Genomic DNA, 144,179 nt, shown 5'->3' on the forward strand with positions numbered 1-144,179 from the left:
TGGAGAATTTTACGGCGTCGAATATCTGTCGATCATGGTGCGCATTATCGACAACAACGGATAATGTACCAAGTTTTGGACATCGACATACAACTTTCGTTGTCGTTGTAGCAGGTGTCACCTGAAACATATTTTACTGGTTATACTGACTACTCTAATGAGACAAAGGACATTTGTAATTAAAACGAAACCTTTAAGCACACCTTAATAAAAAAAAAAAGTGTCTACTTTCTTGTTTATGGAGACATGCAATTCAAAATAAGAGTAAAAAAGAAAATTAGACTTCTTCGCCCTATTCACAACCACCTGCCCTTAAGTTATCGCAGCTTGGAGTTCTAAAATAATGCGATATGTTTTGCTCGTAACACTTGTAATGTACGAGTATAATGTAACATCTTATTTCTTGACCAATTTGGGTTTTAAAAAATTGGGATTTTGTTAGGGACATCTTTGAATATTCCTGCTTCGTCTCCCTACAGTTTCATTTATTTACGATAGGTGGCACCGCTATAACTAGCCTTCAAAATGGCGTCTGTAACGGAGGTTACTGAGTTTCTTTTGGCGGAAAACCAGGGCATAATAGATATTCATAGGCACTTGTAGAATGTCTACGGAGACTTGGCAGTGGACAAAAGCACGGTGAGTCGTTGGGTGAGGCGTGTTTCATCATCACATCACCGACAGGAACTCACGAAACTGCAGCGGACTGTTCTTCCTCATCCACCCTACAGTCCGGATCTCGCGCCTTCTGACTTCCATTTGTTTGGCCCAGTGAAGGATGCACTCCGCGGGAAACACTACGTGGATGATGGAGAAGTTATCGATGCAACACGACGTTGGCTCCGACATCGACCTGTCAAGTGGTACCGTGCAGGCATACAGGCCCCCAAATTACGGTGGCGTAAGGCCGTAGCATTGAACGTTATGTTGAAAAACAGGGTATTGTAGCAAAAGGATTGGGGAATAACATGTTGTATTTGAATCCTCAATAAAACCAGCCTGCTTTTAGGAAAGAAAAAAGGTGTTGCATTATATATTGAACTCCCTTCGTATGTATGTGGAGATTCGAGTCACCTCGCAGCCAGGAGTCCAGTCCACCTCCTTGTGGTCCCATGTAAGACATCGCACGCCGTACACAGCCATTTCGTAAGGTATCGAGGTGTTCTGTGTATGCTGCACTTTCTCCATCGAGATGTTTCTGTACCGGTAGGCGGGAATTACTTCAGCCTGAAACAAGATACATATTTTATTTTCAAAATGGCATGTATTCTACCGTGTGGTGTCAGTCGAGAAGTTTCATAGTTTTTTCCTAGTTGCTTTACGTTGCACCGACACAGATAGGTCTTATGGCGACGATGGAATGGGAAATGACTAGGAGTGGGAAGGAACCAGGCGTGGCCTTAATTAATGTTCATCCCCAGCATTTACCTGGTGTGAAAATGGGAAACCACGGAAAACCATCTTCAGGGCTGCCGACAATGGGGTTCAAACCCACTATCTCCCGGATGCAAGCTCACAGGTGTGCGTCCCTAACTGCACGGCTAACTCGCCCGGTAGTTTCATAACTGAGTAACACTCCTTTTTTTGGAGAGGAGAGGAACACCTTTCGCTGGAATAAATTTATTAAATTCTCTTTTTTTTTAGCTCAGCAACTAGAAACATGACTTAAATAAAATTTTACTTACTTAACGTACATTCATTACCATTCATGAAATAATGTACGGATGTATAAAAAGCGTAATAATTACCGGTCCCTGAAATTAGTTATCAAATTTACATACTTTTTCAAACAGATGATGTTTGCATTATAGATATTATACTTCATCGAATATTTACATGATTCTTTTTTCTAAAATTATTTGAAGACATCAAAAACATGCATGAGAATGTCACCAAAATTACTTTAGACAAAATTTTTCTTATTCGTTCTTTTTTCTAACTTTTGAACTACTAGACCTAATTATTCTTTAAAAGTTGAATTATTGTTTTCAAAGAAAATAATCTAAGTCATGTAAACGAAATATCATGTAAAATTTCAAGCTAATATCTTTAATAATTTTCGAATTGCCATGAAAAATGAAAGTTACGGGAAATGAGCAACAAATAATAATAATAATAATAATAATAATAATAATAATAATAATAATAATAATAATAATAATAATAATAATAATAATAATTCTTTCTTTCTTCGTTATGCTCAATTAAAGAGCACGTTTGAACTTATTAGCTTAGTCTGACGGCTTCTTCTTCTTCTTCTTCTTCTTCTTCTTCTTCTTCTTCTTCTTCTTCTTCTTCTTGCCGGGTTGAGTGGCTTAGACGGTTGAGGCGCTGGTCTTCTGACCCCAACTTGGCAGGTTCGATGCTGGCTCAGTCCGGTGGTATTTGATGGTGCTCAAATATGATAGCCTCGTGTCGGTAGATTTACTGGCGCGTAAAAATATCTCCTGCGGAACTAAATTCGGGCACCTCGGCGTCTCCGAAAATCGCAGAAGTAGTTAGTGGGACGTAAAGCCATTAACATTTTCTTCTTCTTCTTCTTCTCCTTCGAACATCTCTTAATGAATTCACTGTGTAATTTTTTGTGTTCTTCTATCCACTGTTTCTCAGTGCTCTTCTTAGGTTTCTCCACGAATGTGTGACTTCCAACCAGAGTTACAAAGGCCTTACGATTTTTATCGTATCGTCTGTAGCGTTTATTTCTTGTAAATTCTGCTTAATTTCTTCCAACCATTTAATCTAGACATAATGTGCTTTATTATTATTATTATTATTATTATTATTATTATTATTATTATTATTATTATTATTATTATTATTATTATTATTATTATTATTATTATTATTATTATTATTATTATTATAGTCTATGTCTTTGCTGGCAAGACCTAGTGTTAACAGATCACTATGTTTTTCTGATACTTTCATTGACCTGTATCAATCTTATCCTTGGTTTTGACAATATGAAAGTGACCGAGGTATGAGAGATGCTAGTAATACCATTCCTTATCCAATCAGTCCATGTTATAAATAGTGTGGAATTGTTGCCCATAGGGTTAGTTGGTGCGTACGTTTCAGTGGGCTTGACAGATTGATATAATAGCAACCACTAGCTCGGCGAGGAAAGCAACAGGAAACTACCTCACTCCTCATTTCCCTAGTACATCTTCAGTAACGCCTAGGCTATCTATAAAATATGATGGTGGAGCTATTGAGGATCAAACCAACCTTCGAGGTGATTATTCATTCCCCTTCTCTATGTAACAATACCCATGTGCCTGTAGTAAAACCCGAATTACAACGCTACTACGCTGTGGATGACGTGTACACAATAAACAGGATAACTACTGAATTTACTTGATGCTATCACCAAAGAGATCCGCTGCACAATTTACAGCCTTTATCAACAAATATTTTGGGAATTGAAATAATGCAAGATTGGACAAGGAGATCAGCCAGAAGGGTACAAGTGGGAAATACATTTTACCAGAATGTAAGGAACTTGATATGGAACAGATAAGTCCCTATCAAAATGTAAGAATATAATATACAAGATGTGTTATAGCCCTATATTAACGTATGCATCAGAGACTTGGACACTAACAGCAAGAGATGAGAGTAAAATCCAGGCCAGTGACATGAAGTTCATGAGAAGTATGGTAGAGAAGACAAGGAGAGACAGAGTAAGAAATGTTGAGGTCAGTAAGGAGAAAGGGGTAGAAAAATTGAGTGATAGAATGGAGAAGAATAAATTGAGATGGTTTGGACATGTTATGAGGACGGAGGAGGGTAGGATACCAAAACAAGTATTAGAGGCTAAGATAAAGGGAAAGAGGGCAAGAGGGAAGCCAAGAGCAAGATGGATATACTACGTCAAGAACGGTGTAAGAAAATAAAAGACTGGAATGGAATATAATGGCTGAAGATGAATGGCGGAAGGAGAGACATCAGTGGAGAAGTGCCATCAACACCCTGACCAGGCAGGAGCTGGACAAGGGGAAATGATGACCAACACAGTACGAGATGTTTAGAGGAGGTAATAAGCTGATCATGTCTTTTCCTCACGGAGGTACAAAGTTAGATTTCAGTTACTGAGGATTTAGCCGAACCTTCACTATGGCTCACACAATATTTAGAACATTCCAATGCAAATCTAAAATGGTTTTTTAATTACCTCAAATTTTAATTTTCGAGGACGGAAGGGTGCAAAGTCTCGACCTTCTCTGAGTGCATGCACAGTCTCCCTGTGAGGCAGAAGTCCTATGAAGAAGAGCGACCCGTTGACCTCTCCGGGATCATCCACAAACAAAGAGTGTCTCACTTCTTCGCTTAATCCCAGTGTTTTCTGAGGAATGGTGATAGCATCGGTCCAGAAGTCTTGTAGCTCGGGGCGATAGTCTTTCTTCACAACCACCTGAAGCTTCACGTCCTCCTTCATGAGCATGAACTGGATGATAAGCTTACATCCATGTGGAACTATAACTCGATGGACTTCAATGTCCAAGTCATCCAGAGTCCAGTAGGGTTTGATCTCCAAGTTTCCATGGACCTGGGGACAATAACATACATCTCAGAAAAAATAAAAGCAGTGGAATTATGTTAAGTGGCGAAAAACAAGCACGGAAGATTCTTAAAGCATAAACATCCAACCTTTAACCTTCTTATGTACACGTTTTAATTTTAAGTGATAAATAAATTGTATTGAAAACTTACGATACACAATAAAATTTTATAAAAAGAACTACAGGTCCATTTTCTTTGAAAATTATAAGAGCTCCATATGAGGTCTCTATATTTTTACAGAAAATAATGGTAGCAGCCTTTCGGCAGTTGCAAGGGCGGCAGTCTGGATGATTGACTGATACGGCCTTGTAATAATACTCAACATGGCTTAGCTGTGTTGATACTGCTACACGGCTGAAAGCAACGGGAAACTCCAGCCGTAACTAACTCCCGAGGACATGCAGCTCTCTCTGTATGAATGATGTACTGATGATGGCTTCCTCCCGGGTAAAATATTCCGGAGGTAAACTAGTCCCCCATTCGGATCTCCGGGTGGGGACTACACAAGAGGGGGCGATCATCAGGAAGATGGATACTGACATTCTGCGAGTCGGAGCGTGGAATGTTAGAAGTTTGAATCATTGTGGTAGGTTAGAGAATCTGAAAAGGGAGATGGATAGGCTAAAGTTAGATGTAGTTGGCATAAGTGAAGTACGTTGGCAAGAAGAACAAGATTTTTGGTCAGGCGACTACCGAATTATCAACACAAAATCAAACAGAGGAAATGCAGGAGTTGGTTTAATAATGAATAAGAAAATAGGGCAGCGGGTAAGCTACTACGACCAGCATAGTGAAAGAATTATTGTCGTCAAGATAGACACCAAACCAATGCCCACCACAATAGTGCAGGTCTATATGCCTACTAGTTCAGCGGATGATGAAGAAATCGAAAGAATATATGAGGAGATAGAAGATTTAATACAATATGTAAAAGGTGACGAGAATCTAATTGTGATGGGAGATTGGAATGCAGTGGTAGGCCAAGGAAGAGAAGGTAGTACAGTAGGAGAATTTGGATTGGGACGAAGGAACGAAAGAGGAAGTCGTCTGGTTGAATTCTGCACTGATCATAATTTAGTGCCTGCCAATACTTGGTTCAAACACCACAAACGACGGCTATATACGTGGACGAGACCTGGAGACACTGGAGGTATCAAATAGACTTCATTATGATTAGGCAGAGATTCAGAAACCAGGTGTTGGATTGCAAAACTTTCCCAGGAGCAGACGTGGACTCTGACCACAACTTGTTGGTCATGAAATGCCATCTGAAGTTGAAGATATTGAAGAAAGGAAAGAATGCAAAAAGATGGGATCTAGACAAGTTGAAAGAAAAGAATGTGAGGGATTGTTTCAAGGAACATGTTGCACAAGGACTAAATGAAAAGGCTGAAGGAAACACTATAGAGGAAGAGTGGAGAGTCATGAAAAATGAAGTCAGTAGGGCTGCTGAAGAAATGTTAGGAAGGAAGAAAAGATCAACTAAGAATCAGTGGAAAACTCAGGAGATACTAGACCTGATTGATGAACGACGAAAATACAAGAATGCTAGAAATGAAGAGGGCAGAAAAGAATACAGGCGATTAAAGAATGAAGTGGATAGAAAGTGCAAGGCAGCTAAGGAAGAATGGCTGAAGGAGAAATGCAAGGATGTCGAAGGCTGTATGGTCCTGGGAAAGGTAGATGCTGCATACAGGAAAATCAAGGAAACATTTGGAGAAAGGAAATCTAGGTGTATGAATATTAAGAGCTCAGATGGAAAACCACTTCTAGGGAAAGAAGACAAAGCAGAAAGATGGCAGGAGCATATCCAACAGTTGTATCAAGGTAAAGATGTAGATAATTTGGTTCTGGAACATGAAGAGGCTGTTGATGCTGATGAAAAGGGAGACCCAATTTTGAGGTCAGAGTTTGACAGAGCTGTGAGTGACCTCAATAGGAACAAGGCACCTAGAATTGATGACATTCCCTCTGAATTACTGACTGCCTTAGGAGAAACCAGCATGGCAAGGTTATTTCATGTAGTGTGCAAGATGTATGAGACAGGAGAAGTCCCATCCGATTTTCAGCAGAATGTTGTTATACCTATTCCCAAGAAAGCCGGTGCTGACAGGTGTGAAAACTACCGCACCATTAGTTTAGTATCTCATGCCTGCAAAATTTTAACACGTAGGTATTATTTACAGAAGAATGGAAAAACAAGGTGAAGCTGAGTTGGGAGAAGATCAATTTGGCTTCAGAAGAAATGTAGGAACACGTGAAGCTATCCTGCCTTTACGTCTGATCTTAGAGGATCGAATCAAGAAGGACAAGCCCACGTACATGGCATTCGTAGATCTAGAAAAGGCATTCCATAATGTTGATTGAACCAAGCTATTTATGATTCTGAAGATGATAGGGATCAGATACCGAGAACGAAGAATTATCTACAATCTGTATAAAAATCAGTCTGCAGTGATAAGAATCGAGGGCTTTGAAAAAGAAGCAGCAATCCAGAAAGGAGTGAGGCAAGGCTGCAGTTTGTCCCCTCTCCTTTTCAATGTTTGCATAGAACAGGCAGTAAAGGAAATCAAAGAGAAATTTGGAAAGGGAATCACAGTCCAAGGAGAGGAAATCAAAACCTTGAGATTTGCCGATGATATTGTTATTTTATCTGAGACTGCAGAAGATCTCGAGAAGTTGCTGAATGGTATGGATGAAGTCTTGGGTAAGGAGTACAAGATGAAAATAAATAAGTCCAAAACAAAAGTAATGGAGTGCAGTCGAACGAAGGCAGGTGATGCAGGAAATATTAGATTAGGAAATGAAGTCTTAAAGGAAGTAGATGAATATTGTTACGTGGGTAGTAAAATAACTAACGATGGCAGAAGTAAGGACATAAAATGCAGACTAGCACAAGCAAGGAAGAGCTTTCTTAAGAAAAGAAATTTGCTCACTTCAAACATTGATATCGGAATTAGAAAGATGTTTTTGAAGACTTTCGTGTGGAGCGTGGCATTGTATGGGAGTGAAGCATGGACGATAACTGGCTCAGAAAGAAAGAGAATAGAAGCTTTTGAAATGTGGTGTTACAGAAGAATGCTGAAGGTGAGATGGATAGATCGAATCACGAATGAAGAGATACTGAATCGAATTGGTGAGAGGAGATCGATTTGGCTAAATTTGACGAGAAGAAGAGATAGAATGATAGGACACATCTTAAGACACCCAGGACTTGTTCAGTTGGTTTTTGAAGGAAGTGTAGGGGGTAAGAACGGTAGGGGTAGACCAAGATATGAATATGACAAGCAGATTAGAGCAGATGTAGGATGCAATAGTTACGTAGAAATGAAAAGGTTAGCACAGGATAGGGTGGCATGGAGAGCTGCATCAAACCAGTCTATGGACTGATGACTCAAACAACAACATATTATATGCACGATAAATATAGTAGTATCATTAGAAAGAGCACCATGCTATGGAAATGAGTTTTACTCATCCATTACAGTTACTGTATGTGGACGCATTTCCTTCAAAAAGCACGTGTGATACAACAACAGTCCGAGAGGTCATCATGTTTCCCGCTTCCATCGTTTGGAGTTGGGTGGAACTTGTAACACACCGTATGAGGTCTAAAGTAATGTGTATTTTGCATTCATTCATAAAGAGAAATACCAATGTACGAATTGAATAAGACCTATATTATGGACCTCAGTGAGGTTCGTATATTTGATGAAGTTTACTTTAAACTTCACAAACCTTTCATTTGTTGTGATTTACCGTGTACTTAATTACGTTGTTTATACTAAGGGAAAAGTTAAACACAGTTTTCTTTATGAAGGGTATTAGAAGAGGAACAAACTTGTGCCATCATACAGTTCAACATCAATTTTTGCGACGATGGAAATAAAGTGCAGTTAAATATCAAATATGTGATGCTATCCTTATATTTTCTCCAAAATATTAAAGTGACTACACATCTCTTATACTGGACTTTCTGCAAAGTTCTGAGTATTTTACTTGGTGCAACTACAATATTTTATGCGTTTAAGAAAGTATGTGGAAAAACTCAACAGATCCTGTAAGACGTTAGGCAGGAAAATTAATAGAGAAAAGACCAAGGCAATGATCATCGGGTCAAAGAAGGACTCAACAGCTAAAATACTGTAATACTTTCGGGGGAGAAGATCGAATAAGCGTCTAAATTCAATTATTTGGGAAGCATAATCAGAAATGATCTTTATTGCTTGGACGAAGTGAAGGCTAGAATTACAATGGCCAAGGAAGCATTTATGAAACAAAGGACACTGTTGAGTGGGCCTCTAAATAAGGACCTTAAGAAGAGGTTAGTGAAGTGCTTTGTGTGGAGTGTGGCGCTTTATGGGGCTGGGACTTGGACGTTGAGAAAAGAAGAAGAAAGAAGACTAGAAGCATTAGAAATGTGGACCTGGCGGAAGATGGAGAAAATCAGCTGGCAGAAAAATGTAAGGAATGAGGAAGTATTAAAATGAGTGGGTGAAGGAAGGAGAACGATATTGGAATCCATTCAAAGACGGAAGAAAAATTGGTTAGGCCACTGTTTGCGACGAAATTGTTTAATAACCGAAGCATTGGAAGGGAAGATACAAGGGAAACTGAAGAGAGGAAGGAAGAGGTATCAGTTAGTGGACAGTGTAAAGGTAAACAGAAGGTATTGGAAAACAAAGAGAATGGCTGAAGACAGAACAGCGTGGAGAATTCATGCGAAGACCTGCCGATAGGCAGACCACCAATGATGATGATGTGGTTAGCTTTTCTTCTATCCCTCTATACAGTTATGTTTCTCTTAGTGAGCTGTAATCACAATATGTACATGATTTTTAGGGTACTAAGCTCATTGATCACGTAGTAATTATCTTGTACCGTATCTACAGTACGTAGTATAAACTTGAATGGAGCTTACCGTCTGCGGTTTTATAGGATTCTGTGCATGTAGTTCCACTATCATTGGAACTTCGACTACAGAGCCATACTCATCGACGATCTCGACGTTAACAAAGGGGTAGTTGACATTCTTGGATAATCTGTGCCACCAGAATGGGTTAGTATCCGCCAGTAGTACCCGGGCGCTGAACGACGCATCATTTTTCATCCAATGCTAGAAACATAAAATAAACGTATATGGAATTTGATCAATTAGAATTCGTTATTAATCAGAGACGTTTCGTTTTAGGAACGAATCATTACAAATGAGATAGCGGAGATGACATGTTATTTGATCAGTGGATATTATTATTATTATTATTATTATTATTATTATTATTATTATTATTATTATTATTATTATTATTATTATTATTATTATTATTATTATTATTATTGTTACCGAGTTTTGTGGATGTGCAGAGGTGAAAGAAGGTGCGGGGGTGAACAGGTCTCAAAATACGAAATTAAAGTTAAGATAAAATTTAACAAGGTTATATTTTCTTATCAAGATCAAGAAATAACAAGGATAACAGAAACACAGTTGAATATCAACATTTTAAGAATGTACAATTACAGTTTTTATAGAATTTGGGCTTCGAGCCCCGGACTCACAATTCTTGAGCAATTAGCCCAACTTTACCCAAATACAAGGTTCGACAAAGGGGCAGAAAACCCCAATCATGCCCAGGAGCACTTGCTCCCAACTACACAGTAAAGCCTCCTCGAGGCACGCGGAAACAAATTTTTAAGAAAGAGCAACCCGCTCTTAAGTTCAAGCCTATCGAAGGCCACACCAAACTCCATTTTCAAGCTGTCCTCCAAGTACATGGAAACAAGGGTAAAAATACCCAACCTACTGAGGCCTATTAAGTAAAGAAACAGGTCAATTACATGGCCTCTAAAATACCAACTTGAGAGGAGGCGTTCTTGCACTCCTACTACACTTTATTTAAAACCTACTTGGCGCCAGGCCTCTAATGCAAGGGCTAATCCCATACTAAAGAGGTGACTTATAGAAGGAGATAATTTACATTACGTTAAGGAAGAAACGGTTGTGAAAATAAGTTCACCTCAACGCAATATGAGTGGGAGCTCGAGAGGGTTAAGCACTCTCTATCCCAATATGTAGTTTAAAAAGATAGAATTGATACCAAGTGTCTTTACATTTTAGGGGAAAGTTACATGGTAAAAGGCTTCGGACCTGCCCCGAGAGTTAAACTGCTGAGCTAGCAAGAAAAGAAGTTATTAAACGGCCATTACCTGGTGGTTGAACTGCTGCCCGAAGAAAGAGGCGCTTCCCGCCCCCTGCTACGTACTTTACACACTGATAGATGTTACTGAAGTGGCGCGGAGACCCGAAAATCATCAGTTTATACACCCTCGTGGAAAGTTCGAGGCGTTTCAGGAATGAGAACACCCGCCCACAATCATTTTATTGGCTAACAACGAAAACCCCTACACTAGATGAAGAAGAAACACATTATTGGTGGAAAATTAATTACAGAAATTCCTTATTGGTCGAATTCAAAACTGGCGGAAAGAAAGGGTTAATATTGCGAACTTAAACAATAACTGAAAGAAATTTAACAAAGAACTTATGAATTCAAAATTTCTCCAAAAACACAGTTCTTTCGCTTCGCACTAGGGTGCATAATTGTAGTCCTTCAGTAGTGCCATCTGGAAGAGAATGTCCACACTTCTTACTACAGGCAAAACAAAAATACATCGAAAACGACCCAGTTCAGAAACTTCAAAATTTACAAGTAGGGACATCTGAGAAACTTGAGAATTAACACAGTAGATAAAGTTCAGACTTCCTCCAGTAGAGGAGTTTCAACAGGCGCAAAGTTTGAATTAGCGGCGTGGAGGTGTACCACCCGGTACAGACCTCCCCCCCCCCCAAAAAAAAGTTCATCCAAGGGGTGACACAGAAGAACATAAACTTTTGTTTCAAAATAAGGTCCAAGTTATGATGTTGATATAGAAGTTAATTGCGGAAGTATTTACCAACAAGTTTTCTTAAAATGATTGGATCCAGTTTCAAAATTCTTTGGTTACTATTGATGTAATGTCTTTGTGCTTGTAGAAGTTGAATTCAGAAGGAAAATCCTTTAATTCTTGAAAGTCGAGAAAAATTTTCTAAGTCCACCAGATATTGTCGTTGAATTAAAAAATAGTAGTAATGTTGATATTAAATGTCCATGTAGCTGATTAAATATATATTCAAGGTTGATTAAGTTAGACGGCCAGACCGGCCGCTGCTGCTTGTGTCCAGAGGAGGCCGCTCGGACCTCTCAAGTACCCTGAGATACCGCTCGCCCGCACTATGAGAGGAGTAGTGGAGTTGAAGCACGCCGCGCCCGCGGCGAACATACAGGTCGCGGGCGAGTTGCAGGTTGTGCGCCGCACATCAGCCTTGGCCGGGAGGAGGACTCCGGCTCGCCGTACACTGGTTGGCCTCACTGGAGAGGGGCGTGCCCTTACCCCACCTCAGTGGCGGTACGGCGCCGCGCTGCTGCGGGAGCACTGAAACATTAAAGCTCGGCGGCAGAATTTTGTTGGACCAGAATGATTTTAGGGTACATTCATTGTGGAGGAACTGAGGGGCCAACGGCGTAGAAATATTTATTTCATTTAAAAGCCACTGTGTGTTGTTGAGCAGGAGACGGGAGCGTGGTAATGGCCATGGCAAGGACGGGATGGCAGTTTAACTGATCGGGGAAGGTTTACAAAAATGCTTACATACAGGGAAACAGATTACAACGGCAGAAGGCCTTAAAAGTGAAACCCCTCAAACAAAAATATAACCTTCATATTTCTTTCAAAATTATATGAAGCAAGTTAGCACAGAAATTACGCCGGTTTCACCTGTGACAGGTGAACCCTAAATATCCTCTCGGTGGCTGGATTGCTTAGCAATAAAGTAACGGGTGTAATGAAATCGAGAATAGTACACGGCCCATGAAATCTGGGGGCAAGCTTGCCCGCGGGAACAAAATTCTTGACCATCACTTGGTCGCCTACCTTCAAATTGGTGGGTCTCCGTCCACGATCATATCTTTCCCTAACCTTTTCATGAGACACTTTAAGATTGGCTTTAGCCTTCTTCCAAAGATCTTTAATGTTATCTGGATCTATTGTCTCAGGTAGAATGTCACTCAGAGACCAGAGGTTAGAGAGCGGCGTGTTGGGAACAAACTTGAACATCAGCGAAGTTGGAGTAAATTTATGTGATTCATGAACAGCCGAGTTCAAAGCAAAAGCTAACCAATGCAGGGACGTGCCCCACCTAGACTGATCTTCATGATGATAGGCAATAAGGGCCGACCTGAGATTACGATTAACTCTTTCAGCAAGAGATGGTTGGGGATAATAAGCAGAAGTAGTCACATGAGATATGGACAGATCAAAACAGAATTTACGAAATAGATTAGATGTGAAAGCCTTGGCATTGTCAGACACAATATATTGACACGGACCAAAAGAAGCAAAGATTGAATGTAAACAAGTAATGGTGGACTGAGCGGTAGCCAGCTTAGTCGGAAATAACCAGGAAAATCTTGTAAAACCACCTACACATACAAAGATGAACTTTTTGGCATTTCCCTTTGACTGGGGGAAGGGTCCTACATAATCAATATACAGGCGTTCCATTGGGCGCGACGCTTGATGAGAAGACAAAAGGCCTACCTTGGTAGACATGGTGGGTTTACTAAGCAAGCAGGATTTACAAGCCTTTACTAGTTCACGAATTTCACCGTCCATACCCTTCCAGATGAACCTTTCACGAATCTTTTCACGAGTTTTAAAGATGCCTAGATGCCCCCCTAATGGGGTCTCATGATAGTACTTGAAGATCATAGGTACAAGAACAGCTGGAACGACAACTTTCATCATCTTATCATGCCTCGAAGGGCAACATAAAACTCCATTTCTCAGTACATAAGGGACGACGTGTTCCCCAGAAGAAAGGGTTTCCGTTATCGGAGCCAGCGTCGGATCTTCACGTTGGTATTTCTCAATGTCCCTAAAGAGCATGGGAGCATCTGTTAAGATGGCATTAACCTCAGATAGTATGGACGCGGGAGGTGATGAACTATCGACCGGTTCATGGGTCTCGACGTCGTTGGAAAACATACGGCTGAGTCCGTCTGCAACAACATTTTCAGTACCTCTGATATGCCTAACGTCAAGTTGGAATGCCGAAATTCGGATAGCCCACCGGGCTATACGACCAGTACGACGCGGCCTACCTAAGACCCAGCTTAGGGCTTGATTATCCGTCTCCAAGTCGAATTTGACATGTTCCAGATAGAGACGGAACTTTTTTAAGGCAAATAAGACTGCCAAACCTTCGAGCTCATAGATGGAATACCTGGCTTCTTGAGCCGATAGAGTCCTAGAGGCATAGGCGATGGGTCGCCTCCCTAGTTCAGTCTCTTGAAGAAGGACTGCAGCTACCGCCGACGACGACGCGTCGGTTTGGACGATGAATTTTTTGGAGAAATCGGGCGTAGCCAGAACAGGGGCATTACACAGAGCTAATTTAAGATCTTCAAAAGCGGCTTGTTGAGAAGGTCCCCACTCAAATTTGATGCCTTTCCTACGGAGAAGGTTCAAGGGTGCCGCTCTATTAGCGAAGTTAGGGATAAACTTCCTGAAGAAATTCACCATACCAATGAACCTGGCGATCCCTTTGATGTCCTTGGGAGGTTTAAAATCACGGATGGCCTATGTTCTAGAATGATCGACCGCAACACCATCGGGCGAGACAATATGCCCTAGGAATGACATTGAAGGTTTAGCGAAGGCGACCTTGGACAACTGCACAGTTAACCCAGCCTTACGAAGGCGATTGCGAACTTCTCGCAGATGATCTAGTTCTTCAAAAGTCTCCGAAAATACGACGACATCATCAAGATAGTGATACAAGTACTCAAATTTGATGTCGGAGAAGACCCTATCTAGCAGTCTAGTGAGTACAGCTGCTCCCGTGGGGAGCCCGAAAGGCACGCGGTTGTATTCATACAAATTCCAATCCGTGGCAAACGCTGTAATGTGTTTAGACTCTTCAGCTAGGGGAATTTGATTATAGGCCTGATTCAAATCCAAGATGGTGAAGAATTTAGCTTTACGAAACCATGAAAAACAAGAATGAAGGTCAGGAAGGGGCACAGATTGTAACACCACCTTCCGATTGAGAGCCCTATAATCAATGACAGGCCTGAAGCCCCCTTGGGGTTTCGGGACTAGAAAAATAGGTGAAGAATACGCTGACTTAGAGGGGCGAATATTACCATCCTTTAACATTTGATCAATGATTTATTTCAGAGCCTTCATTTTAGGTGGAGATAGCCTATATGGTGGAAAACGGGCAGGAATCGAATCCGTGACCTCAATTTTGTATTCAATAAGGTCAGTAACACCAAGAGTATCAGAAAACACCTCTGGAAACGACTGGCACAACTTACGAATACTATCAGCCTGCTCCTCAGGTAGATGTCTAAGGTCTAACAACATCTCATCCTGGGTAGGCGAAATAGATGAACATGATGCAGAATTACATTTCAATAAGGGGATTTTACAATTGGAAGCAAATTTGAATGTGCACGACTTACTCTGAAGGTCGAGCACTAGACCGGTGTGAGAAATGAAGTCAGCTCCCAATATTATGGGGCAAGACAAGTGCTTGGCCACAAACAATTTAACTTTCCAAGTAAATTTAAAAATACGAATTTTGGCTTTTAAGGAACCTAAAATTTCTAATGGAGAAGAATTAGCCGAAACATATTGAACAGGAGATGAGCAATAGTCAGGAAGTTTACAAATAGATTTCAATTTCGAATACCATTGAGCCGAAATAATTGAACAAACACTGCCTGAATCTAAAAGAGCTGTTACAGGTTCATTATTTAACTCCATTTTGAGAAAAGGTACGGGTGCGGGGGAGTCAGCCGCAATCCTAAGACATTCTTTGGGGCATTCAAAAGATAAATTTGAAGACTGAATTTTCCCTGAATTTTCGACCTGTTTACCAGGGGCTGAGCCTTGGGAAGATGGATTAGTCGACTCAGCCGAAGCCACTAGTCACTTTTGATTGTGTTGTAAGTTGCACCCGAAGTTGAGCAAGAGGGGGTGCTGATGGTATTAGGGCAGTTCTTAGCAATATGGGAGAACGCGCCGCATTTAGAACAGCCTTGAGATGACCCTGCTCCATTTCTTGTCCCACTAGACTTGATTGATGGGCACTTGTTCCGAAGGTGGTCAGGCGACCCGCAAGCATAACATTTACGGGGTGTGACTGGTCGGCGAGGTGGAGGCCGAGGATTACTAAAAGAAGGAGGGGGTTCTTTCGCAACACGCAAGGAATCGGCGTATCTAAATCCTTCAGCCGATACAGCCATAGCTTCTAGCTCAGCGAAAGTTTGCGGACGCGACGCAAAACACAAGTATGATCGGTAAGGTGGAGAAATACCTTCTATAATAGCCTGTACAATCTGATCTTCTGGAAAATGAAGAGCAAACACCCTGGTATAGAACTTAATATCTTGGATGAAATCTGCCAAGTTTTCATCCAACCGCTGTACACGATAATAGTACTTCTGAATCAGGGATGACCTCGCACGAGCAGGAATGTAATTTGCAAGAAGGTGAGCATGAAAGTCTTCAATGGATGACTGTTCCGCTATTGCTCTAACAATTTTGTCCGAGAGAACACCAATTGCATAGGGATAAATTATCTGTAAAATTTGACTTGGAGAAAGAGAAAAAACAAGAGCATGGTCCTGAAACTCAACTAAAAACCGTAAAAATGTAATTACGTCACTGGTAGAGTTAACCGAAAACTTAGAGATACCTCTAAGCAACATTGCTAATGGATGCGGCAAACTGCTGAAACCCGGAGACGTAGTAGGAAGGGGCCTAAGTGGCGGAGAAACAGATTCGGAAGGAGCATTATTTAACACAAAGGGCGGAATGGACTTGCGACGATCTGACATATTTTCTGATGGGGCAGATGTACGTTGGGTTGTCGCCTCAGTACTACTTCCTTCCTCTTTCGAGGAATCCTCCCCACTAACAATATTTACTACCATAGGTTGGTCGACTTTAGGGATGGCAGGTCCAGATAACAACTGACTAACTTTACTAGACATTTGGGACAAGTTTTCGGCAAGGGCGCTAGCTTCCTTACCCTGAACGTCATTTAACTTCAGAGACAATAGATCACATACCCTATTATAAAAGTGGTACAACCTAGCCTGTACTCTTTTGAGTTGATTAGGAGATGGATCACTTACTTCAAAAAAACTGACTACAGATGCTAGCTCAGTAGTATTGTCATTGATCGTGGAGAGAGCATCGTCAATCTCTTTTTCTCCCAAAGTCGGGATGGTAATAGGTAAATCAAGGGAATCTTTTAGCTTATTGGAGTCGACTGCAACCGTGTCTCCAGATTGAACGTTTCTGAGAGATAATTCATAAATTAATTCCTCTTTACGCAAATAGAAAGGATGAAGAACCTCGCGAGGGCCGGACATGATGATAGAACAATTTTGAAAAAAGGAAAAATCAAAAATTCCAGCAACTGAGAAAATTGTTAGAGTTCGAAAGCAATGCAATGTTTAGCCGTCAAAAGGGGCTAAATTGAGACCCATTCAACCACGCTCTGCTACCACTTGTTACCGAGTTTTGTGGATGTGCAGAGGTGAAAGAAGGTGCGGGGGTGAACAGGTCTCAAAATATGAAATTAAAGTTAAGATAAAATTTAACAAGGTTATATTTTCTTATCAAGATCAAGAAATAACAAGGATAACAGAAACACAGTTGAATATCAACATTTTAAGAATGTACAATTACAGTTTTTACAGAATTTGGGCTTCGAGCCCCGGACTCACAATTCTTGAGCAATTAGCCCAACTTTACCCAAATACAAGGTTCGACAAAGGGGCAGAAAACCCCAATCATGCCCAGGAGCACTTGCTCCCAACTACACAGTAAAGCCTCCTCGAGGCACGCGGAAACAAATTTTTAAGAAAGAGCAACCCGCTCTTAAGTTCAAGCCTATCAAAGGCCACACCAAACTCCATTTTCAAGCTGTCCTCCGAGTACATGGAAACAGGGGTAAAAATACCCAACCTACTGAGGCCTATTAAGTAAAGAAACAGGTCAATTACATGGCCTCTAAAATACCAACTTGAGAGGAGGCGTTCTTGCACTCCTACTACACTTTATTTAAAACCTACTTGGCGCCAGGCCTCTAATGCAAGGGCTAATCCCATACTAAAGAGGTGACTTATAGAAGGAGACAATTTACATTACGTTAAGGAAGAAACGGTTGTGAAAATAAGTTCACCTCAACGCAATATGAGTGGGAGCTCGAGAGGGTTAAGCATTATCTATCCCAATATGTAGTTTAAAAAGATAGAATTGATACCAAGTGTCTTTACATTTTAGGGGAAAGTTACATGGTAAAAGGCTTCGGACCTGCCCCGAGAGTTAAACTGCTGAGCTAGCAAGAAAAGAAGTTATTAAACGGCCATTACCTGGTGGTTGAACTGCTGCCCGAAGAAAGAGGCGCTTCCCGCCCCCTGCTACGTACTTTACACACTGATAGATGTTACTGAAGTGGCGCGGAGACCCGAAAATCATCAGTTTATATACACTCGTGGAAAGTTCGAGGCGTTTCAGGAATGAGAACACCCGCCCACAATCATTTTATTGGCTAACAACGAAAACCCCAACACTAGATGAAGAAGAAACACATTATTGGTGGAAAATTAATTACAGAAATTCCTTATTAGTCGAATTCAAAACTGGCGGAAAGAAAGGGTTAATATTGCCAACTTAAACAATAACTGAAAGATATTTAACAAAGAACAAACTTATGAACTCAAAATTTCTCCAAAAACACAGTTCTTTCGCATCGCACTAGGGTGCATAATTGTAGTCCTTCAGTAGTGCCATCTGGAAGAGAATGTCCACACTTCTTACTACAGGCAAAACAAAAATACATCGAAAACGACCCAGTTCAGAAACTTCAAAATTTACAAGTAGGGACATCTTCTGAGAAACTTGAGAATTAACACAGTAGATAAAGTTCAGACTTCCTCCAGTAGAGGAGTTTCAACAGGCGCAAAGTTTGAATTAGCGGCGTGGAGGTGTACCACCCGGTACAATTATTATTATTATTGTTTGTTTGTCCAACCCTTGTCCCGTTTCCCTACGGGGTCGGGTATGAGGTGAGATGAATTTGTCGTGGCGGTTTTTTATGACCGGATGCCCTTCCTGGCGTCAACCTCATCAGAGGAGTTAATGAGAGATGAAATGAATGACGTGATATATGATAGTAGGGAGAGGGTGAAACCCGGTGCCGGCACATAGCCTACTCCTGTCGAATAGCACCAAGGGGTCTGCTCAAGGCTTAACGTCCCCATCCGACGGACGAATCACAATCAACAGCGTCATATGCCCTCACTCCATATGAGCACTGCGGAGAGGTTTGGAATTTAATCCAGGCTTTTGGCACGCAATCTAGTGATTAGAAATTGTATACCACCACCTCCCCTACCCTGCCGGCCAACATTCTGATGGTGAAAATTTTTTCGACCAACGGGACTCGAACCGGCTAACCTCGGTGTTAGACCGTTTTTAGACTTCAGCGCCTTAACGATCATGGCCACCAGGCGGGCTACAATTATTATTATTATTATTATTATTATTATTATTATTATTATTATTATTATTATTATTATTATTATTATTATTCATTTCCCTTTATCCAGCTGTAGCCGGGTAGGGGCAAATATTCCATTTTCTTCGGTCTTTCCACCACTCCTCCTCCAACACTGTGTCCCAGTCCAGGTTTCTTCCTATAATACTGCGTTGGATTGTGTCCGTCCATCTCAATCGTGGTCGACCACGGCCTCTCCTTCCTTGCATTTGCATTTCCATCACCTTTTTTGTCATTCTTTCATCACTCATTCGCTTTACGTGCCCAAACCATCTTAGTCGGCTCTTCTCAATTCTATCATTCATTTTTTCCACTCCAATTTCTTCCCGGATTTTCTCATTCCTTATTTTGTCTCTTCTACTCTTCTGTAACATACTCCTCAAGAACATTTCAGCTGCCTGTATTCGACTCTCATCCTTCTTTGTCACTGTCCAAGTTTCTGCCCCATAAGTAGTTATGGGTACGTAATACATCTTGTACATAGTTTCCTTTCTTCCATTGGCACATCTTTGTCCCATAACATGTTTCTTACACTATGATAGAAACAGCTTCCAGCTTGAATCCTCTTACTAATCTCGGCATCCAGTCGAGCATTCTCCATTAATTCGCTCCCCAGGTATTTAAATGTTTCCACTACTTCCAGGGGCTTGTCTGCAAGTTTAATTTGACCTTTTCCTTCTTTCTCCCCTCTAGTCATAACAAGGGTTTTACTCTTCTCTACACTTATTTTCAATCCACATTCTTCTATTTTCCCATTCACCACATCCAACTGTTCTTAAACCTTCCTGTCGTCTTCTCCCCATATCACAATACCATCTGCAAATAACAGTATGTTCATTTCTCTTCCTCCATATTCTGCTTTTGCTGTTTTCATGATGTCATCCATTACTATGGTAAACAGGATTGGTGATAGAACACTTCCCTGCCTCAGCCCACTAGTTATTTTGAACCAACTTCTCCTGCCAACTTGTGTTTGCACGCAACTACAACATTCCTTGTACATTGCCATGATCATTTTTATTAATCCCTGTCCAATTCCTTTTTGCACCAGACTGTCCCAAACTTTAGTCCTGCGGACACTGTCATATGCCTTTTCATTGTCGATGAATGTCATCACCATATCATTCCCGTACTCCCATTGCTTTTCCAATAAGCTGTCACACAATGAAAATGGGCTCTATTGTTGACCTTCCACTTCTGAAACCAAACTGATTTTCCGGTATCTGATTCTCAACCTTCAGCCTTATCCTACTTTCCAGTATCCTCTCCATTATCTCATCGTTAGGGCCACTAAGGACCGCGAGATCTCAATTGTTTGTCTTCTTGCAGGCCCAAATTAATCAATACTGATCTGCATTTAGGGCAGTTGCCCAAGGGGTACATTGCTTATCTGTTGTTTTCCTAGCCTTTTCTTAACTGATTTCAAAGAAATTGGAAATTTATTGAATATCTCCCTTGGTAAGTTATTCCAATCCCTAAACTCCCCTTCCAATAAACGAATATTTGCCCCAATTTGTCCTCTTAAATTCTAACTTATCTTCGTATTGTGATCTTTCCTACTTTTAAAGACGACACTCAAACTTATTCGTCTACTAATGTCATTCCACGCCATCTCTCCGCTGACAGCTCGGAACATACCAATTAGTCGAGCAGCTCGTCTTCTTTCTCTCAATTCTTCTCAGCCCAAACATTGCAACATTTTTGTAACGCTACTCTTTTGTCGGAAATCACCGAGAACAAATCGAGCTGCTTTTCTTGGTTTTTTTTCCAGTTACTGAATGAAGTAATCTTGGTGAGGGACCCATAAACTGGAACCATACTCTAATTGGGGCCTTACCAGAGACTTATATGCCCTCTTCTTTTTTACATCCTTACTACAATCCCTAAACACCCTCATAACCATGTGCAGAGTTCTGTACCCTTTATTTACAATCCCATTTATGTGATTACCCCAATGAAGATCTTTCCTTATATTATCCCCAAAAGTAACTTTCACCCCATCAACGCAGTAATTAAAACTGAGAGGACTCACAATCTGACTTTTAAGTCCGTTTATCATCACACCATTGCCCGCTGTCCATCTCACAACATTGTCGAGGTCATGTTGCAGTTGCTCAGAATCTTGTAACTTATTTATTACTCTATACGAAATAACATCATCCGCAAAAACTACTCTAATTCTCTGAGATCTATTTTCTAGAAATACAGCAACCCCTGCAGTCACTTTAGCTTTTCAGCCCACGAGGTTTTCATTCTTTCGGAGTGTGCTTTCCTCCATGCATCAGAATGGAATGCTTCAGTCGAATTGGAACTTCTTTTTGCTGAACCTGTCTAAGTTTTGTGTTGGAGAAGTGCTGGGTGTGGTGGTGGAGATCATTGTTTTACGGGGACGTACAACTAGGTAACCATCCTCTATATAACACCAATCAAAGACAAAATATGGATGGGATCCGACACTTCGAAAAATGAAGGTATCGGCCAAAGAAAGGTAAGGGACACGAAGGGCGTGAAAATGAAAGACTCCCTAAGCCTCGACACCTAATACCTTGGGGTCGGAAAGGAACAAGATTTGACCAAAGGAGGTCGGATAGTACAGATGAAAGTGAAGAGACTGGCACAAGTAAGTGGAAGCAATGCCAGGACTCAACTAAGGGCCCGTGGTCGCCAACCCACGCTACAAAGTTGAGAACCCCTGGTACCCATTTCAGTCGCCTCTTACGACAGGCAGGGGATATCGTGATGTTATTCTACCGCCCCCACCCACAGGGGGTGTGGTGCTCGGATTTGAATGTTTTTTTTGAGATTCCATACTTTAAGAGACCTTTATCGATCTCCACCAACCAAGGAGGAATCGTTTTGAGACTTCTGAAGCAGGATAACAAACGTTTACAGATTCTTTCAGCCGGCAATCTGAAGAGGTGAGCAGTAAAATGTTACCCTTCTTTTCCGGATTATGTTTGATATCTTTTCATTGTAGGTGTATATTTCTAAGTTGATACTGTACCATTACGTTACATTAGCGGCCGTAAATGTCATGGAAACAGTGGACAAATATGGCGTACAATAGCTTCAGGCAATGTGCATATGCACAGAGTAGAGATATAGTAAATCGATATCGACCGGTCGCAAAGAAAAGAGTCTCAAGATTAAATAATGATGGACCATAAATTTTTTTGAATGGAACCGATTCTTGACTACCTTGAAAAAAGTTACGAGTTGAAGAGGATCAGCACAACCTACTGAAGAAGAAGAAAAAGATTAGCGCAACATTAAATATTAAAGTAATAATATACAGACATCGTTGAAGACTTTAACTGCAAAATATCGGCAGGAAAAACGAAGATTTGAAGAGGGATATTTATTATTGCAACAGCCAAATTCAGTAGCAAAAAGAGACTACAGCCGAGTCGAATATTGCCGAAATAAATATTATAGCGGCCAATTTATGCGAAGGAAGACATAATTTATTGTTTACAAGTGGGAAACAATATCTGTTTAGGCTAAAGAATTAACGAAAAGTAGGCCGAGTTAAAGAAATTATCAAATTAAGAAAGATATTTACGACCAATACAGGAGTTACAAGGCAATTAATACGTATTGAATAACCTACTATTCACCAGTGAAATATGCATTCTACTATGTATTTGTTGTTTTGTCATTTCATGAGAACTGGTGACAAGATGGAGTCAGCCTAAACAGATGGATTGATCGCTCAAGATGAAAATAGCTCAAGCCAAGATTCCCAGCCGGAGCCGCAGATGACGTAACCTTTGGACTGCAAGGGCTGCCTGTTCCAAGATGTCCTAGACCAGGAGAAATCCAGCAGCAAAATCCCGTTACGAGATAAGTATTATGAGTTGCATCGTATTGAATTTGAAATTAGTTGATGAAAAATATTTCGTATGAGTGCAGGAGTGCTAAAAGTAAGAGATTTAGTGCCAATGAACGGATACTAGAGTATAAATGCCAATTATTAACCGATGATATGTGCCATTTTCTGCAGTATAACTATGGTGCTTATGAGATAATTTTAGGTTAATGGAAACAAGATCAGATTGAGCACATATGCATGTGTAATGCTAATCTATACGAGCAGACCGTGAAACGTTAAACCAGACGTGATTATAGAAAATGCATGCGAGATACGAGACTTAACCTAATATTTGAGGTCAATATGAGTTGCAAACATGGCCAATACGATAATTGTGTTGTAAGGAAATGTTGAAATATTACGGAGTTGCAGTGTGTGAAAGAATATTCAGGCTATTAAGTATTTCTACCGTAACACAGAGGTTATTTAAATGGAGTTAAATGAATATGTTTTTCTTTAAATATGGAGGTATATAAAAGAAATGGAATAATAGTATGGCAAGATATTGTTAGTATGAGGATATACGTTTTCTGTTCGTCGCATGAGTAAGGGATAGCTGATTGAATTGCGAGTTCCTGTGTTATATATAATATTTATATTAGAATTAGCACTGCAAGTGAAGAATTTAGGCCATGTTAAGTTGAGTGTATGACTTGAGCCAAACATAATATGTTTCGTAGTGACTTTCAAGCTGAAGGTATTGATAGGTTACTCGTTTATTATACGTTACGTAATATAAATATACAAGAATAAAATGGAGTCTCGCATATATATATATTTGAAGTGCAGCGCGTCAACGCTAATATGAAGAACGGTTTTCTTTGACAAAATCTTGGCACAGCGAAGAGATATTTGAGAATATAAGTAAATACATTGGCATATGATTAGGAATTCGTGGCACGATTTTCGCAGGTTAGACTGATTTACTATTATATCTATGGCACTCTGTAGTAAGGATATTTGGTTTATTATGTACATATGATGGTGTACAGTTTTAATTTACTCAATTTTAGCTATGATTGGAATGTTAATAACTGTGTTGGTGTTTTTGAACCCAGATTTAAACAACGTAATACTTATCTCGTGACGTGATGAGTCAGAAGTGAGAATCCAAACAAGTATCCAAATAAATTCAAACAAATAGACCAAAAGGAAAGATGAAAACCCAAATGATGCCCCAAAGACAGTCCCAAACAGTAATAACAGGAAGATATTCCACTCCCCCTTGATGAATAAAGTTTTTGGTCCCTACCTTTCCCCATAAATCAACTTAAATACTGAAAATATGAAATATCATTGAAGGTTAACGTAAATGTAAACAAATATAATGGTAATTTAAAGATTTTCAACTGTGTTTATCTCAGAGGTCAAGAATTTAAGAATGATTTTTGTGATTTCGTGCAACTTTCTTTTCTTTATTGCCGATAGATGCATTGGTATTCCACTTTATAATATATTAGCATGCTAATAAACTAGATATATTATTACTATTGCGTTTCTATTCTTAAAGTAACTTATAATACGTAGTAATAAGATAATATATGGATCAATTGAATTTGTTTATGCCGAATACTAAGCGTTGATCAGGCAATTACCTAAATGTAAGGGAACTGAATGATTGATTGAACATATAGCTACTCTTCAACGGAACCTACGACTTATCTAGAGTATATGGGAATATAATGGAAGTAATTTACCCTGAGAAACGAAAATGCACCTTATTGTTATTGCTCGTGTTCATACATGATATCCCCATTTTCATGTAAATTATCCATAAATGATATAATACAAAATCTAGGTATGATTCTTGACCCTATGTTATGAATTTCGTAGCCAGAGCAATGTTTAAACAGGTGTATATTTAATTAATGCTCCAACGCGGCGCAATAGAGGAAGTCACCGCGGGAACATTAATAAACCAAACGGTGCAATACGAAGTCTGTAAACACCATCTTTGAGACTGGGACCAAGACTTTTTTCAGATAATCCTCTTTTCCGTAACTGCCAGTTTTCAAAGCAAGCTATGCGTTCGAAGTGTTAAACATTCTGTTGCATATCATGCTTCAGGTCTAATTACAGTTTGATAATGTCGAATTTTTGCATTTTGAGAGATGGAATTGATGTTGGTATATGTTGTGTGAGTCGGAAGGCTGTTTCAAACTTATTGACACGTGTTAAGACGGCGAACTTCTTAGAATTATTGGATTCAACCCATTCACCAAGGTTTTTGAATCTTTCCACTTTCAAGATGTGGTGGAGCATGATGTTAGAAATGGAGTGAGATTTTGAGGGCAATCTTAACTGCGCATTCATTCAGGTGATTGATTTCTTGAGTAGCTAGATCAGGAGAGGAAGTAAGGAGACCGAGGTCATATACAAAAGCAAGGTAGTTAATATTGATGCCGTTACGAGTTCGGCCTACTTGAACTCCATTAGGAATTCCTTCCGCCTGGAGAACATGTCTCAATTCCCGGATAACCCGCTCGAGAGCGCAGTTAAACTCCTGTTTGGATTTGAAAGGCTTCAGAAATCTTACAGTAGATCTGAATTTCACTTTGGAAGACGTACTTACCAGTGAGTGTATTTTGAATGATATGTCGGGTTTTGTTGTCTAGGCCAAATTCTTGGAGGACTTGGGAAAGGGTTGTGCGGTCAATCGAGTCATACGCCTTCAGGAAATCTACAAAAGTGTTGACAAATGGTTTTGAGTTTCAGGTAGGCGATAGTCATTTTTAGATTCTGGATCTGTTCTGCACAGGATCTGGATTTTCGGAAGCAGGCTTTGCATTCACCTATTTGTGAATCAAGTTGTTCTACGGCTGTAGTGAGCAAAGCTTTGGAGAGGATTCTGTAAGTAACAGAAGGAAGAGAGATGCCGCGATAATTATTGACATCCGATTTATCACATTTTTTAGGAAGGGGATGAATAAAACCAGTGATCCATTTGGATGGTATGTGAGTCGTCTTCCAAATCTGTTGGATAGTTTGGAGGAGGGATTGTAGCGTATTATTATTATTATTATTATTATTATTATTATTATTATTATTATTATTATTATTGCTGGTTTAAGAGACGAAATGTCGATATCACTTACTATTGGCTAAGGAAGGACAACAGCCATCAGTGGCGTGAAAATGAAATGCTCCAATGGTGTCACATAGTTAATATCATTAGGATCAAAGAGAAACAAGAGTTGATCAAGAGATATAACAGGAAGCGTCAGGAAGCTATTTTGGACTCTGCTGAAACCCTGTGACTGTCGCAGACTTGTCGAGCTAGTGAATTCTTATGTGCTTGAACATTTTAACCGGGAACGATTAATTCTTTTGTGCTGTCCCTTTGACACCTGCTCCACACATTACGCTATCCTCCACAAAACTCCCACGGAGTTAGTACTGTACACCAGGGTCGATCTGAATGGACTTCTGAGACCAAGTTAGCAGGTCGAAAACCAATAACATTATTAACTTATTACATGGGAAGCGCTGCACGCTTTCATCTGAGGGTCTGCCTTACAAGGCTTAAATAGTCACACGTATTATTATTATCATTATTATTATTATTATTATTATTATTATTATTATTATTATTATTATTATTATTATTATTATTATTATTATTATTATTATTATTGAGGAGCGGAAAGGAACTGGCCACCCTACCGTACATAAACTCTGGCTCAGGCACACCTCTGTGGAGGTTCGGACCTGCCTTCGGGCAGAACACACCCTTATTATTATTATTATTATTATTATTATTATTATTATTATTATTATTATTATTATTATTATTTCAGTTCGGTTTGGTCTACTAGAGACCATGGGGCTCGTCTTAACTCTTTTTTTTTTTTGCTAGTTGTTTTACGTCGCACCGACACAGATAGGTCTTACGGCGACGATGGGACAGGAAAGGGCTAGGAGTGGGAAGGAAGCGGCCGTGGCCTTAATTAAGGTACAGCCCCAGCATTTGCCTGGTGTGAAAATGGGAAACCACGGAAAACCATTTTCAGGGCTGCCGACAGTGGGGTTCGAACCTACTATCTCCCGAATACTGGATACTGGCCACACTTAAGCGACTGCAGCTATCGAGCTCGGTGTCTTAACTCTTAGGTATAGTCTTCTGCTTTTTCTTGGTCCAGTACGCTTCCATTTTCTTGCTGTGTGCCTGCTGCCTCACATCCGTCCACTTAGGTCTGGTGGTCCCTGAACTCTTTCTGCTTGTGAGGTACAGTGGGAAGACTCCCTGTCGGTACTGAAATCGGTTCTCTGTGGTCTCTAATGGGATCTGCAGTTCCTGTAAGTCTGATATTACTGAGGTGATCCACTTGGTCTTAGAAGCCTTTCCTCTGCTTGTTTCTGTGAGGATTCTGTTGGTGAGCCTGTAGGGTTTCAGGCGGCTCATGTGCACGTAGAAGCTCAGTCGCCTTTTCCTTATACATGTCGTCCTGATGTTCGTAAAGCTCATCATCATCATCATCATCATCATCATTATCATCATCATCATCATCATCATCATCATCATCATCATCATCATCATCATCTGTTTACCCTCCAGGTTCGGTTTTTCCCTCGGACTCAGCGAGGGATCCCACCTCTACCGCCTCAAGGGAAGTGTCCTGGAGCTTCAGACTCTTGGTCGGGGATACAACTGGGGAGTATGACCAGTACCTCGCCCAGGCGGCCTCACCTGCTATGCTGAACAGGGGCCTTCTGGAGGGATGGGAAGATTGGAAGGGATAGGCAAGGAAGAGGGAAGGAAGCGGCCGTGGCCTTAAGTTAGGTACCATCCCGGCATTCGCCTGGAGGTGAAGTGGGAAACCACGGAAAACCACTTCGAGGATGGCTGAGGTGGGAATCGAACCCACCTCTACTCAGTTGACCTCCCGAGGCTGAGTGGACCCCGTTCCAGCCCTCGTACCACTGTTCAAATTTCGTGGCAGAGCCGGGAATCGAACCCGGACCTCCGGGGGTGGCAGCTAATCACGCTAACCACTACACCACAGAGGCGGACATCATCATTATTATTATTATTATTATTATTATTATTATTATTATTATTATTATTATTATTATTATTATTTAACAGTGCGCCTAATCGACTCATGTACTTATTATAATTTATGAACTTCTGTTCACTATAGAATGTACAAAACACAAGAGAATACACTTTTCTATTACTATTAAGATAAACATTTCTACCCATAACTTTTCAAAGTGATACTTGCGCCTGTTTAACCGCACACAGACGGCTGATCCGTGGTGGAATTGTTGAAAATGCAAGTCTGATTTTTTCATCGGTTGATCTGAGTCTCTCCCTCTTTACTATTTTAATTTCAGCCCACGTCGAGAAGCCCAGTTTGCACAATTACGTAGTTGAAAATGGAAATATTCTCTCGTTATTGTCAACCAAAATGTAGCCTATCCATAGACACTTCGAGGAGATTTAATTTTGCACCGACACAGATAGGTTTTATGGCGATGATTGAACATGAAAAGGCTAGGAGTGGGAAGGAAGCGACCGTGGCCTTAATTAAGATACAGTCCCAGCATTGCCTGGTGTGAAAACGGGAAACCACGGAAAACCCGAATGCAAGCTCGTAGCTTTTAATTCTGCGAGTTCCCCTTGTATATTTATCAGAAGAAATTCGCTACGAATGGATCACGAATCCAGTGAAAATCTTGAACACTGTCCTCAAAATACTTCTTGAACCTCTGCTGCAGGATATATAATGTTCCTTAATTAGGCCCATCACCACTTAATTGCCACGAGAGTTGGCCATACAGTCACGGATATCTCAAACGAACTATTTTCAATTCTCTGATTTTACAAATTCAGCTTATTCTCAAATCCTTGAATCTTATCCATAATAGTAAGAATATTTTCGTTCTACCTAGTATTTTTCTGTTCAGTTCATTCAAGTGTACGAAAATATCATAAATATATGACAACTTACAAACCCATTCACCATCCGCAAATAAATCATGCCTTTGAACAGTCAAAAAAGCACGTACCTCGCCTTTTAGCTCCGATATTCGTGTTAACACTTTTCCTCGTGATAACCTTCGTACTTCTGTATGCAGAGAGAATATAGCGTGTTCTTATCCCATTTCCTGACACAAGACGTAAAATAGCTCCAAATTTAAGGATCACGATTTAATGAGGTTCACGACCTGTATTGCCTCGTCCAACGCAATTTTTAGGGAAGGTGGCCAAGATCTAGCAACAAGGGCTCCGTCTGTACAAACACTAACAGAAGTTTTCCATTTTAATTCATTTTGGAGCATATATGCATTAGTCACACGAAATATTTCTTCACTGGTGGCTAACTCGGGAAATTCATTACAGAAAAAGGAAAGGAAGTTGTAATTACATTTCCGTCGAATATGAGCAAGAAGTTGTGCGTGGCGGCTAATGTCAGTGGACTCGTCGATCTGAAGTGACAACTTCTGACTACTTTTGATTGTCTCCTTCATAATATTTTCACTATCACTGGACATGGTAATAACTCGACGACTGTTCGACTCGGTGGCTGAATGGTCAGCGTACTGGCCTTTGGTTCAGAGGGTCCCGGGCTCGATTCCCGGCCGGGTCGGGGATTTTAACCTTCATTGGTTAATTCCAATGGCCCGGGGGCTGGGTGTTTGTGCTGTCCCCAACATCCCTGCAACTCACACACCACACATAACACTATCCTCCACCACAATAACACGCAGTTACCTACATATGGCAGGCATCCGGGAGATAGTAGGTTCGAATCCCACTATCGGCAGCCCTGAAGATGGTTTTCCGTGGTTTCCCATTTTCACACCAGGTAAATGCTGGGGCTGTACCTCAATTAAGGCCACGGCCGCTTCCTTCCAACTCCTAGGCCTTTCCTATCCCATCGACGCCGTAAGACCTATCTGTGTCGGTGCGACGTAAAGCCCCTAGCAAAAAAAAAACATATGGCCGATGCCGCCCACCCTCATCGGAGGGTCTGCCTTACAAAGGCTGCACTCGGCTCGAAATAGCCACACGAAATTATTTACTCGACGACTGATGGTGTCGGCAGAGAGAGGAATTTTTGAAATTTCACTAGCAGCTTCTGAATCCAGAACTGTTTTGACCATCTCTCCACAAGCAGGCATTTTTAACGTTTCACCTATTGTATACTTTTTCTGTACCTTTTCCGAAACGCGTCCTGTTGCAGTCATGAACGTTCTTTGTTTTTTGGTTTGTTTCAATAACCGATTAATATAATTCCCATCTTTGCATGACAGGGAAGAATGTTTTGTTGACAAATAACGTTTCAATTTACTGGGAACCATAGCATCATTCCTGAGTTTTCACCACAAACGATAACTCGGAAATTGCGAATATTTTATCACAAAAATAAATAAATAAATTAAATAAATAAATAAATAAATAAATAAATAAATAAATAAATAAATGAATAAATAAATAAGTAAATAATACTGCCGGTTATCTACGCTTTGTTCCTTTTTTCCGGGCTCAATGCTTTCTCTGTTTGTACCCGTCGATGGAGCAATCCGTACAAGAATCTTTAGAAAGGTCTAATAATAATACTGGCCAGCAATCACAATTTTCGGACTACTTGAGAGCACACCAGTAGAACTGAAACAATTGGAAGACGCGGGGCCGATGCTCTTCAAAGAGAAATATGACAATGGGTTGATGAATCGGTATAGGAAGGAAGTAATAAAGTGATTTTTTTTTACAATTTGCTTTACGTCACACAGATAGATCTTACGGTGACGATGGGATAGAAAAGGCCTAGGAGTGGGAAGGAAGCAGCCGTGACGTTAATTAAGGTACAGCCCCACCATTTGCATGGTGTGAAAATGGGAAACTATGGAAAGTCATCTTCAGGGCTGCCGACAGTGGAGTTCGAACTCACTATCTCCCGGATGTAAGCCCACGAACCGCACGGCTAACTCTCCCGATAAGTAATAAAGTTGAAGAAGCACTAAAAGGACAGGGACAATTACCACAGCAACGCAAGAATGTAATAAAGGACAGGTCAAGTTTTCCTAATCCAAGCAGTTTGAGAAAAAGTACTTAAACACACAACATGCTTCAACGATAACAAAGAAGCTGCATAGCGCAGATGGAGAGGCGAGAAATACAAATATACCGATATGCAAAACTACGATATAACAACTGTCAGTAAATAATATTTTACATTTAATATCTTAGAATACATAACACTTTGCGGAATGTAATCAAGATTAAATAAAAATCGTATTATTTCATCAGTGCTGCAGCAAAGAATGTAACAGAATCATATGAAACACTGCAACCTGTGATAAAAATGAAAAAGTTACAATATGTAAAAGTTTGCGGCACACCCGTCACCTTGTGACTGCACACCGGTCACGGAACACTGCTCTAGCGCCATCTGTTACTTCTGTTACTTTCTGAAATTCTTAATATATACAGATTATAGACCGACTTCCTGAACGAAAGGAATATGAACCAGGCCTGTCGAGCCTCAATAGCTATTCACGTGGAGTAATATGGAAAGTTCAGCGGGCCAAATTTCAGTGGTTCTGTCTCCTATGCACTAAATTTCGCAAACTTCATGAGAGTCGTTAGAGCCTCCATGGCTCAGGCGGCAGCGCGCCAGCCTCTCACCGCTGGGTTCCGTGGTTCAAATTCCTGTCACTCCATGTGAGATTTGTGCTGGACAAAGCGGAGGCGGAACAGGATTTTCTCCGGGTACTCTGGTTTTCCTTGTCATAATTCATTCCAGCAACACTCTCCAGTATCATTTAATTTCATCTGTCAGTCATTAATCATTGCCCCAGAGGAGTGCGACAGGCTTCGGCAGCCGGCACAATTCCTATCCTCGCCGCTAGGTGGGGGCTTCACTCATTCCATTCCTGACCTGGTCGAATGACTGGAAATAGGCTGTGGTTTTTTTATGAGAGTCATTACTTCCAGTTTTGTCCGTATTCGTTATAGGAAAATGCTAAGGTGGTACACTTTTTGCCAAATCTAGATCCCCATAATTACATGTACAGTGCATGTACTCTTTCAAACATTACAGAAAATACAAGTTATCAGATAGGATTTATATATATATAAATCTGATCATCAAGATAGCTCGAACTTCTAACTGAAACAATAGCATTGAGCTAGTGTATGTTTGATGGTGACAAAGCTGAACATTGATCGCTCCTGAAGAATTAGCTGATCTGATCAATACGTGTTGTCAGTGAATGAATTGGGGGTATTCTCACGTCGTCTCATCGCACAGTCGAGTTTCTTCAAGAATTCGCATTTGAAATACCACCATTTACAAATCCAAATCTATGTGGTACGCGAAGTGTTTATGTAAGCTTGCATTCAGAAGATAGAGGGTTCGAACTCCAGCATAGGCAGCTCTGAAAATAATTTTCTTGATTTCATACCAGGAAATCACCTAGGCTGTACTGTAATAGACACCACGGCCGATTCTTCTTATAACTAGCTCCCCCCCCCCCCACATCCCAGAGTCACCGAAAAAGCTGTTTATTAGTACGGCGTGAGGAAACCATTAACAAAGAAAAAGAAAGGAACAATAACAACAGTTAATGAATCTAATAAGTAACAGTGAAGGGAAAGCATGCTCTAGTTCTAAGAACTCACCTCTGGAAAGTCAGGATCTACTCCTGCTAGACCGGCAATAGTTAGACTGTCCTTGTCTAGATACCTCGGGTGAGCCTTCTTGAGCACCAGAGTCATGTAAGGTCCAGGTATTAGTGACGAACGCTCCTGTTTCACTTTTTGCTGTAAGAAGAGGCCTGAAAACTCAGAAATATCCTTGAAAAGTTGAGCTGTGAAGTTGCGATACATATTCTCCTGAGTCACATGGTCCAGGTTGAGTTCTTCCAGAAACTCGGGATCCATCTTCCCACTTTTTGCACCCAAATCTTTTATAGTCTCATTGCTGTGGAAGTCATGGACATTTCCGTAAAGTGAAGACGTCACTGACAGCAAGCAAATGCCGATATCCTGGTACAAAAGAGTTATCAACATATGAACAACTGGAAGCTACAGGGACACTCTGTCATGAATGATGATAACAACAGGGATAACATTTTTCATCTATATACAAGTTGTTCCAGGAAGAATGGTCAATATTCAGGGATGTGACAGGAAAGATCATTTGGTATATGCAATGTTCCGAATGATTTCCGAAATAGAACAAAACATTTGTTTTTGGGTTAGTGGCGCACGTACGTGTCTTACCCACCCAACCTCTATGACGTTTTGAAATGGGTACAAGTTTTCCGAATGCAATGTTCGTGGGACATCGATACGTGCAGAAAGTCCCCGTGTGCTGGTAGAAGAACTACGCTGCTCCATTTCAACAATGTGTTGCTGTCCCTGCACAGGTTGTTGAACTATACGTTCGGAAGAAAAATGGAAACTTAGATGAATAGGCCTACCTGTTTCACGAAGTGTGCTCAAAACTCTGGTAAACACTCTACGATCAGGAGCCCGACGTGCCGGAAAGCGTTGACGGCATTCGACAGCAGCAGGGGCACTACCATCGCAGAAGCCGTAAACATTCACCATATCTGCATATTCTTTTAGCCATTGCGTGTACAAACACAGTTAACTGATGCTTCTCTCTGATACATTCTCAGTCCCTCGCAATACTTCACTCACAACACACCATGGACAACTGTACGTTCAATGGGCTAGTTTAATGGCAGGAAAACATCCCGAGAAAAGAGGTTGAAAGCAACGAGGTAGGTTGGGCTAGAATAAAACGTTAAAGAGGTTGGGTGGGCAAGACACATACGTGTGTGCCACTAGCCCAAAAACAAACGCACATTCAATGTGTCTATCTCGGAAACCGTTCGGATTATAGCGTATGTCAATATGAAGATTTTTCCTTTAAATGCTTGTTGCTGTCATATCCATGAATATTGACCACTCCTCCTGGGACACTCTGTATGTTAATTAACAATAAAATCATATTCTGCTTCCTACAATCGGAGGTAATCTAGTTGACAAACCTTAAAATACTTCACTAGAATGGTGAACTTTTGTGTTAAAGAGAAGCGAAGTTGAACCGTCAGTTATTCAGATGATTTTTAACAATCAGTCACTACTGATCTGTATTTAGACTTTTCTTAAATGATCGCAAAGAAATTAGACATTTATTGAACATTTCCCTTGGTAAGTTATTCCAGTCCCTAACTACCCTCCCTATAAACGAATATTTGGCCTAATTTGTCCTATTGAATTCCAACTTTATCTTCATATTGTGATCTTTCCTACTTTTAAAGACATCACTCAAACATATTCGTGTACTAATGTCATTCCACGCCATCTCTCCACTGACAGCTCGGAACATACCACTTAGTCGAGCAGCTCGTCTCCTTTCTCCCAAGTCTTCCCAGCCCAAACTTTGCAACATTTTTGTAATTCTACTCTTTTGTCGGAAATCACCCAGAAAAAATCGAGCTGCTTTTCTTTGGATTTTTCCAGTTCTTGAATCAAGTAATTCTGGTGAAGGTACCATACACTGGAACTATACCGGGTACTCTAGTTGGGGTCTTACCAGAGACTTAGTCCGGCTCCATGGCTAAATGGCCACAGGCGTCCCGGGTTCGATTCCCGGCAGGGTCGGGAATTTTAACCTTAATTGGTTAATTTCGCCGGCACGGGGGTTGGGTGTATATGTCGTCTTTATCATCATTTCATCATCATCATCATCATCATGACGCGCAGGTTGCCTACGGGTGTTCAATCAAAAGGCCTGCACCTGGCGAGCCGAACTTGTCCTCGGACACTCCCGGCACTAAAAGCCATACGCCATTTCATTACCAGAGACTTATATGACCTCTCCTTTACATCCTTACTACGACCCCTAAATACCCTCATAACCATGTGCAGAGATATGTACCCTTTATTAACAATCATATTTATGTGATCACCCCAATGAAGATCTTTCCTTATATTAACACCTAGGTACTTACAATGATCCCGAAAGGGAACTTCCACCCCATCAACGCAGTAATTAAAACAGAGAGGACTTTTCCTATTTGTGAAACTCACAACCTGACTTTTAACCCCGTTTATCATCATACCATTGCCTATTGTCCATTCCACAGCATTATCGAGGTCATTTTGCAGTTGCTCAGAATCTTGTAACTTATTTATTACTCTGTACAAAATAACATCATCTGCAAACAGCCTTATCTCTGATTCCACTTCTTTACACATATCATTGATATACACTGACTGACAGAGCAAATGCAACACCAAGAAGGAGTGGTCAGAACTTTATGCCAATTGCAGGGTAGACTGACGTCACTGAGGTATGCTCATGATGTGAAATGCGCCGCTGTGCTGCCACGTAGCGAACGATAAATGGGACACGGCGTTGGCGAATGGCCCACTTCGTACCGTGATTTCTCAGCCGACAGACATTGTAGAACGTGTTGTCGTGTGCCACAGGACACGTGTATAGCTAAGAATGCCAGGCCGCCGTCAACGGAGGCATTTCCAGCAGACAGACGACTTTACGAGGGGTATGGTGATCGGGCTGAGAAGGGCAGGTTGGTCGCTTCGTCAAATCGCAGCCGATACCCATAGGGATGTGTCCACGGTGCAGCGCCTGTGGCGAAGATGGTTGGCGCAGGGACATGTGGCACGTGCGAGGGGTCCAGGCGCAGCCCGAGTGACGTCAGCACGCGAGGATCGGCGCATCCGCCACCAAGCGGTGGCAGCCCCGCACGCCACGTCAACCGCCATTCTTCAGCATGTGCAAGACACCCTGGCTGTTCCAATATCGACCAGAACAATTTCCCGTCGATTGGTTGAAGGAGGCCTGCACTCCCGGCGTCCGCTCAGAAGACTACCATTGACTCCACAGCATAGACGTGCACGCCTGGCATGGTGCCGGGCTAGAGCGACTTGGATGAGGGAATGGCGGAACGTCGTGTTCTCCGATGAGTCACGCTTCTGTTCTGTCAGTGATAGTCACCGCAGACGAGTGTGGCGTCGGCGTGGAGAAAGGTCAAATCCGGCAGTAACTGTGGAGCGCCCTACCGCTAGACAACGCGGCATCATGGTTTGGGGCGCTATTGCGTATGATTCCACGTCACCTCTAGTGCGTATTCAAGGCACGTTAAATGCCCACCGCTACGTGCAGCATGTGCTGCGGCCGGTGGCACTCCCGTACCTTCAGGGGCTGCCCAATGCTCTGTTTCAGCAGGATAATGCCCGCCCACACACTGCTCGCATCTCCCAACAGGCTCTACGAGGTGTACAGATGCTTCCGTGACCAGCGTACTCTCCGGATCTCTCACCAATCGAACACGTGTGGGATCTCATTGGACGCCGTTTGCAAACTTTGCCCCAGCCTCGTACGGACGACCAACTGTGGCAAATGGTTGACAGAGAATGGAGAACCATCCCTCAGGACACCATCCGCACTCTTATTGACTCTGTACCTCGACGTGTTTCTGCGTGCATCGCCGCTCGCGGTGGTCCTACATCCTACTGAGTCGATGCCGTGCGCATTGTGTAACCTGCATATCGGTTTGAAATAAACATCAATTATTCGTCCGTGTCGTCTCTGTTTTTTCCCCAACTTTCATCCCTTTCGAACCACTCCTCCTTGGTGTTGCATTGTCACTGTCAGTCAGTGTATATAAGAAAACATAAAGGTCCAATAATACTGCCTAGAGGAATTCCCCTCTTAATTATTACAGGGTCAGATAAAGCCTTGCCTACTCTAATCCCCTGAGTTCTATTTTCTAGAAACAGAGTCACCCATTCAGTCACTCCTTTGTCTAGTCCAATTGCACTCATTTTTGCCAGTAGTCTCCCATGATCTACCCTATCAAATGCCTTAGACAGGTCAATCGCAATACAGTCCATTTGACCTCCTGAATCCAGGATATCTGCTATATCTTGCTCGAATCCTATAAGTTGAGCTTCAGTGGAATCACCTTTCCTAAACCCAAACTGCCTTCTGTCAAACCAGTTATTAATTTTGCAAACATGTCTAGTATAATCAGGAAGACTGCTTTCCCTAAGCTTACATGCAATGCATGTCAAACTGACTGGCCTGTAATTTTCAGCTTTATGTTTATCACCCTTTCCTTTATACACGGGGGCTACTATAGCAACTCTCCATTCATATCCGAAGAACCTTTCAAAGGCGATATGCTCAGATCGTTGACAAGAGTGCGCTTTAAACAAATTGTTCAAAAAGACTATTACTCTATTGGCCGTAACCAATAATGCTATAAGTTGAATGGGTGTTAAATTGCGTTTTTCTTGTGAGGTTCTATATCTCGCATATCTTCATTTGAAACTCAGCTGATTTGAACTCGTTCGTTACCGTCCTGAAGGTCGAGTTAAGTATGAAGCAGTTCGTCGAGCCTACTGGGACAATTACTGCCAATCCGTGCTTCTCCTGTTCCACATGGTATTTCTTGTCTTGCACGGCAGGTGTAAATAAAGATTTTATCTTGAGATGCTGAGTGTTCATCAGTAGTTCTCCGAATGATCAGGATCCCAGGATGTGAGAGAGGTTTTCATTCTCAATCCGGCAATATTCTTTTTAAAGTCTGTTGACTCTGTGGAGATGTCGCTGATGATTGATCAAACCATGAAATGTGCGGCCACACAGGTCATATCTAAAGCTGGGTGGAGGACGCGGTTGGATCTTACATAGTAGCCGCTTTTTAAAGGTTTCAGTTTCTTGTTTGCGCCGTGGTTGCTCAAACAGTGAAGCAACTTGTGCAGTAACTTTGCGCTAAAGAACACGATTTTGTGCAGTTCTTGCCCAGGTGTTAGCATTTATGTTAGTGCTATTCGTAGTCTTCTTAAGCTGGTCTATATAACGTTTCAAAGGAGCACATTGAGGCCTTTTGCCACGGCCAGTCTCACCGTAGAGAAGTTGTTTAGGCTGTCTGCTATCATTCATACACTGGATATGACCAACCCATCTAAGCCGATGAGTGATGGTGAAGGCTTCTATGCTGTTCATATGCACCTTGTCAAGAACGGCCTCATTGCTTGTGCAGTCATCCCTTTTGACGCTCATGACGGATCTAAGTTTCTCCTGATTGGAAGCGTTCCAGTTTCTTTATGTCACGACGGTATAGTGACCAAGTTTCACATCCATATTTTAATGTTTTTGTGACTACAGCTCGGTACACCATTAGTTTGATATATATTTTGAGATCCTTATTGACGAAAACTCGATGGGAGAGGCGGGCGTAAGCTGCATGGGCGGAGTGTTCTATTCTATTTTCCACCCCTTTTTCTGATTTACAGCGTATAGTTAGAATACTACCAGGGTAGGTGAATTGATCTACCTGCTCAAGAGGCGTTCTTGCTTTGGTGACATTTAGTTCAGGGACGGTACCACCTGATGCCGGCTGTGCAAGTACTTTAGTCTTATGGGTGCTGATGTTCAGACCAAATCATTCATAAGCTTCCTTAAAAGGTTGATGATGTTTGAAGCTCCTCAGATGTATGGGCAGGCGGTGATGATGGTGGTGATCATTGTTTTACGAGGAAGTACAACTAGGCAACCATCCTCTACATAACACTAATCAGAGGGAAACAATGGAAGGGATTCGATACTTCGAAAAATGAAGGTATCGGCCAAAGGAAGACAAGGGCCAAGTATGGCGTGAACATGAAAGACTCCTTAGGCCTCGAGTGCTCTAATACCGTCGGGGTCGGAAATGAACAAGAGTTGACCAAGGGAGGTCGGATAGCATAGATGAAAGTGAGGAGCCTGGCACAAGTAAGTGGAGCAATGCCCGAACTCAGCTCAGGGCCCCATGATCGCCAACGCACGCTCCTAAGTTAAGAGCCTCTGGTGATATGGGCCGGTGTTGTATTGTCATCAGCATACTGAAGTTCGATTATGCGAGTATCATAAGTCAATCTCTGAGACCGGAGTCTGGTTTGGTTGAACAGTCCGTCATCATACCGAAACTTAATTTCCACATCTACATGGTCGATAGTTGAAGTCTCATGAAGCATGGCTGCCAAGTACAGGGCGAAAAAGGTGGGAGTAAGCACGCAGCCTTGCTTAAGCCCATTTGTGATACGAAATTATTATTATTATTATTATTATTATTATTATTATTATTATTATTATTATTATTATTATTATTATTATTATTATTATTATTATTATTGTTGTTGTTGTACCGGGCGGTACACCTCCACGCCGCTAATTTAAAATGTGCGCCAGTTAAAACTCCTCTGCTGGAGGAAGTCTGAACTTTATTGACGGTATTAATTTTCAAGTTTTTCAGAAGATGTCACTACGTGGAAATCTTGGAGTTTTTGAACTGTGTCATTTTTGATGCGTTTTTGTTTTGCTTGAAGTAAGAAGTGTGAACTTTCTCTTCTAGAGGACACTACTGAAGATCAACAATAGTGCACCCTAGTGCGGAGCAAAAGAACTATTTCTTGGAGAAATTTTTATTTCAAAAGTTTGTTTCTTGTTAAATTTCTTTCTATTATTGTTTAAGTTGGCTGTATACCCCTCTCCTTTCCCCTTGTTTTGTATTTAGCCAATCCCGAATTTCTTTTATGAATTCCTGACCAATCGGACCTATCTTCCCCCAACTTGAATATGTTGCTGTATCCTACCCAATAAAGAATTTGCGGGAGGGTGTTTTCATTCCCCTAACGCCTCGAACCTTCTGCGAGAGGATATAAACTGCTGATTTTAGGGTCTCCGGGCCACTTCTGTTCCATCTTTCCGTGTGCAAAGTACATAGCAGGGGGCGGGAAGCGCCTCTTTCTTCACCAGCAGTTCAACTCCAGGTAATGGCCTCTTAATAACTTCTTTTCTTGCTAGGTCGGCAGTTTAACTCTCGGGGCGGGTTCGAAGCGTTCCACCATGTAACCTTTTCCTAAAATGTAACTACTCTTTTCATCTATTCTCTTTTAAAGCTACATATTGGGATAGAGAGTGCTAACCCTCTCGAGCTCCCACTCATATTGTTTTGAGGTGAACTTATTTTTCTCAACCTATCCTTCGTTAACGTAAAACAAATTGTTCTCTTCTTAAGTCACCTCTTTAGTATGGGATTAGCCCTTGTATTAACGGCCTAGTGCCAAGTAGGTCTTAATCAAAGTGTATTAGGAGTGCAAGTTCGCCTCCTCTCAAATTGTTATTTAGAGGTCATGTAATCTACCTTCTTTTCATTTAATAGACCTCAGTAGGTTGGGTATTTTACCCCTGTGTGTATGTCCTTAGAGGACAGCTTGAAGGTGGAGTTTGGTGTGGCCTGTGATTGGCTTAAACTTTGAGAGCAGATTGCTCTTTCGGAATTTGAATTTTGTATGCCTCGAGGAGGCTTTTCTGTGTAAAGAGGAGCTAGTGCTCCTGGGCATGATCGGGGTCTTCTGCCCCTTTGATTGAATTTTGTATATCGAAGGGTTGGACTTCTAGCTCAAGAATCGTGTGTTTGGCTCTTGGAGCCCAAATTCTGTAGTTGTACATTTCTAATTGTGTTTTTGGCTACTAAGTACCTGTTCTATTTTGTTATTACTTAATCGTGAAAAGAAAATATAACCTTGTTAAATTTTAAATTAATTTTACTTTAGTAGCTTGAGACCTTTTCACCACCCCGCACCTTCTTTCACCTCTAACTACCACGGAAATCTCCGTAACAAGTGGTAGCAGAGCATGGTTGAATGGGTCTCAAGTTAGCCCCTTTTGACGGCTAAACATTGCTGTGATCCGAACTCTAACAATTTTCCCAGTTGCTGGAATTTTTGATCTTTCTTGTTTCAAAATTGTTCTGTCGTCATGCCCGGCCCTCGCGATGTTCTCCACCTTAACTATTTGCGCAAGGAGGAGTTGATATATGAGTTAACTATCAGAAATGTGCAATCTGGAGGCACGGTTGCAGTAGGCACTAACAAGCTTAGAGAGTCCCTAGATTTGCCCATTTCCATCCCCACCTTGGGAGAGAAAGAAGTTGACGACTCTCTTTCCACGATCGTCGAGAATATTACTGGGCTAGCTTCTGTAGTTAGTTTTTTTTTATGAAAATGATCCTTCTCCTAATCAAATTAAGCGTGTGCAAGCCAGGCTATATCACTTTTCAAATAGGGTTAACGATCTGTTGTCTCTGAAGTTGAATGACGTTCAGAGGAAGGAAGCTAGTACGCTGCTGGAAAATATTTCTGAATTATCTGGCAAGGTCACTCAATTGTTAACTGGGGAGGTTCCTCCCAAAAGCGATCTACCCACCACAGTGAATGCAGGTAGTGAGGAAGCGCCTCCCAAGGGAGAAGTCAATAGGATAACCGTTGCTGCTCAAACTATCTCTGCCCCATTGGACAACGAGTCTGGACGCCGTGCATCGTTGAATAATATACGTTCGGAATTAACTTCCTTGCCATTGAAACCTTTACCTACTATGTCACCCGGGTTTAGCAGCTTGCCTCATCCATTGGCAATGTTGCTCAGAGGTATCTCTAAGTTTTCCGTTAATACCACCAGTGACGTAATTTCATTTTTAAGATTTTTAGTTGAATTTCAGGATCATGCCCTTGTGTTTTCTCTGTCCCCATGTCAGATTTTGCAAATCATCTATCCCTATGCAATTGGTATTCTCTCTGACAAAATAGTATGAGCCATAGCTGAACAGTCATCTATTGAAGATTTTCATGCACACTTGCTTGCAAATTTTATTCCTGCCCGCGCGAGGTCATCTCTGATTCAGAAGTACTATTACCGTGTACAGCGCTTGGATGAGAACTTGGCTGATTTCATACAGGACATTAAGTTTTATACTAGGGTGTTTGCTCTTCACTTCCCCGAGGATCAGATTGTACAAGCTATTGTGGAAGGGATCTCACCACCCTACAGGTCATATTTGTGTTTCGCGGCGTGCCCGCAAACTTTCTCGGAACTTGAAGCATTGGCCGTCTCAGCGGAAGGAGTTAGATACGCCGATTCTTTGCGTGTCGCGAAAGAACCCCCGCCTTCCTTTAGTAATACTCGGCCTCCACCTCGCCGATCAGTCACACCTCGTAAATGTTATGCTTGTGGGTCGCCTGACCATCTGCGCAATAAGTGTCCACTGATCAAGTCTAGTAGGGCAAATAACGGAGCTGGTTCAGCACAAGGCTGTTTTAAATGTGGGGCTTTCTCACATATTGCCAAGAATTGCCCAAACTCGAATAGCACCCCCTCCTGCTCAACGTCTGGTGCAAATTCCACCTATGCCAATAATAAAAAGTGACTAGTGGCTTCGGCTGAGTCGACTAATCCATCTTCCCGAGACTCAGCCCCTGGTAAACAGGTTGTAAATTCAGGGAATGTGCAATTTTCAAATTCATCTTTTGAATGCCCCAAAGAGTGTCTTAGGATTGCGGCGGATTCCCCCGCACCTGTTCCTTTTCTTAAGATTGAGTTAAATAACGAGCCTATAACAGCTCTCTTAGATTCAGGCAGTGTTTGTTCGATTATTTCGGCTGAATGGTATTCTAAATTGAAATCTGTTTGTAAACTACCTGACTATGTCTCATCTCCTGTTCAGTATGTTTCGGCTAATTCATCCCCATTAGAAATTCTAGGTTCCTTTCTGGTCAAAATTCGTATTTTTAAATTTACATGGAAAATCAAGCTGTTTGTGGCCAAGTATTTGTCTTGCCCCATTATATTGGGAGCGGACTTTATTTCACTGGTCTCGTGATCGATCTTCAGAGTAGGTCTTGCACTTTCAAATTTGCCTCTAATTGTAAAATCCCACTATTAAAGTGTAATTCTGCATCAGGTTCTTCTATTTCGCCTACCCAGGATGAGATGTTGTTAGACCTTAGACATCTACCTGAGGAGCAGGCTGATAGTATTCGCAAATTGTGTCAGTCGTTTCCAGAGGTGTTCTCTGATACTCTTGGTGTTACTGACCTTATTGAATACAAAATTGAGGTCACGGATTCGATTCCTGTCCGTTTTCCACCATATAGGCTTTCTCCACCTAAAATGAAGGCTCTGAAAGAAATCATCGATCAGATGTTGAAGGATGGTATTATTAGGCCCTCTAAGTCAGCGTATTCTTCGCCTATTTTTCTAGTCCCGAAACCCCAAGGAGGCTTCAGGCCTGTAATTGATTATAGGGCTCTCAATCGGAAGGTGGTGTTGCAATCTGTGCCCCTTTCTGACCTTCATTCTTGTTTTTCATGGTTTCGTAAGGCCAAGTTCTTTACTATCTTGGACTTGAATCAGGCCTATAATCAAATTCCCCTTGCCGAAGAGTCTAAACATCTTACAGCGTTTGCCACGGACTGGAACTTATACGAATACAACCGCGTGCCTTTCGGGCTCCCCACGGGAGCAGCTGTACTCACTAGGCTACTAGATAGGGTCTTCTCAGACATCAAATTTGAGTACTTATATCACTACTTGGATGATGTCGTCGTATTTTCCGAGACTTTTGAAGAACATCTAGATCATCTGCGAGAAGTTCTCAATCGCCTTCGTAAGGCTGGGTTAACTGTTAAGTTGTCAAAGGTTGCCTTTGCTAAGCCCTCTATGTCATTCCTAGGGCATATTGTGTCACCTGATGGTGTAGCAGTCGATCATTCTAGAATACAGGCCATCCGTGATTTTAAACCTCCCAAGGACATTAAAGGTATCGCCAGGTTCATTGGTATGGTGAATTTCTTCAGGAAGTTTATTCCTAACTTCGCTAATAGAGCGGCGCCCTTAAACCTTCTTCGTAGGAAAGGCATCAAATTCGAGTGGGGACCTTCTCAACAAGCCGCTTTTGAAGATCTTAAATTAGCTCTCTGTAACGCCCCTGTTCTTGCTATGCCTGATTTCTCGAAGAAATTCATCGTCCAAACCGACGCGTCGTCGTCAGCAGTAGCTGCAGTCCTTCTTCAAGAGACTGAACTAGGGAGGCGACCCATCGCCTATGCATCTAGGACCTTGTCGGCTCAAGAAGCCAAGTATTCCATCTATGAGCTCGAAGGTTTGGCAGTTTTATTTGCCTTAGAAAAGTTCCGTCTCTATCTGGAACATGTCAGATTCGACCTGGAGACAGATAATCAAGCCTTAAGCTGGGTCTTAGGTAGGCCGCGTCGTACTGGTCGTATAGCCCGTTGGGCCATCCGTATTTCTGCCTTCCAATTCGATGTCCGACATATCAGAGGTACCGAAAATGTTGTTGCTGATGGACTCAGCCGAATGTTTTCCAACGACGTTGAGAACCATGAATCGGTCGATAGTTCATCTCCTCCCAAGTCCATGCTATCTGCTGTTAATGCCATCTTAACAGATGCTCCCATGCTCTTTAGGGATATAGAGAAATACCAACGTGAAGATCCGACGCTGGCTCCGATAATGGAAACCCTTTCTTCTGGGGAACATGTTGTCCCTTATGTCCTAAGAAATGGTGTTCTATGTTGCCCTTCGAGGCATGATAAGATGATGAAGGTTGTCGTTCCAGCTGTTCTTGTGCCTATGATCTTCAAATACTATCATGAGACCCCATTAGGGGGGCATCTTGGAATCTTTAAAACTCGTGAAAAGATTCGTGAAAGGTTCATCTGGAAGGGTATGGACGGTGAAATCCGTGAACTAGTGAAGGCTTGTAAATCTTGTTTGTTCAGTAAACCAACCATGTCCACCAAGGTAGGCCTTCTGTCTTCCCATCAAGCGTCGCGCCCCATGGAACGCCTGTATATTGATTATGTAGGACCCTTCCCCCAGTCAAAGGGTAATGCTAACAAGTTCATCTTTGTGTGTGTAGATGGTTTTACCAGATTTTCCTGGTTATTTCCGACTAAGCTGGCTACCGCTCAGTCTACCATTTCTTGCCTAAATTCTATTTTTGCTTCTTTTGGTCCGTGCCAATATATTGTATCTGATAATGCTAAGGCGTTCACATCAAATCTTTTTCGTAAATTCTGTTTTGACTTGTCCATCTCTCATGTAACTACTTCTGCTTATTACCCTCAACCATCTCTGGCTGAACGGGTTAACCGTAATCTCAGGTCCGCACTTATTGCCTATCATCATGAAGATCATTCCAGGTGGGACACGTCCCTGCATTGGATAGCTTTTGCTTTGAATTCGGCGGTTCATGAATCTCACAAGTTTACTCCAGCTTCTTTGATGTTTAAGTTCATTCCCAACACGCCGCTCTCGAACCTCTGGTCTCTGAGTGACATTCTACCCGAGACAATAGATCCGGATAATATTAAAGATCTTTGGAAGAAGGCTAAAGCCAATCTTAAAGGTTAGGGAAAGGTATGATCGTGGACGGAGACCCACCCCTTTGAAGGTAGGTGACCAGGTAATGGTCAACAATTTTGTTCCCGCGGGCAAGCTTGCCCCCAGATTTCATGGGCCTTGTATCATTCTCGATTTCCTTACGCCGGTTACCTTATTGTTAAGTAATCCAGCCACCGAGAGGATATTTAGAGTTCACTTGTCGCAGGTGAAACCGGTATAATTTCTGTGCTAACTTGCCTCATATTATCTTGAAAGAAATATGAAGGTTATATTTTTTTGAGTTTTCATTTTTTTTTGGCATTCTGCCCCTTTTATAGTATTTTGTTTCATATGTAAGCATTTTTGTGAAACCTGCCCCGACCCGTTAAACTGCCATCCTGTCCTTACCAAGGCCATTACCACGCTCCCGTCTCCTGCTATACACACTGTGGCTTGATTATATTAAATGCCATGGATATCTACACGCCGCTGGCCCCTCAACCTCTCCACAAAGCCTGTGCCCTCAAAAAAGATGATGGTCCAACACATTCTGCCGCCTAGCTTTTATGTTCCAGTGCCCCCGCAGCCGCGCGGCGCTGTGCCGCGTCTGTGTTTGAGGATGGGCCCCCTCGACCTCAGCGAGGACGACAAGTGCACGGCGAGCCGGAGCTCTCCTCCCGGCCAAGGCTGATGTGCGGCGCACGACCTGCTACTGGCCCGCAGCCTGTATATGTTCACCGCGCGCGCGGCGTGTTTCTACACCTCTGCTCCCCTCATAGTGCGGGCGAGCGGTATCTCAGGGTACTTGAGGGGTCCGAGCGGCCTCCTTTGGACGCAAGCAGTGGCGGCTGGTCTGGCCGTTAAAATCATCAACGTGTGAAGTACATATCCAGCTATAAGGACATTTCAGTTCAACTTTAATACCCTTTCTTGGGAATTCAACAGCAATATTTGGTGGACATTGCAAAATTTTTCTTCACTTTTAAGTATTAAAAGTTTATCTTCAGAATTCAACTACTACAAACATAAAGACTTTACTTCACCTGCAACAACAAAATTTTGAAACTGAATCAAACCAAATTAAGAAAATCTTATAAATGCTTCTGCAATCAATCTTCATATTCACATCATAACTTGGACTTTGTTTCAAACTGACTTCATGTGTCACCCCTGGAGGAATTTTTTTTGGGGGGGGAGGTCTGTACCGGGCGGTACACCTCCACGCCGCTAATTTAAAATGTGCGCCAGTTAAAACTCCTCTGCTGGAGGAAGTCTGAACTTTATTGACGGTATTAATTTTCAAGTTTTTCAGAAGATGTCACTACGTGGAAATCTTGGAGTTTTTGAACTGTGTCATTTTTGATGCGTTTTTGTTTTGCTTGAAGTAAGAAGTGTGAACTTTCTCTTCTAGAGGACACTACTGAAGATCAACAATAGTGCACCCTAGTGCGGAGCAAAAGAACTATTTCTTGGAGAAATTTTTATTTCAAAAGTTTGTTTCTTGTTAAATTTCTTTCTATTATTGTTTAAGTTGGCTGTATACCCCTCTCCTTTCCCCTTGTTTTGTATTTAGCCAATCCCGAATTTCTTTTATGAATTCCTGACCAATCGGACCTATCTTCCCCCAACTTGAATATGTTGCTGTATCCTACCCAATAAAGAATTTGCGGGAGGGTGTTTTCATTCCCCTAACGCCTCGAACCTTCTGCGAGAGGATATAAACTGCTGATTTTAGGGTCTCCGGGCCACTTCTGTTCCATCTTTCCGTGTGCAAAGTACATAGCAGGGGGCGGGAAGCGCCTCTTTCTTCACCAGCAGTTCAACTCCAGGTAATGGCCTCTTAATAACTTCTTTTCTTGCTAGGTCGGCAGTTTAACTCTCGGGGCGGGTTCGAAGCGTTCCACCATGTAACCTTTTCCTAAAATGTAACTACTCTTTTCATCTATTCTCTTTTAAAGCTACATATTGGGATAGAGAGTGCTAACCCTCTCGAGCTCCCACTCATATTGTTTTGAGGTGAACTTATTTTTCTCAACCTATCCTTCGTTAACGTAAAACAAATTGTTCTCTTCTTAAGTCACCTCTTTAGTATGGGATTAGCCCTTGTATTAACGGCCTAGTGCCAAGTAGGTCTTAATCAAAGTGTATTAGGAGTGCAAGTTCGCCTCCTCTCAAATTGTTATTTAGAGGTCATGTAATCTACCTTCTTTTCATTTAATAGACCTCAGTAGGTTGGGTATTTTACCCCTGTGTGTATGTCCTTAGAGGACAGCTTGAAGGTGGAGTTTGGTGTGGCCTGTGATTGGCTTAAACTTTGAGAGCAGATTGCTCTTTCGGAATTTGAATTTTGTATGCCTCGAGGAGGCTTTTCTGTGTAAAGAGGAGCTAGTGCTCCTGGGCATGATCGGGGTCTTCTGCCCCTTTGATTGAATTTTGTATATCGAAGGGTTGGACTTCTAGCTCAAGAATCGTGTGTTTGGCTCTTGGAGCCCAAATTCTGTAGTTGTACATTTCTAATTGTGTTTTTGGCTACTAAGTACCTGTTCTATTTTGTTATTACTTAATCGTGAAAAGAAAATATAACCTTGTTAAATTTTAAATTAATTTTACTTTAGTAGCTTGAGACCTTTTCACCACCCCGCACCTTCTTTCACCTCTAACTACCACGGAAATCTCCGTAACAATTATTATTATTATTATTATTCTAATAATAATAATAATCGCATAATCGGGAGAGTTGGCCGTGCAGTAAGGGGCGCGCGGTTGTTGGCTTGCATCCTGGAGATAGTGGGTTCGAATCCCACTGTCGGCAGCAATGAAGATGATTTTCCGTGGCTTCCCATTTTCACACCAGGCAAATGCTGGGGCTGTACCTTAATTAAGGCCACGACCACTTCCTTTCAACTCCTAGGCCTTTCGTATCCCATCGTCGCCATAAGACTTATCTGTGTCGGTGCGACGTAAAGCCACTAGCAAAAAAAAGTCATATGACCTCCTGGATCCTGAAAGACATTTGACAGGGTGCCACAGTATCTTATTTAGCACGACTCAGAATGCACAGTGTACCAGATGTTACGTTCGATGGATCCAGCTCGTGCATCGGAATGTCACCAGTTATGACCAATGTGCTGCAGGAATCTTCGCACCATTTTATATCCAAGTTGGCGTGGTTAGGGGATAGACTTTATCTCCGTTTTTGCCTGGAAACCATCACTGCAGAGTTGCAGACATTTTGGACTCTAGTTTATGCTGATGATATCCGAGTCTCCTGCGAATTTCGGCAAGAACTACAACAGCTAGTCCAGCAGTAGAAAAGTCGCTTGGGTAATTACGTACTGCAACTTATCGTCAGGAAAACGAAGTACTTGGGAGCGTGGAAAGCAAAGAAATGGGTCCGTTAACATCTTCAGCGTTATCCTCCTAAAATAAATGAGTTTAAACATTCGAGATCAGTCATCATTTCAGACTGTGATATACTTCCCGAGGCAAGGAACAGAGTAAACGCAGCCTGAATGAAACGGTGCCAAGTAGTTTCGGGAGTCCTTTTCGACCCGAAGATCCCATTGTACTTGCAATCAAATATTTATAGAACGGTCGTTCATCCTGTAGCACTATACAAGCCGGAATGCTGGCCAGTCACAAAAAGACATGAACAAAATCGCCATGTCATGGAAATGAGGATGGTCCGATGACCTCTCGGACCCACTAAACTCGACCATGTAAGGAACCAGGATGTCAGAGCGGCGTTTTGAATAGCTCCAATTACTGATAAAATGGGGGAGATTCGCCTGAGATGGTATGGTCATGTACTGCACAGCAGTAGTAACTCAGTTGCGAAGGTGGCAGCAAATTTGAACCCTGAGGGCCATCCACCACGAGGACGGCTTGATGCACTATGGGAGGATGTGCTTGGAGGGCATTACTCCAGTGACGCCAAGGATGGGAAGGCATTGAGAGAGAAGTGCAGAATTACGTGGGATAAACGCTGAGGAGAAGAAGAAGAATTGAATGGCCTCAGCTATTGTGTGTAGGTATTTTGATCTGTCGTCGTGGAGAAATCGGAACTCTATTGGGAGATCTATGGTTGAGTTTTAATTAACTGTGTCGGTTAAACACCAAATATATATATATATATCTATATATATAAAATAACTTGTCCTGACTGACTGACTGACTGACTGACTGACTGACTGACTGACTGATTCATCATCGCCGAGCCAAAACTACTGGACATAAAGAGATGAAATTTTGGGGATATATTCATATTAAGACGTAGGTGCTCGCTAAGAGAGGATTTTTTGGATATTCCTTCGCTAAGGGGGTGAAAACGGGGGTGAACTTTTAAAATGAGTTGCTCTATATCTCAAAACTTTAAAAGTTTACAGATGCAAAAATAGGTATTTAGAATCTTCTTTAAAAATAAGGAAACACGTATTTTTTTGTTTTCAGAAAATCCCAATAGGAGGGGTGAAAAAGGGTGAAAATGGTGAAAAATGGGTTGAATGCCTTTAATCAGGATACCGGTACCTATATCTCAGAAACTGAAGATATTACAGACCTGAAAATTGGTACTTTTGATCTCTTTTTAAAATAAAGAAACACGTAATTTTTTGTTTTTGGAAAATCCAATTAATTGGAGGGTGAAAAGGGGGTGAATTTTTAAAATGAGTGAATCTATATCTCCAAACTCTTAAAGTTTGCAGATGTAAAAATTGGTATTTAGAACCTTCATTAAAAATAAAGGAACACGAATTTTTTTGTTTTCGGAAAATCGCAATAGGAGGAGTGAAAAGGGGCTAAAGAGCGGTTGAATGCCTTTAATGAGGCTACTTATATATCAGAAACTGAAGATATTACAGACCTGAAAATTGGTGTTTGGGATCTCCGTTAAAAATAAAGAACACACGTATTTTTTTGTTTCTGGAAAATCCAATTTAGGGGGGGTGAACAGGGAGTAATATTTTAAAATGAGTGTATCTATCTCAAAATTTTTAAAGGTTATATATGTGAAAATTGGTATTTAGAATCTCCTTTAAAAATAAATAAACACAGGTATTTTTTCGTTTTTGGAAAATCCAAATATTGGGGGTAAAAAGGGGGGAGTGTAAATTTTTTTAAATGAGTGTGTATACATCTTAAAACTTTAAAATTTACAGATGTAAAAATTGGTAGTTAGAATCTCCTCTAAAAATAAAGGAAAACGTATTTTTTGTTTCCTGTAAATCCCAATAGGAGGGGTGTAAAAGGGTGAAAAATGGGTTGAATGCCTTTAATGAGGATACATATATCTCAGAAACGAAAGATATTACAGAACTGAATATTTGTATATCGGATCTCCTTTAAAAATAAAGAAACACGTATTTTTTAGTTTTGGAAAATCCAATTAATGGCGGTTAAACAGGAGTGACAAATTGGGTGAATTTTTGAAAGACTACATCTACAGAATATCTTGGAAACGTAAAATGTTACAGACGTAAAAAGTGGGTGTTTGTAATCCCCTGTAAATCTAAAGAAACATAGGTGATTTGTGTTTGGAAACTCCACTTAAGGGGAACTCAAAAGGGGTGAAATTTTAAAATGAGAATTTTTACAGTTTATCTCAAAAAACTTAACATGTTACAGAAGTGAAAAATGGTATTTTTTATCTCTATTAAACACAAAGAAACGTGTATTTTTAGCTTTCGGAAATACCACTTGGGTGGAGGGGGGGTAAAAGTGACTGAAAATGGTGTTGAATTCTTTTAATTAGGCTACTGATATCTCAAAAATGAAGACGTTACAGACGTGAAATTTGATATTTACAATCTGCTTTAAAAATAAAGAAACACGTATTCTCGGAAAATCCAATGAAGGGGAGGGGGGGTGGAAGAATTGAAAAATTAATTGAATTAATTAAATGAGAATACATACATCTAATAAAAACTAAAGTTGTTACAGACGTGAAAATTCGTATTTGGATCTCCTTTAAAAACAAAGAAAAACGCGTTTTGGGGGGAAACCATCTTGGAGGGCGGGAGTGTAAAGGAGTTGAATAACTTTCATGAGGACACATAAATCAAAAACTGAAGAAGTTAGAGTCGAGATAATTGGTATTTAGAAGATCCTTTACTATTAAAGAAGTATTTTTGCGGAAAAATTCACTTAGGGGGGGGGGGAGTAGTGTGAAATGAAGTGAGAAAAGAAAATTATTTTTACGGGGATACTTATATCTCAAAACTGAAGGTAAGAGACGTGAACATTGGAGTTTGAAATCTTCTTTAAACATAAGAAACAAGCCTTCTTTTAATTTATTTTTTTTGGGGGGGTCGGTAAATAAACTTAACGGCGGTGGGGTGTAGAAGGAGGTGAGACCAATTGATTTTACTGTTCTTAATGTACTTATAAGGATCCTCGGCAGCGCGTCGGCCTCTCACAGCTGGGTTCCGTGGTTCAAATCCCGTTCACTCCATGTGACATTCGTGCTGGACAAAACGGAGGCGGGACAGGTTTTTCTCCGGATACTCCGGTTTTCCTGTCATCATCCATTCCAGCAACACATAATAATAATAATAATAATAATAATAATAATAATAATAATAATAATAACAACAACAATAATAATAATAATAATAATAATAATAATAATAATAATAATAATAATAATAATAATAATAATAATAATAATAATGTTCCGGACCGTCGTCAAATGTGCGGACCGCGCTGGAAACGGCTCCTGGACGGGTAATGACTAAGAATGCAGTCCGACCGCGGGTTCAGTGCCTTCTAGGCACCCAATATGACACCACGCCGGATCTCCTGAAGGATTTCATCCATATTAAAAATTATTATAGGAAAAGATGGCAAAGATTTACGGACCCAACTGACCGGGAGGAATACCTGAGCCTAGCCCGGGAAGTACGAAATCGATTGCTGGAAAGGAAGATTGAAAAATGGGAGGAAACATGCCGTAATCTAATAGAAAACGAGTCAGATCGGGAATTTTGGTGGGTTCTCGCAGAAAACGAGTCAGACCGCGAATTTCGGCGGATTATATATCTAAAACAATAAGCATTCAATTATAAATTTCAGTATAATACCGTAGCGAAGCACGGGTATCTTGCTACTATATATATAAAATAACTTGTCCTGACTGACTGACTGACTGACTGACTGACTGACTGACTGACTGACTGACTGACTGACTGACTGACTGACTGACTGACTGACTGACTGACTGACTGACTGACTGACTGACTGACTGACTGATTCATCATCGCCGAGCCAAAACTACTGGACATAAAGAAATGAAATTTTGGGGATATATTCACATTAAGATGTAGGTGCTCGCTAAGAGAGGATTTTTGGATATTCCGTCGCTAAGGGGGTGAAAAGGGGGGTGAAATTTTAAAATGAGTGTATCTATATCTCAAAACTTAAAAGTTTACAGATGTAAAAATTGGTATTTAGAATCTTCTTTAAAAATAAAGAAAAACGTATTTTTTTGTTTTCAGAAAATCCCAATAGTAGGGATGAAAAAGGGTGAAAATGGGGGAAAATGGGTTGAATGCCTTTAATCAGGATACCGGTACTTATATCTCAGAAACTGAAGATATTACAGACCTGAAAATTGGTACTTTTGATCTCTTTTAAAAATAAAGAGGCACGTATTTTTTTGTTTTTGTAAAATCCAATTAATGGGAGGGTGAAAAGGGGGCGAATTTTTAAAATGAGTGAATCTATATCTCCAAACTCTTAAAGTTTGCAGATGTAAAAATTGGTGTTTAGAATCTTCATTAAAAATAAAGAAACACGAATTTTTTTGTTTTCGGAAAATCGCAATAGGAGGAGTGAAAAGGGGTGAAGAATGGATTGAATGCCTTTAATGAGGCTACTTATATTTCAGAAACTGAAGATATTATAGACCTGAAAATTGGTGTTTGGGATCTCCTTTAAAAATAAAGAAACACGTATTTTTTTGTTTCTGGAAAACCCAATTAAGGGGGGATGAAAAGGGGGTAATATTTTAAAATGTTTGTATCTATATCTCAAAACTTTTAAAAGTTATAGATGTAAAAATTGGTATTTAGAATCTCCATTAAAAATAAAGAAACACGTATATTTTGTTTTCGGAAAATCGTAATAGGAAGGGTGGTAAAGGTTGAAAAAGCGGTCGAATGCATTTCATGAGTCTACTTATATTTCACAACCTGAAGATATTACAGACCTGAACATTGGTGTTTGGGATCTCCTTTTAAAATAAAGAAACACGTATTTTTGTTTGTGGAAAATCTAATTAATGGGAGGGGGTTGAAAAGGGGGTGATTTTTAAAAATGAGTGTATCTATATCTCAAAACTTTTTAAGTTTATAGATGTAAAAATTGGTGTTTAGAATCTCCTTTAAAAATAAAAAACACGTATTCTTTTGTTTTCGGAAAATCCCAATAGGAAGGGTTTAAAAGGGTGAATAATGGGTTGAATGCCTTTCATGAGGCTACTTATATTTCAGAACCTGAAGATATTACAGACCTGAAAATTGGTATTTTGGATCTACTTTAAAAGTAAAGAAACATGTATTTTTTCGTTTTTGGAAAATCCAAATATTGGGGGTGAAAAGAGGGGGTGAATTTTTTAAAATGAGTGTGTCTACATCTTAAAACTTTAAAATTTACAGATGTAAAAATTGGTAGTTAGAATCTCCTCTAAAAATAAAGGAACACGTTTTTTTTGTTTCCTGTAAATCCTAATAGGACGGGTGTAAAAGGGTGAAAAATGGGTTGAATGCCTTTAATGAGGATACACATATCTCATAAACGAAAGATATTACAGAACTGATAATTTGCATACGGGATCTCCTTTAAAAATAAAGAAACACGTATGTTTTAGTTTTTGGAAAAGCCAATTAATGGCGGTTAAACAGGAGTGACAAATTGGGGTGAATTTTTTGAAAGACTATATCTACAGAATATCTTGGAAACGTAAAATGTTACAGACGTAAAAAGTGGGTGTAAATCTCCTGTAAATGTAAAGAAATATAGGTGATTTGTTTTTGGAAACTCCACTTAAGGGGAACTCAAAAGGGGTGAAATTTTAAAAAAGAATGTTTACAGTATATCTAAAAAAACTTAACATGTTACAGAAGTGAAAAATGGTATTTTTTATCTCTATTAAACATAAAGAAACGTGTACTTTTAGTTTTCGGAAATACCACTTGGTTGGAGGGAGGGGGGGGGGAGTAAACGTGACTAAAAATGGTGATGAATTTTTTTAATTAGGCTACTGATATCTCACAAATGAAGATGTTACAGACGTGAAATTTGATATTTGCAATCTGCTTTAAAAGTAAAGAAACACGTATTCTCGGAAAATCCAATGAAGGGGGGTGGGGTGAAAGAATTGAACAATTAATTGACTTAATTGTATGAGAATACATACATCTAATAAAAGCTAAAGTTGTTACAGACGTGAAAATTCGTATTTGGACCTCCTTTAAAAACAAAGAAGAACGCGTTTTGGTGGGGAAACCATCTTGGAGGGCGGGAGTGTAAAGGAGTTGAATTCCTTTCATGAGGACACATAAATCAAAAACTGAAGTTAGAGTCGTGATAATTGGTATTTATAAGATCCTTTACTATTAAAGAAACAAGTATTTTTGCGGGAAAATTCACTTAGGGGGGGGGGGGGGAAGGAGTGTGAAAGGAAGTGAAAGAAAGTGAATTATTTTTATGGGGATATTTACATCTCAAAACCGAAGGTAATAGACGTGAACATTGGTGTTTGGAATCTCCCTTAAACATAAAGAAACAAGCATTCTTTTAATTTTTTGGTGGGGGGGGGGGGGGGTGGCGGTAAATAAACTTAACGGCGGTGGGGTGTAGAAGGAGGTGAGACCAATTGATTTTACTGTTCTTAATGTACTTATAAGGATCCTCCGTTGCTCAGGCGGCAGCGCGCCGGCCTCTCACAGCTGGGTTCCGTGGTTCAAATCCCGGTCACTCCATGTGGCATTCGTGCTGGACAAAACGGAGGCGGGACAGGTTTTTCTCCGGATACTCCGGTTTTCCCTGTCATCAGCCATTCCAGCAACACATAATAATAATAATAATAATAATAATAATAATAATAATAATAATAATAATAATAATATTCCGGACCGTCGTCAAATGCGCGGACCGCGCTGGAAACGGCTCCTGGACGGGTAATGACTAAGAATGCAGTCCGGCCGCGGGTTCAGTGCCACCAAGGCACCCAGTATGACACCACTCCGGATCTCCTGAAGGATTTTATCCATATTAAAAATATTATAGGAAAAGATGGCAAAGATTTACGAACCCAACTGACCGGGAGGAATACCTGAGCCTAGCCCGGGAAGTACGAAATCGATTGCTGGAAAGGAAGATTTTAAAATGGGAGGAAACGTGCCGTAAAATCACAGAAAACCAGTCAGATCGGGAATTTTGGTGGATTCTCGCAGAAAACGAGTCAGATCGCGAATTTCGGCGGATTATATATCTAAAACAATAAGCATTCAATTATAAATTTCAGTATAATACCGTAGCGAAGCACGGGTATCTTGCTAGTATATATATAAATTACATGCCGACATAGAATGGACCTTATTTCACATTTCAAAAAATCCACGACCTCTGCCGGGTTTGAATCCACGAACTTTGAATTTGGAGGCAGACTACCATTGAGCAGAATGATGGAATTGTGGTTGTCGTCAAGATAGGGTTATATCAGTCCATACACACAAAGCTAAAACACATTATTTTCTGGAAACTACTTCGAAGTAACGTAAACGTAAACTCGTGTCCTCAACCCCGAGGTGGTGGAGCTGAGCTGCGTTTACCATTTCAACCACACACCAGCCTTCCTGCCATTCTTACGTTTCTGGCAGTACCGGGAATCGAACCCTAGAGTGGCACCTAATAGTGCTAACCGTTACGTTACGGAGGCGGACTATTTCGAAGTGATAACTATTTACTTATCCCAAGCTCATTTACACTCTGGACTTCTTTTCAGATGATTTACTGCATTCTGCATAGATTATCAGAAAATATGTTACACTGAAGATCAGATAAAGAGCTGTCAGCGCCATTTCGCTTTATACATTACAAAAGGGAACAACTTCCTGTTCCACTAGCTGAAAGTTTCAGTCAAAACTGTGTACCACCAAAAACTAATGTGCAATGACGTATATATGGCAGTCCTTTGACCATAATAATTTGACTCCTTTGCTTATAATAGATACTACTGTAAACATATATTGTCCTTGATATTACTATCTTTCAAATAAATGAGTATCTTGAGTCCACACAGGTTTCATTCCCGTAGAGTAAAGCGGGTCTAAAAACAGACCGATATTAAGGTAATTTCGTCCGAGAACTTGCTTCTTCCTTTCTTTTCTCTTTCTTAAAACATTTACCCTCCAGGGATGATTTTTCCTTTGGACTCAGCGAGGGATCCCACATCTATCGCGTCAAGGGCAGTTTCTTGGAGCGTGAGACTTTGGGCCGAAGGGGTACAAATGGGGAGAAAGACTAGTACCTCGCCCATGCAGCCTCACCTGCTATGCCGAACAGGGGCCTTGTGAGGGGTGGGAATATTAAAAGGGACACACAAGGAAGAGGGAAAGAAGCGGCCATGGCATTAAGTTAGAGACCATTTCGACATTTGCCTGGAGGAGAAGTGGGAAACCACGGAAAATCACGGGAAACCACTTCGAGGAGGGCTGAGTTGGGAGTCGAACCCTGTTTAGTCAGAGTTGACCTCCCGAGGCTGAGTGGACTCCTTACCTCTTTTCAAATTTCATGGCAGATCGGTAAATCGAATCTGGGCCTCTGGGGCTGGCAGCTAATCACACTAACCTTTACACCACAGAGCGGACACTTCTTACTTACATCATCATCATCATCATCATCATCATCATCATCATCATCATCATCATCATCATCATCAGTGTCTAAAGGCAATGCATTGTCCGTGCAACTATTCTTTCCTGTCCTCAGCTCCTCGTTTCATTTCATAATATGTGCCAAGTTGTGAAGGAAATTTTTCCTCGGTCGTCCTCGACCTTTCTTGCCCGAGATTTTTCCTTCCAGCAGATTAATATTGTGTCGCAAGATGTGGCCAGTGAATTTAGCTCTCCAGCAGTGTTCTCACAGTCCACGTTCCAATTTTCTTTGACTCGGTATTGCGAGGATTTCGCTTAATGACGACCTGAGAAGCCTCGTTCCTTCCCCTGCCGGATCTTGGGTTCCGTGCCTCATGATTAGTAAACGATACATCTTGCTGTGACATCATGGTTGCTTAACTTGGGATTAAGTAGTGCAGTGGTTTCCCGTTGTCTTCTCCACGTAATAGAGGCCACCCCTGACCTGGGGAACAGAAGCCCGCTGCAGCTGCCCCTAATCTGGGGAACAGGTACTACAAGGATTGTTTTTCGTGGTTGTCTCCACTAGTTTCTTCCGTTCTCTCAGCCGTTGGGAGTGAGATTTCTCGTCCGCCTTCAAGACCGTTGACCAGATTTCACCTGTAACCCTGGCAAGGGTCCTTACAACGTGCTACCAGCAGGGCCAACTGGACCAAAGTTTTCTTAAAGGGATATTACTCCTCTATCACTCGCCCTTTGTCCTGACTTGTGACAGGCAGAGTCTGGCTTCCAAAAAACATAATACTATTCATTCTACTAAATATTATGTTTGTATTTTATTAGAAGTCATTCAAGTACGTACCTGCATGTCTAGTCTGGAGATGGAGATGTTGTTCTGTCGATGCTCGGCCAGTACACGCACGATGCGAGAAATTATATTCCCAGTACGTACAAATGCGGGGGAACTAAAGAAAGGCAGTGGATCAGGTAGTGAACCACTGCTCTTGATAACGATGTCCACTGCTGTGCAGACGTGTCTGGCCATGGCGGATGTGTAAATGGGTACTTTGTCCAGGAAGTCCGTCAGCGATTCCCTAACCTTTAGCACAGTCGTATTTACTTGAGAGATGTTGGCAAGCTCGTGATCCCCACTCTCGATGAAGTCGTATATGGTCATAGCGGATGACAGAGCGAGCTGGACAAGACCTTGGATGTTACCAGCCATCAGCATCATGCCGAGAGGTGATTGATTGCCGCTACCCACCCGCTCCAGTCTGTACAACACCTGTAAACATATCATGGGTTAGAGAGATTGGAATCGATCTATTTGACATTAGTTACAATAAAAACTTCAACTTCAGCTGAAACTGATTCCCATATCTTCGGCAAACTAGATTTGTGAACTGGACTGCCCTTCGTTTCCCTCCTTCCAATACTCACCCCACTCTTTTCCCCATAGCATATACTCCAATTTTTTGAAGGATGGTGGTGGTGATTATTGTTTTAAGAGGAAGTACAACTTGGCAACCATTCTCTCTGTAACACTAACCAGAGAGAAAACATGGAAGAGAGGGATAATACTCCCCTAGGACAAATAACCCGGCACCTTGCGTTAATAGTCAGCATATGATAAACCGATTAGACAGCCTCTGTGGAGTAGTGGTTAGTGTGATTAGCTGCCACCCTTGGAGGCCCGGATTCGATTTCCGGCTCTGCCACGAAGTTTAAAAAGTGGTACGAGGACTAGAACGGGGTCCACTCAGCCTCGGGTGGTCAGCTGAGTAGAGGGGTTGAGGGTAGGGTCGATTCCCACTTCAGCCATCCTCGAAGTGGTTTTCCGTGACTTCCCACTTTTCTTCCAGGCAAATGCCGGGATGGTACTTAAGGCCACGACCGCTTCCTTCCCTCTTCCTTGTCTATCCCTTCCAATCTTCCCAACCCAACAAGGCCCCTGTTCAGCATAGCAGATGAGGCAGCCTGGGTGAGGTACTGGTCATCCACCTCAGTTGTATCCCCAACCGAATTTCTCACTCTCCAGTACACTGCCCTTGAGGCGGTAGAGGTGGGATCCTTCGCTGCGTCGGGATGGGGGTGGGGGAACCAACCCTGGGTTAAATAACAGTCATAAAGAAATTGCCCAGTCCCCATGCATATATTCCTTACTATAAAAAGTCACCAAAGGCGAAATAAATAACTACACCAGACAAGGAATAACAACACGAAATATTATGATAAACAACACTTTAACATTACACACGTACATGGGGAAGATGAGCCTACCTCGTCAGGGTCTCGCAGGTAGGCAATAGCCGGTAGCACGGTGACGTTGAGAGGGTAAGTGGTAGAGAAGCCCCATGAGTCTATGATGTACACTATAAGTGTGGTCACGTAGTCAAAGTCCTTCAGTCCAGGAGCTAAAGTGAGATTCTCGACACCAGATGTTGTACCATAGCCTACGATCACACCTGTCGTGTCCAGATCGTCTATGTTCCAGAACTGCATCACCTCGTACGAGAGAGGACTGTCATGGTCCGAGTAGTTGGAACACTGCACACTGAAGTTGGTGATCATCCCGTAACCAGTCTCAGGAGTGACTGAGCACGAGCCGTTGGCAGGAGCTTCGTTAAATGTTAGAACCTGAAAAATAATCGCATCAGTGCAGTGGTGACTCGTTGCTGTTAAAAGCTAGTAGGAAAAAATTTACACACGCTTTTCTTAATAATTAAACTCGCCTATTCCAAACGTTGCTTTTGTTGTAAAAAGCAAACATGGGCAAGTAGACAATTTCTGCAGAGTTTGAGATAAACCCAACCATGGCATTTCCTTAAATCACGACCGATTCAAACTAATATTGTAGCATTTACCTGAATGTTTCACTTCTTATGTACCACACATTTGTGGAGATTTAGGGCGATGACACACTCAGCGGTTTTCGCCGAGTCGGCAGCAGATTCGGCGGCAACACTTTCCAAGACACACGTGGCTACGAATGAGCCAAGGTTGCCAACTTGGCGACGTTGTCGCTAAATCTAATGACTTGTGATCGTTGGAAATGACTAAATATAAGCTTTAGTGACTAGCGGCAAAACTGGCGACTTCTACCCATTCATACAATGCAATCTTGACATTTGAAATTTTGAGTTTCAAGAAACTATTTTATCAAATGTTTTGTGCAGCTGAAGGACCAATATTGTTTTTATTATCTAGCACTGCCTTCAACACAGGAAAAAGGCATTTCCCCGATTAAAAGCATTAAAAACTGAAAAGATTAATAAGCTGTGGTTGTAACGAATGCTGTCATTGGTACTCAGGAATTCATGACGTTGGTTGAAGCCAATTGTATATTTTATTGTATGTATTTCTTAACTGTACCAACGGTTGGAAACGGCTAACACCAGCATGCACCGTAGTCGGCTGAAGTTTCACGGACACTTTCTGAGAATGGATAACGGCAGGCTTACGAAGAAGACATTCTCACTCATCAAAAGCTACAAGACTGAAACCATGTGACTCAGTGAGGTGAAAAAGGACTTAAATTCCGCTGGGATTTTTGATACTGGTGCCTCAGACCGCTCTCAATTTTATAAATTGGTAAATTCGTGGTCCCCTCTACCAAAAGTTGTTAAATCTCACAAACCTCTTTCACAGGAAAGAAAGGAAAAACTACTAGCAGGACTCAAGAGGTACTGGGAACGAAAGCAAGCATCCAAGAAGAACTGAGTATGGTGGTGTTGAAAGTTGTTTTATACTTTCCAAAAAGAATGGGAATCCGACCCAAAAGTATGAGGGATGGCTTACTAGTGTGGTTGGAGTCTCAAAACAAGCCTTTTGCAAATACTGTCATATATACCTATGCTAGATCGTCTAATTCAATACAACAGAAGCTTAGTTTTAAGCCTTCCACTGAAGATCCATCATGGATTGCCAAGGAAAGCTCATCACTGCTCGTTGCTGAACATTGTTCATTTCTAACAACACACCACTTAAGTAAGAATGTACTCTCTGATTCACGAGTAGCCAGTAATTTAAGACTACATCGAACAAAATACACAGAAACTGTTCGGGAGGTGCTTGGTCCTCAGTTAAATAGAGAATTTACAGCTTTTAAAATAAGAAAGAAAATCATTAGGTCTATAGTAAATTTAAAATATTTTAAATTGGTAGGTATAATCTTAAAGACCAAAATGAAATCCAATATTTAAAAAAATGAATAGTACTTTAGCGACTTCAGGCGAATTTCGAGGATACGTCTAGCGACATTCTCGTTAAAACAGTTGGCAACACTGACATTGAGCTGCAGTGTGATTGCTGAGGCCACGAAGGATGAGCCCTCACAGAGATTATTTATTGGAGGAACAGTTTATCATTATTTTGTCACTGATTAATTGAGCTTGGTGGAGAATAAAGAATAAAAGAAAGAATCCATATATGTGGGTCCAGCTTATTGTGAGTGATCGAGTAACAAAAGGTCGGTTTTGTACTTAAATAGAACAGTCAAGGGCGTGACGAGGCCTGGGGAGACTTTCATTTTCACGCCCTTCGTGACCATTGTCTTTCTTTGGCCGATACCTTCAATTTTCGAAGAGTCGGATCTCTTCCATTTTTTTCCTTTGATTAGTGTTAACAGAACATGATTGATCTTCCCGCCACATTAGGCTGGATAGCCGAAAGTCTACTGCACTCCCTAGGATTCTCCAACCTAATTCCGTCGGGGTCGAAACAGAACAAGAGTTGACGAAGGGAGGTCGGATAGGATAGATGAAACTGGGGAGCCTGACGTACGTAAATGGAAGCAATGCCAAACTCAGCTGCCGGAACGGTGGTCGCCAACGCACGCTCCAAAGTTGAGAGGCCCCTGGTTCCCCTTTAGTTGCCTCTTAGGACAGGCAGGGGATACCATGGGTGTTATTCTAACGCCCCCACCCACGGGGCTTAAGGAACTAACGTGATGATTAAGGAACCTGTTTCTGAACAGATTATTACTTCACCTGCTCTGCCCTGCCAATCCTGTCGCTCCGGATGAAGCCTTCATTATAAAGTTGGTCATCATCAATCCCACTAAAGACAAGTCGGTAGATGACTCCAGGTTTGAAAGCTCCCTCGTACACGATCAATTGAGGGTATTCGAGCCCGAATTCAGTAGCACTGACGTTGACAGATGCATTCTCCTTTTCGGTATAAATGCTCCAGCTGAAGTCTTCGAGATCCCTCATGGACTTGCAGGACAAGCAGACCGCTTCGAAGGATGTCACGTCGAGGGGGTTTGCAGTCTGTCCCTTGCAGTTGCGCAGACAGTTGATACGAATGACGGGCGTTGTGCAGCCCACCACATTTACCTTCTGAGAGCGGTAACCACTGTTAACCTTGTCTTCTCGGTGAGAGTACACCGCTACCTGTGACAGAAGAAAAGATTCAATCAATTCAGTCATCACCGATCTGCATTTGAATCGGTTATTTTTGAAACCCCTTAAGTAGAGAATTGTAAATTTGTGGGAAAATAAGAAAAATTGAATAACTAATGACGTAGAGAACATATTCTTTTATTAATTCTGAAATTTAACTCTAGGTTGGGCATGCCATGGAAGTATGCAGTTTGCTTGTATAAATATCTCAATTGTTGCTGGTGTGGTTTAAAAGTTCATGACTTACGGGATTTCAAAAACTAATGAAGATTTTTTTATCATAATATGGCAGTGGAAGGGCAAAGTATGTTCTAAAACAATGGGTGCTGAGTCAGCATTTTCCCACTAGATCATTAACCCTAGTAGTGTACTTATGGGGGTATTCACCCCTAGTAGTGTACCTATGACCTACTTAGGTTCTTACCCGGATTCAATGACCTTTCAGTGAGGTTAAAACGCAGAATAACGTCATAACCTTGCGTACGAGAGCAATCCTAACCTCACAGACTCCATTAGAGGGGCCTAATTGGTCAGGTAATGATCTGGAGTGCTTTTGACCCCTAGGTGAAGTTATGACGTCATACACATACGTACGAGGGCAATGCTAACCTCACCGGCCAACCTGGAGTGTTTATGACCGCTAGGTCAGGTTATGACGTCATACACTTACGTACGAGGGCAATGCTAAACTCACGGGCCACTTTGGAGGACCCGAATCGAACGGATCCCCCCTTGGAGGAACTAAGTAGGAAAGGTCACAGGCCCCTTTGGAGGAGCCGAATCGATCGGGCACTCATGGAGTAGTCACAACTCGGTTAGGTGACCTGCAGATGAGGTTATGACATCATTATGACGCGTTAACCTAACCTTAGGCACGACTGGTTCCCCTTGGAGGAGCCGAACTAGTGAGGTGACTTGTAGGTGTGGTTAACACGTGTGTTAACGTAACCTTGGCCACGAACGGTAACCTAACCTCACACAGCCTCTTTGTCGTCTCCCCCTTGGAGTAATGACAGATCTGTGACGTAATAAGCGCGGGCGATTTAATTATGCATGCTTATCTTTACATAACCGAACGCGCAGGCCTTCTCCTGGCAGAGCTGTGACGTCTTCTTATTCTTATTCTTTTCTTCATGGTGCCTCTAAATATTAGTTCCTGATTAGCGTCGACCGCTAAGATCTTTTGCTACCACGTTTTTCCTTCATTCCCACCTAGCTATACCTGCTCCCTTCACAAAACTGCAGGTTGTTCTTATTGGGTCTTCTTGGATTTTTTTCTCTCTTCACCTGGTAGTCCTAGAGTGGAGAGGCTGATTCTATCCAGCGCCTCACATTCGAGAAGTTTGTCTTCAGCTGATTCCTCTGCTTCATTGCATTTCCTACATATCTTCTTCTTCTTCTTTTCTAGCCTATTTCAATCCACTGCTGGATATAGGCCTCTTCCATGTGCTTCCATCGTCTTCGGTCTTGAGCCACTTGGAACCAGCGTGTTCCAGCCAACAGCTTTATGTCGTCGAGCCATCTCTTCAGGGGTCTTCCAATGCCTCTCTTGTGTCCCCGTGGTCTCCAGTGAACAATCCTAGAGGTCCACCTGTTGTAGTCTTGTCGAGCTACGTGTCCTACCCATTGCCATTTTAGTTTTGCTACTATCTCTAGGATGTCTGTTACATTAGTTCTTCTCCTGATGTCCTCTGAACGGATCTTATCCCTAAGGCTGATCCCTAGCATCTGTCGCTCCATGGCTCGTTGTGTTCGCTGAAGCTTGCGAGCATTTTCCTTCGTCAGAGTCATCGTTTCCAGACCGTAAGTTGTAACTGACAGCACGCACGTATTATAAACCTTGGTCTTCAGGTTAATTGGAACATCCTTGTTAGTGAGGATGAATCTTAGTTTTGGGAATGCAGTCCAACTCATACCTATTCTGCGAGGAATTTCTGCACGTTGGTTGTCTTTTCCAAGTTTTATCTTGTGTCCAAGATAGATGTACTCATCGATAGCTTCTATATATTGGTTTCCCATTTTAAGTGGTCGACTCTCTGGGCTTAGTATTTTCGTTTTATTAATGTTCATTTCCAAACCAATCTTAGCAGAAGCAGTTTTTAATTCTTGGATCATGCTTTCTAGCTCATCTAGATTTTCACTTATGAGCACAATGTCATCGGCAAAACGCAGGTGGTTCAAATATAACCCGTTGATTTTTATTCCTTTATTATCCCAATGAAGGGTTTTGAATACATCTTCCAAGGCAAGGGTAAACAGCTTTGGAGAGATTGTGTCACCTTGTCGAACTCCTTTGCCAACTGGGATTTTATTGGTGATGAGGTCTTCGTCCACTCTGACTACCATTGTTGCTTGATCATAAATGTTTTCCAGAAGCTTTATATACCTTGAGTTTATCATGGCATTTTGAAGTGCCTTCATGATTGCCCAGATCTCCACTGAGTCAAAAGCTTTTTTATAATCAATGAAGGCCAGATGAATCTTGATGTTGTACTCAGTGGTTTTCTCCAGAAGAAGACGAATAGTCTGGATGTGTTCAACAGTTGAGAAACCTTTACGAAATCCCGCTTGCTCGGCAGGTTGATAAAAATCCAATTCTCTTGTGAGGCGGTTGGTTACAATTTTAGTCAGGAGCTTATAAAGGTGTGATAACAAACTCACAGGACGATAGTTCTCTAAATTTTCCTTATCACCTTTCTTGAAGAGAAGTATCACTTCCGCATTTTTCCAATTTTCTGGTATTCTACATATGTTGTCTCTTATTACTCCAATTCTATGTAGGTGTTTTTTTTCAGATAGCAGTGTCCTGTCAACAGTCCTACTACCCATCTTATATTTTCTCTGCTGAGTTTCAACAGTTATTTAGTATGCTTCTTGTTTGGTCCTTTTATCAGTTTCTTTGCAAGCCTCCATCTTGGAGTATTTTTCCAGTTTTCCATTTGTTTCTTTTGTACCCATTTCCTATGTAGTGTCGGACTTGTCCATAGGAAATCCCGAATACAGGTTCTGGGCCTACAAAATGTGTTTCTGCCCCTGTCCTGGCCGGTTTATCTGCCTTTTCATTTCGTTCTATACCTGCATGCCCTGGTACGCATATGATTTTGACAATGTTGTACTTTGAGAGCTTCAGGAGAAGTGAGTGGCAATATCAGACAACTCTGCATATTATCCGGACTGCCTCTAGTGCCTTAACGGCCGCTTGGCTGTCTGTAAAAATGAAAATGTTCTTATTCCTAGTTTATTTTCAGATTTTCTTCAAGACATTTTGTGATAGCTATCATTTTAGCTTGAAAGACTGTAGTGTGTCTGCCCAGGCTCATCTGGATTGATCTCTCAGATCTTCCCCCGTGGATTCCTCCTCCTGTGCCATCCACAGTCTTTTAGCCATCAATCCACCAGTATTCCATTCGTTGATATCCCAGTCTTCTTTTTTTATCTGGATCTCAAACGGTTTTTCAAAATTGTACTTTGGTATCATATGATCAGAAGGCATGTGTAGAACTTCTTCTGTTATTACTCTGTTAATTTTACAGTGGAGCAGTGACGGCACAGTATGGTTGATTTGAAATGCGGACTGCTGGCTAAGGGCGTAGGACGTTATAAACTAACGTGTGTCCATTCCTTGCCCCGTTTCTCTATGGTGTTGGGTTTGTGGTGAGATGAATCTGTTAAGATGTTTTTTATAACCGGATGCCCTTCCTGACGTCAACCTCATCGGGGAAGACAATAAGATGAAATTAATAACATGCATGATATATGGCAGTAGGAAGGGAGAGGGTAAAACCCGTTAGTGACACATAGCCTTCTCCTGTGGAATAGCATCGAGAGGCCTGCTCAAGGTTTTACGTCTTCATCCGACGAACAAATCACCAACAACTGCGTTATATGCCCTCACTCTATATGAGCACTGCGGAGAGGATTGGGATCCCCGACTCGGCTGTGAATCGAGCCCGGGGACCCTCTGAACTGATGGCTGCAAGGCAAAGAGCCTGTGTGTGAGGTTAGGTAAACAAGCGTGTTAACTTTACGTCCAGGACACCTATCATCCTGTCTAGCAGCAGTATTAGCTGAAGCCCAAAATAATTAAACCATTAAACTCATGCACAAAAAGCACATACCATTTTCGTTATTTTTCTTTTAACATTGACAAGTCTGTTATACTTATGTCATTGATAAGTCTGCGAACTGGAGCATAAGCTGCAAAAATACATATGAAATAATACTTTCCATACAATTTACGGAAAACACACAATTTAAGATAAATTATTGAAAGTTTTTTCAGTGGAGTCGCAACCTCCTCCTCATAGAATTCCTCCTCCCTCCTTATACAATCAAGTCTATGAGGGGAAAGAGAAGGAAGACCCTTCCTCTCCTTATAGAACTATATCTGTGAGGGGAAAGAGGAGGAAGACTATGAGGAAGTAAAGGTTGGTATACGCCACTAGGTTAATTAGGAGGAGGGTGAGGAGAATAAAGTAATATTGTTTGAATTATGTTACATTTACCTTTTATACATTTCTCTCTTATGTATCAGGAACATAATCTTTCGAAACATAATTCTATGATAGAAATTTTCACTTTTAGCTTGTAAAGTACCAACTTATTTGTCTTATAATAATACATAATTAGAATGATAAAGGAAGAGGAATAGAAGTGAGATGTTTGACAGTAAAAGCTATCGATTGTAATGAAATAAAAACAATAGCTTTTTAAATGTATTAATCATTATTATCATCATCGTCATCGTTATTACAACATCAGAGATTTTTAGTATAATGTAATCATATATAGAAATGATATAAATTTTTGATTTCGTTTTACATTCATATTGAATATTTCAGAATAAAGCAGAACGTAATGTTAGATTCAATATGGAAATGAAAATAGAAATTTAAAATAATTGATATAATGTCAACAGCATCAGACATTTAGTATAATGCATTCATATATATTAAACATAGAAATGATATAAAAGACTTTCATTTTGTATTTACATACATATTCGATATTTTTCAAAAAATAAAACAGTTAAATGAGATCAAAATGTAGAAAACAACATATTTCACATAATACTACATTTTCAATGCAGAAATGAAAATAGAAAAATAAAAATGACTGGATATTCAATATTTTTATCAAAATGTAAAAATGTGATAATAAAATGTAGAAAACTTCGTATTTCAGATAATATACATTTTACGGTAATATAAGTTTACTTTTCTAATGAAATGTAGAAAACATCATATTTCACAAAATATTCATTTTCACCAGAGTAGGTTTCTTCTTAAAAATATATTATAGAATCGTAAACTACAATAACTTATTGTATTCTAGTCATTTTACATTCATAAAAAATGAATTTAAAAAAATCAAACATAGCTTGACAAACAGCTATATGTTTTTCTACCCCAAGGCACACTTGTAAGGTTATCACTTTTCAACTGTCGATTATTATCAAATGCAATTAATGAACATTTATTCTGTTGAACAGTAAAAATCTGATATCTGCGTGAAAGTATTCTCATCTGTCTATAAAAAGCATTATTTTTAGAAGCCAGAACATTACGATAGTGTTGTACTTGTAAATGTCTAACTACACTAGAACGCATACCTTTTGCTTTTCGCACATATTGTAAATTTTCTGTCTCGTATGCATACATTTTTGGTGCTAAACCAATGAACTCAGTCATAATATTCATACTACATTCATCTTTCATGAGACCTATTACTTTCTTATTAAGTGGCTCAATGCCGAATTGATTACATGATGAAAAATAAGAAGTGTCGAAATATTCAGAATGGTTACGCGTTGCATCATAGACATTTGTATTATGAATATGATAAATAAAACTATCCGTGTCCACATACAAAAGGGAAAGATCCATAAACTGCTGCTTTGCAAAACCATAGTGAAAATCATACATACAAAAGGGAAAGATCCATAAACTGCTGCTTTGCAAAACCATACTGAAAATCATACATTTTTAGTTTTTAGTAATCTAGTATAACCATTCCTAAATAAATTTGCTTTGCACAAACTATCTCAGTTATTTCATTTCAACAGTAATAAGGCTACGATCAATGGCATTATAGGTTTTAAAATTCGGGTTCTACAAGTACTTGCCTGCATCATATCAACCATTCCAATGATTAAATGAATGACCCGATGTTTGCGAACATTTTCCACACTTTTTCCATAGACATTGAACAAGACACTGAATGTGAATAACATACCGCTTTTTTGGGTATAGTGTAGCTAGCAGTTTAACATGCTTTTATGTATTATCAGGGGGAATCATTTCTTCAACACAAGAAGTAAGGTCAGAATGTGTATTATGCAGTTTAGAAGGGTAAGCAAGATTAACTTCCAAAACGTAATCGCGATTAGGATCATTAGCAGCAAGATAAACATCAAAATGTTCAATTTCATTTTCAGTTAGCCAAACAAAATCTTTATATGGTAAAGGCTGTGACATCGCATAGCCATAGAGGTTATTAACATGAAAATACATACGATAAGAATGTTCTCTCTCTGAATTATAATGGTCGAGGTATGGGTTATTTGCAATTGCATGTGTGTTAACAAGCGACAGAAGTCCACCACGAAATCCATGTTCAAAAAACAAAAACATGTCTACATCAGTAAGGAGATCAAGTCTAACACTTGTATACTTTAACATTTTATCCCACGACAGACCAGGAGTAGTATAGTAATAGCAACGGTCTAATCCATAAATAGTCAAACACATTTTACGGAACTTTTCAAACACATCACCAAGTAAAAGTGTGTCTACTTTTAAATACAAGTCAGCATATTCACCTATTTTATATTAAATGTAGACCACACATTACGTACATGCATATAGTCTTCTTCTGAAGTGGATATTGTATGCTTATTATTTGTTGATGTGCTTAGTGATGGTGTACTGCTTTAATTTAAAACAATTGAAAATGCAAACGGTGGAGGTAATTTAGTTTCTCCTAACATTTCAAAACCTTGAAAATAGTCATATGGAAGAATGCCTTTCCTAGTTCAAAGTTTAAATTTATCAGGATCTGGAAAACACTCATGAATGTATTTTAAGTCGTCGCTTGAAAGGCCGTTTACAAGTTCATCAAGAGAAAAGTTAATACATTTTTATGAGTCTAAAAAGCGAATGCTAATATCGCCTACACGTTGAGTGAAAGATATGAAACGCTCATGATTTTGAGCAATTACACAGAACTTTGTGCATTCTACTCGTGCAAACTCACGTACAATGAAGTGCAATAGACATCTTCATACTGTGAAATTGTGCAAGGATTATGTGTTACTGGTTTTAATGCCATTGCAATACACCATCAAAGCAATAGTCATCATATGTCTGTTAGGTCATCAGCCCATAGGCTGGTTGGATCCTCAAGTAGCACCACCAAAGGCTATGCAGTTATAGAGAAATCGTAAAAACCAATGGCAGAGCCTAAATGAGGCGTACTAGGCAAGGTGAGGAGTGAGGTAGTTTGCCATCGCTTTCCTCACTGGACCAGAATGTGCCATTGTAGCACAGCTGACCCTATGAGCAACACCTTTCATAACACTCAGACACTATTTGTGCTCCGAATGTCATTAACTCAGCACCACCACTACCCCCAGCAGCTTCCATATGGTCACAGCCATGGATGAGACTGGGACTTCAGTGAAAGCTACACTTTGCTCTGGCCTGTGCCAAGAGACGGATACAAAAGTACTGCATCCATCAGGAAAGGGCAATAGGCGAAATAGTCATCATTATTCTGAATATTGATAACAGCTCTTTTATCTGCAATGGCTTTCGGAAGTGGGATATATTGTCTTCCTGAATTTAATGGATTAAACTTGAAGACATTAAGCTGAAGATGTGAAGATGTGAAATACTTTGTACTGCTTTACTGCTTGCACCCTCTTCAAATTTTGAAATTTAGTAAGCAATTCGTCTACAATGTGTTCGTGAAACCATTCTGAATTATTATCGGAACATAACAGCTTTGTCATTTTTTGTTATATAAAAAGTTTTATGAATTTCATAATTATCTTTAAAAAGAATAAATGAACATGCTAATGCTGCAATCAGCTTAAGTGCAGAATGTGTAGATAGCAATGAAGTTACTTTATCTTCGAACACATCATAGCATGATATGAAAACGAATTTGGATCTAAAATGTTTATTTAATTTTTTATAATACCACTTGTTATTACGTGAAGAAAAACAAGTATTAATAGTTTTCCAACAAGAGCCATGGCACACAGAAGAGATTATAAAACAAAAGGAAATCTTTCTGATATTGCATGAAAATAAAAATTTAAGATATGTATTATTGTATTTAATTCATTTTCAATTCATGCTATGCGTGTGATGTAGTTTAGGTGTTATAATAAACAATTACGTGTTATATATCTTTAAAACTAAAAATACATGTATTGTTTTCTATACCATGATGTGTCATTGAAATTGTTCGTTGGTTTATATCGTGGAGATCAGAATCGGAAAGTGCATTAAATCTATTTGATAAAAACGCTTTAAAGTCCTCACATGTACTTGAAGTTCTCTCACCAAATCTTGCTGATATTCTTGGAAGAGAAATAACACGGAATCGATGATCAACAGGAAGATCAGAAATTCTGCGTGTTGGAATTCCTACGAAGCGACCGAGATTGTTAATTCCCTCCATTCTAAAACATTCTAAAACAAACGTGCGCTTGTTTTATATAAAAGGTGAATACATGCCTTGAAAAGATAATGGAGATGTGGTGTGCGCTGACTTCTGCGACGAGGTTACACAACTACCGAAAAAGTCTAATAATGTACGTTCTCGTACAGCATTGAGTCTTTGATAATGTGCGCCTTCTTTCTTACGTTTCGAGACTTGTTTCCACAAGAGCTGTTAACTTAAAATTTAGAAAACATATTATTAACAAAAACAATGTTATGACATATTATATAAAATGCTTAATCAGCAAATCAAATCACAAGATTTGAAGTAGCCTCTGCTCAGCACGTGAATATATTTTACATGTAGATTAATTCTCTATCTCTCTGATAATGTTGATGACAATGATGATTTTCTGTAAAAGAATAATCATTAAAATATACAGATACTATTATAATTAATTTACTTTTAAAGAATATATATATTTCTTTCAAACACACGTATCTGCTTACCTTCAGAAGAGCTGCACTGCCTGTAAGCTGCTCTGCTTGACAATGAGAAAGACGAGTATCGATCGCATGCTCATATATATATACGTACTGATCAAAGGTCATCTACCGTCATCATTTTCGAACAGCTATGCACACGCCGGATGTAGGGGTTACACAGATAGTAAGTTTGAACACTGCAGTCCGCACAGATAAAATAGGTTAATGGTTTTCTATTTTCTTACATGCTGAAAGCTGTGACGGATCTTTAATTATCCATCTATCTGCTTTTATTATTTTATCCTGCAGTTTATTTTTCCATGTATATGCTTATGTTCCTATACCGTAAATGTTAATTTAAAAAAGAAAATCAACTTTTAAATTATCATTACTACATGTTAATTAAATCGAGATAGAGCGTGCACACACAGCTTCACGGGACTACTTTCTTGCAGCTACTGCTGTACTGTGTTTGAGGTCTTTATTCTTCCACACACTGATAAGCCTCTTCTATACGCAGTAACGATGAAAGGGGTGTACATATCACACTAAAAGCTGACAACAGCCATGCTGAGTTGCTCAGACGATTGAGACAGCAAACTTCCGTCACAAACTTTGCAGTCCTGGCTCATTTCGGTAGTATTTAAGGGTGGTCAAATACTTCAGCCTTGTGTTAGTGTAAAAAGTGTGAAACCATAGAAAAATTAGAATCATGGGTAACAGCAGTAGGTTTAGAGCCCGCTATTTCCCGGGTGCAAGCTTACAGCTGTGTGCACCTAACTGCACAACTAACTTACTCTTAGAATCGGAAAGAAGCGGTCGTGTCCTTAATTAAAATACAGCACTAGATTTAGCCTAGTGTTAAAATGGGAAATATAGAGAAAACCATCTTCACGGCTTTTAACAATAGGGTTCGAACCCGCTATTTCCCGAATGCAAGCTTACGGCAGTGTGCACCTAACCGCATGACCAACTCACTCTTAGAGTGGGAAAGTAGCGGTCTTGTTCTTAATTAAAGTGCAGCTCTAGCTTTTATCTAGTGTTAAAATGGGGAAAATACAGAAAACCATCTTCATGGCTGTCGACGGTAGGATTCAAACCCACTATCTCCCGGATGGAAGCTTACAGCTGCACACACCAAACCGCACGACCGACTCACTCTAGGGTACGAAAAAAGTGGATGTGTCTTTAATTAAGGTACAGCTCCAGCATTCGCCTAGTGATAAAAATGGAGAAACTATGGGAAACCATCTTCATGGTTGTCGACAGTAGGGTTCGAACGCACTATCTCCCAGATGCAAGCTTACAGCTGCGCGGTAGTGCGACCTCCATCATGTTGGAATTTTATTCTGCAAAATATTATTTTACGTGTTTAGTAAATCTACTGAGAAGCCCCCGTGGCTCAGACGACAGCGCTGGTTACCGTGATTCAGATCCCGGTCACTCCATGTGAGATTTGTGCTGGACAAAGTGGAGGCAGGACAGGATTTTTTCCGGGTACTCCGGTTTTCCTTGTCATCTTTCATTCCAGCAACACTCTCCATTCTCATTTCATAGCATCTATCAGTCATTAATAAATCACTTTGGGAGTGGCGACCCCATAGTACTAATAGCCTATATATGATACATTCATTCATCTCACACCCGGTTAATGACTGGAAAACATGTAGTAGGTTTTCAGTAAATCTACTGACATTCGACAGACGTATTTTATCACATTCAAATGCCGATAGAATGAGTGTGAGAATCGAACACAGTAAGTAACAGTTTAATCTCCCTTACTTTACTATAGTACGTAGAATAAATAATGTTATTAGCTTTTCATTCCAATCTATAGGAGGTTTTAAACTCATGAAGTTACAAAAGCTCTACACTTTTGCTTCTATGAGGCGTGTCTGTATCTTTGTACAACCCTGTTTCCTGTAGCGTGACTTTTGATTATAGCAAACGTTTGCATATGTCCATACAGCACGTAGCACGCCAACCAGACTGTTAGCCGTCCCACCGAACCAATATTGTATATCTACAAAATATAATTTGAAAATAATATTATTTTAAAAGAAACGTGCAACTATGCTTCTTCTAGAAAAGTAAGGAGCCTAATACATGTAGAAGCAATACGAGGGCACAACACAGGGCTCAATAGTCGTCAGCCGCACCCGTAGGGGTCTCCTTTCAGTCGATACTTACAAGAGGCAGAGGATACTTCTCCGTACAGGAGGCCTTTCAGTCACCTCTTACAGGAGTGAAGGGGATACAGTAGTCTTATCCTATCGGCCCCATACTTGCAGCGGTCGGATCATCATATAGTCGTCAACCGCGCTCCTAAGTTTGAGAACGCCCTAGCGAACCCCCGTCAGTCGCCTCTTTCAACAGACCAGCCCCTCATGTAGGCGGATAGAAAGATTAGCCGGAATAGCAAAGGAATAGGGAAGGAAGCGACTGTAGCTAATGTTTATTTATTTATTTATTTATTTATTTATTTATTTTATTTTATTTTTATTTATTTTATTTATTTATTCATTTCTTATTTATTTATTTATTTATTTATATTTATTTATTTATTTATTTATTTATTTATTTATTTATTTATTTATTTTACATTTTATGGCCTTCGTTGGACTACTTTAGTCAATTATACAATGGATTTTTTGATTTTCTCTCAGCCCTGTACTTCTTCATTTTCTCGGATCTTGATTTTCTCTCCTCGTCTGAAATCACTCTTCCCATGGTTTGTCTGTTCATTTTGGTCTGCAGTCTCGTGTCTATGTTTTTGAGTATCTTGATTCTGTGGGTGTAAGGGGTAGTGATGTGCATTCTATAACCTTTCCTACCCAAATCTCAACCTCACCTGTCCGTGGTGCAGTAACTTGCTTTTACAGACGAGGCTCTGGGGACCGAGTCATGGCGATATAACCATTCCATCACCGTATTGAGGAAATGCAGTACCATGCAGCTGGTTCAGAGCCTGAAAGGTGATAGACCCGCCACTGAACTTCTTGCCAGGAACTAGTTGGGGCATTTCCTTGCTTTCAAGTCTATCAAAGATAAAATTGCAGAATGGAAAACCGCTTAAAGAAAGCACTACTCCAGGTGGTAGCTCAGAAGAGAAATCCACCATTGCGTTATGCAATGCATCGGGACCTAGGGTTCTGGGGAGTCCCAACATTTGCAATAAGGATGAGTCAGAGCGTCCTTGGAATCCTTCCACACTGGAGATTGAACAGAAGTATTACAGCATGAATAAGGCTATTGCGTGGAAGAAAGAAACCATCCTGAAATTTTCCACATGAAATGTACGAGGTATAGCTCATAAAGAGGAACAGCTAGACGAGATTTTGGCAAGAAAGGAAATCTCAATTGCCGTAATATCAGAGACCAAAACGAAACTAGAAGGTACAAAACAAACACAAAATTACCTACAGTTTTACGCTTGTGTAACTTCCGAATATCGAGCACAAGCAGGAATAATGATTAAGATGCATAAACGGTTGAAATCTGCCATTACAGATTACACCTTCTGGAATGAACGAAAATATCTAGGGGATGCCTGTCTGTAATTGGAGTATATGCCCCAGAAGAAGGTGAAGAAGAAAAAATGAAGATTTCTACAACAAACTGCAACAGGTTTTGAATACAATTAGTAGGAATTATTATCTCTTATTGATGGGTGACTTCAATGCAAGAGTAAGTAATGCGAAAGTTGGACAGTCAATTGGCACATTTGGTGAACAAGTCTGTAACAACAACGGGATTAGATTAATAGACTTCTCCACTTACAATCAGTTAAAGGTAATGGACGTTTTTTCAATCATAGAGACAGCCATAAATACACATGGGAGGCAAGAGGCACGAAATCAATACTAGATGATGTTATTTGCAACTTCAAACTAGGAGAGATGGTTTTAGATACAATAGTTTTTCGAGGCCCAGAATTAGAAAGAGATCACTACCTATTAATTTGTCCCATTAGAATACAACCCCGATGGCACAGCAAGATGAAGGAACCAACAAAATAAATTACAACGTCTTTCTACAAAGTGCAACTTCTTCATGATCCTAGTATTAAATGGCTCTACCAACAACGACTAGCTGAATTAATGCAATCAACTCCAACAGTAAGAAATTTGAAGAGGAATGGAAACACCTAACCTGCATCTTAAAACAAGCAGCCAAAGAAAGCCTTGGCACCAAAACGAAATGGCAGATGAACAGGGGATTCAGAATATGGGATGAAAACATCAAGGAAATTATTTGACAAACAGAAAGCCTACAGGAAGTACTTATGTTCTAAGAAAGATGAGGATAAAATACAATACCACAGAAAGCGAGCAATTGTAAAGAGTGAAGTGCGCAAATACCATAGGATAAACTGGGAAGAATTTGTATCCCATTTAGAAAATGACATAACCAGACCTCAACCACAGACTTACAAAATGTTGAAAAATTTAAATAGGGAAACTAAAAACACACTCAGATTCAACAAAATCTCCTGCAACACTTGGTCAAATCACTTTCAAAATTTATGGCCACAGAATGTCTCACCTATTCAGACACTTCACTCATATAATCCACACATCGAACGCATTTCAATGGCAGAACTAGTTGCAGTTTTGAAAATACTGAAGTGCAATAAAACACCTGGGGAAGATGGCTTAAATATAGAGTTGCTCAAATATTCATGCGAATCTTTCCAAGAAAGATTCACCCAGTTCCTAAATAGAATTTGGAAAGGAGAAAACCCACCTGAAAACTGGAATAAAGCAGTAGTTATACCCATTTTCAGGAAAGGTGACAAAAATGATTGTGAAAACTACAGATGCATGTGCTTATTAAATTCTGGTTATAAAATATACGCCAACATCATTAAAAATAAATTGTACAAACACTATGAGAACATTCTGGGAGAAGAACAATTCGGCTTCAGAAAGGGAAGATCTTGCTGCGATGGCTATTTCACAATGAAAATCCTTCTAGAAAAACACAGTGATTTTAATGTAGAAACACACATTGCCTTTGTGGACTTCAAAAAAGGTTTTGACAAAGTAAACCGCAATACCTTACTTAATATTTTAATATCTGACAACACCCCACAACAGATGGGACAGAACATACTGTAAGTAATCTTTACAAACATAACCTGATTTCCGTAAAGGTCAATGATAAATTATCAGAGTGGAAAAGAATAAACACAGGAGTAAGACAGGGTTGCGGTCTTTCCCCTCTCCTGTTCGCAATCTATATGAATGCTCTCATACGAGAATTTAGAGAAACAAGACATGGTTCCATCCGCATTAACAGAAATCTACATCTGGTCACAATATTATTTGCAGATGACTTAGTGCTGGTCGCCACATAGAGAAGATGATTTACAGCGTTCAAGGTATAACCTAAACCTAGTCTCAGAAAAGTACTCAATGGAAATATCCCCTGAGAAAACTAAGATAATGGCTGTCTGTGGCAAGGAACCAGTTAGAAGCAAGATCTGCTTAAATAACAACATTTTGGAAAGAGTAAATGATTTTAAATACCTCGGCTACAAACTGTCTTTCTTTGAAGAACTGGAAATACCAGAGAAAATCTCCAAATTTAACAGATGTTTGGGAATCATCAGTCAAGATTTTAGACCATCATTAGTTCAAAAAAACACCCGTACAAGAATCTACAAAACCTTGGCAAGACCTGTACTTTGCTATGGAAGTGATGCGTGGACCCTGAGGAAATGCGATGAGAGAAGAATAACTACAGCTGAAATGAAATACATGCAGCGAACAGTAGGAGTCACTAAGCGGGAACACAAAAGAAATACATATGTGCTGAATGGAATACATCTATGAATACCAGAGAAATTGACTACAACACCTAAACAGGATGGACAGAAACAGGATCCCCAAAGCAGTCATAAACTACTGCCCCGGTGGGAAGAGATCTCTGGGACGCCCCAGGAAGAGATGGCGTGAAAATGCAAATCTTTTGTATAGACCGTAACAGTTCTTCTACAGGTCTAATACATGAAAGGATGATGATGATGATGATTAATTCTGTGGGTCACCAGTGTCCATTTTCTTGGTATTTTTATGTATACATGTTTTGATTATTCTTCTTCTTTCTATTTTGAGTATCCTGTCTATTGCTGCAGTATTAGTTGTTTTGAAAATGATTTCACTAGCGTATGTTATTTCTGGTTGTATGACTGTTTTATAATGCTTTAATTTTGTGGCCATTGAGAGGTCTTGTTTGTTGTACGAGTATGTGTTCTTGGTGACATATTGAACTTTAGTAAATTTGTTTATTCTATTATGCCATGTTTGCTTTTCGTTAAGGTTGTATGTTATAATTTCACCTAAGTATTTAAATTTGTCTACAGTTTTGATTTCCTGTTCTCCTACTTTAATTTTCTTTGCAAGCGGTGAGTCAGTTACCATGATTTCCGTTTTCTCAAAGGGTATATTGAGGCCATTTTTTGTGCTATTTCCGGTAATGATTTTATTTCTTGTCGAATTTCGTGAACATTGTAAGATAGGAGAGCAAGGTCATCAGCAAATCCCAGACAGTTTAAGGTTATGTTGTCTTTTGATTTTCCAATTTTGATGTTTTTGTGTTATCCTTATACCACTTTCACATTATATATTCCAAAGCACAGTTGAATAGCAGTGGTGACATCAATCTCCCTGTCTGAAACCAGTTTTTATGAGGAATGGCCTAGAAAATTCCCCTATGAACTTGACTTTTGATTGTGTGTTGTTTAAGGTGAGTTCAATCACTTTGATTAGTTTCGGGTGCAGTCTAAAATTTCTTTATATTTTCAATATTGATGGTCTATGAATACAGTCATACGCCTTCTTAAAGTCTACAAACGTTATTGCGAGAGGTTTGTTTTGTTTTCTGTAATACGCCATAACTAATTTTAACGTAATAATAATAATAATAATAATAATAATAATAATAATAATAGTAATAATAATAATAATAATCTTTCTTTCTTTCTTTCTTTCTTTCTTTCTTTCTTTCTTTCTTTCTTTTTTACGTAATGTGTTTTCCCTGTAGGGTTGATTTTTCCCTAACGCTGCTAATCACATCAACTACTACACTGTAGCACAGATTAAGAAAGAAAGAGAGTATTTATATACCTTTTACATTCTCATGTAAAGCGAGGCAAACTATGGTCAACCCTTAGGTCTATCAGTAACATAAGCTTAAAACTATGTGAGTAGGAAGAGAAGTCACCTAACATATTTGCAAGCTCTAAGTTGGAAGCGCATAACTGGCTTTGGGGAGGTGGCAGAATTCCTATCTTTGCTGTTATATGGGTCTGTCCGGCCGTGCCATCCCTCCGTAGTGAGAAAAGGAGCCGCCCTCCCAGGGATGACACGCCCGGCCCTACCCCATGGGGCCCAAAAAGAAGACCCCAACATCCCTATCAGCTGACAATGCTTTGCGACAGGCCACATGAGGGCGGAAATCCAGCTCCTCATCTACCCCGCCTCCCTCTCCCCATTCTCGACATATGCCTCGGCCATTATTTCAAAGACTCTCCACATTACGTTTTGGATAGGCCCGCCCTATCCCGCCCTCTTCCGTTTATGTCCTGACCACCACCCTTCCAATTCTCCCTACCACCTCTTACCACATACAATTACTAATTTACATCAACTCTCAACCTCTCACTACTAAAGGAAGGTCTAGCATTCCATCACTCTCTTTTCATCTTGAGTTAGCCCCCAGGGTCGTGTGGATCCTTACTAATATAATTGGTTACACACGACCGTCAAGGAGGCCAACATCCCTGTCTACTCCAGCCTGGCTGAGTCAGCTAGCCTTCCAAACTATAAGCACACTGTGCCTGACCTACTCTTACGTCAGCTGACTCAGCTATAGCTTTTCAACTGTTGCTGAGTGCGTGTCCTCCTTCTCTAAACTTCTCAACTTGCTGTCTCTACATACCGTAATACACCGCAATACATACCGAATAACCACTTGCGAGTCAATTTATATTAAAACCATGTACACACTGAGTAACTTTTTTCACATAATCTCCTGCCCGCACACAAATACTTATTCAAATCCCCTCCCCTTTCCCATTCTCAACTCACCTACTCCAAGACCTTTGTTCCTCCCCTTGCTCTAATAACTCTCGTTTGCTATTACGCAAAAGTTTACCTCTTACCTGTCCTGTTTCTTTGCATCTACCTATTAAGTTACTCATTTTTTTCCACATAATAATAAATAGAGAATTGTCCCTACCCTTAATCCATCCCTTATTCTTATGTAAACTCTTAAGCCACCACAGTAATCCTCCCCTCTGTGGGTGGGGGCGGTAGAATAACACCCACGGTATCCCCTGCCTGTCGTAAGAGGCGACTAAAAGGGGCCCCAGGGGCTCTGAACTTTGGAGCTTGGGTTGGTGACCACGGGGCTCTTAGCTGAGTCCTGGCATTGCTTCCACTTACTTGTGCCAGGCTCCTCACTTTCATCTATCCTATCCGACCTCTCTTGGTCAACTCTTGTTCTTTTCCGACCCCGACGCTATTAGGTTTGCGAGGTCTAGGGAGTCTTTCATTTTCACGCCCTTCGTGGCCCTTGTCTTCCTTTGGCCGATATCTTCATTTTTCGAAGTGTCGGACCCCTTCCATTTTTTCTCTCTGATTAGTGTTATATAGAGGATGGTTGCCTAGTTATACTTCCTCTTAAAACAATAATCACCACCACCACCACCACCACAGTAATCCTCCTTTCTTCAATCTATTTACATTTCGAATATTTAACACTGTCTTCTGCATTATATTATTAAAAACACTAAGAGATCTTCTATGACTACTTTCTTCTAACAGCCTCTGTATTTGTATATCCCTAATCTTCCTTGTAAGCACTCTATGAACCCTAGTATCTCTCTTACTCCAGACTTCTTCCCACTAAACCGGTATTTGAAAGCGTAGATACACTCATGAAACTGGCAAAATACAAATCAGTTAAGCTAAGGTGAGTGCCGGAACATCAGGGAATGTAGGGCAGTGGAAGGGCTAACATCGTGGTCAAGGAAGGCCTTTAGAGTTTATTCACAGGAACTGAACCTGTCTTTGGACTTTCCGCTTTGTGCAGATATATTCAGTAGGATACGACGGACCTCATATTCTATTATTATTGTATAAAGTGGCCAGTTTGGTTCTTTTTTTCAGTTTTTGCATACTTGCATCCTTCATATGATCTCCAGTACTTTGCATGACTGTTCATCATCCACTCTTTAACCTTTGCCTTCAACTGATCCATAGAGAACGGCTGTACCCTTCACGAAAATCGAAATGCTCAGAACCAAATGAAAGTACGGCCAATAAATAATTTCATAATTCACTTCAAGAATTCGCTGAATACCCACCGTCTGATGAAATTCAGGATGTTCTCTTGTAATAGCACAGCGTTCGCTCTAACCTCTCCGAGTGCACATTCCATTGTATTATGTTAATAGTGGCAAGCACACCATATTTTGAGATGGAGAATTTGGCAACTCTGTCTCTTGTTTTTTTTTCCTGCTGATTGAAAGGGAAGGATTCTGCTTAATGTCGCAAATAATGGGTAATTCATTTAAATATGTCTGTGGATGTGTGTTTATTGATGGGGCAGCGGCTCCTAATTATATGGTGGCTATCAAAACAAACGGTAGTTGTCATTCTTCCTCGCGTTATGATTTGATATGCGTTGTAGATAAGCGTAGCCGGGAGAATAGAAAAAATGTAGTAAACCACGTATCTTTCAACTGATGAAGGTTCTAGCCAATTTCTATAACACCAACTGTTGAATCCTATAAGACCAAGGCCGTGCATATGGCTTACACGTCTAGGCCTAACATGATGGTGCCTGGCGAGTTGTTTTAGTAACAAAGAGCCCCTGTGCGGAGAAGAGGTAATTCTGCAAATTAACAATAAAGTAGAGAGGATGTCGTAAGTTTCTCGAAGTAGAAAGTGTAAGGGTAGGAAGTGCGAAGGAATATGAATAGCGGGAGATAAAAACAGAAAATGGCAGGTTGCTTGACTAGTATCATCGCGTCAAAAACGAAGGGAAGGCTAGTCAAGTTAACGACACACATGAGGAAAATTCGATAAAGTGCTCCATTCACCATCCACTTCTCTATGGTAGTGCGTCCACGTGAGGCGTCGTCCATTTTTCAATAGTAGCAAATCAATGAAAGAAAGTAAGTAGCGAATACTTAAAATAATACTCCATGTCTAATGTTGCATTATAGTAATCTTGTTGCGATGACATGGTGCAGTATCACCATCATATTAAAAAACTTTCTTGTCTTAAAAAGATTTAACTCACCTTGAAGTGGTAGTTTGAGTATCGTCGCAGGGTGAAGGCAGGCACCGTCAGTGTCGACGACGTACCATTGAGAGGCTTGTTTAGTCCCAGACAGTAGTGGTCGGAACAGGCCATCTTCTTCAGTCTCGCTTGTAAGTTGCTTTCGACAGTGCAAACACAGGACCACGAGATGGTCAGGGATTCTTTAAGTTTCGGGTCAACATTGGGGTCCTCCGAGTCCGAGGCGTCCAATATCAAGTCCTCGTTCCAATGAGAGTTGACGTAAGAACCACCTCTGAGTCTCACGATGAGCGGTGCTCTCACCAATTCCAGGAATGTAGTGTCGTTCGCCGCCAAGCCTAGCTTGGGAGACAGCATTTTCACCTGCTCACAACAAAAAGACAGCGCATATCATTAATAACTTTTAGGTTTACGTGACTGTTAATAACGTGATTATATAGTATTATTTATGAGGAATCCAAATACACATGACGTATACTATAATTTGGTTAAACAGGGTAAATACACGAAGACATCTCCCCCCACCTCCCGCCTTTACCTTTAACACGAATAACAAAATGAGTAGCTAATATTCTAATTGTCCTCAGCCTTAACTTAAATACCAGGCTATATCACATTCCACGCAGTCGTTTTACCATGATGCTCTAACTCTAAAAGATTAACAGACGAACTTAACGTGACAGATATAAAAAATAGGTAAATATCCAAAAAGTATTATAATCATGATCATGGGCACCATCACAAAAGACCTGCAGAAACCGGCACCTTGGATCCTTCTGTATGCCGATGATGTGTTGTTGGCATCTGTGAGCAGGACTGAGCTCCAAAAACAAGTGCAAGTATGGGAAATCCGTCTAGAGATGTTCGGACTACGTCTTAACATTTAAAAGAAGACGGAGTACATGACGACAGACACTATACCATCCAAATCGACGGCATCGACCTGAAGAAAATGAATTCCTTCAAATAACCTGGCTCAACCATTATAGCCGATGGGACTCTCAGTACCGAAACAGCCAAGCGCATCAGTAATGCATGACTGAAGTGGCGATCTATGAATGGTGTGCTCTGTGACAAGAATATTACTGCGTCGTTAAAGTAAAAAATATGTCGGACTGTCATCAGTCCAGTTGCAGTATATGGTGCAGAATGTTGGCCTGCAACAAAAGAAGTAGAACATCGACTTGCCGTTATGGGAACTAGAATGTTTCGCTGGACATCGTGTCTGACACTCCATGATCATGTCACTATTTTATGACATCAGTAGTAGATACGGAATTGCACCAATCACAGACAACAGAACAGACAGTACATTTGCTGCAGGAAGAGGTTTTACCATGGAAATTGCGAGAAGACCGAAGCAGCGACGGCTCGAGACCCTTCATAATGACTTCAAGATCGTAGATCTACACTCCTACTAGGCATACGATCGTGTCAAGTGGAGAAACAAAGCCAAGAAAGCAGATCCCACCACACTGCGGGACAAACGCTGGAGAGGAATAATAATAATAAAATGATAATTACATATTTTTGTTCAAAACTCAGAAATGGTGAGATGTGTCACAAACTCCTTTTGTAGATAACTGTATACAGAGACACCGAGGTGCCGGAATTCTGTCCCACAGAAGTTATTTTACACGCCGGTAAATCTTCCGACACGAACACGTACAAGAACCATCGCAATAATGGGGGATCGTATCCACCAATTAGGGCTAAGAAGACCAGCGCTCTACCGTTTGAGCTTCTTAGTCCGGCAGGAACTTAAATAAATACTATAAGAATCTTCAAGAACTACCTGCACCTGATATGAATCAGGAATATGATTTCTAAGCAACATCATCACTGATTTCTCACCAAAGTGGCCCAAGTTCCAATCCAGGTAAATACACGTGGGAATTTTGGAATGAAAAGTCATGCCCCTGTGACTGTGAACAAAAACTCTAGATCTCGAAGCTGATGTTGAAATTTCCTATACTGAAATGACCATCAGCAATCCAGAAGCAAATCAATGAGAAACTGACATGACAATGGGCAAGCTTGTTACTTGGTGGAACATATGATGCAAATGTTGAAGACCTACATGAAGAATCGAAGATGATCTTTGGGAAAGCTGACGAAATTGATGACATTATTTTATTATCTTTTTGGCTGTCTGAGGCCTTCACCTCTTGTAAAACTCGATCGGCTTGCAGGGATAGCGCCACCAGATATTTGACGTGAGGTAGCTGCCAATGCAGAGAGAACTAAATAGGTCCATCAGTGATCCCACCCGCCATATGTTTATGTACCAGTTACCCCTAGATTGAAATCCAGGAGAAGCTTCCTGAAAACCACTGCAGTCTTGTAAACTATATCGGCTACAGCAAGAAAACAAATGTGCTTTTCTCGACTTGAGAATAACTCTACCTGGCCTCGCCCTGGGCATGAACAAACTTAGATTGTGCGGATATCACACAATCGTCTTCGTTCTGGAGTTGGAAGATACAAAAGCAATCTCCAGAAATGAACCTTCCCTGTCGACAACGTTAACTGTGACTGCGGAGAACCCGAGACCATGGAATTGCATGCTATGCCCTGCATCTTGTGCAGTAGAAGATCTTCTCCTACCGGGCGAGTTGGCCGTGCGGTTAGGAGCGCGCAGCTGTGAGCTCGCATCCGGGAGATAGTGGGTTCGAACCCCCTGATGATGGTTTTCCGTGGTTTCCTATTTTCACACCAGGCAAATGCTGGGGCTGTACCTTAATTAAAGCCACGGACGATTCCTTCCAATTCTTAGGCCTTTCCTGTCCCACCGTCGCCATAAGACATGTCTGTGTCGGAGCTACGTAAAGCAACTAGCAACAACAACAAAAAAATCTCCTTGCGACTCCAAACGCTGTTGAGGTTGCACGTCACTGTTCTACCGCGGTGTGACTTTGTGTATTTATATATTTTGTTTGTTTCTGACTCGAAACAGGTAATTATTAATTTCACACAACAATATAACTGACGTATAATGTAGCATCCACGAGGCACTGAGGCTCGAACTTGTAATTTCCGATACGGTAGCAAGCGCGGACTGATAACTTTTTGAAATAATCATCATCATCATCATAAACCATCTCCAGTTTCCCGGGTGTGGTATATGAGCCTCCTCCATCTCATCCTGTCCTTGTACCATTCTTCCTCCACCAACTTGTCCCAGGGTCGTCTTCCTTCTACCTTTCTGTCAAATTCCTTCCTTGCAGTTCTGTTTACTGGCATCCTCTTCATGTGACCAAACCACTTCAGTCTTGATATCTGAATCTTATTTAGGAGAGAATTTTCTATTCCTACTTCTTCTCTAATTTTCTCATTCCTAATCTTGTCTTTCCTGGTTTTCTGGATCATAGTGCGTAGGAATTTCATTTCAGCTGCCTGAAGTTTGGAATTATCTCTATTGGTCAGTGTTGTGGTTTCGAGACTGTATGTAAGAATTGGTGTATAATAGGACTTGTACAATGTCATTTTTGTTTTCATGGGTATTTGCTCATCCCACAGCAGGTGTCTTACCTGGTGGTAGAATTGTGTTGCCTTATTGATTCGATTGTTCACCTCATGTTTTGCTAGGTTGTCATTTGATATAACGCTACCCAAGTATTTGAAAACTGGAACGCTGTCCAGCTGAGCTTCATTTAACATGACTATTGGTTCTGCTCCTTCCCCATACACTTTCATCACCACCGTCTTGGTCTTGCTGATGTTTAAACCATATTTCTTAAACTCCTCATTCCAGCTTTGTTTTCTCTCTCCCAATTCATCTTCTGAGTCACTCCAGATCGCAACATCATCTGCAAATGTGAAGGCTTTGATATCTCCATGTTCTTTCCTTTTAATAGATTTCATTACTACATCCATTACAATAATAAATAGAAGTGGTGACAATTAGCTGCCCTGCTGCACTCCTCTCTTTGTTTCAAACCAGTCCGACAAACCACATCCTACTTGAATACAGCTTCTGTTCCCACTATACAACATTTTCACTTTGTCTATGAGGCTATCTCGCACTTGAAGTTCTTTCATGCATTGCCAAATTCTTTCCCTTGGTACACTATCGTATGCTTTCTCAATGTCCAAAAATATTAGGAATAAAGGCTTGTTCTTCTCCCAGTATTTTTCCATTAGCATCCTAATTGCAAATATAAGGTCTGTAGTTGACCTTCCTGGTCTGAAACCATACTGCTCTTCTTCCAAAATTGGTTCAACAATATCTCTGATTCTGGTCTCTATTATTTTTTCCAATATTTTCAGGACATGAGACAGTAGTGTGATACCACGGTAATTAGTACATTTTCGTCGGCTTCCTTTCTTGAACAGAGGTACAATGATGCCCATCTTCCAGTCCTCAGGAATAGTATTTTCCTCCCATATCTTGTTGAGCAGTCTATAGAGCCATTGGATTCCTGGAACTCCCGCTGCTTTCAGCATATCTGCACTTAGTTCATCTACGCCCACTGCCTTTCCTTTCTTCATGCTCTTGAGCGCATTTTCAACCTCAAGCCATGTAATTGGTGGTTCAGTTGTGGTTCCTCGACTTGGTTCTCCTCTATCCATTGTTATGTTTTCTGTATCTCCATTCAGCAGCTTTTCGAAATAGATCTTGAGTTCTTGTTTAATTTCTCCCTCTTCTTGTGCCAGAGTTCCATCATCACGTTCTATTGCTTTTATGGTCTCTTGATCCCTTCGCTTGTTTTTCACTACTCTGTATAGCAATTTCATATTTCCTCTACTGTCCTTTTCCAGTTTGTCTGCAAACTCATTCCATTTCTTCTCTTTTTCTTCCCTTACAATGTTCTTTACAGCAAGTTTCTTGTTCCTGTATACTCCTTGAAGTCTTTGTATTTCTTGTTCATTTTGTTCTTGTCCCTGTTTTTGCTTCTCCTTGCCAGTGCCTTCTTTATTTGGTTTCTTTCTTTCACCGCTGTTGTCACTCTATCATTCCACCATGGTGTCTCCTTTTTTCTTTTGATAGAACTTGTAACTCCACATAGGTTTTTGGCTTCTCCCACAAAGGTGTCTTTGAAGGCCTTCCATTCTTCATTAACGCTGGTTACTTCACACTTCGGCAAACTCTGTTGAATCCTTAGTTTGTATTCTTCCTTTATTTGGACTTCTTGCAACTTCCAAGTTTTAATCCTTGGTTTTTTCGTAATAAGTTTCTGCGTTTCATTTGTCTTATGTTTGAAGTCTACTACCAACAATCTGTGGTCACTGTCCATGCTTTCACTAGGGATGACCTTTACATCTGTGATGTACCTGCCACCATCTTTATTTGTGATTACGTAGTCAATCAATGTTCTATACTGGCCATCCCAACTGTACCTTGTTATTCTGTGACTGTCTCTTTTTTTGAAGAATGTATTTTTGATTATAAGATCATTTCTTCTGCACAGATCTAATAGTTGTTCTCCTTCTGGGTTCCTTTGTCCAAATCCATGTGGACCAATGATGTTCTCGTACCCAAGTCTGTCTACCCCAACTTGCGCATTTAGATCTCCAATAATAATAACATTTTCCTCATTAACTGTATCTTCCAGGTCTTGCCGAAATTTCTCTTTGTCTTCCTCACTGCAGCCTGTCTGTGGGGCTTACACTTGTATGATGGTGTACTTAGTGTTCTCCAGTTTCATGGACATTTTAATGATTCTATCACTTTTGCAGATAACTTCAGCTGTAGCATCAGTCCTTTCGTTAATTAAGAATCCAACACCATTTTTCGCTACCTTCTCCTGTCCTCTCCAGTATAATTTATAACCTCCACGAAGTGTCTTACTTCCAATCCCTTTCCATTTGGTCTCACTTAATCCCAATATTGATATTTTTCTTCTATCCATCATGTCTAGGAGTTCTTCTAACTTTCCAGTTAATGATAGAATGTTCATAGTTCCAATTCGGTATTTGGGTCTCGTTTTTATTTGGGATTTCCTTTCAGAACATTGTATATCATCAGCCTTACGGTCATCATACTTTACAATTGTCTGAGAGGACGTGTCAGTCCGGTCTATAATATTCTTTCCGAGGCTCTTTTTCTTATTGAAAGCAACTATACTCAATACTCTCCTGCTGACTTGCTAGGCCTAACGCATAAGAGGATTTTCTTTCAGGGTTTACTCCCTTAGCCTTTGAGGATGCCTTCCTCGTCCTACAAGGCAGTAGGTTCCATCTGTACACCCCAGAAGGATGGGTTGCCTCTTCCGCCATCTCCGCCGTACCGAAGTCCATCTTCTCCGCCGTAGATGCCGTTGAGGTCTTCACCCTTAACCCAGGGCAAGGGCCCTCCATATTTATGACCCCTGGAGAGAGGGTGTCCCAGTATTTTAAAACCCCCAGGAATTGGGCTACCTGTTGGTCCGCGGGTTGTATTGGTTATTTCAACCAGCCCTACATACTGTAGGGGCCCCCTATCCGCCACCTGGGGACGCGCTCTGTAGGGGTCAGGTTCCCCTGGTTACTTATTGGAAGTTAACCCCACCCACAAGGAGTAAGGTTATTTGCAGAGTTTTTGAAATAATACTGAATGAAAATAATGATTCTAAGAGTCATATGCACCAAGAAATGTTGTTTTCGATGGCATTTGCTCTTTTGACAAAAAATTATCTTCCAGACAGGGCTATTCAACCAGAATATAGGGTACTGCTTCAGTCAAAAATAGAAATATATTTTTATGTAGCGTTTATATTACACTTTGTACTTAATTTGTTTCCTAAACCAATTTAATCCATCGCAAAAATTTGCTAAATTCGTTAGAAAGTGTCCCCCATAATGAATCCTCCACAATCTGACAATAATCTTGGATTATGAGCTACGAGTACCATAGCCACAATTTCAACTAAAGAATGGTGACTTTTATATCAAACATTTAAGTTGCTTTTAAGAAAAGGAACATTACCAGTTAGTTATGTGTGAAGTGAATTTTTACAGAATTCCTTTTTAATCTATTATCTATATTGTTACGATCGATGATGTAGTTTTAGAATTATTTAGATGTGTTTGATTTCAAATTTTAGATTATTTAATTTTCGGGTAAAACTTCGTCCTTATGGAAGCTCGAATCGACTGGGAAGTATTTGATCCTGTCAAAAATTAATAAGTGATAACTACATGTATTTAGCCGTCGCACTATAGATACGATGTACAGGATTTCAACTGACTATGAGACTTTCCCCCCCTCTCGCGCCCAACACTAAGAGATAAAAATTCTGTAATGTCACCATTCATCTCAGTGACCCCGAACATTGTAGATTCTACACTGTTTTCGATTAATTTTATATCTCACTCTCCCCTCACCCTCACCCCAAAGGGGGCTGAACATGAACTTTAAACAATTCGGAGTGTCACTATTCATTTCAGCAATCACGAAAACTATGGATTCGATACTATTCTAGATTATTTTTGTACCACCTCACTCGCCCCCTGCCCATAAGGGTGCTAGGGGTGTCTTACCCCCACGCGGTTTGTCTCCTGATACTAATTGATAAGTGTACCAAGTTTGGTGAAATTTCTCCAGAGGTTTAGGAGGAGATGTGTCATTTACACACCCACACACACACCCACGCACACACATACATTCATTTTTATATATAGTAAGAATATGAAAATAAGGTTTTTATATAGTTTTCGATTATTTTTATATCTCACCCACTTCGCCCCCCACTTGGACTTGTAAAAAATCCGGAGTTTTACTGTTCATCTCAGAGACCCTGAAATCCATGGATTCGAAACTGTTTTTAATAATTTCTATATCTCACCCTCCTTCGCTCCCCACGTAAAAGGGGGCTGAACTTGGACTTTAAAAATTCTGGAGTATTACTTTTCTACTCAGCGACCTCGAAAACTATGAATTCGACACTATTCCCGATTATTTTTATAACTAACCCCCACTGAACCCCGTCCCTTAAGGGCGCTAGGGGTGGCTTACCCCCACAGTGCTTGTCTCCCGATAGTAAGTAATACGTGTACCAAGATTGGTTGAAATTGCTCCAGTGGTTTAGGAGGAGATGTGTCATTTACCCACCCACCCACCCACCCACCCACCCACCCACCCACCCACCCACATGCATCCATTTTTATATAGGCTATAGTAAGAAGATGAAAATAAGATTTTCATATATAGTTTTTCGATTATTTTTATATCTCACCCCCTTCGTCCCCCACTTGGACTTATAAAAAATCCGGAGTTTTACTGTTCATCTCAGAGACCCTGAAATCCATGGATTCGAAACTGTTTTGTAATTATTTCTATATCTCACCCCCTTCGCTCCCCACGTAAAAGGGGCTGAACTTGGACTTTAAAACATTCTGGAGTATTACTTTTCAACTCAGCGACCCCGAAAACAATGAATTCGACACTATTCCCGATTATTTTTATAACTAACCCCCACTGAACCCCGTCCCTTAAGGGCGCTAGGGATGGCTTACCCCCACAGTGCTTGTCTCCCGATAGTAAGTAATAGGTGTACCAAGTTTGGTTGAAATTGTTCCAGTGGTTTAGGAGGAGATGTGTCATTTACACACACATCCATTTGTATACAGTAGTAAGATTTTTATACTTCACCCCTTCCCATCTCCGCCCAAAGGAGTCCTATGAGTGCCTTACACAACAGTATACTTTTTTCCAGATAGTAAGTCTTATGTGTACCAATTTTGGTTGGCAGCTGTGCCCAAACGTACATGCTTAATCTCGCTGCTCTAGAATCCTGGAGCTGACGTTGCCATGGTTACGGCAGTTTATTTATTTTATCCGATTCCTAGAGCAGGAGTAGTGTGGTGCCAATATCTCCGTAACGATTGGTTTTAGGGCCTTAAAACATGGTTTTCGAGCCCGAGTTTGTTACAGAGGAGAGGAGGAAGTGGATGTAGAAGTGGACACAGATGATGGAGGGAGATAGCAAAGGCAATCAGAAAGTATTGTATGAAATGGTGAGAAATAAAAGGATAGGCAGAGTGAAGTGGACATAATAGAGGACAAAAATGGTAACCTAGTGGAAAAAAGAAGGAAATTAAACTAATCTGGAAGGAATACTTTGAGGACCTCCTACATGTGGTTGGATTAAGTGAGGAAGATCATATTGAGGAAATTGAAGACAGGTGTGAGGAGAAAATGGAGGAGTTAACCTGGGCAGAAGTGGAGGAAGCTGTGAAGAGGATGAAACTGGGAAAAGTACCAGGAGCGGATGAGTCAAATGTGGAGATGATAAGAGGTGCAGGAGAAGTGGGCACACAGTGGCTATACAAGATGATACGGGTAGTGTGGAATGAGAAAAAAGTACCAGAAGATTGGAAGAACGATGTAATAGTACCCATATTTAAGGAGACAGAAGAAAATATCAGAACTACCGTGATATAACCCTGATGAGTCACTGTGCCAAAATATATGAAAAAGTACTGGAAAACGAATAAAAAATGCAGAAGAAAAAAGAATTCAGAGAAGAACAGTATGGCTTTAGACAAGGAAGGTCAACTATTGACCTCATATTCACACAGACAGCTACAAGAACGGCACTATGAGTATGGGTAAGATTTGGTAATGGCCTTTGTGTTCATAGAGAAGGCATATGATAGAGTCCGTAGAAACAAGATCCGGGAAGCCATAAGAGTAAAAGCAGTAAATGAGCAGATAGTGACAAGAGTGAAAAATATGTACGATGGAAGTGAAAGCTGTGTTAAGGTCGGAACCGAAAAACCTGGATGGTTTAAGTTAACAAGTGATGTAAAGCAAGGAAGTGCCCTCTCACTTCCACTATTTATAGTGGTGATGAATGATATAATACAGAAGGTATCACAGACAATTGGGGAGAGAAGAATGAAAGCAGTGTTGTTTGCATATGATCTACTAATATGGGGAAACAGCGAGAGTGAAGTACAGTTGTATCGTCTTATGGAATGAAGTTCTCAGCCCAAAAGAGTGAGGTGCTGGTAACGACACGAAACAAGAACTGAGTGTATAATGGCATGAAATTAGGAGGGGAACAGTTAAAAAGAGATGAAAGCTTTAAATGCCTGAGAAGTGTAATTGAAGACAATGGAGGAAACAGGATGGAAATCAATGAAAGAGGAAAGTGTGCAAATGGATTCTTTAAGAGTGTGGGAGGATTGATATGGAACAGGGATGTACCACAGAGATGTAAAGGAATTATCTATTTTGTGCCAATTTTGACATATGGATCAGAAACTTGGGTGATGAATAAGAGGGATAAAAGTAGAATTAAAGCAGTGGAAATGAAGTTTCAGAGATGTCGAGTAGGCTTAACAAGAATGGACAGAGTAAGAAATGAGAGAGTTTGGGGAATGTAAATGAGGTACCCCTACAGGAAAAGATAGAAAGATCAAGGCTGCAGTGGTATGGACATGTTAAGAGAATAGGAGAAGAGAGGATACCAAGAAAGATGTTAGAAATGAAACTGAATGGAAGTAGACCTATAGGAAGACCGAGGGACAGATGGTTGAAAGGTGTAAAGAAGAGCATGAAGGCAAGAGGAGAGAACTGGACGACAGTGAGAGAAGAGAAGTGGTGGAGGACAGAAAACGATGGAGAGGCTTATGTTCCAAGCAGACCCAGCCTGTGGTTGGAACTGCTCCAGATGATGATGATGATGATGATGATGATGACGACGATGATGATGATTTAAGTTCACAGAAATTAACCAAAATAATTTAATCGATTTGAATATAAAAGCCAAATGCAGTCATTTATACACGTGGAGGTACATACGAGGTGTGTTCGAAAAGAAACAGATCGTTTGAAATGGCGCGCCAACCGGCAGAGGAAGCGCGCTGCGGCTACTGAGCGCACGTAGCGGCAGGTTTAGACAACAAAATGCCATTTGCCGCGTTTCGCTTTGACCGTTAGTTGGCCGGCTACAGCCGCTGAAGTGATCACGTGCACAAACTGTTCGTCAGATTAGTGACAAAGAGACAATGGAAGAGCTTGAAGAACAACGTGTGTGCGTGTGAAATTTGGTTTCAAACTTGGCAAAACTTTCACGGAGGGTCTCCTCGTCCAAAAAAACAGCACGCATGAGTCGGTCGAAGATGAAGGTGATGCTGGTTGTGTGTTTGACGCCAAAGGCTTTGTCCATCAGGAATTTGTACCACGTGGTCAGGTTGTAAACAAAGAAGTCTGGCAGGGAATTCTAGCGCTTTTGAGGGATGCTGTGCGTAGGAAGAGGCGTGATCGTGGGTAAACCAGACTTGGATGTTGCATCATGATAATGAGCTGGCTCACGCGTCGCACTTTGACCACAGCTGTCTAGCATTGTGCCCCGTCTACCATATTCTCCTGAGTTAGACCTAGCAGACTTTTTTTTGTTTCCTATACTTAAAACCATGTTGAAAGGACGCCGTTTCCGAACCATAGAGGAGATTCATGATTCAAGACAATTCGACAAGAGACTTGTGCGCCATCCTAGTAAGTGCGGTGCAGGAGACTTTCCAAAAGTGGAAGAAACGATGGGAGCGGTGTAGTGCCAGTAGAAAGGACTACTTTGAGGGGGACAGTGCTTAAAATACCGTACGATAAGCGATAGAGATGTTATAGCAAAAGTTCGTGCAGCGTCACTGCATTATCCAAAAAAAAAAAAAAAAAAAAAAAAAGGAGGCTTGTGGTGGTGTCTCAACGGCGTATCCCCCTGTGGGAGGGAACCCAGCTAATCCCTCTAAGTCACTATTTCTTCTGTGTAACAGTATACAGATTGCTCCAACTGTCACACTTATAAGTTTTGTTATACTCCAAGATCCAGCCAAACATTTCCGCAGGCAAAGCACAGACTATTGTAAGATAAACTTGCATCTAAATCACTCGACACTCTGAAGCACATAGACACTGATGGAATAACACAATATCAATTATATTCTATCTAAATATTTTTCGAGGAACACTAATAGTTTGTAGTAGAGAAATGGCTTCCCTAACCTCAGACTTATTCTCAAAATGATGTATGCACGTTCAGTTTTGTCATGGACTTCAAAATAATCACTATGTATAGGCCTACTCCTAATCCATTTCTATCTTAATGTTCTATCGATCTATGGCAATGCCTCTCATACAACTATTCTTTAGTTTTCTAAGGAATAAAACATTAAGAGAGAAGTGTTTTAAGAACATACATCGTGAATATTTATACAAAATAATGTGCATATGTCATCTGAGAGTAAGTCTGAGGTTAGGGAAGACATTTTTTATAATTCTAAATGGTGGACCTATTAATATTCCTCGAAAAAACAATTCACTTAGATAGATGATAATTGATACGTGATGTTCCGTCAGTGTCTATGTGCTTCAAAGTGTTGCGTGATTTAGATGCAATTGTATTTTGCAAGAATCTGTGCTTGACTGCGGAAACATTTGGCTGGATCTTGGAGTATACCAAAACTTACAGTGTGACAGATGGAGCAATCTGTACAGATACACAGAAAAAATAGTGACTTGCAGGGATTAGCTTCGTTTGTAGCGGAGGTGTTTTCTTGTACCAATACCTTCCGATTCATGCTGTGGATATCTGTTATCAAGCAGTCTATACCAAATTGAAGCTTGTCCATATAGGTTAAAGACACCATTGTTTAGAGTCAATAGTGTTTTTATACTCATGTTCTTCAATGGGGAAAATCCTATTATGTCTTTAGTGTCTGAACGTTTCATTACTAAGTTTACTAACATTGTTGGAAGTTCTGCTATACCATATGTCAACATATGTTTTAAGAGTTTCCAGTAAAGAAGGTTTAACATCATCAGGGCCGTTCATTGGGCTGGCATAATCATTTCGGGTGCACTTTCCTTTCTTTGAGTGCTGAACATTTGAAATTGTCCGCCACTTCGAAACTAAGGCAACACGTTATGTTTCATAGTTCTCATGAGAGTGAAGAAACTGAGGAATTTCGCTCTTTAAATTATTTTTATTAAACATTCAAAATAATGTTATAAATATTATTTTACCAGTTTTATAATGCATTTCCATCTATCCAGCGAAGTGAAATCTAAGAGAAAACTTTATCTGACTAAGTGAAATTTCTAAATAATCAGCTTGTTCTCTTTTGCTGTGTGATTGTCCATCTCTTCTAGCAGAATATGTGTGAGTCTAGTTGATTATATGTGACGAGTGGTTGTTGGCGAAGCGTTTTCATAGCTGGAACTGTGGTTTTCCCTACGATGTTACATTTATCATGTTAAATTACCCCCGTTGGACAAGTATGTACGTGATATTTTCGTAATTTCTGGTGGATTGAACTAGATATTGTGTAGGAGCTCTTTCAGTGGTATCAACACAAGTAATTTAATGTGACACCGGGCTGAGTGGCTCAGACGGTTGAAGCTCTGGCCTTCTGATCCCAACTTCGTAGGTTTGATCCCGGCTCGGTCCGGTAGTATTTGAAGGTGCTCAAATGCGTCAGCCTCGTGTCGGTAGATTTACTGGCAGGTAGAAGAACTCCTGCGAGACTAAATTCCGGCATCTCCGAAAACCGTGAGTTGGTTTATCGCCGAAATGAAGTTATTGTGTACTACCCTAACTTTCATCAGTCGGCAGCTACTGCGCCCACGACGTCCACCATCTTGGTTTTGATATTACGGTCTGATATATTGTAGTCGGTCTTGACTGAATGGTATTTGAAACTCATTCGATTATTTTATTCGATTATTTAAATAATCGGATGGAGGATAATTGTTTACTAAAAGTATTCGCTTATCCCATCACTACTTTAAACATCACATCAACGCAGTCAGCAATTCAATGTTAACGGAGGGCATTTTGATGTTCAGTTTCTCAAAACTATTGGGTATAATATGTACAAAGAAGAAACAACCTGTAAATGAATAGCATGTAACTGAAGTCCAACCGAAATGACTTATTCCAGGTTTTATTGTGAAAGTACATGCAATACTTGAAATATGTTTTCTTATTTCATTAGCATGTTATAATGAAAACCACTCGTATGTTGATGTTCATTAATAGTGCATCAATTTGAAATGCTAAATTTGAATCGAGGATCCACTTAGGGAACATATCTTCAAATTTGAGAATATAAATAGGGCCTACTGTTTCTTGCAGAGTATAAATAAAATCTCCTCGCGAAATCGTGATGGCATGTTTTAAATATGGGGCTGACAATAATGTATACCAGTACATAACACTGTAATATGTATCTGCGCCTTACGGCGACACACTAGATTATCACATAGAATTAGCAGGGTACTAAACATGAAATTTCAAAATGAAGGAAATAATTATTATGTTTGTTCTAGTACGACTGTAAATATTCAGTAGATTTTTCTCTTTTTTACAAGTTACTTTACAGTATGTCGCACCGACACAGATAGGTCTTATTGCGACGATAGGAGAGGAAAGAGCTACGAGTGGGAAGGAAGCGGTCGTGGCCTTAATTAAGATACAGCTCCAGGATTTGTCTGGTGTGAAAATGGGAAACCATAGAAAACCATTTTCATGGCTGCCGACAGGGGGGTTCGAACCCACTATCTCCCGAATACATGATACTGACCACACTTAAGCGACTGGAGCTATCGAGCTTGGTTTTCAATAGTTTAGATCAAGACGTACCGGTACGGGCTATCTTGAAACTGAGATTGTAACAGTTACTGTTTATGTCACATCTATTATATTAAATCTATTTGCTTAAGTGTGAACTACTTACTTGATGCTCGATGACATAGTGACCGAAAGGAAGAGTGTATGGCATAATTCGTAGGTGGGGTCCATCCATCTTCAATCGTGGTATTTTGTACAGAGTTTCTTCACTTATAGGCATGCCAAATGAGTTCACCTGTAACGCACAAATTGTATTATACTTAGGAGGTGCAGGTTAGAAAGAAATATACTTAGAAATGGCTGTGGAAGTACGGAGGAATTGAAGGAACTTATTAGGAAATTGAACCTAGCAAAGAAGTCAGCTAAGGATAACATGATGGCAAGCATAACTAGCGGTCATAAAAATTTTAGTGAAAAATGGAAGGGTTTGTATAGGTACTTTAAGGCAGAAACAGGTTCCAAGAAGGACATTCCAGGAATCATTAATGAACAAGGGGAGTGTGTTTGCGAGGATCTTCAAAAGACAGAAGTATTCAGTCAGCAGTATGTAAAGAGTGTTGGTTACAAGTATAATGTCCAGATAGAGGAGGTGACTAACACTAAAGAAGTATGAAAATTTACTTACGACAGCAATGGCATTTACAGTAAGATATAAAAGTTGAAAACTAGAACAGCAGCTGAACTAACAAGGTTTGGAAGAATATACTAAAGACAATGGGTTGGGATATAGTACCATATCTCACGTACTTATTTGATCATTGTTTACATGAAAGAGCTACACCAAATGCTATTGGCTTTACGTCGCACCGACACAGATAGCCTATGTCTTATGGCGACGATGGGATAAGAATGGGAAGGAAGCGGCCGTGGCCTTAATTAAGGTACAACCCCAGCATTTGCCTGGTGTGAAAATGGGAAACCACGGAAAACCATCTTCAGGGCTGTCGACAGTGGGGTTCGAACCCACTATCTCCCGATTCCTGGGATACTGGCCGCACTTAAGCGACTGCAGCTATCGAGCTCGGTCTATACCAAATGAATGGAGAGTTGCTCTAGTAGCCCCTGTGAATAAAGGAAAGGGTGATAGACATAAAACTGAAAATTACAGGCCAGTCAGTTTGACATGCATTGCATGTAAGCTTTGGGAAAGCATTCTTTCTGATTATATTAGATATGTTTGCAAAATTAATAACTGGTTCGATAGAAGGCAGTTCGTGTTTAGGAAAGGTTATTCCACTGAATCTCAACTTGCAGGACTCCAGCGAGGTATATCAGATATCCTGGATTTAGGAGGTCAAATGGACTATATCGCGATTGACCTATCCAAGGCATTTGATAGGGTAGATCATGGTAGACTACTGGCATAAATGAGTGAAATTGGCCTAGAAAAAAGAATGACTGAATGGGTGGCTATATTTCTAGAAAATGGCACTCAGAGAATTAGAGTAGATCAAGCTTTATCTGAACCTGTAATAATTAAGAGGGGAATTCCTCAAGGCAGTATTACTGGACCTTTATGTTTTCTTATATATATCAATGATATGAGTAAAGAAGTGGAATCAGATATAAGGTTTTTTGCAGATGATGTTGTTCTGTACAGAGTAATAAATAAGTTACAAGATTGTGAGCAACTGCAAAATGACCTCGATAATGCTATGAGATGAACAGTAGGCAATGGTATGATGATAAACGGGGTTAAAAGTCAGGTTGTGAGTTTCACAAATAGGAAAAGTCCTCTCAGTTTTAATTACTGCATTGATGGGGTGAAAGTTCATTTTGAGGTTCATTGCTAGTACCTATGTGTTAATATAAGGAATGATCTTCATTGGGATAATCACATACATATATGATTGTTAATAAAGGGTACAGATCTCTGCACATGGTTATGAGGGTATTTAGGGCTTGTAGTAAGGATGTAAAGGAGAGAGCATATAGTCTCTGGTAAGACCTCAACTAGAGTATGGTTCCAGTGTTACCAGGATTACTTGCTTCAAGAGTTGAAAAAAATCCAAGGAAAAGCAGCTCGATTAGTTCTGGGCGATTTCCGACAAAAGAGTAGCGTTACAAAAATGTTGCAAAATTTGGGGTGGGAAGACTTAGGAGAAAGAAGACGAGCTGTCAGTGGAGAGAAGGCGTGGAATGACATCAGTAGACGAATAAGTCCGAGTGGTGTCTTTAAAAGTAGGAAAGATCACAATATAAAGTTGGAATTCAAGAGGACAAATTGGGGCAAATATTCGTTTAGAGGAAGGGGGAGTTTGGGATTGGAATAACTTACCAAGGGAGATGTTCAATAAATTTCCAATCTTTGCAATCATTTAAGAAAAGGCTAGGAAAACAACAGGTAGGGAATCTGCCACCTGGGCGACTGCCCTGAGTGCAGATCAGGGGTGATTGATTGATTGATTGATTGATTGATTGATTGATTCACCTGAAAACTCAAATTCATTCCAAAAAATTTCTAATTGCTACACTTTTCGGGATTTTTGTTGTTGTTGTTGTTGTTGTTGTTGTTGTTGTTGTTGTTTGGGTTATCAGTAGAGCTATGAATATTAGGTGCAAAATTTGGGCCAGAAAGGTGCAAAAAATGCAATCATTTAGTTTTAAACGGTGCGAAAAGATACAAATGTAAAAATGTAAATATTCATTACAAACTTTACCAAAACCAATTAAGACACAAATTCACACATGGGCTGTTAAAAACAGTCCCCAAGCACTTTTTTTTCACTTTGCTTTACATTGCACCGACACAGGTAGGACTCAAATATTACAACAGTTTAAATTCGTTCCCACTACAGCAGTCAGTGATACTGATTGGTGGGATTGCTAATTGGTCAGTTTGACTTCGCCTTCACCCTTTTCTTCTTGTTGGAAAACTTTCGCCTAACTGTAGCGCGATAAAACGCAAACTGATTTGCGGACATTTTGCCCAATGGGAGTTCATTGAGTCTCAAACTAATCTGAAAGCTTTTGCCTAACATGACTGCGCTGAAGCAAAAGTAATGTGATCCAAACCAAATCCAAACCAAACCCCATGGCACTACAGCCCTTGAAGGGCCTTGGCCTACCAAGCGACCGCTGCTCAGCCCGAAGACCTGCAGATTACGAGGTGTCATGTGGTCAGCACGACGAATCCTCTCGGCCGTTATTCTTGGCTTTCTAGACCGGGGCCGCTATCTTACCGTCAGATAGCTCCTCAATTCTAATCACGTAGGCTGAGTGGACCTCGAACCAGCCCTCAGGTCTAGGTAAAAATCCCTGATCTGGCCGGGAATCGAACCCGGGGCCTCCGGGTAAGAGGCAGGCACGCTACCCCTACACCACGGGGCCGGCGAATATTTTAATAGTAAACAATTATTAACGTGCAACACTTAAAATTCCTAGCTCTGTTTATCAGTCCATAGACTGGTATGATGTTGCTCTGTATGCCACCCTGTCTTGTGCTAGCATGCTCATGTCTAATAAATTCTACGTCTACTCTAATCTGTTTGTCAGTGTCATGCCTTGGTCTACTCCAACCGTTCTTATTCCCTACACTTACCTCAAAAACTAACTGAACAAATTCTGGGTGTCCTAGAATTCTATCTCGTCTTCTCATCAAACTTCAAAATATCGTTCTTCTCTCACCAATTCGGTTCATTATCTCTTCATTCGTGATTCTGTCTACCCATGTCACCTTCAACATTTTTTTGTAACACCACATTTCAAAAGCTTCAATTTGTTTTTCTCAGCTAGTTATTGTCCATATTTCACTTCCATACAATGGCATGTTCCAGAGGAAAGTCTTCAAAAACAGCTTTCTAATTCTTATATCAAAGTTTTTGCTGGTTTGCATTTTATTGCCTCCTCACTTCCGCTATCGTTAATTACTCTACTACCCAAGTAATAATAACAGTAACAGGTAAGAATATTCCTACTTCCTTTAAGACGTCACTTTCCTGCATCGCCTGACTTCTGCTGCACTCAATTACTTTTGCTTTCATTTTCTTTGATCTTGTTCTCCTTCTCCAAGACCGTGTTCATGCCATTCAGCAATTTCTCCTGATCTTCTGCAGACAAAGTTAAAATAACATCGGTCAATCTCAGAGTTTTAATTTCCTCTCCTTAGATTATGATTCTACTTCCAAATTCCTCTTTGATTACCTTTACCACCTGATCTACTCGTATATAAACGTTGAAAAGGAAAGGGGACAAACTGCAGCCTTGCCTCACTCATTTCAGGATTGCTGCCTCTTTTTCAAAGCCCTCGATTCTTATCACCGTACGGCGATTTTTGTATAGATTGTTGATAATCCTTCATTCTCGGTATCTGATCCCGTTCACATTCAGAATCTCGAATAGCTTGGTCCAATCAACATTATCGAATGCCCTTTCAAGATCTACGAATGCCATGTAGTGGGCTTGTCCTTATTAATCCCATCCTCTAAGATCAGACGTTAAGTCAGGATTGATTAACAAGTTCTTACATTTCTTTTGAAGCCAAACTGATCTCCCTACTCAGCTTCCAACTTGTCTTTCCATTTCTCTGTAAATAAAAAGGTGAGGGTGTATTCTGACCGAAGGCAGGTCTGAACCTCCGCAGAGGTGTGCCTGAGTCGGAGTTTTACGTACGGTAGGGTGGCCAGTTCCTTTCCGCTCCTCCGTTCCCTTACCCCCCCCCCATTTTGCAAACGTGATTAACAATTAAGAAAAGCAGAAAGCATGTTGATGATGCAGAAGAAAAAATCCAGTTTACCAGACTCGGGTTAGATATGAACATCAGCAACTCGATATTGAACTTTCTTTTTGAGTTAAGAGGTTCGTACGGTTAACCTTTAGTTACTCGTGATAATTCTTACTCCCATAATTGTTAACGTTCTATCCTGGCTCAGTCCGGTGGTAATTGAAGGTGCTCAAGTACGTCAACCTCGTGTCGGTAGATTTACTGGCACGTAAAAGGACTCCTGCCGGACAAAATTCCGGCATTTCGGCCTCTCCGAAAACGGCAAATTAGTTAGTGGGACGTAAAGCCAATAACATCATCAATTGTTTGCATGTGGTCGCTCAGGCCCCAGGGGAGTATTTATTAAATACTGCATTTACAAAACAATTAAAGCTTACGTTATTGCAAACATTAAACGACATTAAAAAATCCGACTCCTTAGCTGAATGGTCAGGGTAGTGACCTTCAGTTCAGACGGTCCCAGGTTCAATTCCCGACGGGGCCGGGGATTTTAGCCGCACCAGGCTAATTCCTCTAGCTTGGGGGTTGGATATTTTTATTCGTCTCAATACACAGACAACACACCCACACTACCAACGACCACAGAAACACGCAATAGTCAATACATCCTTCCACATAGGGTTGGCGTCAGGAAGGGCAACCAGCCTTAAAACTGGGTAATATCCATGTATGCCTATAGTGCTGATCCCAAGTAGTTGGGAAAAGGCCAAAGAGAATATTAAATGACACACGAAGAAACATATATACAAGAAATTAACAGAGTGGTACTGGTGGTGAGTATTGTTTTAAGAGGAAGTACAACTAGGCAACCATGCTCTATTAACACTAACCAGAATGAAAAAATGAAAGGGATCCGACACTTCGAAAAAATTAAGGTATCGGCCAAAAGAAGACCAGGGCCACGAAAGGCGTGAAAATGAAAGAATCCCTAGTCCTCGGGAACCTAATACCGTCGGGGTCGGAAAAGAACAAGAGCTGAAGAAGGGAGGTCAGGTAGGATAGATGAAAGTGAGAAGCCTGGGGCAGGTATGTGGAAGCAATGGCAGGACTAAGCTACGGCTCCGTGATCACCAACCCACGCTCGCACATTCAGAGCCCCTCGGGCTCCTTTTAGTCACCTCTTACGACATGCAGGGGCTCCTGTGGGTGGTATTCTACCTCCCCCACCCGCAGGGGGAAAAGAGAGTGGAAGAGGGAGCAAACACGTTGACGTTTGGCTGTTGGTCTTGAAGCAGAGAACATATCAAAATACGAAAATGAAACATGTTCCGTACTGAAAAATAACTACTTACTACATTTGTTAAGTAGCGGTAGCACCAGAGTCTAGAAATCCAAGATTAACAGCCGAGTGGATTCGTCGTGCCGACCACATGACACCTCGTAATCTGCAGGCTTTTGTGCTGGGCAGTGGTCGCTAGGTAGGCCAGAGTCCTTGGGAGCTGTTACGGCATGGACTTCGGTTTGGTTAGCACCAGAGTTGCAGTAAGTGTTCTGCAGATCTCCGTTATGCACGAAACGGTATGTGGGACACTCAGACCTACCTTAACTTGCCTGCTTCCTTCTTGAGATTTGCTGGGGTCATTTTTAAATTTTTTACTGTCGCACCATATGGTCCTGAGGTTCACTCACCCTACAGCAAAAATGAGTACCAGGTTAATTCTAGGAGCAAAGACGGCCGGGCGTAGAGCTGACCACTCTACCCCATCAAGTGCCGGGGTTACGGGTAGTGGAAGTCTTTACCTTCCACCCCTCCAAGGACCTTTATGGCCTGTACGGAAATTACTGCTTTTTTTTTTTTTTTGGCGCACCGACACAGACGGGTCTTATGGCGTCAGTGGGACAGGAAAGGCCTAGGCGTGGGAAGGAAGTGGCCGTGGTCTTAATTAAGGTACAGCCCCAGCATTTACTGGTGTGGAAATAGGAAACCACGGAATACCTTCTTCAGGGCTACCGACAGTAGGGTTCGAACCCCTATCTCCCGGATGGAAGCTCACAGCTGCGCGCCCCTAACCGTACGACCAAATTGCCGGTATTGGAATAATAGAAGTAGAGGCACATGCACTGTCAGGTTCTCCAGGTCCGGAGTAATGTTCTGCGCGACTACAATTAACAGATATGCGATTACCTGTTCGCTTCCTGTCCTACAGAGGTAGAAATGAAATATCAAACAGTATCGTCTTACCTTGTGAATTTCCCAGGTGAATTCTAATTCAGACTGAGGGCAATTTACTCTGGTTGCCGACATGATGACGATCTGGTGCCATCGTCTGTACTTCGTGGGTTCTTGTGGATTGTGTGCGCAGTTAATAAGTCTGGTGGATAGTTGACACTGAGAAGGCTTTTGAACGCGGACTGTGTACCGGGAAGAAAACATAATGTATCCTCTATTTTTGACCAGAACCGTCACGTTGTAAATGCCCTCAAACAGGTAAGAGTGCCTGATCCAGCAGATGTAGAGCGGACCAGAAGGAATGGAGAGTGGGAGATAGAACTGCCGAAGAAGCTTTTCCTTAGCGTCAGTCATCTTCCAAAAGGCAGACCTGTAAGGAAAAGAAGGCAAAATCATCGGTGTACTTGAATCAATACAATTTGCTTTACAATGCACCGACACAGATAGGTCTTATACCGATCGATGGGATAGGAAAGGGCTAGGAGTGGGAAAGAAACGGCCGTGGCCTTAACGAAGGTACAGCCCCAGCATTTACCTGGTGTGAAAATGAAAAACCACGGAAAACCAAATTCAGTGCTGCCGACAGTGGGGCTCGAACCCACTATCCCCCGAATGCAAGTTCACAGCTGCACGACTCCAACCTCATGGCCAACTTGCTCGGTTGTACTTGATGATGGTGGGGATGATTATCGTTTTAAGAGGAAGTACAACTAGGCAACCATCCTCTATATAACTTAACATAAATCAGAGGGGAAAAAATGGAAGGGATCCGACACTCCGAAAAATGAAGGTATCGGCCAAAGGAAGACAAGGGCCACGAAGGGCGTGAGACTGACTCCCCAGCCCTTGCAAATCTAATAGCGTCGGGGTCGGAAAAGAACAAGAGTTGACCAAGAGAGGTCGGATAGGAGAGATGAAAGTGAGGAGCCTGGCACAAATAAATGGAAACACTGCCAGGACTCAGCTAAGAGCCCCGTGGTCACCAACCCACGCACCGAAGTTCAGAGGCAGCAAGAACTGTATATGAATACTAAAGTAATTGATTGATACTGTGGTTAAGTTTGCGTTCAGTTGTTGATTGTGGTTGATTGCGTAGATTATTCCAAGATATTTATTCAGTGAAACATACCAGTAACACTTTCCTAATCAAGATTATAGCTTATATGTCAAATAGCACCACAGGACGAAGTTGAAAGAGGAAACTTGGCGAACTATGTAACATTATTTGTTAAATATAAATTCTAGATAGCATCTAAGTGCCATCATATGTATTTTTCAAAATACATCAGTTCAAACACCGCGAATGACCACAAGGATTCTGAATTTTTATTGTACAGAAAGGAAACACTAAATGATTGATCATTTAAGAGTGGTATAAGTGATGATTTAAAATTGTCACCATTTAAAATGTCCGCTATAACTTTTTCCAAAATCGCATGCTGGATTCCAAGCTTTTTTAAGGTTTCCCACTGTCTCTGCTTACAGATAGCAGAGACCCATCACGGACCAGTTGTTTGGGCGAATGCTATGTCTCTCGCTCAGATATGGGATGCCTAGTTCATAAATGCTATTCTTTTCCTGGTCAACTTCCTTGGCCTGGGATAAGTCTCTTTCTAACCGGATGGTTGGATCAAGAATAACAGCTGTTCGAGTCTGCTGGGGGATGGTAACGATATCTGCTCTTCTGTTGGACCCCGCGAAAGAGATACAGTGTACTGTACTACTTCATAAACTCTCCACTTCAAAACTTTCAGTGCAGAGGCTAAGGTTGCTCTCACTCTGTGATGATGGGTGTTCCTGAGTAACTCTCCTTTGCGTCAGTATCCTGACACATGACCAAGAGCTTCATTCTCGCTGCAGTTTGGGTGACGGCAGCGGATTGTACCAGGAATTGCTCGAACCGCCGAGATGTTGCTCGACATTTTGAGAGCATTTGTCCGTTCAGAGTTTGACAGCCCTTTCCTGTTACTTATTCAGAAGTTTGCTTTTTTACGGTATAAGACCGAATGGTCAGCAGTGAGGCCTGCAGTTCAGAGGATCGCGGGCTGGAGATTTTAATCGCGTCTTATTAATTCCTCTGATTCGCGGACTGGATGTTTGTGTTTTTCCCATCACACTCCTCATGCTCACACAACACACCACACTACCAACCACCACCGAAGCATGCAATAGTAAATACACCCCTCCACATAGGGCTGACATCAAGAAGGGCATCCGACCGTAGAACAAGGCCAAATTCCCATGTGTATGACGCAATTTACACCCACGACTCCACCAATGTGGCAAGAAGAAAATGAAATCTATGCGGTATTATTATTTTGCGATGTATATAGGCCTACTATCCGCGAAACTTTCAGTGAGACTTCGTTTTCCGGGGATTGGGGGGGGGGGGGGAGTGAGGGTCAAGGAGGGAGCTTGAACGGTTCCGGTAGTACTGTTAATTAGAAGAAACTGAAATGTAAATTGAATCGATACTATGATCGATATGAAATTTCCAAACCTTTATTATCTAAAACCCGCAGTTGCGTCACACACACACATAATTATATCATCTCTCGTTGTGACCGTTTCCTTCATTATCCATAATAATATCAATCGTAATAAAATAGACTGGCCTACATTTTTTTTTTTTAAACCAGGGGTGCCTGGAGTTTCGCCGGGTGAGGGGCAGAAAATGTCTTAACCCTCTTAATCGTGGAAACAGATGTTCTCATATATGTGACAGCTCGTTCAATCAAGTTACTGAAGTGGAAGGGCAACTGTTTTTTTTCTATATCACAGCAATTTGCTACTTTTGCTATTATTTTTCTCCCCTGTCTGTGTGTAGCCCGTGAAGTTCGTTTCCGAGAAGGAGTTGCAATAGGTTTCAGATGTTCAGTTTTCACCTATATTCCTCTGCTTCATTGTATAAATAACAATAGTTTTCGAAGTTTGCGATTATATCGTCACGTGTCTCACGGCGATGCATAATTGATTCATTTTTGTGTCGTAGGTTGCCGATTAACCACAAGGGAGTCGAAGTGTCACTAAAAGTTTCGCGGATAGTACAGTAAGATGAGACAATCGTAATAATCATTAGGACATAACTTTAAAAATTTGAGAGCAATTTTCTAGACTCATATGGCAGTATAAATTGTATCCTACTGGAACTTTATAAGACTTCTGAGTGAGTCGTAGGCTCAAGTTATTACTGCATGAATGACGGTCGTGATGACTATTACTTTAAGGAAAACTACAGCTACAGTATGCGACTATTCCGTCTTAATACTAATCAGAACCTAGTATTGTCCGAGTCAGAAGAGGAGAAGCACAAGGGAGGTAGGATAAAAAGGACGAAAGCGAGGAGCCTGGCAGAAATAAATGCAAACTGTGCCAGAGTCATCTAGGGACTACGTAGTCGGCAACCCACACTAGCAAGTTGAAAGACTTTAGGGAATCACCCCGTTTAATCTCATCTTACGACAGGCTGAGGATACCCTACGTATTACACTGCCCCTACTAGAGGGATAGTTCATTAACCCGTAAGTGGTACACCTGGGTCCTGGGGACCCGAGAGAGATTTCTTTTTACCAGTGCGGGAAGGTGTGAGTTAGCTCTGATCTGCACCTCCCTGTACTCTCCCAGCCCTCAGATAACAGCCCACAGTGTTGCTGCAGGTGTGTCTGTGTTAGTTTTGCTTGTATAAAGGAGATCGGTGAAAGTATTTTTGTCTTAACACCATTATCAATATTTTACATTAGTTCCACTAGAGTGAAGAAAAATGAATGAGGAAGATATTATAAACACTCTTGATGAACCAGTGGGCAGTGATGTCGATAATATAAGTAACAACGATTGTGAAAACAGTGAACATGATCAGAATTGCTCTATGTGATACTCTAGGAATGGATCTCTCTGAGACTCCAGGAATATCCCAAGCTCACAAGGAAGCTTCAGCTACTAAATAAACCGAGCTCGATAGCTGCAGTCGCTTTGCGGCCAGTGTCCAGTATTCGGGAGATAGTAGATTCGAACCCCACTGTCGGCAGCCCTGAAAATGGTTTTCCGTGGTTTCCCATTTTCACACCAGGCAAATGCTGGGGCTGTACCTTAATTAAGGCCACGGCCGCTTCCTTCCCACTCCTAGTCCTTCCCTGCCCCATCGTCGCCATAAGACCTATCTGTGTCGGTGTGACGTAAAGCAACTAGCAAAAAAAAAAAAAAAAAAAAAAAAAAAAAAAAAAGACTAAATAATAAATAATGTTATAGTATCCCACTAACTACTTTTCTGACGGTTTTCGGAGACGCCGAGGTGCCGAAATTTAGTCCTGCAGGAGTTATTTTACGTGCCAGTAAATTTACCGACACGAGCCTGACGTATTCGAGCGCCTATAAATACCACCGGACTGAGCCAGGATCGAACCTGCTACTAAATTAATGAGGTGCTGGTGGCGATTATTGTTTTAAGAGGAAGTACAACTAGACAATCATCCTCTTTATAACACTAATCAGAGAGAAAAATGGAAGGGATCCGACACTTCGCAAAGTGAAGGTATCGGCCGAAGAAAGGCAAGGGCAACGAAGGGCGTGAATATGAACGACTCCTTAGGCCTCGGGAACCTAATACCGTCGGGGTCGGAAAAGGACAAGAGTTGACCAAGGAGGTCTCATAGGATAAATGAAAGTGAGGAGTCAGTCACAAGCAAGTGAAGTAATGCCAGGACTCGGCTAAGGTGGTGGTGGTGATTATTGTTTTAAGAGGAAGTACAACTTAGACAGCCATTCTTTATATAACACTAATCAAGAGAGGAAAAATGGAAGGGATCCGACACTTCGAAAAATGAAGTTATGGAACAAAAAAAAAAAAAAAAGTGCTACGAAGGACGTAAAATGAAATGGTGTATGGCTTTTAGTGCCGGGAGTGTCCGAGGACATGTTCGGCTCACCAGGTGCAAGTCTTTTGATTTCACTCTCGTAGGCGACTTGCGCGTAGTGATGAGTATGAAATGATAAAGACGACACATACACCCAGCCCCTGTGCCAGCGAAATTAACCAATGATGGTTAAAATTCTCGAACCCGGGACCCCTGTGACCAAATACCAGCACGCTAACCATTCAGCCATGGAGCCGGACACGAAGTACGTGAAAATAAACGACTCCCTAGGCATCGAGTGCTCTTATACCGTCGCGGTTAGAAAAGAACAAGAGTTGACCAAGGGAGGTCGGATAGGATTGATGAAAGTGAGGAGCCTGGCACAAGTAAGTGGAAGCAATGCCAGAACCGCGTGGTCGCCAACCCACGCTCCCAAGTTAAGAGCTCCTGATGCCGCTGTTATTCGCCTGTTATGACAGGTAGGGGATACCACACCCACCCACAAGTCACAACACAACAAACCATCACAAAAACAAGCATTAACGAATACACCGCTCGGCATAGGGTTGGAATCAGGAAAGTTAGCCGACCGTAACATTTTATTAAATCCATACAAAATGCCGACTCCAGGTAACTGGAAAAGAGGACAGGAAGAAGAAAAAGAAGACGTATCTGCAAAACATTCTATGGTCGTACCTGCGTAGAGTAATGGCGGTTCCATCTCCCATGTCCGCTTTAACCCATATTATGTCCCCTAATTGGGAGGCGTAGAAGCAGGAATACGAGGTAACGTTGGCGTACTGATCTGGGTGAAATAAGAAATCTGCCCGCTTTATATATTTGATTGGTCTTGTCCTGGGTATATTGCAGTTGATACCCATAAAAGTGAGTGGGCACTGGCATGTGTAGCCACCCAATCGAGGTAGACAGCGAACGTGCTGGGGACATGGTTGTGGGGTCTGTTCACAGTAGTTGATTAAACTCTCACAGTAACGGCCAGTGAAGTGTGCAAGGCAAAGGCACCGGGAATTTACACATTGTGCTCCATGTTGACACAAGTTTTCTTCACAAGTATTCGGAGAAAGATCCGTGGAAACATCTCTAAATGTCCTTTCATGAGAAAGTTGCTCTGGGAAGACGTACTGTTGTCTTCTGCGGTGGGATCGTGGAGTAAAGAAGTAGGACAGATTGAAACTCGCTTCCGTCCAATCTCTAAGGGCATTCCTAGTGTGAACTGGTTGGATGTGTTTTCGCGACCATTTCAGATGTGGTCGACTTATGCCTTCAATTTTCTGGGGTAGGACGCCTGGCAAAATATCAACATTATAAATTATTAACAATAACGACAAAAGTAGTAGATATATATTGGGCATCGCTCATGTTCCTTATTCCTCAACAATCATACTGAAAGTCATGTAAAGTAATTATCACAACCAATAAAAACATATTTCATAAAAGTGTCATATTCTTTAACAATCCTGTAGACGGAAACAGTTCGACAATTGTTTTTTTTTCTACTACGTCGGAAACATGGCGGAGTGATTCCAAGTTCCAGTCAACAAGTCAAAGATGTTAGTTTACCAATATATTCGTTTCTCCTTGACAAATTTACAGTCTCATCATTGGTGTTCTGTGGTCTCATCACAGTACAGTATTATTGTCGCTGCAAGCAAGTAAGCTGAATGTATATCGTTGGTGTTGTTCTATCGCCCCCACCCACAGAAGGAACTAATGGATGATGATGATTCCTAGCAAAATAATGGACTTGGTCATGGAGGGTAAGAGAAGTAGGGTGAGACCAAGACGATGATTAGACCGAGTTTCCAAGGATTTAAAAGACAGATTCCTCTGTGTGATGGGGGGGGGGGGGGTTAGAATAACACCCTGGGTATCTCCTCCCTGTCGTTAGAGGCGACTAAAAGCGGCTCTAGGTGCTCCGAACTTGTGTTGGCGACCACGGGGTCCTTAGCTGAGTCCTGGCATTGCGGCCACTTACTTGTGCCGGGCTCCTCACTTTCATCTATTCTATCCGACCTCCCTTGGTCAACTCTTGTTCTTTTCGACCCCTACGGTATTAGATGCGAATCCTAGGGAGTCTTTCATTTTCACGCCCTTCAGGGCCCTTGACTTCTTTTGGCTGATATCTTCATTTTTCGAAGTGTCGGATCCCTTCCATTTTTCTCTCTGATTAGTTTTATATAGAGGATGGTTGCCTAATTGCACTTCTTTTTAAAACAATAATCATCAACACGTAAAGGTCAACTAAACAAAACCACTCAGCTAGTTGCGAAAATAGGGCTTTGAAGAGACATAGTGAACTCACAGAGGATTGTAGACTGAACGCCGAAGGGCATAACCGTGTATAATGAAGATATAGCCTATGCATGTACGTATTTTATTGATGCTTGCACTGATGAAGGCCTAGACAATTTTACGACTTGTGTGGTGGTAAACATTGTTTGCGTACATTGTAATGAAACTACCGTCTCGGCAACACCCCTAAATGCAGATCGCTGATTGATTGATTGATTGATTGATTGATTGATTGATTGATTGATTGATTGATTGATTGATTGATTGATTGATTGATTGATTGATTGATTGATTGATTGTCTTCTTTCATGTACCGTACATATCCTTTTAAGGAAAGATCAGTTTTCTCTGCTTCTCCTGTTGTCATTTATAATGTTTTCAATGTATTAATTAATTTGCATTAACTTCAGTGAACTTTAAAACATCAAATGTCATCATGATATTGTTTTTATTGGTTGATAAGGCTGTGTTTGTGTTTCTCCCACAGGTGTGGGAAAAGCGGAAGAAGAGGAAGGAGCAGAACAGATTTAATGTGATTTACTAAGTTTGTTCTTTCTCCGTGAGGTTTTTAGTAGTTTCACATGTTCACACCGGAACAATGCTGGGGATGTACCTTAAGTAAGGCCACGGTCGTTTCCTTCCTGCTCCTAGCTCTTTCCTATCCCATCCTCGCCATAGAACTTATCTACACGGTTGCGACTTAAAGAATATTTTTAAAAATGAAATGAAACCAAATAGGCCTTTTTCACTCGAGAAATTTAATGGCATTTCTTGTATCAGTTCATGGTGATGTTATGAAAGTTTGAAAATACAAAGTAATTTATGAACCAGTAGTAAAACATATTCCGCAGTCATGCTATTATCATTGTTTGTCCAACCCTTGTCCCGTTTTCCTACGGGGTCGGGTATGAGGTGAGATGAATCTGTCATGGCGGGTTTTTATGACCGGATGCCCTTCCTGACGTCAACCTCACCAGAGGAGTTAATGACATGAAATGAATGACGTGATATATGATAGTAGGGAGAGGGTGAAACCCGGTGCTAGCACATAGCCTACTCCTGTCGTATAGCACCAAGGGGTCTGCTCAAGGCTTAACGTCTCCATCCGACGGACGAATCACCATCAACAAGTAATATGCCCTCACTTCATATGAGCACTGCGGAGAGGTTTGGAATTTAATCCCGGCTTTTGGCACGCAATCTAGTGATTAGAAATTGTATACCACCACCTCCCCTACCCTGCAAGCCAACATTCTGATGGTGAAATTTTTTCGACCAACGGGACTCGAACCGACAAACCACGGTGTCAGACCGTTTAGACTTCAACGCCTTAACGATCATGGCCACCAGGCCGGCTTTCATGCCATATTCATTATGAGAGAAAAATTGTAGACTATTACATGTTATTCAATGTGTTATATACTAAGAAACTTGTGGGGAGGCGGGATATCCTAAATAACGAAACGAAAGATTTCATACCAGGAGGTACTTTGCAAGCTAAGATTCTCATACCTCACCACGGCCAACTTGATGCGTCGCTCTCGCTAACGCAGCGAGGGATCCAATTGGCCGTGCTATCACTTAGCGGCCAGACCACTAAGAGCGCTGCGGTCATCTTTGTTACCAAGCTCTAACATGGGCTGTGCACTTCTGTTATAATTATAATCGAGCGTTGAAAGTGAGGGCATGGTCCGCCATTGTTCAAGTGGTCAAAACATGACTTAATACAAGCGTATCGGTATAACCAAGACTATCTACAATAGTATCAGACCTTAATACATAATCAACATGGCCGCTGCATCGGTTCAGTTGAATGTAAACAAGTTTGTAATCCATAAACATAACATACATACTTCCATTCTCAGAGGACTCTTCAAGACAGCAAAGACAGATCAGCAAGATGTCACCGCGAATTTTTAAACATATCAAAAGTCTCCGACAACATCCGACACTAGCACCTAAATCTAACACTTGCTGCTGAGCACTTCCATCTAAACTGAAGGAACTAATCATCAATCTGCACACTGACAATACAACACAGATCGAAACTACTAAGGGTAAAACGAAGCCAATTCACTTGTTAAGAGGACTTATGCAGGGATCGCCATTATCGCCAGCATTGTACAACCTGGCCACAGATTTCATTTTTGATGAGATTACAGATGGAAACCTACCTACAAGAATATGGCAAATCAGTTCCTGCAGAATTGCCCCCTCTTAGTATTATGGTATAACTGCCAAGTATTTCGGTTTTTCGTAAAATGTACGGATTTTGAATATCCGCACTTGATTTCGCTTTCTGCAGTCAAATCGGATTTGTTTGACTTTCGATAGTAGCTGGTAATACGAGATGCAGTGTTTGAAATTCGACCAGTAAATGACAATCACACTATCGATTATCGCCGTGCTTTTGTCACTTGTTCAACCTCAACTGCTACTTCTTCGCTGAGATGTTCCCAAACAAGTAGCAGGCTATGATTTTGAAGAAAAGAAATCTGTGAAAAGTAGTTGTTTGTTTGTCCAAACCTTCCCCCGTTTCCCTACGGGGTCGGGTATAAGGTGAGATGAATCTGTCGTGGCAAGTTTTTATGACCGGATGCCCTTCCTGACGTCAACCTCATCAGAGGAGTTAATGACATGAAATGAATGACGTGATATATGACAGTAGGGAGAGGGTGAAACCCGGTGTCGGCACGTAGCCTACTCCTGTCGAATAGCACCAAGGGGTTTGTTCAAGGCTTAACGTTCCCATCCGACGAACGAATCACCATCAACAGCGTCATATGCCCTCACTCCATATGAGCACTGCGGAGAGGTTTGGAATATAATCCAGGCTTTTGGCACGCAATCTAGTGATTAGAAATTGTATACCACCACCTCCCCTACCCTGCAGGCCAACATTCTGATGGTAAATTTTTTTTCGACCAACGGGACTCGAACCGACAAACCACGGTGTCAGGCCGTTTAGACTTCAACGCCTTAACGATCATGGCCACCAGGCGGGCTAAATCAGTGAAAAGTAGCAGGCTGTGACTTTATATATAACAACTTTAGTCACTGTGTCGTGCTTCGTAGCAGCTGAAAGACTTTGTTATGTGTGTGGGTGTGAGTAACATTGGCGGTAGTTCTGAAACTCGTGGAATTGTGTGACGAATTTGTAAGCGATTTAGTACTTTTAGTGGTGTTCGTAATGAGTTCAAATAAGAAACGATATTATCAATCTTTTAGGGAGGCATATCTGCTGAATTACCTTGTTTTGTACGATCACGGAAAGGCGAAACATTCGCATTTTGTACCATAAGCTCGTGTGTTATAAACGTTTCTCACGGAGAAAGAACAGATTTAGTAAATCACATTAAATCTGTTAAACACGTCTTATTCTTATTCTTCCGTTTTTCCCACACCGGCGGGGTAGCGGGTGCGACCTGCGTCGCACATGTGGATTTGGCCCTGTTTTACCGTTGAAACCCTTCCTGACGCTAGCCCTATATGGCGGATGTAATCACTATTGCGTGTTCCTGTGGTGGTTGGTAGTGTAGTGTGTTGTCTGCGTGGGTGGGGGTGGTAGAATAACACCCACGGCATCCCCTGCCTGTCGTAAGAGGCGACTAAAAGTGGCCTCAGGGGCTCTGAACTTTGGAGCGAAGGTTGGTGACCGTGGGGCCCTTAGCTGAGTCCTGGCATTGCTTCCACTTACTTGTGCCAGGCTCCTGACTTTCATCTACCCTATCCGAACTCTCTTGGTCAACTCGTGTTCTTTTCCGACCCCGACGCTATTAGGTTTGCCTGGGCTAGGGAGTCTTTCATTTTCACGCCCTTCGTGGCCCTTGTCTTCCTTTGGAAGTGTCGGTTCCCTTCCATTTTTCCCTCTGATTAGTGTTATGTAGAGGATGGTTGCCTAGTTGTACTTCTTCTTTAAACAATAATCACCACTACAACCTGTGTTGTCTGAATATGAAGAGGAGAGTGTTGGGACAGACACAAATACCCAGTCCCGGAGCCAGAAGAATTAATCCGAAGCGATTAATGTAGCAAACCTGATCAGGAATCGAGCCCGGGACCCTCTGAACCGAAGAGCAATACGCTGACCATGCAGCCAACGAGTCGCACTGTTAAACACGTCTCCAATACAAAATTAAGGATGGCAGTCAGAAAATTAATTCGTTCTTTACACCTTCTCGAGCGACCTTGATATATTAAGAGCGGAATGCTTGTTCACTTCATTTTTAATCGAACATAATATCCCGTTAGCTGCTGCCGATCATGCTGGTGCTCTGTTTAGGAAAATGTTTCCAGGTTTAGAAATTGCAAAAAAAAAAAAAAAAAAAGCTATATATTTATATATATATATATGACTGTGGTCGTACGAAAACCATACGCATTATAAAAGAAATGGCTACGGATTCAAGAAATGAACTCGTTGGTTACATGAAACGCAACCATTTTCTTTAGCTACGGATGGGAGCAATAATAGTAATGCTAAGCTTTACCCTATTGTCGTCACCTGTTTTGTGGCAAAGCAGGAAAAGATAGTTAGCTCAGTGTTGTCTGTCCCAGCCTTGGTAGGTGATTCGACGGGACGTAATATTGGTAATTCTTTAATTTCACAGTTAGATTGTTGCAAAATACCAATTCAAAATTGTGTAGCGTTCTGTTCCGACAATGCTCCAGTCATGATTGGAAAAAAAAAATGTAGTTGCAGCGTATGCAACGCTCTTCGCCGAGCCAGCAATAGCTACGTTTTAAATATCTGTCTTCCGAAACGACGCATTGTTTACAGACCCTCACCATCACAGATATTATGGCAATTTGATACTCTTTGCCTCAGAAGGGGATCGGTGTAGAGATATTTAAAGAGTACACTGCGGCCCACAATTGGATTAGGCATCACCAAGGACTTTCTTGTAGCGAATGACGAGAGGCATTCAAGATGACATCAAATGTTTCTGCAGTACGAACTACCCCGGGCAATACTCAGGACGGAAACCTCTGTCGCAGATGCGTCAGAGAGAAAGAATCACTGGCTCATATTCTGGATTCTTGCTCCTACAACAAACTACTGAGAAACTCACGTTACTACAAGATAATATCACTGATTGCAGAACTCCGCCGTAGAAATTTCACTGTACATGAAGAAGACCATGGTTTGTCTATGACAGGGAGTACAAGACGAATTGACATAACTGTCTTTAAAGCCTTCATAATCGAGCATCATGTCGGCTAGTCTACTGAAGTTCACCTTGAAAAGCAGAACATTTACGCGCCCACCATAACGTTCTACAAAAATAAATACCAGCTGAATGAAGTAGAGATTATCGGGCTAATGGATGGTGCTCGTGGCACAATACCTGCCTTGTTCATAAAATTCTGGAAGAAGTTCGATCTGCCTATGAACAACATTGAAAGAATAGTTACCACCACCATACGTGGAACTGTACACATCCTGAAATTTCATTTGTTCGGACCTCCATAATTTAAAAAATAATTTAAAAATCCATTTTACCGCTATATTTCTATATGATAAAACATTCTGTATCCTGATACGCTTTACTTTATCCATTGTGGCAACCTGTGATTGCGGGAAGTCGTTGATTCTTTATAAATATATAGAGAGCATTTTAAATCAAATGTCGACACTAGACACATGTAATGCAGAGGTCTATTTGTAAGAAACATAATTATTTGTGCACTAATGACACTGATACATCAGTAATATTGAACACTAATTGTATCACTGGAATTCTCTCAAGTTCACGCATTACATGTGAAACGTCAATTGTAAGGTTATATGGTGTATCAGGTTGAAACTATTTTAGCAGGGAAGTTCAATAATATCCTTATTTCGTGGATATGACATTGAAGAAATAAAAACTGACCCCTACTCTATTTTCTGCCATACGCAATAATTTTCATCCTCTGTATTTCGCATCACACGACATTCCTGATTCTTAAAGCAGTTTACTATTTTCATTCAAGGGTGATTTACTTGAGGCAACAAAACCAATGGTATCTAGACACTATTTAAACAAGCAGTATGTGGAAAATTCAAAACATAAGTACTTTCTATGAACTAGTAAATCCCAGGAAATGGATAACATAGGATTGCATTCTAAAATAACAGTCCTGGGGAATATTTGATGCATTTCAAAGAGCGGCAGTTTCCGATCAATCACCAATGATGAATGAACTTTCTATTACCATACGTCTTTAAATATAATAGCCTACCTCGTTCAAAAAAAATTATTAGAACATAACCCTGAAGTAGCAGTGTCTATCTTGCCGGGTTGTTTGTATTGGCTACATATTTGGCTTGGGTGCCTTTGGGCCTGCCTGAGACTTGTTCTCACACAAAACTGTCACTACCGAGCTCGATAGCTGCAGTCGCTTAAATGCGGTCAGTATCCAGTAATCGGGGGATAGTGGGTTCGAATCCCACTGTCGGCAGCCCTGAAGATGGTTTTCCGTAGTTTCCCATTTTCACACCAGGCAAATGCTGGGGCTGTACCTTAATTAAGGCCACGGCCATTTCCTTCCCATTCCGAGGCCTTTCCCATCACATCGTCGCCGTAAAGCAAATAGCAAAAAAAAAAAAAAAAAAAACCTGTCGCTTCGGTGACATCAACGATGGAATGCGAAAGCACATGAGGAAACCTATTTAAGTGGCTAATGCAGCGCATCAATGCGGTATCATTAGGAGGAAAGGCATATTAGTTTTAAAACCAAATTTCAATAAAAACATCACTACATTAAGATCTCCTAATCAAACCAAACCAACAGAAGAAATCAAACTGATACTTAGCACAAGCTCATGTTTACATTTGAACAAACCGAACGTGGCGCCATTTTAGCTAATATCGATAGCTGCATTAAGATCTGATCGTTCGGATCATTGCCTACGTTATATACTAGACCTGGAAGAATGGGCGATTTTCCAAATAAAATATAATCCATACTTAGTGTTTACCCCACACATAAACAAATATGTGCCAAACGCAAAAGTGATCCTACCCCGGATTAGATTAATCTAAACAGAAATAATTCAATCAATGAAAGCTGGCCAAAACTCCTCAACCTCCTATGACAAGAAGTAGCAATTCTAGTATCCAAACCAACTCCAAAAGCATCCCGAAGAACTAAATACAATAGAAATAGAAGGAAATATATCTTGATGAGGAAGTCATTGATAGATATAAGAAAGTAATTTACTGAGCGAGTTGACCGTGCGGTTAACCTTACTCAGCTGTGAGCTTGCATTCGGGAACCCTGAAGATGGTTTTCCGCTATTTCCCTATTTTCACGCCAGAAAAATGCTGGGACTGTACCTTAATTAAGCCCACGGTTGCTTCCTTCCCACTCCTAGCCCTTTCCTATCCTATCGTCCCCATAAGACCTATGCGTGTCGGTGCGACGCAAAGCAACTTGTAGAAAAAAGAAGAAAGAAAGAAATGTATGAGCTTCGTCATATTGACAGCTGTTTAAATTCCGCGAGCACGTAGTTATGTGGCAGCAGTGAGGTAAGGGTCTGTCAAGATAGCAGCAGTGAGGATAGCCATGTTTAAAATCTACGCCAATCTAGTGCACGTGGTTAGGACATGTCAAGATGACAGCGGCTATCTTGTCGGACCCTAACCTCACGTTTTCGACAACAGAACGTCGCTAACCCCACTGCTGACATCTAGACAGGGCCTAACCTCACTGCTTCCCTCTTCCTTGACTATCCCTCCTAATCTCCACACCTACCCTGTATAAGGTGTATAAGATAGTTATACGCTTTTGTGTTAGTTTACTGTTAATCGTTAAGCTGTTCACATCGTGGAAGTAGAGAGTAGCAAGTGTCTAGTAGATTTAACTTGTATCTTTTAAAGAAGACTCTGTTAGCAGAAGATAAAGTCCGTCATGGAACAACACATTTCTAGCTATATTTGCAAGGAGTGTGGAAAAACATTCCCCGAGACCATCACAGGAGACAACATGAGATATCTTGTAGGACAATTTTTCAATGCAAACATTGTAGAAGAGAGTTCAAGAACGCTCACAACGCTCAACGTCACGAAGCCGCGTGTAATGTAGTTCATCGAGAAGAAAATACAAACAGCTCAACCGTATTCAAGCAAATACTGATTTATTTTTAAAAAGTGCACCTCTGCGAGAGATTTTTAATTTTCCCTTGTTGTCTAAGCCTGCTACAAGTTCTTTTACTAAGCACACACTTCGATATAAAGAGAAGCAAGATGATGATGATGAGGAGGAGGATTAGGATTCTTATAATTATAGTGATAATAAAGGAAAGTGAGAAGAAGACGAAGAAAATAAGATCTCAATGTCTCTTTGCCGTTAGAGCTTTACGATTTCACTTCATTTTCTAAGCCTACTGCACGTTCTGTAGCCGTGCGAACATCTCAAGAAGAGATGCAAGATGCAGTAAAAGAAGATTTCAACGCTTCTTTGCTATCGAAAGAAGTTAAGTTTGTACCTGCAAACGCTACAGCATAAGCACGTATTGCATCAAAACAAGTCCATACATATCAACTGTCTGCATACAGGCTCAAAGTTCACAACAAGCCTCTGTTACCGCATGTAGACGTATGATACTGAAAAGACCCCAATGTACTCGTTAAACGTTTACAACTGCTAAAAGCCTATCAAGATGCTGGTTACACAGAGTATAAAGCAGATATTTTTGAAATAGCGCAAGAATAACGTCGTGTGGGTATTATTGAGTAATAGATCTTCAAAGTAAAAACCTTACCTGTAAGCTCTCTCTCGACAGTACAACAGCCTAAGCACCTTCATACATTCCCAGCCCTCACCCTCACCTAAGTCATCCTTCTGTAGCATATAATAGATCGAGTAGCTATATTGGTAAGACTATTTTCCACCATTCTCCTTTCCTTATGGTGTTTATTCCATCTGTAGATGTAGAGCCGGTCTAAAGCCCGGGAGAGGTACCCTAAATACTACAAAAACCTAAGCTGTTTTGCCCTTGAGCCCTTCTTCCCATTAGCCTTTTAGCTCATTAGCCGTTTAGCCCATCAGCCCTTTAACCCTTTAGCCCATTAGCCCTTTAACCCTTTAGCCGATTAGTGCTTTAGCCCTTTTGCCCATTATCCCATTAGCCATTTAGCCAATTATCCCTTTAGTACCTTTAGCTCATTAGCGCTTTAGCCCTTTTGCCCTTTAACCCATTAGCCCTTTAGCCCTTTAGCCCTTTATCCCTAGGAGGAGGAGGGCGCGGTGAGGAGTATGAAGAGTCCTTTCGTCCTTTTTCCCTTCTGATAACACGTGACCCGTGGATTTTATTCCGTATCATGTGTGTAGCACGAATTTTTTTCGGTTCAGCATTTTGAAATCCTACACTGAATGAACTTTATCACTTCTAACAGATTGCTAAGTTAGGTTATAACAACATTCTACTGTATGTTTCTCTACATCTCATCATTCTGATTATGCTTTTAGCTTTGAGCGACTATCCTTCCTCGAGAGCCCTAGTGCAGCTCTCCTCCAGGGTTAGCTCCATAAGAGCCTATGTGCACGCAAGAGTCCCTGCGCTAGACTAATGTTAGGAAGGGTATCCCGTTAAGAGGATGAAACCTCCTGCATTAGCACACTACTAGGAAAGCCTTAGCACAGCTCTCCTCAAGTTAGTGCCATGAAGCTCATGTATCACCACTAACCCCTGAGCTAGACTTAAGTTATGAACGGCAGCTGGTGAGAAGGATGAGCGATAGTCCAGCTCCTTAAAGTTAGTCAAATATAAGCAATGTACAGCGGCTATCTTGCCTAGTAGCCCAAAGTTAGGTAATAAAACTACTGGGTCATAAATTACAAGTTGTGAGCCCCCGAGGTAGTTCTCTAGAGTTCGGTCCGTACGAATACTGTATAGCAGCCATATTGCATAGTAGCCCTTGTCTCAGTTCCCGAAGGTTAGTCTAGTAAAACTAATAGGTTATAAGTTACAAGTTGTGAGCCCTTGAGGCAGCACCCTAGTTAGGTCGATATGAATAGAGTATAGCCGCTATTTTTCATAGCAGCCCTTGCCTCAGTTCTCGAAAGTTAGGCTGATAAATCTAATAGATCATAAGTTACAAGTTGTGAGTCTTTGAGGCAGCCCACTAGTTAAGTCTAAATGAATACAGTATAGCAGTCATCTTGCATAGTAGACGTTGCCTCAGTTCTCGAATGTCAAGCCGATCAAACTAATAGGTTATAAGTAACAAGTTGTGAGCCCCTGAGGCAGCCCACTAGTTAAGTCTATACGAATAGACTATAAAAGTTATCTTGCATAGTATCCCTTGCTTTATATCTCGAATTTCAGACTGATAAAACTAATAGGTTATAAGTTACAAGTTGTGAGCCCCTGAGGCGAAACACTAGTTAAGGTCTATACGAATAGAGTATAGCAACCATCTTGCATGTTAGCTCTTACCTCAGCCCCCGAAAGTTAGGCTGGTAAAACTAATAGGTCATAAGTTACAAGTTGTGAACCCCTGAGGCAACCCTCTAGTTATGTCTATACTAATAGAGTATAGCAGTCATCTTGCATAGTAACCCTTGCCTCAGTTCTCGAATGTCAGGCTGATCAAACTAATAGGGCATAAGTTACAAGTTGTAAGCCCCTGAGCCAGCTCTCTGGAGTTAGGCTTATAAGAAAAATGTATCGCCATTATCTCCTGGTCCACCTCCTTAAAGTTAGTCTCACATAACCAATGAATAGCCACCATCTTGCCTCGGGGGGCCCTAGCACTAGGAAGTTGTATGAAGACGCCATCTTGCGTAATCGCCCTAGGCCGTCATCTTAAGTCCTAAGTTTCTCCTGGTCATTTTTCTCCCGAAGAGCCTATGTATAGCCGCTATCTTGTGCAGTAGCCCCTGGGCCAGGTTTCTCCATAAGAGCCCGTGTATAGCCACCATCTTCCACAATCGCCCTAGGCCGTCATCTTAAGTCCTAAGTCTCTCCTGGGTCAGCTTTCTCCATAAGAGCCTATGTATAGCCGCCATCTTGCGCAGTAGCCCCTGGGCATGGTTTCTCCATAACAGCCCATGTAATAGCCGCCATCTTGCGCAATCACCCCTAGGTTGTCTCCTTAAGTCCTATGTCTCCCTTAAGCCAGCTTTCTCCATAAGAGCCTATGTATAGCCGCCATCTTGTTCCAAGTTCAACTCCTAGTCTTGAGAGGTTAACACGTGGTCAGCGTAACGTTAGACCTGCAGTTAGCCCGGGTATCAAAGGTGAGGTTAGGCCCCTCCAAGACAGCTTTGAGATTAGGCTTGCTCTCTTGCGCGTAACAAGTAAGGTTAAGCCCCCAAGATGGCGTCTGCGAGATTAAGTATGCAGTCGAAAGAATCGGACATTTTTGGTAGTTTATGCTTGTAGAATCGTAATTCATTGCTGATTATTCTAATCATAAATTATTAGAATTACGTTTTCCAAACAAATTATGATATTGTTGTGCCTGTCTGGGGAGAACTCTAAGCATACGCTGTCCTTTATCAACATACGTTTTCCTATCTCTTTGGGACCTATGTCTTTCGCGATCTTGAGATAACCTACCGTTTCGGTCCAGGGAAGTTTCCATATCCCTCCGCAAAGACTGGTTTATCTTTTCAGTCTCCGAACGGTCTTCTCTTTCACCATAACAGTCATTTTTGCGCAATTCGCGTGGTCTCTTAGCGTTTACCGTGTTGTGTGGTATAGCCTATTACCACATCGTCGAGGCATGATGAAATCGCAAAGGAAAGAAAATCAACTACTTTATCATAATCTACAGTATTGCTCAGCACGACCATTCACTCCAAGATACAAAAGTCATATGGTGCGATCTGGTATTATAAGCAGCGTCAGCGGTTAAATTCTAAACTATACGACTTGCTTGCTTGACATAAACCATGACAGGTCAGCTAATGTACAACATATATGTATTAATGACATAAATGGATGTTCTTCGAAAGAAACTTTATCTATTGGTGAAAAATAAAATCCGTTCAGTACTTCCCGAGATTAGCGAATTCAAACAGACGAAAAAAACGGACCGATTTTACTTTATACTATCTATAGATAATACGATAATAATTTTACTGTGCACATTGTGCATAGAGGTTTATTGACGACTTGGTATGGTATCACTTAATTCTGCCGTTTACTGAACAAATGGTTGAACTACTGATTTTCCGAAGGGACAAGCACAAAGAAATAGATGAAACATTTCCAGACGACACGTGCGACAATATAAAGAGCGAGGACCAATGTTCCTAGCAGTCAGAGTATGACCTAGGTAGGCCTATGATGACATTTCGTGATGCCATAGCGCTGCCATCTTGAGGTACTAAAATCGCCGTGTAGGTATTCAGTTTCTCTTATTTTTATACTAACAATAAGCGCCAAATTTGAAGCAATTAATTTCAAACTCAGTTTGGCATCATAGTAGGAGAAAACTGGATTATTATAACGTTTTAACCTTAAGAATTTAGAAACGCAATTTGTACGTACGTGTACAGTATCACTGACAGGTGTGGACAAAAGAAAACCACTGCATGCATTTTGTACTGACAAGGCTGCCGGTGGGCTGATGACCTTCGATGTTAGGCCCCTTTAAACAACAAGCATCATCATCACCGGTACTTGCCTTCCACCATAGAATCTGCAAAAACACTAAATACCATGACCCCAACAGAGACTGTAGGTAGCTTATGTGATCAGGTTTGTGACAAATATCACTTTTCGGTGTGCAAAAATCGTATGGAATCTCTACTGGTCCAGGCGCCGACTCCGGGGGTGCTACGGTGCACGTGCAAATGATGTAAATGATCAATCAAGATATTCATAATTAAGTCGATTTTCTAGCTCAATGAGGAAATAAACTTTCTCTCTCCCTCGCCCAATTTAATGTTGTATATTTCTGCCTTTATTTTAATACACGCACCCCCAGAAACAGTGAGAAGAAGGATAACAAGATATAAGAACAGAAGAAAAAGAGAGAAAGAAAGAAAGAAAGAAAGAAAGAAAGAAAGAAAGAAAGAAAGAAAGAAAGAAATTGGAATCTTAACTTTTCGTAGTAGTTGTTAACACTAACAATACCAAGGTATAGTACTCCGCACATAAGGTTATACACTGAAAAGCAAATATCGCCACCATATTGTTCTTTTCTTTAATAGCTCATCACTGCTGCCAACTTGACTAGTTACATTATGAAATCACGAGACATAACCATCAACCACTGCCTGCTCGATCTGCTTATAAGCAGCCATCGGATGCAGATCGAGCAGGCAGTGCGATCAACAAAATAACCTCATTGCATGTAACAATATGAATGGACCCAAGTAAATGATCAATCAAGATATTCATAATTAAGTCGATTTTCTAGCTCAATGAGGAAATAAACTTTCTCTCTCCCTCGCCCTATTTAATGTTATATATTTCTGCCTTTATTTTAATACACGCATTACTATAACTGTATTCTTCGGTGTTTGCCTGGTGTAAATCCAGCTGTCTTCTTGAAATTTGCTATTACTTGTCGGACTTACGTGAAACCACGCTGTAATAATACACACAAGCAAATATATTACGTGTACATATGCCGCAAGTCAATAATAACACACAAGGGTTAAGTCTGCAAACCGTACACAAGTCGGGAAAAGACATGGTTAAGTTAGGTTGATTACGAAATTTTCTTCCATTTCAACTGAAGAACGTTCAACTTTATAGAAGAGAGATAGTTGCTATCCTTTTCGGAGGAGTTCTTGTAGATTTTCTTGCTTCTTGTACATCCTAATTACCGAGCTCGATAGCTGCAGTCGCTTAAGTGCGGCCAGTATCCAGTAATCGGGAGATAGTGGGTTCGAGCCCCACTGTAGGCAGCCCTGAAGATGGTTTTCCGTGGTTTCCCATTTTCACTCCAGGCAAATGCCGGGGCTGTACCTTAATTAAGGCTACGGCCGCTTCCTTCCACTTCCTAGGCCATTCCTATCCCATCGTCGCCGTAAGACATATCTGTGTCGGTGCGACGTAAAGCAAAATAGCGTACATCCTAATTGAATTCTATACATACGAATGGACGAAATAAGACCGTATTAATAAAATGCAGCGTTCGTCATTTCACACCAACTACGTTATTAAATGTATTATTCGAACCTGCCACACTTCTACTTGCCTGGTATTACCCAAACAAATTTATAATCCTAAAGAAAAAGAAAATATGCTTTACTTATACCCGCAAGTGTAACACTAGCAATTTTCATAACACGACAGTGCAGTACCGTTTAATCTCGCAAGTCAAGAAAAAATCATGACTATCTGCAAAATTCAGCAGTAACTGTAAGACGTCGTATCGGCAAGTAGGGTTCCTAAACTGTATGGCCGACACTGAATCATACCCAACAGTTAGAAAATAACTATACCGGTAAATCACTACCTTCAATAGTAATAGGGCAGAAAGAGTAAAATAGTATGCGCTTAAGTGGCAGGGAGTATATTCCTTTACCGTACATTACCAACGGCGGGGCTGAGGAGCACACTAAGATTTTTTTTTGTTTACTTTTTCTCAACGAATATTTAATTTTATTAATTTGATCTAATTTATCTAGAACTTCATCAAGGTTAATTAATTCCAGAGGTAGTTAAGTTGCTAAAGATCGTTCTAACTATCCCCGTTTTTACATGTACACCAGAGCGTTCTTTATCTGCCCTGAGAAGATTAAGCAAGGCAAATTCACCGACAACGCGCATACATGTCCATAATCAAGAAACAAAAACTTGAACCCCGAAACTCTGGCGAAAATTTTCATGAGACGATCGACTGTTCTCTTTATGAGTGATTCCGAGCTGAGTCGCTCAGACGGTTAAAGCACTGGCCTTCTGACCTCACCTTCGCAGATTCGATCCTGGCTCAGTCCGGTGGTCTTTGAAGGTGTTCAAATACGTCAGCATCGTGTCGGTAGATTTACTGGCAAGTAAAAGAACTCATGTGGGACTGAATTGCGGCACCTCAGCGTCTGCGAAAACCGTAAAGTAGTTAGTGGGACGTAAAGCCAATAACATTATTATTTTTTATGAGTGAGAATTTGAAATTTCGCAAAAATCTTACATTTTGTACTAAAGACTTAAAACTTCCAGTTTCTCTTATTTTTATACTAATTTGAGGCAATTCAATTTTAACCTCAGTTTGATATCATTCTAGGAGAAAACTGGATTATTATAACTTTTTACCTTAATAATTTAGAGACACAGTTTGTATTTTTTTCAGCTTCCATCTTAATTCACATATATTTAAAATCTCTTAATTTTTTATTATTAAAACACACCTTAGCCTTTTATGTGGACTTTTGTCTGTACTCGTTCATTATTTCTTTCTTTCTTAATCTGTTTACCCTCCAGGGTTGGTTTTTCCCTCGGACTCAGCGAGGGTTCCCACCTCTACCGCCTCAACGGCAGTGCCCTGGAGCTTGAGACTTTGGGTCGGGGGATACAACTGGGAAGGATGACCAGTACCTTGCCCAGGTGGCCCCACTTGCTGTGCTAAACAGAGGCCTTGTGAGAAGATGAGAAGGTTGGAAGGGCTAGACAAGGAAGAGGGAAGGAAGCGGCTGTGGCCTTAAGTTAAGTACCATCCAGGTATTTCCCTGGAGGAGAAATGAGAAACCACGGAAAACCACTTCTAAGATGGATGAGGTGGGAATCGAACACCTCTACTCAGTTGACCTGAGGCTGAGTTAACCCCGTTTCAGCCCTCGTAGCAGTTTATAAATTTCATGGCAGAACCGGGAATCGAAGACGGGCCTCTGGGGGTGGCTGCTAATCACACCAACCACTACACCACAGAGACGGACTTCATTTGTTATTATTGTTGAAAAAGTGCATAATTAAACAATAATAAATTAATGTTTTCCAAGTATTGGCCATTCAAAAACAGCTGAAACTGCATTTACATGAGGGTTAAATAGCCACATTTTCCGAGGCCTTACCCTCCCCCCCCCCCCATATTTTTTTGGACTGTGAGTTAATTCCCACTAATTTTCAAAACTTGTTGCCCCTGCCTATTGCACTATAATAGAGAATAAAAGACATACTTCTTTATGTAAATTTGTACGCGCTTATTATTATTATTATTATTATTATTATTATTATTATCATCATAATCAATAATAATATTAATAGTAGGGTCCAAAATGATCTGAAATATTCCTAAAATCCTGGGCGTTTGTGATCCAGTGGTAAAATGAAATGGCGTATGGCTTTTAGTGCCGGGAGTGTCCGAGGACATGTTCGGTTCGCCAATTACAGATCTTTTGATTTGACACCCGTAGGTGACCTGCGCGTCGTGATGAGGATGAAATGATGATGAAGACGACACATACACCCAGCCCCCGTGCCAGCGGAATTAACCAATGATGGTTAAAATTCCCGACCCTGCCGGAAATCGAACGCGGGACCGCTGTAACCAAAGGCCAGTACGCTAACTATTTAGCCATGGAGCCGGACAATCAAGTGGTGGAGAATGGGCTGGGACTCGACTGGTGACAGCGCCAAAACGGTTGATACAGACTACCAATATGGAGGGCCTGATTTTAAAATGGATTCTGATTTGGAAGGTTGATGATCATAGCATCCTTTCTAGTTGCTTCCAATATTCGCAAGATTTTCTTTAGCGCTGATGTTCTTTGGTGCAACAAACAATGAACAAATGTCAAAAGCTCGATAAAACGATGAAAATGAACTATGTTTAAGGGTGTAGAAATATATTCGTTTGTGAATTTGCCGATCTATAGATTATTAACTAAGGTATAGGAAAAGGAAGTGAAAACAACGATGCTGTTCACCTTCGTTCTGACGTTGGAGTTACTATCCAATTACTTCACTATTACATCGGCAGTAGTATTTGAATCGTATGCAAGCTTGCCATTAGAACACAGACGACGAACACTTCTAGAATATAGTCACAAGGACTGGCAGGTGACAGGAAAACTTAACATTACCGCTAATTCTACTTTAAATTCTGAAATGATCACAGACGAGTCTTCTATTGTGGCTCTCCACGGTGCGTCCATCAGTCGTGATGCTCCCGACGCTTGTGAAGAGAACTTGTGTCAGAACGGAGCGGTGTGTGAGCAGGCTCAATGTGTGTGCTTACCGCACTATACTGGTCGTTACTGTGAGAATGTGGTTGACTATTGCACTCGGAGTCCCTCACCATGCCCTCACAATGTGCAGTGTGCTCCACGACTGGGTGGTTACACATGCCAGTGTCCCCTGACTCATATGGGGATCCACTGTGATATTCAAAAGCACAAATCTATCCGCGACTTGAAGCAGGCAAACTTCTTATTCCACACTGAACAATACCTTGCTGTGAAATCCCTCTACTATTTCTACGCCTCTCGTCTAGGAGATATCTTCAAGTTGGATGTTGATATGGGAGATGGCACGCTATTGTCTCTCAACAGGTATTAATGTATTACTTTATTTTCTTATTTATGGTAGAAATTCGGTAATTGCAGCCTAAGTTTCATAGCATTATAATGGAGTTGATATAGTACAAATCTTATGTGGAATATCTTGTAGAGGAGAGATGTGTTCACTGCGACAGCCAGGGACCCACCAATCAGCCCCCAAAAGTACTTTTACTTCCATAACCTGATTTAATTTGGCACGCGCCATTCTCCATTGGCTGTGGTATAATCGGATACAATAACATTCCCAGCAATCAAGACTAATACATTCCGTTACTAACCCGCGCCCAATAAAAAACACAACTAAATGTAGGCTAACCTGTAATCGCCCTTCGGAATGTTACATGACTAAAGCAGCTTCGCGGCCCTAACTTCGGGGATTTCCCTGCCAGAACGCCTTTGTTTGATCACAGTCCAATGGTTTTGTCACTAACCGGATCTAACCAATCCAGACCAATGGTTTTAACACTAGCCAGATTTAACCAGTCCAGACCAATGGTTTTGTTACTAACCGGATCTAACCAATCCAGACCAATGGTTTTAACACTAGCCAGACTTAACCAGTCCAGACCAATGGTTTTGTCACTAGCCGGGCCTAACCAATCCAGACCAATCGTTTTAACACTAGCCAGACTTAACCAGTCCAGACCAATGGTTTTGTCACTAACCGGACCTAACCAATCCAGACCAATGGTTTTGTCACTAGCCGGACCTAACCAATGTATAACAATGGCTTTGTCTCTAGCGGACCTAACCAATCCCGACCAATGGTTTTGTCACTAGCCGGGCCTAAATAAAACCAGACCAATGGTTTTAACACTAGCCAGACCTAACCAATCCAGACCAATGGTTTTGTCACTAGCCAGACCTAACCAATCCCGACCAATGGTTTTGTCACTAGCCGGGCCTAACCAATCCCGACCAATGGTTTTGTCACTAGCCGGGCCTAACCAATCCAGACCAATGGTTTTAACACTAGCCAGACCTAACCAATCCAGACCAATGGTTTTAACACTAGCCAGACCTAACCAATCCAGACCAATGGTTTTGTCACTAGCCGGGCCTAATCAATCCAGACCAATGGATTTGTCACTAGCCGGACCTAACCTATCCACACCAATGATTTTGTCACTAGCCGGACCTAACCAATCTATAACAAAGGCTTTGTCTCTAGCGGACCTAACCAATCCCGATCAATGGTTTTGTCACTAGCCGGGCCTAACCAATCCAGACCAATGGTTTTAACACCAGCCAGACTTAATCAGTCCAGACCAATGGTTTTGTCACTAACCGGACCTAACCAATCCAGACCAATGGTTTTGTCACTAGCCGGACCTAACCAATCTATAACAATGGCTTTGTCTCTAGCGGACCTAACCAATCCCGACCAATGGTTTTGTCACTAGCCGGGCCTAAATAAAACCAGACCAATGGTTTTAACACTAGCCAGACCTAACCAATCCAGACCAATGGTTTTGTCACTAGCCAGACCTAACCAATCCCGACCAATGGTTTTGTCACTAGCCGGGCCTAACCAATCCCGACCAATGGTTTTGTCACTAGCCGGGCCTAACCAATCCAGACCAATGGTTTTAACACTAGCCAGACCTAACCAATCCAGACCAATGGTTTTAACACTAGCCAGACCTAACCAATCCAGACCAATGGTTTTGTCACTAGCCGGGCCTAATCAATCCAGACCAATGGATTTGTCACTAGCCGGACCTAACCTATCCACACCAATGATTTTGTCACTAGCCGGACCTAACCAATCTATAACAAAGGCTTTGTCTCTAGCGGACCTAACCAATCCCGATCAATGGTTGTGTCACTAGCCGGGCCTAACCAATCCTGACCAATGGCTTTGTCACTAACCGGATTGCTTTCACCTAACAATGTAGTAGTTCCTAAGTTCAAACGCTGGCAGCCTTGTCGACCGCGAGAAGTCTGCGAGAAATAAACAAACAACAGTGAAATCTCGCCTAGATGTCTGCGCTGAAAAATGGCTGCATATACTAAATTTTGTCATATTTATTTGTCTATGTTGATCATCTTGTTGTTATTCTTTTTCTTATGTCGTCTCCTCACAGACGGCTGGTGATTATAATGGAGTTATATTTCTTACCTTGTGTTTCCCGTATCAGAGTTACCGTACTGTATCGCAGATATTGAACCACTGTCGGTGGTTCTGCGCCCAGGATAATCTTCTCTGTCCATTCCCATATTTCCCTTCTAACTTGCCTTCTATGGTCAGTTGTGTCAGACTGGGTCATTTGGAAGAATGAATGAATGAATGAATGAATGAATGAATGAATGAATGAATGAATGAATGAATGAATGAATGAATGAATATATACACTGACTGACAGAGCAAGTGCAACACCAAGGAGGAGTGGTTCGAAAGGGATGAAAGTTGGGGAAAAAACAGAGACGGCACGGACGAATAATTGAATGGATGAAAACCATAACGGTATAAGTAGCATTTTGGTCATTCAGAGAAAAAGGCATTTAAACATCTTCAACACTCATATAAAGCATGCTATTTGTAGTTATACCACCCATCACTAGAGCGCAGAATATTACCGCTATCACTTGTATCTCTTTGCTGGTGAAAGGATACATCCTCCCGGAGTTACATCCTGCACTTAACTAATTTTTTTTTAAATGTCACTTATACCGTTATGGTTTTCATCCATTCAATTGATGTTTATTTCAAACCGATATGCAGGTTACACAATGCGCACGGCATCGACTCAGTAGGATGTAGGACCACCGCGAGCGGCGATGCACGCAGAAACACGTCGAGGTACAGAGTCAATAAGAGTGCGGATGGTGTCCTGAGGGATGGTTCTCCATTCTCTGTCAACCATTTGCCACAGTTGGTCGTCCGTACGAGGCTGGGGCAGAGTTTGCAAACGGCATCCAATGAGATCCCACACGTGTTCGATTGGTGAGAGATCCGGAGAGTACGCTGGCCACGGAAGCATCTGTACACCTCGTAGAGCCTGTTGGGAGATGCGAGCAGTGTGTGGGCGGGCATTATCCTGCTGAAACAGAGCATTGGGCAGCCCCTGAAGGTACGGGAGTGCCACCGGCCGCAGCACATGCTGCACGTAGCGGTGGGCATTTAACGTGCCTTGAATACGCACTAGAGGTGACGTGGAATCATACGCAATAGCGCCCCAAACCATGATGCCGCGTTGTCTAGCGGTAGGGCGCGCAAAGTTACGGCCGGATTTGACCTTTCTCCACGCCGACGCCACACGCGTCTGCGGTGACTATCACTGACAGAACAGAAGCGTGACTCATCGGAGAACACGACGTTCCGCCATTCCCTCATCCAAGTCGCTCTAGCCCGGCACCATGCCAAGCGTGCACGTCTATGCTGTGGAGTCAATGGTAGTCTTCTGAGCGGACGCCGGGAGTGCAGGCCTCCTTCAACCAATCGACGGGAAATGCGGGGCTGCCACCGCTTGGCGGCGGATGAGCCGATCCTCGCGTGCTGACGTCACTCGGGCTGCGCCTGGACCCCTCGCACGTGCCACATGACCCTGCGCCAACCATCTTCGCCACAGGCGCTGCACCGTGGACACATCCCTATGGGTATCGGCTGCGATATGACGAAGCGACCAACCTGCCCTTCTCAGCCCGATCACCATACCCCTCGTAAAGTCGTCTGTCTGCTAGAAATGCCTCCGTTGACTGCGGCCTGGCATTCTTAGCTATACACGTGTCCTGTGGCACACGACAACACGTTCTACAATGACTGTCGGCTGAGAAATCACGGTACGAAGTGGGCCATTCGCCAACGCCGTGTCCCATTTATCGTTCGCTACGTGCGCAGCACAGCGGCGCATTTCACATCATGAGCATACCTCAGTGACGTCAGTCTACCCTGCAATTGGCATAAAGTTCTGACCACTCCTTCTTGGTGCTGCATTTGCTCTGTCAGTCAGTGTATTATAATCCACAATTTAAGGTCTTCGCGCCTTCACGTAGCGTATGAAGCTATCATATAATTTTAGATCTTTATCAGCATCAAACGAAAAGCCTCCGTGACAGACGACAGCGCGCCGGCCTCTCACCACCGGGTTCCGTGGTTCAAATACCGGTCAACCCATGTGCGATTTGTGCTGGACAAAGCGGAGGCGGGACAGGCTTTTTCTTCGGGTACTAAGATTTTCTCTGTTATCTTTCATTCCAGTAACACTCTCCAATAACATTTCATCTGTCATTCATTAATCATTGCCTCAGAGGAGAGCGACAGACTTCGGCAGCCGGCACAGTTATTATCCTCGCCGCTAGATGGAGCTTCATTCATTCCATTCCTGACACGGTTGAATGACTGGAAACAGGCTGTGGATTCTTATTTTCATCAACGTCAAACAGCCATCACCAGGTCGGAAATGAAGTTACAGATTGTGCAAAGATCTCTAAAGGTGTGAGACAAGGACGCTTGCTTTCTCCAAAATTATTTAATGCTTTGACCGAGCTTATATTGAATTGGTCCTTAAAAGGATCCCAATGTGGGAGTAAGACTTGGTGGAAGACTTAATCGTTCGAAACCCCATTGTCAGCAGCCCTGAAAATGGTTTTCCGTGGTTTCCCATTTTCACACCAGGCATATGCTGGTACTGAACGTTAATTAAGGCCACGGCCGCTTCCTTCCCACTCCTAGCCCTTTCCCATCCCATCGTTGCCATACGTATATCTGTGCGACGTAAAACATAACTTAGAATATTAAATTTGCTGATTATCCGGCATTGCTAGAAGGAAGACTAACAAAGTTATGGGCTTTGGTATGAAAATCAACCTCAAAAAGACAAAAATTCTGATAATAAGTAAACACCCACAGACTCTGCATGTTACCATAAATGGAGGCGTAGTAGGCCCTTCAAGGATAACTGTTTAAGTATATTGGGCAGATTCTGACAAGATCTTCGTTGCGAGACTGAAATTAGAGTTGCATAGCCATGGCGAAACGGGCATCTTGTGACGAACATTCGATGCAACATGTCCTTCAGTTTAAGGAAAACGCCTGTAAAGACCCAAGTGTGGCCAGTTGTAATATACTGTGAAGAAACCTGGACAATAAATAAAAGTGATCTAAAATGACAAAATGCTGGCGACGTTTGGTAAAAATAAGCTAGGTGGAGAAGATGACCAGTGTGGATGTACCCGAGAGAGTTAACGAGAAGCGACCGTTGCTTACGTTGTTATACAAGGCTGGGAATACGAGGCCTCGTTTGTCGTGAAACTGGTTCCCGCTCGGGCTCGTGAAACGCATCGTTTTGCCGCTAGGTGCACTCTTCTTAGCCATAAAATTGCGCGGGCGAAGTACTCATTCAAACACTCACGAGCATGTCGAGACGTATTTTTGCACTTTATTAATGACCGTATTTACGTAATGCGAACATCGGAAAATTCTAGAAAAACATGGTGTACTGTAGTGTTCCTAACTGTAAATCAAAGATCTGAAAGGATGTGGTATTTTATTTCGCAGATTTCCGAAAGACGAGGAAGTTAAAACTAAATAGTGTTTGGCAATTCCTCGTCAAAGAAATAGACTGGGGTCTCTGTGGAAACCTAGTGTACATTCCACTATTTGCAGTAGGCATTTTAAGGACTCAGATTAGTGTAAACACAGCGATATAAATCCTACTTTCGAATGCCATTCAATCTGTATTTCAAGTTTTTTTCCGGACACAAACAAACGCAGTAACATACAGGAAGACCACATAAGGCTACATAAGTGAGGAGTGAAGCTAAACTTTAAAAGAAAATTGAACTACATGTAGAACCAACCACACATGCAGCCAGCACCTGTAATTATCAGTGAACCATTATGTAAAACCACGGCACAGAGTGTTCTATAATAGCCCCTGGGTATAAAAAGGAAAGGGTGATAGACATAAAGCTGAAAATTACAGGGCAGTCAGTTTGACATGCATTGTATGTAAGCTTTGGGAAGGCATTCTTTCTGATTGTATTAGACATGTTTGCGAAATTAATAACTGGTTCGATAGAAGGCAGTTCGGGTTTAGGAAAGATTATTCCACTGGAGCTCAACTTGTAGGATTCCAGCGAGATATAGCAGATACGCCCATCTTGGATTCAGGAGGTCAATGGACTGTAACGCGATTGACCTGTCTACGGCATTTGATAGGGTGGTTCACGGGAGACCACTGGCAAAAATGAGTGCGATTGGACTAGGGGAAAAAAGTGACTGAATGGGTTGCCATATTTCTAGAAAATAGATCTCAGAAAATTACAGTAGGTGAAGCTTTATATTACCCTGTAATAATTAAGAGGGTAATTCCTCAAGGCAGTATTATTGGACCTTTATGTTTTCTCATATACATAAACGATACGAGTAAAAAAGTGGAATTAGAGATGAGCCTTTTTGCGGATGATGTTATTCTGTACAGTGTAATTAATTTACAAGATTGTGAACAACTGCAAAATGACCTCGATAATGTTGTGAGATGGACAGCAGGCAATGGTATGGTGATAAACGGGGTTTGAAGTCAGGTTGTGAGTTTCACAAATAGGAAAAGTCCTCTCAGTTTTAATTACTGCGTTGATGGGTAGAAAGTTCCTTAAGGGGATCACTGTAAGTATCTAGGTGTTAATATAAGGAAAGATCTTCATTGGGTAATCACATAAATAGGATTGTAAATACAGGGTACAGATCTCTGCACATGGTTATGAGGGTGTTTAGGGGATGTAGTAAGGATGTAAAGGAGAGGGCATATAAGTCTCTGGTAAGACCCCAAATAGAGTACGGTTGCAGTGTATGGGACCCTAACCAGGATTAATTCAAGAACTGGGAAAAAAACAAAGAAAAGCAGCTCAATTTGTTCTGGGTGATTTCCGACAAAAGAGTAGCGTTACAAAAATGTTGCAAAATTTGGGCTGGGAAGACTTGGGAGAAAGGAGACGAGCTGCTCGACTAAGTGGTATATTCCGAGCTGTCGGTGGAGAAATGGCGTGGAAAGACATCAGTAGACGAGTAAGTTTGGGTATGTCTTTAAAAGTTGGAAAGATCACAATATGAAGATAAAGTTAGAATTCAAGAGGACAAACTGGGGCAAATATTCGTTTATAGGAAGGGGAGTTAGTGATTGGAACAACCTACCAAGGGAGATGTTCAATATATGTCCAATTTCTCTGCAATCATTCAAGAAAAGGCTAGGAAAACAAGATATAAGGAATCTGCCACCTGGGCGACTGCCCTAATGCAGATCAATAGTGATTGATTGATTGATTGATTGATTGATTGATTGATTGATTGATTGATTGATTGATTGATTGATTGATTGATTGATTGATTGATTGATTGATTGATTGATTGATTGATTGATTGATTGATAAACTTAAATCATATAGAACTAAAGTAGATTTGAAACTGAAAAGTTTCAAGATTTTTGTAAACAGAAGTGTAAATTCGGAGAGAATATTATAAAGGTCTGCATATTACTGTCCAACAGGCCATAGGTTCCTAAGATCTCTTAATATTTTGCACCTGCCAAACCAAAAATCTTTAAAAACCTACATTGGCCATTCCAGAGGAGAGAGAGGAATTACTTTTTTTGGTACGAGCTCGTCTGATTGCAGAAAGCACGATAATGAAAAGGTTGCTTCTTTCATCATACATAGATTTCAATAACATCAAGGGTAAAATTCCAAGCCTGGAAACAAAATTTTTCTAACGTTATAAGTAAGTGTAAATTAAGGAAATCTTACTTGGAATGCGTCTCAGAGGAGAGATGTGTTCATTGCGATGTCCAGGAAAACACCATCCCACCCCAAGTGTTTTCGCGGTAAATACAGGGTGTTCAAAAGGGTGGATAGTACACACCAAAACAACATTAAAACTTCCGATGGATATTAGCCCTACGGTCGATCGTTTACGAGTTACAGACGTTCCAACTTTACACGGGAACTACCGATAGTGGTCAGAGCTTTGTCTCGCACATCCCATGTCGAGTAACTTTCTTCATGTTGATGTTCTAGCTGGGATACTGCATTCGAATACAAGAAAATGTCCATCATGCACCTGAATGCACGCCTGAACACGCCGCCTCATTGATTGTGGAACACGTTCGAACACTCCAGGCATCGATGGCATCTTGTTCCGCATGTCTGTGAAGTACTGCAATGTCCGTAACGGCCTGCTTGACTCCAAATTTAATCCTAAATACGATCTACCTCCTCCCCCCTCCCGCCAATCACTAAAACAGACCGCTGACAAGGGGGCAGAGGGGGAAAATGCCCAGGGGACGGCCAAAAATAATGGAAATAAAATGTTTAAGTTTTTCTTTTGCTGCTTTCTTCGATTTTGGCAATCTAAGGACAACGGAAAGTAACCCTGTGCATTCGTCTTAATCCTTCTTTTCTTGACTTCCAATAGTCATTCATCCTTTCACTTTGCTCTTGTGTCCAGATGTTATTATTACCTTTCCTCTTTTCCTTCTCCTGGAAACCCTTGAAATTTTGTATCAATCTTCTGAAAGTGGTAAGTCAATGTTTATTTATATTTGCAGTTTTCGAATTTAGTTGATTTCCCAAAACATCTATCCGATTTAATGAATATTTTCATTGGAGGTTGTCCTACATCGTCTGTTATTACAATCTCTGACATATTTTTAGTTTACTCCTTGGATCCACTGGTTGCCATTATTGCTCTTGTAAATATGGTTAAACACTCGTTTTGTCAATCTACTGTTATCGATCGTCATTGTGTGGCCAAAAAATTTAATTCTCCTCTTTTTGATCGTGTCTAACAATCTTTCATTTTCTTCATTCTTGTATACATCTTTATTCCTCCTATGTATAAACTCTCCTTCCTTCGTTTTCAATGTTCCCCAAATTTTCCTTTCTTTTTTTTTTCTCTATCTTTTCTATTTCACCAGTTTTAATAGAGAACATGCATTCTGTGGCATACAGACTCTCTAGTTTGATTACTGTGTTCTAGTGTTTGATTTTAGTTTTCCTTGAGAGATTCTTCTTATTGTAGGTGTCCTTATTGAGTTGGTACGCTAGTTCCAGTTTTCTTGCTCTTGATGTGTTTACTTCCTTATCGAGTCCATTAACCTGAATTATTTCACCTAGATCTTCAAATTTATTAACCTTGTCGATTTTCCCGTACTCTGGTTTTAGCGCTGTGGGTGAATCCCTAATATTTGACATGAATTTAGTTTTCTCAAAGATATCTGAAGTCCAACTTTTCCTGCTATTTCTTTCAGAAGGTTGATTTGCTCAAGGCAGTCTCTATACTTCAGGAGAGGATTGCTATGTCATCAGCAAAGGCCAAACAGTTTACACCAACCCCTTTGTGCTTTGAACCTAATCTTATCTCATGATGGAGTCCCGTTTCTTTAACTCTTTCTTCCCATATTATTAACTTCTCCAGGACGATATTGAAAAGAATCGGGGAAAGCTCATCTCCCTGCCTGACACCGGTTTAAATTTCAAATTCATCTGAGATCTTGCCCATACATTTCACTCTGAACTTTGCTTCAGTCAGAGTTTGGCTAATTACAGTATATTGACTGATTTTGTGTCAACTCCAATTTCGTCTAAAATGCTCAGTAGCGAAATTCTGTCTACTGAATCGTACGCTTTTTTGAAGTCCACAAAAACTATGACATAGTTCTTGTTCTTTGTAACCCTGTCTCGTATTATAGTTTCCAGGTTTATAATCTGTTCTGAACATGATCTGCCTTTCCTGAACCCACCTTGGTATTCTCCAATTTGTTTGTCTATTACTGGTTCAAGTTTCAATAAATTTAAATGCCAATAAGAAAACAAAACTTTGTTCTTTAAAAAGTGAAAAAGCAAATCAAGGTAAAGAGTGTGTCTGCACCTCAAATACACCACGCTTGCACCGATATACATTTTTGCACCATTTCACACCATTATTAGACCAATTTTTGGTGCAAACCTCGCCGCCAGGGGCTGATAATCAGGTAAGTCCTGGTTATAAAATAACCTGTAAGTTCGCAGTTCTGGTCCAAATTAACTGAGAGTGAGGGTGTACCGGGATTTAGGGGCCCGGGTTCGTCAGTTGCCCAGGGAGCCAAGAATCCTGTCACAGACCTGAACAGGCGTAGCTCGCTCGTAAACGACCATAAATATGTCCATAGAGACTTTGTGTGTTGTTTGCGGTGTACCGGCACTATTCGCTCACCCCACGGTTCTCAAATAATATTTCGAGAGGAAATATGAAAAATTATGTATTGATGACACAGGGATTTAGCTGACCTTTAAATTCGCCTGGTGGTAAGTCAATGTTTATTTATATTTGCAGTTTTCGAATTTAGTTGATTTCCCAAAGCATCTATCCGATTTAATGAATATTTTCATTGGAGGTTGTCCTACTGCAGATGTCAGAGGAGAGAACCCAAAGAGAGAATGGGAAAAGAAGAACTAGATTATTTTATAGATGGACAGTTCAAGAAAAGGCCTAGGAGATTATACACCCAACATAGTTGCAAGTGGGAGGCAAATGTTAATGTTATCACTTTTGTTTCTATCATTTCAAAAACATTTCTCACTTGTAGTTGTAGCCAATGTAAATTTTGGATTGAGATTTGAAATAAACCATTTAATTAAGGATAACTTTAGGCTGTTGCCTGAAATTATGTCTAATATTGTACATCTTACTATACGAGTCAAATACACATAAATATTTAATTTCGTCATCATCATCGTCATCAGCAGCAGCAGCAGAACTGCAGGTCCAGTGTGCTATATTTCTTTTGTTGTTCTCTACCTTGAGTTTACTTTTCATGTTCTCGTAACCTCTTTCTAAAAAAATTTCCCTCCTCCGTCCTATTTTCTTCCCATCCTCAAGAGTTCTATTCAGGACGTTTCAAAAACTGTTCAAATTATTCACTATCACTCCCAATCCAGATCATCTTCTATTTGGTCATTGTTCTTATTAAACTCCACTCTTCCTCTACTTGAGCTAGAATCTCTATGATCGCAAACTTATCACTCCATTTTATTTATTTATTTACATAGTTTACGCCTACATTGGAGCACTTAAATCAAACCCAAATACATTTACGTTAACAAAGAATTAACTGAAGATTTAGCTTGCATCATCTTCTTCTTTTCCCTAAACCTCTTCATTCTGGCTGACCTGGCTGCCCCTTCTTCATCAGATATGACATATTGTTGTTTTGTACAGTTTTAATGACAATCTTATTTGTTTGTTCTTGAGAATCCTTTTTTCTTCTCTATTTTCAATTTGCTTCATTGTAATATTCAACTCTTCTAAATCATTCTGAACTTCTTTAAACCAATTATCTTTTGTTTTGTTTTGAATCCTTTGTATATCAGCATCGTGTGATAGTGATTATTGATGTAAAAAGAAGCATGCAAACAAGCTAGGTTTCTGTGACTCTTGTATCGCGATTATAGCCAAGAGGCCTCCAATTTTACGAGAATTTTGAACCAGAGGTGTGTGATTTTTATTTTTAAAATCTCACATACATTGATTGGCCGGGATTCGAAAGTGGCCACCAAGGTTATTTTCTCTATCACAACTTCCTATTGTAGCACCAGGGGCTCTTAACATGGGAGCGTGGGTTGGCGACTACGCGACCCTTAGCTGAGTTCTGGCATTGTTTTCACTAGTGCCAGCCCCCTTATTTTCATCTGTCTCATCCGACCTCTCTTGGTCAACTCTTGTTCTGTTCCGATACCAACCGTATTAGGTTTGCAATCCTAGGGAGTGTTTTATTTTCACGCCTGTCATGGCCCTTGTTTTTGTTTTGCCGATACCTTCATTTTCCAAAGTGTCGAACCCCTTCTATTATTCGCCTGATTTGTGTTAATAGAGGATGGTTGCTCAGTTGTACTTCCTCTTAAAACAATAATCACAACCACCACCACCTCCTATTGTACATTAAGGGGAAGTGCAGCAAGATAATCATTCCTTTTTAATCATTGCAGAAAGAGGAAAAATGAAGTTATTTGTCATTTACTTGTGCGAGGCTCCTCCAGTTCATCTATCCTATCCGACCTCCCTTGGTCAACTGTTGATCTTTTCTGACCCCGACGGTATTTCGAGCGGAGGCCTAGGGAGGATTTCACTTTCACGCCCTTCGTGGCCCTTGCCTTTCTTTCGCCGATACCTTCATTTTTCGAAGTGCGGTACCCCTTCCATTTGTTCACTCTGATTAATGTAAATAGAGGATGATTGCCCAGATGTACTTCCTCTTAAAACAATAATCACCACCACCCCCACCACATCTTCACTTCCTTATTTCCTTACCGACCTCCCTTGGCCAACTCATGTTCTCTTACAGCCTCCACGATATTAGGTTTGCAAAGCCTTGGGTATCTTCCATTTTCACTCTCTTCCCGGTCAATCCTTTTTTTTTTTTTTTTTTTTTTTTTTTTTTGACACCTTCAGTTTTCGAAGGGGTGAACTTCCTCCATTAGAACTCTGACTAGTGTTAAGAGAGGATGGAAGCCAAGTCGTGCTTCCTCCAAAAACAACAATCTTGACCCCTACGCTCTCAAATCAAGAAACTCAAGAGATTTATCCTCCGCATTCAAGCCCCCTGTGGGTTGGGATAGTAGAATAACACCCACGGTAACCCCTGTCTGTCGTAAGAAGCGAATAAAAGTGGCCTCAGGGACTCTTAACTTGGGAGCTTGGAATGGTGACCACGGGACCCTTAGCTGAGCCCTGGCAATGCTTCTACTTACTTGTGTCAGGCTCCTCATTTTCATCTATCCTGTCCGACCTCCCTCGGTCAACTCTTGTTCTTTACGGACCCGAACGGTATTACGTATGGAGGCGTAGGGAGCTTTTCATTTTACGCCCTTCGTGGCCCTTGCTTTTCTTTGCTAGTGGCTTTACGTCGCACCGACACAGATAGGTCTTACGGCGACGTTGGGATAGGAAAGGCCTAGGAGTTGGAAGGAAACGGCCGTGGCCTTAATTAAGGTACAGCCCCGTATTTGCCTGGTGTGCAAATTTATTGGAAACCACGGAAAACCATCTTCAGGGCTGCCGACAGTAGGATTCTAACCCAGTATCTCCCGGATGGAAGCGCACAGCCGTGGGCCCCTAACCGCACGACCGACGCTTTTCTTGCTAGTGGCTTTACGTCCCACCGACACAGATAGGTCTTATGGCGACGTTGGGATAGGAAAGGCCTAGGAGTTGGAAGGAAGCGGCCGTGGCCTTAATTAAGGTACAGCCTCAGTATTTGCCTGGGGTGAACATGGGAAACCACGGAAAACCATCTTCAGGGCTGCCGACAGTGGGATTCGAACCCACTATCTCCTGGATGCAAGCTCACAGCCGCGCGCCCCTAACCGCACGGCCAACTCGCTCGGTGCTTTTTTTTTTTTTGACGACATCTTCATTTTTCGAAGGGCCGGATGCCTTTCATTTTTCTCTCTGATTAGTGTTATATACAAGAAAGTTGCCTATCTGTACTTCCTCTTAAAACAAGAATCACCACTACCACCGCCACCACCACCACCACCACCACCACCACCACCACCACCACTACCACCACCACCCCGCATTCAACTTCTTCTTCTATTTCCCACACCTGTTGGGTCGCGGGTGCGACTGTGTAGCAAATGCGGGTTTGGTGCTGTTTTACAGCCCGGGCTCCATCCACTATTACATCATCTGTGGTGGATGGTAGTGTGATGTGTTTTGAATGTGAAGAGATAAGTATTGGACCAAACATAAATACTCAGTCCCCGAGCCAGAAGAATTAGTCAAATAAGATTAAAATCCCCGATCTCGCCGGGAATCGAACCCGGGATCCTCTGAACTGAAGGCCTCAACGGCTGACAGTTCAGCCAAGGAGTCGGACTCCCGCAGTCAACTATTATTTATTATTTAACATTTGGCTTTTTAGTGCCTGGAGCGTCTATAGGCGACCTGCGCATCTGGGTGCGAGATGTTGATGATTATATTGTGGTAGGGGGAGGGTGAAACCCGGTGTCGGCATATAGCCTACTCCTGTTGAATAACACAAAGGCTTAACGTCTTCATCCGACGGACGACTCACCATCAACAGCGTCATACACCCTTACTCGATACGAACACTGAGGAGATGTTTGGAATTGAATCCAAGTTTGGCAATACCCTGCCGGCCAACATTCTGATGGTAATTAACAGGGCTGGGATTTCTATGTAATTAATTTGTTTTTTCATTAGCTACAGTGAAAACGTTGTCATATCGTGAATTAGGATATTTGGGTTGGCTTAAAACAGATTTTATTTTCCATATTGTTGTTATTATAATTACGGTATTACAATTTACGTCACACCGACACAGGTATTTCTTATGGCGACGATGGGATAGGAAAGGACTAGGAGTGAGAAGGAAGCGGCCGTGGCCTTAATTAAGGTACAGCCCCAGCATTTCCCTGGTGTGAAAATGGGAAAGCCTCACGCACGGAATCGCCTGCCTGTCGTAAGAGGCGATAAAAGTGGCCCCAGGGGCTCTCAACTTGGGAGCGTTGGTTGGTGACCACGGGGTCTTCAGCTGAATCCTGACATTGCTTCCACTTACTTGTAACAGGTTCCTCACTTTCATCTATCCTATCCGAACTCCCTTGGTCATCCATTGTTCTTTTCCGACCCCGACGGTATTAGATACCCAAGCCTAGGGAGTCTTTCATTTTCACGCCTTTCGTGGCCCTTGTCTTTCTTGGCCGAAATCATTTTTTGAAGTGTCGGATCCCTTCTGTTTTTCTCCCTGATCAGTGTTAAATAGAGGATGGTTGTCTAGTTGTACTTCTTAAAACTACAATCACCACCACCACCACCACCAAACGGGAAACCACGGAGAACCATCTTCAGGGTTCGAACCCACTATCTCCCGTATATAAGCTCACAGCTACGCGCCCCTAACCGCACGGCCAACTCGCCCGGTTTCCATATATGTCCATATTTCCATCTTTAGGTTTTTTTTTACATATTTGAGGAAACCTTGCATACATTTTCATAATTTACCGTTTTATTTAAAATATAGCCTATTCCGTACTTTATTGTTTAAAAGTTATTCTTGTCAGAAAATATTTTGAAATAAATTTTACTACCATCAATAATTGAAAGCTGGATCCTGGTCTTTCCATTAAATATGGAAAGAATGTTCTGCTCTCCACACATTTCTTCTTTCTTGCTGCCTATGGTCTTGCCACTCATCCCGCTGTGACCCTTATCAAAAAGATTAAACTCTTGTTCTATGACTTTAATTTACATTCTTATTTTTGTGGCTTTCATGTTTAAGCAGTAAACTTTTATCTGTATTCTTTGCATATGTATTAGTTGATACAATACAGATATTCTTCATATTATTGTTCACCTTTTCATTACAAAATAGTCTATATTTCATTCCAACTACCGGGGACTAACACTCCTTTCTCATAGACTTAAGATTCTTGAGAAAATCTTAGAGAGCAGATTGCGAGGCATCTTAGAGTCACAGTTAGAAGAGGAACAGTACGGCTTCAGGCCTAACAGGTCCTAAAAGCCTAATCTTCAATGTCCTTATGTTAATGGAGAAATATTGGGAAAAATTCAAAGATCTATTCATGGTTTCTCTTAATATTGAGATGGCATATCCCCCTGTGGATGGGAGCGGTAGGATAACACTCACGGTATCACCTGCCTGTCGTAAGAGGCGACCAAAAGAGGCCCCAGGGACTCTTAACTTGGGAGCGTGAGTTGGCGACCACGGGGCCCTTATCTCACCTACTTATGTCGGTCTCCTCATTTTCATCTATCCTATTCGACCTCGCTTGGTCAACTCTTGTTCTTTTCCGACCCCGACGGTATTAGGTACCGAGGCCGAGGGAGTCTTCCATTTGAGCCCTTCGTCGCCTTTGTCTTTCTTTGGCCGTTATCTTCATTTTTCGAGCTGTCGGATCCCTTCCATACTTTTTCTCTGATTAGTGTTATATTGACGATGATTGGCTAGTTGTACTTTCTCTTAAAACAATAATGACGACAGTAGTATAATTGGACAGTTCGGCGGCCTCTGCCTCCGCCGGGCTCCCAGAGGCCCCCGCCTCCACCTCC

Source organism: Anabrus simplex, chromosome 1 (assembly GCF_040414725.1).
Source record: "Anabrus simplex isolate iqAnaSimp1 chromosome 1, ASM4041472v1, whole genome shotgun sequence".
NCBI lineage: Eukaryota > Metazoa > Arthropoda > Insecta > Orthoptera > Tettigoniidae > Anabrus > Anabrus simplex.